The following is a 144,179-nucleotide window of genomic DNA, read 5'->3' as shown; positions in this document are numbered from 1 at the left end:
CACCCCCACACCCTCACCCCCACACCACCCTCACCCCCACACCACCCTCACCCCCACACCACCCGCACCCCCACACCACCCTCACCCCCACACCACCCTCACCCCCACACCACCCTCACCCCCACACCACCCTCACCCCCACACCACCCTCAACCCCACACACTCACCCCCACACCACCCTCACCCCCACACCACCCTCACCCCCACACCACCCTCACCCGCATACCACCCTCACCCCCACACCACCCTCACCCCCACACCACCCGCACCCACACACCACCCTCACCCCCACACCACCCTCACCCCCACACCACCCTCACCCCCACACCACCCTCAACCCCACACACTCACCCCCATACCACCCTCACCCGCACACCACCCTCACCCGCACACCACCCTCACCCACACACCACCCTCACCCGCACACCACCCTCACCCCCACACCACCCTCACCCCCACACCACCCTCACCCCCACACCACCCTCACCCCCATAACACCCTCACCCCCACACCACCCTCACCCCCACACCATCCTCACCCCCACACCCTCACCCCCACACCACCCTCACCCCCACACCACCCTCACCCCCACACCACCCTCACCCCCACACCACCCTCACCCCCACACCACCCTCACCCCCACACCACCCTCACCCCTACACCATCCTCACCCCTACACCCTCACCCCCATACCACTCTCACCCCCATACCACCCTCACCCCCATACCACCCTCAGCCCCATACCACCCTCACCCCCACACCACCCTTACCCCCACACCACCCTCACCCCCACACCACCCTCACCCCCACACCACCCTCACCCCCACACCACCCTCACCCCCACATCACCCTCACCCCCATAACACCCTCACCCCATACCACCCTCACCCCATACCACCCTCACCCCATACCACCCTCACCCCATACCACCCTCACCCCATACCACCCTCACCCCACACCACCCTCACCCCCACACCACCCTCACACCCACACCCTCACCCCCACACCACCCTCACCCCCACACCACCCTCACCCCCACACCACCCGCACCCCCACACCACCCTCACCCCCACACCACCCGCACCCCCACACCACCCTCACCCCCACACCACTCTCACCCCCACACCCTCACCCCCACACCACCCTCACCCCCACACCACCCTCACCCCCACACCACCCTCACTCCCACACCACCCTCACCCCCACACCACCCTCACCCCCACACCACCCTCACCCCCACACCCTCACCCCCACACCACCCTCACCCCCACACCACCCTCACCCCCACACCACCCGCACCCCCACACCACCCTCACCCCCACACCACCCTCACCCCCACACCACCCTCACCCCCACACCACCCTCACCCCCACACCACCCTCAACCCCACACACTCACCCCCACACCACCCTCACCCCCACACCACCCTCACCCCCACACCACCCTCACCCGCATACCACCCTCACCCCCACACCACCCTCACCCCCACACCACCCGCACCCCCACACCACCCTCACCCCCACACCACCCTCACCCCCACACCACCCTCACCCCCACACCACCCTCAACCCCACACACTCACCCCCATACCACCCTCACCCGCACACCACCCTCACCCGCACACCACCCTCACCCACACACCACCCTCACCCGCACACCACCCTCACCCCCACACCACCCTCACCCCCACACCACCCTCACCCCCACACCACCCTCACCCCCATAACACCCTCACCCCCACACCACCCTCACCCCCACACCATCCTCACCCCCACACCCTCACCCCCACACCACCCTCACCCCCACACCACCCTCACCCCCACACCACCCTCACCCCCACACCACCCTCACCCCCACACCACCCTCACCCCTACACCACCCTCACCCCTACACCCTCACCCCCATACCACTCTCACCCCCATACCACCCTCACCCCCATACCACCCTCAGCCCCATACCACCCTCACCCCCACACCACCCTTACCCCCACACCACCCTCACCCCCACACCACCCTCACCCCCACACCACCCTCACCCCCACATCACCCTCACCCCCATAACACCCTCACCCCATACCACCCTCACCCCATACCACCCTCACCCCATACCACCCTCACCCCATACCACCCTCACCCCATACCACCCTCACCCCACACCACCCTCACCCCCACACCACCCTCACACCCACACCCTCACCCCCACACCACCCTCACCCCCACACCACCCTCACCCCCACACCACCCGCACCCCCACACCACCCTCACCCCCACACCACCCGCACCCCCACACCACCCTCACCCCCACACCACTCTCACCCCCACACCCTCACCCCCACACCACCCTCACCCCCACACCACCCTCACCCCCACACCACCCTCACTCCCACACCACCCTCACCCCCACACCACCCTCACCCCCACACCACCCTCACCCCCACACCCTCACCCCCACACCACCCTCACCCCCACACCACCCTCACCCCCACACCACCCGCACCCCCACACCACCCTCACCCCCACACCACCCTCACCCCCACACCACCCTCACCCCCACACCACCCTCACCCCCACACCACCCTCAACCCCACACACTCACCCCCACACCACCCTCACCCCCACACCACCCTCACCCCCACACCACCCTCACCCGCATACCACCCTCACCCCCACACCACCCTCACCCCCACACCACCCGCACCCCCACACCACCCTCACCCCCACACCACCCTCACCCCCACACCACCCTCACCCCCACACCACCCTCAACCCCACACACTCACCCCCATACCACCCTCACCCCCACACCACCCTCACCCCCACACCACCCTCACCCCCACACCACCCTCACCCCCACACCACCCTCAACCCCACACACTCACCCCCATACCACCCTCACCCCCACACCACCCTCACCCCCACACCACCCTCACCCCCATACGACCCTCACACCCACACCACCCTCCGGCCCGCAGTCAAATCATGCATCTTGTCTTGCTTCGTGCAGGACCTGTTGGTGATGATGCGGGTCCGTCTGGTGTCCCCGCCCCCAGCCAGTGCCCGTGCCGGATCCCCGGGTGCGGAACAGCAACGCTGACACGGGCACGGAGGTGACCCACATGTCCGAAACCCAGCACATGGCAGAGCTCGAGTCCGAGGATGGCAGTGACTTCCCGTCAGTGTCCCCAACACCCTCTACCCTCGGCTGGCCGTCTTCGTGAAGAGGCTCCTGAGACACTCTCTGGTGCTCACCGCACAGCTGATCCGGTACAGCAGGTTGCGGTAGGAGCTGCCGAGGGGGCGGGCGGTCGGAGGGCGGGCCGACCCCAGGGGCTAGCTGCTGTCCAGATGGGTTTGGCATCAGTCCCATCAATTGTGGAGAAGCAGGCGCAGAGCCAGGGACTACACGAGGGGATGTCGCCGAACATCCAGCACCTGCAGGAGCAGGAGGTGGTGCTGACCATGTGTGCCACCCAGGCCAACACCGCACGGGTGCCGTCCGCAGTGAAGGCATTTGGGGCCAGGGTTGCGGCTCTGGATCAGCATGTTCGAGGCCCGGGGCATTCTGTGCAAGCGGTGGTCGAGACCCAGGACAGGGCGGCCCTCTCACAGGTGACCATGTGTCAGAGCCACCTGGACATTGCAGCGGCGCTCCTCAGCGTGGCCCAGTCACAGCGGGCCGTGGCTGGGAACATCGGGGGCATTCCACAGGCACTGGCCGATGTGGCCCAGCCCCAGAGATGGAGGGCGCAGTCATTGGCTGATGTGGCACAGACCCACAAAGTGGTGGCACAGTCCCAGATGGGGGTGGTCCACTCCCTATGCTCCATAACCATGAGCATGCAAATAGAGGCAGAGACATGGGCGGTCTCCAGGACTGGCAGCGCCAGGTGGCGGGGGAGCCTCAGGGGATAGCTCCCCTCGCACCCCCGTCCCATGGAGTTGCTCGTGGCCACCGGGCACCCGGAGGGAGGAAGCGGTGATGAGGCCCATGTCAGTGACACTGCAGGGGCGGGGCCGGAACACCGCAACTCCTGGGACTCCCCCTGGCACCTGGTGAACGGGGAGGTACCACGCCACCTGGGATACCCGAGTGGCAGCCCATCCAGGACCGATCGCCCAGAAGACAGCTGCCAAAGGGGCCCAGGTCACAAGGCAGAAATCACAGCAGGCCGTCTCCACTCCTGCTGCACCATCTGGAGGTCCACCTCGATGTGGCGTTAGGCCCCGCTAGCCAGGAAATTAGACACCAGTTAAGTTGGCACGGGTGCAGGGCACAGTTTAGTGATAGGGGCTGGGCACGTATATGTGTGTGTGGAACCCGCACCCCAGTGAGAGTCAGTGTGTGTGGAACCCGCACCCCAGTGAGAGTCAGTGTGTGTGGAACCCGCACCCCAGTGAGAGTCAGTGTGTATGGGACCCGTACCCCAGTGAGAGTCAGTGTGTGTGGGACCCGTACCCCAGTGAGAGTCAGTGTGTGTGGGACCCGTACCCCAGTGAGAGTCAGTGTGTGTGGAACCCGTACCCCAGTGAGAGTCAGTGTGTGTGGGACCCGTACCCCAGTGAGAGTCAGTGTGTGTGGGACCCGTACCCCAGTGAGAGTCAGTGTGTGGGGCCCGTATCCCAGTGAGAGTCAGAGTGCGTGGAACCCGTACCCCAGTGAGAGTCAGTGTGTGTGGGACCCGTACCCCAGTGAGAGTCAGTGTGTGTGGGGCACGTTCCCCAGTGAGAGTCAGTGTGTGTGGAACCCGTACCCCAGTGAGAGTCAGTGTGTGTGGGACCCGTACCCCATGAGAGTCAGTGTGTGGGACCCGTACCCCAGTGAGAGTCAGTGTGTGGGTCCCGTACCCCAGTGAGGGTCAGTGTGTGTGGGACACCTACCACAGTGAGGGTCAGTGAGTGTGGGATCCGTACCCCAGTGAGAGTCAGTGTGTGTGGGACCCGTACCCCAGTGAGAGTCAGTGTGTGTGGAACCCGTACCCCAGTGAGAGTCAGTGTGTGCGGGATCCGTACCCCAGTGAGAGTCAGTGTGTGTGGGACCCGTACCCCAGTGAGAGTCAGTGTGTGTGGAAACCATACCCCAGTGAGAGTCAGTGTGTGTGGGACCCGTACCCCAGTGAGAGTCAGTGTGTGTGGAACCCGTACCCCAGTGAGAGTCAGTGTGTGTGGGACCCGTACCCCAGTGAGAGTCAGTGTGTGTGGGACCCGTACCCCAGTGAGAGTCAGTGTGTGGGGCCCGTATCCCAGTGAGAGTCAGAGTGCGTGGAACCCGTACGCCAGTGAGAGTCAGTGTGTGTGGGACCCGTACCCCAGTGAGAGTCAGTGTGTGTGGGGCACGTTCCCCAGTGAGAGTCAGTGTGTGTGGAACCCGTACCCCAGTGAGAGTCAGTGTGTGTGGGACCCGTACCCCATGAGAGTCAGTGTGTGGGACCCGTACCCCAGTGAGAGTCAGTGTGTGGGTCCCGTACCCCAGTGAGGGTCAGTGTGTGTGGGACACCTACCACAGTGAGGGTCAGTGAGTGTGGGATCCGTACCCCAGTGAGAGTCAGTGTGTGTGGGACCCGTACCCCAGTGAGAGTCAGTGTGTGTGGAACCCGTACCCCAGTGAGAGTCAGTGTGTGCGGGATCCGTACCCCAGTGAGAGTCAGTGTGTGTGGGACCCGTACCCCAGTGAGAGTCAGTGTGTGTGGAAACCATACCCCAGTGAGAGTCAGTGTGTGTGGAACCCGTACCCCAGTGAGAGTCAGTGTGTGTGGGACCCATACCCCAGTGAGAGTCAGTGTGTGTGGGACCCGTACCCCAGTGAGAGTCCGTGTGTGTGGGACCCGTACCCCAGTGAGAGTCAGTTTTTGTGGGTCCCGTACCCCAGTGAGAGTCAGTGTGTGTGGGACCCATACCCCAGTGAGAGTCAGTGTGTGTGGAACCCGTACCCCAGTGAGAGTCAGTGTGTGTGGGACCCATACCCCAGTGAGAGTCAGTGTGTGTGGGACCCATACCCCAGTGAGAGTCAGTGTGTGTGGGACCCGTACCCCAGTGAGAGTCAGTGTGTGTGGGACCCATAACCCAGTGAGAGGCAGTGTGTGTGGGACCCGTACCCCAGTGAGAGTCAGTGTTTGTGGGACCCGTACCTCAGTGAGAGTCAGTGTGTGGGGCCTGTATCCCAGTGAGAGTCAGTGTGTGTGGGACCCGTACCCCAGTGAAAGTCAGTGTGTGTGGGACCCGTATCCCAGTGAGAGTCAGTGTGTGTGGGACCCGTACCCCAGTGAGAGTCAGTGTGTGTGGGACCCGTACCCCAGTGAGAGTCAGTGTGTGTGGGACCCGTACCCCAGTGAGAGTCAGTGTGTGTGGGACCCGTACCCCAGTGAGAGTCAGTGTGTGTGGGACCCGTACCCCAGTGAGAGTCAGTGTGTGTGGGACCCGTACCCCAGTGAGAGTCAGTGTGTGTGGGACCCGTACCCCAGTGAGAGTCAGTGTGTGTGGGACCCGTACCCCAGTGAGAGTCAGTGGGTGTGGGACCCGTACCCCAGTGAGAGTCAGTGTGTGTGGGACCCGTACCCCAGTGAGAGTCAGTGTGTGTGGGACCCGTACCCCAGTGAGAGTCAGTGTGTGTGGGACCCGTACCCCAGTGAGAGTCAGTGTGTGTGGGACCCGTACCCCAGTGAGAGTCAGTGTGTGTGGGACCCGTACCCCAGTGAGAGTCAGTGTGTGTGGGACCCGTACCCCAGTGAGAGTCAGTGTGTGTGGGACCCGTACCCCAGTGAGAGTCAGTGTGTGTGGGACCCGTACCCCAGTGAGAGTCAGTGTGTGTGGGACCCGTACCCCAGTGAGAGTCTGTGTGTGTGGAACCCGTACCTCAGTGAGAGTCAGTGTGTGTGGAACCCGTACCCCAGTGAGAGTCAGTGGGTGTGGGACCCGTACCCCAGTGAGAGTCAGTGTGTGTGGGACCCGTACCCCAGTGAGAGTCAGTGTGTGTGGAACAGTGTAGGATAAGGCATTGTTGAAAGTGAGGAATGATTTTTGAATGTAATATTGTTTTTTCCAAGCAGTGTGACAGTGTTTCTTTTAGTTTTTTTTAAATAAATTTAGAGTACCCAATTCATTTTTCCAATTAAGGGGCAATTTATTGTGGCCAATCCACCTACCCGCCACATCTTTGGGTTGTGGGGGCGAAACCCACGCAGACACGGGGAGAATGTGCAAACTCCACACGGACAGTGACCCTGGGCTGGGATCGAACCTGGGACCTCGGCGTCACCGTGCTGCCCTGCAGTGTGACAGTGTTGGGAGATTCAGGGTGGGGGGATTCTCCGTCTCGCCACACACACTCTCTGGTGCGATGTGACCCCGCCGGCAGCGGGATTCTCCGGCCTAGCTGCCGGCCAATGGGGTTTCCCGATGTGGGCAGCCCCGCGGCATCGTGAAATCCATGGGCGTAGCCGGCAAGGCGGAGAATGCCACCCCTGGTGTCTGGAGTACGTGTTGCGGTGTACTGAAGACATTTCCTACTTGACACATTTGCAACAGGTTGGTACAGGAGCTGAGATGTGAGGTCAATCTCCCACTCCCCAGCTCCCCCCTCCCTGTTCCACTCTGCTGGCACAAATGCTCTGAGCGTCTGATCTTGTCAAACAGATGAAGATTTATGCTCCATTCGGAGGCACTGTCAGATGCCAGCGCACTGACTCATACTTCGGCTATTAACTCCTTCATTCCTGAGCAGCTTGCCGAGTGCCTCAGCAGAGAAATACCCCAACTATCCTCCTTAAGGTTTTCACAGTGTGGAGATATTCAAAGTGATTTCCAGCTCAAACAGAACCAGTGAAGAGTCGCATGACAGTGAAACACAGCCGAGAATCTGCACAGCACATAATGCACACAAACTGTTAGAAGGTCATTCGTTTCAGCAATGATGCTTAGGGGATAAATATTGACCAGGATAATGAGCTGCACCAGGCTGCTCGTCTTCCGAGTGCTGGTGCAATCTAATATGTTCATTTGACAGGGTAAACATTAATATCCAAAAGCTGGCACCGTCTCACAGTGCAGCACTCCCTCAGTACTCACCCTCTGACAGTGTGGCACTCCCTCAGTACTGACCCTCTGACAGTGCAGCACTCCCTCAGTACTCACCCTCTGAGAGTGCAGCACTCCCTCAGTACTGACCCTCTGACAGTGCAGCACTCCCTCAGTACTGACCCTCTGACAGTGCGGCACTCCCTCAGTACTGACCCTCTGACAGTGTGGCACTCCCTCAGTACTGACCCTCTGAATGTGCGGCACTCCCTCAGTACTGACCCTCTGACAGTGTGGCACTCCCTCAGTACTGACCCTCTGACAGTGCAGCACTCCCTCAGTACTCACCCTCTGACAGTGCAGCACTCCCTCAGTACTCACCCTTTGACAGTGTGGCACTCCCTCAGTACTGACCCTCTGACAGTGCAGCACTCCCTCAGTACTGACCCTCTGACAGTGCAGCACTCTGTCAGTACTGACCCTCTGACAGTGCAGCACTCCCTCAGTACTGACCCTCTGACAGTGCAGCACTCCCTCAGTACTCACCCTCTGACAGTGTGGCACTCCCTCAGTACTGACCCTCTGACAGTGCAGCACTCCCTCAGTACTGACCCTCTGACAGTGCAGCACTCTGTCAGTACTGACCCTCTGACAGTGCAGCACTCCCTCAGTACTGACCCTCTGACAGTGCAGCACTCCCTCAGTACTGACCCTCTGACAATGCAGCACTCCCTCAGTACTGACCCTCTGACAGTGCAGCACTCCCTCAGTACTGACCCTCTGACAGTGCGGCACTCCCTCAGTACTGACACTCTGACAGTGCAGCACTCCCTCAGTACTGACCCTCTGACAGTGCAGCACTCCCTCAGTACTGACCCTCTGACAGTGCAGCACTCCCTCAGTACTGACCCTCTGACAGTGCGGCACTCCCTCAGTACTGACCCTCTGACAGTGCAGTACTCCCTCAGTACTCACCCTCTGACAGTGCGGCACTCCCTCAGTACTCACCCTCTGACAGTGCAGCACTCCCTCGGTACTGAACCTCTGACAGTGCGGCACTCCCTCAGTACTGACCCTCTGACAATGCAGCACTCCCTCAGTACTGACCCTCTGACAGTGCAGCACTCCCTCAGTACTGACCCTCTGACAGTGCGGCATTCCCTCAGTACTGACCCTCTGACAATGCGGCACTCCCTCAGTACTGACCCACTGACAGTGCGGCACTCCCTCAGTACTGACCCTCTGACAGTGCGGCACTCCCTCAGTACTGACCCTCTGACAGTGCAGCACTCCCTCAGTACTGACCCTCTGAGAGTGCGGCACTCCCTCGGTACTGACCCTCTGACAGTGCGGCACTCCCTCAGTACTGACCCTCTGACAGTGCAGCACTCCCTCAGTACTCACCCTCAGACAGTGCAGCACTCCCCCAGTACTGACCCTCTGACAATGCAGCACTCCCTCAGTACTGACCATCTGACAGTGCAGCACTCCCTCAGTACTGACCCTCTGACAGTGCAGCACTCCCTCAGTACTGACCCTCTGATGGTGGAGTGCTCCCTCAGTACTGACCCTCTGACAATGCAGCACTCCCCCAGTACTGACCCTCTGACAGTGCGGCACTCCCTCAGTACTGACCCTCTGACAGTGCAGCACTCCCTCAGTACTGACCCTCTGACAGTGCAGCACTCCCTCAGTTCTGACTCTACGACAGTGCAGCACTCCCTCAGTACTGACCCTCTGACAACGCAGCACTCCCTCAGTACTGACCCTCTGACAGTGCGGCGCTCCCTCAGTACTGACTCTCTGACAGTGCAGCACTCCCTCAGTACTGACCCTCTGACAGTGCAGCACTCCCTCAGTACTGACCCTCTGACAATGCAGCACTCCCTCAGTACTGACCCTCTGACAGTGCAGCACTCCCTCAGCACTGACCCTCTGACAGTGCGGCATTCCCTCAGTACTGACCCTCTGACAATGCAGCACTCCCTCAGTACTGACCCTCTGACAGTGCAGCACTCCCTCAGTACTGACCCTCTGACAGTGTGGCGCTCCCTCTGTACTGGCCATCTGACAGTGCGGCACTCCCTCAGTACTGACCCTCTGACAGTGCAGCACTCCCTCAGTACTGACCCACTGACAGGGCAGCACTCCCTCAGTACTGACCCTCTGACAGTGCGGCACTCCCTCAATACTGACCCTCTGACAATGCAGCACTCCCTCAGTACTGACCCTCTGACAGTGCAGCACTCCCTCAGTACTGACCCTCTGACAGTGCGGCATTCCCTCAGTACTGACCCTCTGACAATGCAGCACTCCCTCAGTACTGACCCTCTGACAGTGCAGCACTCCCTCAGTACTGACCCTCTGACAGTGCGGCACTCCCTCAATACTGAACCTCTGACAATGCAGCACTCCCTCAGTACTGACCCTCTGACAGTGCAGCACTCCCTCAGTACTGACCCTCTGACAGTGCAGCACTCCCTCAGTACTGACCCTCTGACAATGCAGCACTCCCTCAGTACTGACCCTCTGACAGTGCAGCACTCCCTCAGTACTGACCCTCTGACAATGCAGCACTCCCTCAGTACTGACCCTCTGACAGTGCAGCACTCCCTCAGTACTGACCCTCTGACAGTGTGGCGCTCCCTCAGTACTGACCCTCTGACAGTGCGGCACTCCCTCAATACTGACCCTCTGACAATGCAGCACTCCCTCAGTACTGACCCTCTGACAGTGCAGCACTCCCTCAGTACTGACCCTCTGACAGTGCGGCATTCCCTCAGTACTGACCCTCTGACAATGCAGCACTCCCTCAGTACTGACCCTCTGATGGTGGAGTGCTCCCTCAGTACTGACCCTCTGGCAATGCAGCACTCCCCCAGTACTGACCCTCTGACAGTGCGGTACTCCCTCAGTACTGACCCTCTGACAGTGCAGCACTCCGTCAGTACTGACCCTCTGACAGTGCAGCACTCCCTCAGTACTGACTCTCTGACAGTGCAGCACTCCCTCAGTACTGACCCTCTGACAGTGCGGCACTCCCTCAGTACTGACCCTCTGACAGTGCAGCACTCCCTCAGTACTGACCCTCTGACAGTGCGGCACTCCCTCAGTACTGACCCTCTGACAGTGCGGCACTCCCTCAGTACTGACCCTCTGACAGTGCAGCACTCCCTCAGTACTGACCCTCTGACAGTGCGGCACTCCCTCAATACTGACCCTCTGACAATGCAGCACTCCCTCAGTACTGACCCTCTGACAGTGCAGCACTCCCTCAGTACTGACCCTCTGACAGTGTTGCGCTCCCTCAGTACTGACCATCTGACAGTGCAGCACTCCCTCAGTACTGACCCTCTGACAGTGCGGCACTCCCTCAATACTGACCCTCTGACAGTGCGGCACTCCCTCAGTACTGACCCTCTGACAGTGCAGCACTCCCTCAGTACTGACCCTCTGACAGTGCGGCACTCCCTCAGTACTGACCCTCTGACAGTGCGGCACTCCCTCAGTACTGACCCTCTGATGGTGGAGTGCTCCCTCAGTACTGACCCTCTGACAATGCAGCACTCCCTCAGTACTGACCCTCTGACAGTGCAGCTCTCCCTCAGTACTGACCCGCTGACAGTGCAGCACTCCCTCAGTACTGACCCTCTGACAGTGCAGCACTCCCTCAGTACTGACCCTCTGACAGTGCGGCATTCCCTCAGTACTGACCCTCTGACAATGCAGCACTCCCTCAGTACTGACCCTCTGATGGTGGAGTGCTCCCTCAGTACTGACCCTCTGACAATGCAGCACTCCCCCAGTACTGACCCTCTGACAGTGCGGTACTCCCTCAGTACTGACCCTCTGACAGTGCAGCACTCCCTCAGTACTGACCCTCTGACAGTGCAGCACTCCCTCAGTACTGACTCTCTGACACTGCGGAACCACCTCAGTACTGACCCTCTGACAGTGCAGCACTCCCCCAGTACTGACCCTCTGACAGTGCGGTACTCCCTCAGTACTGACCCTCTGACAGTGCAGCACTCCCTCAGTACTGACCCTCTGACAGTGCAGCACTCCCTCAGTACTGACCCTCTGACACTGCGGAACCACCTCAGTACTGACCCTCTGACAGTGCGGCAATCCCTCAATACTGACCCTCTGACAGTGCAGCACTCCCTCAGTACTGACCCTCTGACAGTGTGGCGCTCCCTCAGTACTGACCATCTGACAGTGCAGCACTCCCTCAGTACTGACCCTCTGACAATGCAGCACTCCCTCAGTACTGACCCTCTGACAGTGCAGCACTCCCTCAGTACTGACCCTCTGACAGTGTGGCGCTCCCTCAGTACTGACCATCTGACAGTGCAGCACTCCCTCAGTACTGACCCTCTGACAGGGCAGCACTCCCTCAGTACTGACCCTCTGACAGTGCGGCACTCCCTCAATACTGACCCTCTGACAGTGCGGCATTCCCTCAGTACTGACCCTCTGACAATGCAGCACTCCCTCAGTACTGACCCTCTGACAGTGCGGCACTCCTTCAGTACTGACCCTCTGACAGTGCGGCACTCCCTCAATACTGACCCTCTGACAATGCAGCACTCCCTCAGTACTGACCCTCTGACAGTGCACCACTCCCTCAGTACTGACCCTCTGACAGTGCAGCACTCCCTCAGTACTGACCCTCTGACAGTGCAGCACTCCCTCAGTACTGACCCTCTGACAGTGCAGCACTCCCTCAGTACTGACCCTCTGACAGTGCAGCACTCCCTCAGTACTGACCCTCTGACAGTGCAGCACTCCCTCAGTACTGACCCTCTGACAGTGCAGCACTCCCTCAGTACTGACCCTCTGACAGTGCAGCACTCCCTCAGTACTGACCCTCTGACAGTGCAGCACTCCCTCAGTACTGACCCTCTGACAGTGCAGCACTCCCTCAGTACTGACCCTCTGACAGTGTGGCGCTCCCTCAGGACTGAGCATCTGACAGTGCAGCATTCCCTCAGTACTGACCCTCTGACAGGGCAGCACTCCCTCAGTACTGACCCTCTGACAGTGCGGCACTCCCTCAATACTGACCCTCTGACAATGCAGCACTCCCTCAGTACTGACCCTCTGACAGTGCGACACTCCCTCAGTACTGACCCTCTGACAGTGCCGCACTCCCTCAGTATTGACCCTCTGACAGTGCGGCACTCCCTCAATACTGACCCTCTGACAGTGCGACACTCCCTCAGTACTGACCCTCTGACAGTGCAGCACTCCCTCAGTACTGACCCTCTGACACTGCGGAACCACCTCAGTACTGACCCTCTGACAGTGCAGCACTCCCTCAGTACTGACCCTCTGACAGGGCAGCACTCCCTCAGTACTGACCCTCTGACAGTGCGGCACTCCCTCAATACTGACCCTCTGACAGTGCGGCACTCCCTCAGTACTGACCCTCTGACAGTGCAGCACTCCCTCAGTACTGACCCTCTGACAGTGCAGCACTCCCTCAGTACTGACCCTCTGACAGTGCAGCACTCCCTCAGTACTGACCCTCTGACAATGCAGCACTCCCACAGTACTGACCCTCTGACAGTGCGGCACTCCCTCAGTACTGACCCTCTGACAGTGCAGCACTCCCTCAGTACTGACCCTCTGACAGTGCGGCACTCCCTCAGTACTGACCTTCTGACAGTGCAGCACTCCCTCAGTACTGACCCTCTGACAGTGCAGCACTCCCTCAGTACTGACCCTCTGACAATGCAGCACTCCCTCAGTACTGACCCTCTGACAGTGCACCACTCCCTCAGTACTGACCCTCTGACAGTGCAGCACTCCCTCAGTACTGACCCTCTGACAGTGCAGCACTCCCTCAGTACTGACCCTCTGACAGTGCAGCACTCCCTCAGTACTGACCCTCTGACAGTGCAGCACTCCCTCAGTACTGACCCTCTGACAGTGCAGCACTCCCTCAGTACTGACCCTCTGACAGTGCAGCACTCCCTCAGTACTGACCCTCTGACAGTGCAGCACTCCCTCAGTACTGACCCTCTGACAGTGCAGCACTCCCTCAGTACTGACCCTCTGACAGTGCAGCACTCCCTCAGTACTGACCCTCTGACAGTGTGGCGCTCCCTCAGGACTGAGCATCTGACAGTGCAGCATTCCCTCAGTACTGACCCTCTGACAGGGCAGCACTCCCTCAGTACTGACCCTCTGACAGTGCGGCACTCCCTCAATACTGACCCTCTGACAATGCAGCACTCCCTCAGTACTGACCCTCTGACAGTGCGACACTCCCTCAGTACTGACCCTCTGACGGTGCCGCACTCCCTCAGTATTGACCCTCTGACAGTGCGGCACTCCCTCAATACTGACCCTCTGACAGTGCGACACTCCCTCAGTACTGACCCTCTGACAGTGCAGCACTCCCTCAGTACTGACCCTCTGACACTGCGGAACCACCTCAGTACTGACCCTCTGACAGTGCAGCACTCCCTCAGTACTGACCCTCTGACAGGGCAGCACTCCCTCAGTACTGACCCTCTGACAGTGCGGCACTCCCTCAATACTGACCCTCTGACAGTGCGGCACTCCCTCAGTACTGACCCTCTGACAGTGCAGCACTCCCTCAGTACTGACCCTCTGACAGTGCAGCACTCCCTCAGTACTGACCCTCTGACAGTGCAGCACTCCCTCAGTACTGACCCTCTGACAATGCAGCACTCCCACAGTACTGACCCTCTGACAGTGCGGCACTCCCTCAGTACTGACCCTCTGACAGTGCAGCACTCCCTCAGTACTGACCCTCTGACAGTGCGGCACTCCCTCAGTACTGACCTTCTGACAGTGCAGCACTCCCTCAGTACTGACCCTCTGACAGTGCAGCACTCCCTCAGTACTGACCCTCTGACAGTGCAGCACTCCCTCAGTACTGACCCTCTGACAGTGCGGCATTCCCTCAGTACTGACCCTCTGACAATGCTGCACTCCCTCAGTACTGACCCTCTGATGGTGGAGTGCTCCCTCAGTACTGACCCTCTGACAATGCAGCACTCCCCCAGTACTGACCCTCTGACAGTGCGGTACTCCATCAGTACTGACCCTCTGACAGTGCAGCACTCCCTCAGTACTGACCCTCTGACAGTGCAGCACTCCCTCAGTACTGACTCTCTGACAGTGCAGCACTCCCTCAGTACTGACCCTCTGACAGTGCGGCACTCCCTCAGTACTGACCCTCTGACAGTGCGGCAATCCCTCAATACTGACCCTCTGACAATGCAGCACTCCCCCAGTACTGACCCTCTGACAGTGCGGTACTCCCTCAGTACTGACCCTCTGACAGTGCAGCACTCCCTCAGTACTGACCCTCTGACAGTGCAGCACTCCCTCAGTACTGACTCTCTGACACTGCGGAACCACCTCAGTACTGACCCTCTGACAGTGCAGCACTCCCTCAGTACTGACCCTCTGACAGTGCAGCACTCCCTCAGTACTGACCCTCTGACACTGCGGAACCACCTCAGTACTGACCCTCTGACAGTGCGGCAATCCCTCAATACTGACCCTCTGACAATGCAGCGCTCCCTCACTACTGACCCTCTGACAGTGCAGCACTCCCTCAGTACTGACCCTCTGACAGTGTGGCGCTCCCTCAGTACTGACCATCTGACAGTGCAGCACTCCCTCAGTACTGACCCTCTGACAATGCAGCACTCCCTCAGTACTGACCCTCTGACAGTGCAGCACTCCCTCAGTACTGACCCTCTGACAGTGTGGCGCTCCCTCAGTACTGACCATCTGACAGTGCAGCACTCCCTCAGTACTGACCCTCTGACAGGGCAGCACTCCCTCAGTACTGACCCTCTGACAGTGCGGCACTCCCTCAATACTGACCCTCTGACAGTGCGGCATTCCCTCAGTACTGACCCTCTGACAATGCAGCACTCCCTCAGTACTGACCCTCTGACAGTGCGGCACTCCTTCAGTACTGACCCTCTGACAGTGCGGCACTCCCTCAATACTGACCCTCTGACAATGCAGCACTCCCTCAGTACTGACCCTCTGACAGTGCAGCACTCCCTCAGTACTGACCCTCTGACAGTGCAGCACTCCCTCAGTACTGACCCTCTGACAGTGCAGCACTCCCTCAGTACTGACCCTCTGACAGTGCAGCACTCCCTCAGTACTGACCCTCTGACAGTGCAGCACTCCCTCAGTACTGACCCTCTGACAGTGCAGCACTCCCTCAGTACTGACCCTCTGACAGTGCAGCACTCCCTCAGTACTGACCCTCTGACAGTGTGGCGCTCCCTCAGTACTGACCATCTGACAGTGCAGCATTCCCTCAGTACTGACCCTCTGACAGGGCAGCACTCCCTCAGTACTGACCCTCTGACAGTGCGGCACTCCCTCAATACTGACCCTCTGACAATGCAGCACTCCCTCAGTACTGACCCTCTGACAGTGCGACACTCCCTCAGTACTGACCCTCTGACAGTGCCGCACTCCCTCAGTATTGACCCTCTGACAGTGCGGCACTCCCTCAATACTGACCCTCTGACAGTGCAGCACTCCCTCAGTACTGACCCTCTGACAGTGCGACACTCCCTCAGTACTGACCCTCTGACAGTGCAGCACTCCCTCAGTACTGACCCTCTGACAGGGCAGCACTCCCTCAGTACTGACCCTCTGACAGTGCGGCACTCCCTCAATACTGACCCTCTGACAGTGCGGCACTCCCTCAGTACTGACCCTCTGACAGTGCAGCACTCCCTCAGTACTGACCCTCTGACAGTGCAGCACTCCCTCAGTACTGACCCTCTGACAGTGCAGCACTCCCTCAGTACTGACCCTCTGACAGTGCAGCACTCCCTCAGTACTGACCCTCTGATGGTGGAGTGCTCCCTCAGTACTGACCCTCTGACAATGCAGCACTCCCCCAGTACTGACCCTCTGACAGTGCGGTACTCCATCAGTACTGACCCTCTGACAGTGCAGCACTCCCTCAGTACTGACCCTCTGACAGTGCAGCACTCCCTCAGTACTGACTCTCTGACAGTGCAGCACTCCCTCAGTACTGACCCTCTGACAGTGCGGCACTCCCTCAGTACTGACCCTCTGACAGTGCGGCAATCCCTCAATACTGACCCTCTGACAATGCAGCACTCCCTCAGTACTGACCCTCTGACAGTGCAGCACTCCCTCAGTACTGACCCTCTGACAGTGTGGCGCTCCCTCAGTACTGACCATCTGACAGTGCAGCACTCCCTCAGTACTGACCCTCTGACAGGGCAGCACTCCCTCAGTACTGACCCTCTGACAGTGCGGCACTCCCTCAATACTGACCCTCTGACAATGCAGCACTCCCTCAGTACTGACCCTCTGACAGTGCAGCACTCCCTCAGTACTGACCCTCTGACAGTGCGACATTCCCTCAGTACTGACCCTCTGACAATGCAGCACTCCCTCAGTACTGACCCTCTGACAGTGCAGCACTCCTTCAGTACTGACCCTCTGACAGTGCGGCACTCCCTCAATACTGACCCTCTGACAATGCAGCACTCCCTCAGTACTGACCCTCTGACAGTGCGACACTCCCTCAGTACTGACCCTCTGACAGTGCAGCACTCCCTCAGTACTGACCCTCTGACAGGGCAGCACTCCCTCAGTACTGACCCTCTGACAGTGCGGCACTCCCTCAATACTGACCCTCTGACAGTGCGGCACTCCCTCAGTACTGACCCTCTGACAGTGCAGCACTCCCTCAGTACTGACCCTCTGACAGTGCAGCACTCCCTCAGTACTGACCCTCTGACAGTGCAGCACTCCCTCAGTACTGACCCTCTGACAGTGCAGCACTCCCTCAGTACTGACCCTCTGACAGTGCAGCACTCCCTCAGTACTGACCCTCTGACAGTGCAGCACTCCCTCAGTACTGACCCTCTGACAGTGCAGCACTCCCTCAGTACTGACCCTCTGACAGTGCAGCACTCCCTCAGTACTGACCCTCTGACAATGCAGCACTCCCTCAGTACTGACCCTCTGACAGTGCAGCACTCCCTCAGTACTGACCCTCTGACAGTGTGGCGCTCCCTCAGTACTGACCATCTGACAGTGCAGCATTCCCTCAGTACTGACCCTCTGACAGGGCAGCACTCCCTCAGTACTGACCCTCTGACAGTGCGGCACTCCCTCAATACTGACCCTCTGACAATGCAGCACTCCCTCAGTACTGACCCTCTGACAGTGCAGCACTCCCTCAGTACTGACCCTCTGACAGTGCAGCACTCCTTCAGTACTGACCCTCTGACAGTGCGGCACTCCCTCAATACTGACCCTCTGACAATGCAGCACTCCCTCAGTACTGACCCTCTGACAGTGCGACACTCCCTCAGTACTGACCCTCTGACAGTGCAGCACTCCCTCAGTATTGACCCTCTGACAGTGCGGCACTCCCTCAATACAGACCCTCTGACAGTGCGACACTCCCTCAGTACTGACCCTCTGACAGTGCAGCACTCCCTCAGTACTGACCCTCTGACAGTGCGACACTCCCTCAGTACTGACCCTCTGACAGTGCGGCACTCCCTCAGTACTGACCCTCTGACAGGGCAGCACTCCCTCAGTACTGACCCTCTGACAATGCGGCACTCCCTCAATACTGACCCTCTGACAGTGCAGCACTCCCTCAGTACTGACCCTCTGACAGTGCAGCACTCCCTCAGTACTGACCCTCTGACAGTGCAGCACTCCCTCAGTACTGACCCTCTGACAGTGCAGCACTCCCTCAGTACTGACCCTCTGACAGTGCAGCACTCCCTCAGTACTGACCCTCTGACAGTGCAGCACTCCCTCAGTACTGACCCTCTGACAATGCAGCACTCCCTCAGTACTGACCCTCTGACAGTGCAGCACTCCCTCAGTACTGACCCTCTGACAGTGTGGCGCTCCCTCAGTACTGACCATCTGACAGTGCAGCATTCCCTCAGTACTGACCCTCTGACAGGGCAGCACTCCCTCAGTACTGACCCTCTGACAGTGCGGCATTCCCTCAGTACTGACCCTCTGACAATGCAGCACTCCCTCAGTACTGACCCTCTGATGGTGGAGTGCTCCCTCAGTACTGACCCTCTGACAATGCAGCACTCCCCCAGTACTGACCCTCTGACAGTGCGGTACTCCCTCAGTACTGACCTTCTGACAGTGCAGCACTCCCTCAGTACTGACCCTCTGACAGTGCAGCACTCCCTCAGTACTGACTCTCTGACACTGCGGAACTACCTCAGTACTGACCCTCTGACAGTGCAGCACTCCCCCAGTACTGACCCTCTGACAGTGCGGTACTCCCTCAGTACTGACCCTCTGACAGTGCAGCACTCCCTCAGTACTGACCCTCTGACAGTGCAGCACTCCCTCAGTACTGACCCTCTGACACTGCGGAACCACCTCAGTACTGACCCTCTGACAGTGCGGCAATCCCTCAATACTGACCCTCTGACAATGCAGCGCTCCCTCACTACTGACCCTCTGACAGTGCAGCACTCCCTCAGTACTGACCCTCTGACAGTGTGGCGCTCCCTCAGTACTGACCATCTGACAGTGCAGCACTCCCTCAGTACTGACCCTCTGACAATGCAGCACTCCCTCAGTACTGACCCTCTGACAGTGCAGCACTCCCTCAGTACTGACCCTCTGACAGTGTGGCGCTCCCTCAGTACTGACCATCTGACAGTGCAGCACTCCCTCAGTACTGACCCTCTGACAGGGCAGCACTCCCTCAGTACTGACCCTCTGACAGTGCGGCACTCCCTCAATACTGACCCTCTGACAGTGCGGCATTCCCTCACTACTGACCCTCTGACAATGCAGCACTCCCTCAGTACTGACCCTCTGACAGTGCGGCACTCCTTCAGTACTGACCCTCTGACAGTGCGGCACTCCCTCAATACTGACCCTCTGACAATGCAGCACTCCCTCAGTACTGACCCTCTGACAGTGCACCACTCCCTCAGTACTGACCCTCTGACAGTGCAGCACTCCCTCAGTACTGACCCTCTGACAGTGCAGCACTCCCTCAGTACTGACCCTCTGACAGTGCAGCACTCCCTCAGTACTGACCCTCTGACAGTGCAGCACTCCCTCAGTACTGACCCTCTGACAGTGCAGCACTCCCTCAGTACTGACCCTCTGACTGTGCAGCACTCCCTCAGTACTGACCCTCTGACAGTGCAGCACTCCCTCAGTACTGACCCTCTGACAGTGCAGCACTCCCTCAGTACTGACCCTCTGACAGTGTGGCGCTCCCTCAGTACTGACCATCTGACAGTGCAGCATTCCCTCAGTACTGACCCTCTGACAGGGCAGCACTCCCTCAGTACTGACCCTCTGACAGTGCGGCACTCCCTCAATACTGACCCTCTGACAATGCAGCACTCCCTCAGTACTGACCCTCTGACAGTGCGACACTCCCTCAGTACTGACCCTCTGACAGTGCCGCACTCCCTCAGTATTGACCCTCTGACAGTGCGGCACTCCCTCAATACTGACCCTCTGACAGTGCGACACTCCCTCAGTACTGACCCTCTGACAGTGCAGCACTCCCTCAGTACTGACCCTCTGACAGTGCAGCACTCCCTCAGTACTGACCCTCTGACAGTGCAGCACTCCCTCAGTACTGACCCTCTGACAATGCAGCACTCCCACAGTACTGACCCTCTGACAGTGCGGCACTCCCTCAGTACTGACCCTCTGACAGTGCAGCACTCCCTCAGTACTGACCCTCTGACAGTGCGGCACTCCCTCAGTACTGACCCTCTGACAGTGCAGCACTCCCTCAGTACTGACCCTCTGACAGTGCAGCACTCCCTCAGTACTGACCCTCTGACAGTGCAGCACTCCCTCAGTACTGACCCTCTGACAGTGCGGCATTCCCTCAGTACTGACCCTCTGACAATGCTGCACTCCCTCAGTACTGACCCTCTGATGGTGGAGTGCTCCCTCAGTACTGACCCTCTGACAATGCAGCACTCCCCCAGTACTGACCCTCTGACAGTGCGGTACTCCATCAGTACTGACCCTCTGACAGTGCAGCACTCCCTCAGTACTGACCCTCTGACAGTGCAGCACTCCCTCAGTACTGACTCTCTGACAGTGCAGCACTCCCTCAGTACTGACCCTCTGACAGTGCGGCACTCCCTCAGTACTGACCCTCTGACAGTGCGGCAATCCCTCAATACTGACCCTCTGACAATGCAGCACTCCCCCAGTACTGACCCTCTGACAGTGCGGTACTCCCTCAGTACTGACCCTCTGACAGTGCAGCACTCCCTCAGTACTGACCCTCTGACAGTGCAGCACTCCCTCAGTACTGACTCTCTGACACTGCGGAACCACCTCAGTACTGACCCTCTGACAGTGCAGCACTCCCCCAGTACTGACCCTCTGACAGTGCGGTACTCCCTCAGTACTGACCCTCTGAAAGTGCAGCACTCCCTCAGTACTGACCCTCTGACAGTGCAGCACTCCCTCAGTACTGACCCTCTGACACTGCGGAACCACCTCAGTACTGACCCTCTGACAGTGCGGCAATCCCTCAATACTGACCCTCTGACAATGCAGCGCTCCCTCACTACTGACCCTCTGACAGTGCAGCACTCCCTCAGTACTGACCCTCTGACAGTGTGGCGCTCCCTCAGTACTGACCATCTGACAGTGCAGCACTCCCTCAGTACTGACCCTCTGACAATGCAGCACTCCCTCAGTACTGACCCTCTGACAGTGCAGCACTCCCTCAGTACTGACCCTCTGACAGTGTGGCGCTCCCTCAGTACTGACCATCTGACAGTGCAGCACTCCCTCAGTACTGACCCTCTGACAGGGCAGCACTCCCTCAGTACTGACCCTCTGACAGTGCGGCACTCCCTCAATACTGACCCTCTGACAGTGCGGCATTCCCTCAGTACTGACCCTCTGACAATGCAGCACTCCCTCAGTACTGACCCTCTGACAGTGCGGCACTCCTTCAGTACTGACCCTCTGACAGTGCGGCACTCCCTCAATACTGACCCTCTGACAATGCAGCACTCCCTCAGTACTGACCCTCTGACAGTGCAGCACTCCCTCAGTACTGACCCTCTGACAGTGCAGCACTCCCTCAGTACTGACCCTCTGACAGTGCAGCACTCCCTCAGTACTGACCCTCTGACAGTGCAGCACTCCCTCAGTACTGACCCTCTGACAGTGCAGCACTCCCTCAGTACTGACCCTCTGACAGTGTGGCGCTCCCTCAGTACTGACCATCTGACAGTGCAGCATTCCCTCAGTACTGACCCTCTGACAGGGCAGCACTCCCTCAGTACTGACCCTCTGACAGTGCGGCACTCCCTCAATACTGACCCTCTGACAATGCAGCACTCCCTCAGTACTGACCCTCTGACAGTGCGACACTCCCTCAGTACTGACCCTCTGACAGTGCCGCACTCCCTCAGTATTGACCCTCTGACAGTGCGGCACTCCCTCAATACTGACCCTCTGACAGTGCGACACTCCCTCAGTACTGACCCTCTGACAGTGCAGCACTCCCTCAGTACTGACCCTCTGACAGTGCGACACTCCCTCAGTACTGACCCTCTGACAGTGCAGCACTCCCTCAGTACTGACCCTCTGACAGGGCAGCACTCCCTCAGTACTGACCCTCTGACAGTGCGGCACTCCCTCAATACTGACCCTCTGACAGTGCGGCACTCCCTCAGTACTGACCCTCTGACAGTGCAGCACTCCCTCAGTACTGACCCTCTGACAGTGCAGCACTCCCTCAGTACTGACCCTCTGACAGTGCAGCACTCCCTCAGTACTGACCCTCTGACAATGCAGCACTCCCACAGTACTGACCCTCTGACAGTGCGGCACTCCCTCAGTACTGACCCTCTGACAGTGCAGCACTCCCTCAGTACTGACCCTCTGACAGTGCGGCACTCCCTCAGTACTGACCCTCTGACAGTGCAGCACTCCCTCAGTACTGACCCTCTGACAGTGCAGCACTCCCTCAGTACTGACCCTCTGACAGTGCAGCACTCCCTCAGTACTGACCCTCTGACAGTGCGGCATTCCCTCAGTACTGACCCTCTGACAATGCAGCACTCCCTCAGTACTGACCCTCTGATGGTGGAGTGCTCCCTCAGTACTGACCCTCTGACAATGCAGCACTCCCCCAGTACTGACCCTCTGACAGTGCGGTACTCCATCAGTACTGACCCTCTGACAGTGCAGCACTCCCTCAGTACTGACCCTCTGACAGTGCAGCACTCCCTCAGTACTGACTCTCTGACAGTGCAGCACTCCCTCAGTACTGACCCTCTGACAGTGCGGCACTCCCTCAGTACTGACCCTCTGACAGTGCGGCAATCCCTCAATACTGACCCTCTGACAATGCAGCACTCCCTCAGTACTGACCCTCTGACAGTGCAGCACTCCCTCAGTACTGACCCTCTGACAGTGTGGCGCTCCCTCAGTACTGACCATCTGACAGTGCAGCACTCCCTCAGTACTGACCCTCTGACAGGGCAGCACTCCCTCAGTACTGACCCTCTGACAGTGCGGCACTCCCTCAATACTGACCCTCTGACAATGCAGCACTCCCTCAGTACTGACCCTCTGACAGTGCAGCACTCCCTCAGTACTGACCCTCTGACAGTGCGACATTCCCTCAGTACTGACCCTCTGACAATGCAGCACTCCCTCAGTACTGACCCTCTGACAGTGCAGCACTCCTTCAGTACTGACCCTCTGACAGTGCGGCACTCCCTCAATACTGACTCTCTGACAATGCAGCACTCCCTCAGTACTGACCCTCTGACAGTGCGACACTCCCTCAGTACTGACCCTCTGACAGTGCAGCACTCCCTCAGTACTGACCCTCTGACAGGGCAGCACTCCCTCAGTACTGACCCACTGACAGTGCGGCACTCCCTCAATACTGACCCTCTGACAGTGCGGCACTCCCTCAGTACTGACCCTCTGACAGTGCAGCACTCCCTCAGTACTGACCCTCTGACAGTGCAGCACTCCCTCAGTACTGACCCTCTGACAGTGCAGCACTCCCTCAGTACTGACCCTCTGACAGTGCAGCACTCCCTCAGTACTGACCCTCTGACAGTGCAGCACTCCCTCAGTACTGACCCTCTGACAGTGCAGCACTCCCTCAGTACTGACCCTCTGACAGTGCAGCACTCCCTCAGTACTGACCCTCTGACAGTGCAGCACTCCCTCAGTACTGACCCTCTGACAATGCAGCACTCCCTCAGTACTGACCCTCTGACAGTGCAGCACTCCCTCAGTACTGACCCTCTGACAGTGTGGCGCTCCCTCAGTACTGACCATCTGACAGTGCAGCATTCCCTCAGTACTGACCCTCAGACAGGGCAGCACTCCCTCAGTACTGACCCTCTGACAGTGCGGCACTCCCTCAATACTGACCCTCTGACAATGCAGCACTCCCTCAGTACTGACCCTCTGACAGTGCAGCACTCCCTCAGTACTGACCCTCTGACAGTGCGGCATTCCCTCAGTACTGACCCTCTGACAATGCAGCACTCCCTCAGTACTGACCCTCTGACAGTGCAGCACTCCTTCAGTACTGACCCTCTGACAGTGCGGCACTCCCTCAATACTGACCCTCTGACAATGCAGCACTCCCTCAGTACTGACCCTCTGACAGTGCGACACTCCCTCAGTACTGACCCTCTGACAGTGCAGCACTCCCTCAGTATTGACCCTCTGACAGTGCGGCACTCCCTCAATACTGACCCTCTGACAGTGCGACACTCCCTCAGTACTGACCCTCTGACAGTGCAGCACTCCCTCAGTACTGACCCTCTGACAGTGCGACACTCCCTCAGTACTGACCCTCTGACAGTGCGGCACTCCCTCAGTACTGACCCTCTGACAGGGCAGCACTCCCTCAGTACTGACCCTCTGACAGTGCGGCACTCCCTCAATACTGACCCTCTGACAGTGCAGCACTCCCTCAGTACTGACCCTCTGACAGTGCAGCACTCCCTCAGTACTGACCCTCTGACAGTGCAGCACTCCCTCAGTACTGACCCTCTGACAGTGCAGCACTCCCTCAGTACTGACCCTCTGACAGTGCAGCACTCCCTCAGTACTGACCCTCTGACAGTGCAGCACTCCCTCAGTACTGACCCTCTGACAATGCAGCACTCCCTCAGTACTGACCCTCTGACAGTGCAGCACTCCCTCAGTACTGACCCTCTGACAGTGTGGCGCTCCCTCAGTACTGACCATCTGACAGTGCAGCATTCCCTCAGTACTGACCCTCTGACAGGGCAGCACTCCCTCAGTACTGACCCTCTGACAGTGCGGCACTCCCTCAATACTGACCCTCTGACAATGCAGCACTCCCTCAGTACTGACCCTCTGACAGTGCAGCACTCCCTCAGTACTGACCCTCTGACAGTGCGGCATTCCCTCAGTACTGACCCTCTGACAATGCAGCACTCCCTCAGTACTGACCCTCTGACAGTGCAGCACTCCTTCAGTACTGACCCTCTGACAGTGCGGCACTCCCTCAATACTGACCCTCTGACAATGCAGCACTCCCTCAGTACTGACCCTCTGACAGTGCGACACTCCCTCAGTACTGACCCTCTGACAGTGCAGCACTCCCTCAGTATTGACCCTCTGACAGTGCGGCACTCCCTCAATACTGACCCTCTGACAGTGCGACACTCCCTCAGTACTGACCCTCTGACAGTGCAGCACTCCCTCAGTACTGACCCTCTGACAGTGCGACACTCCCTCAGTACTGACCCTCTGACAGTGCGGCACTCCCTCAGTACTGACCCTCTGACAGGGCAGCACTCCCTCAGTACTGACCCTCTGACAGTGCGGCACTCCCTCAATACTGACCCTCTGACAGTGCGGCACTCCCTCAGTACTGATCCTCTGACAGTGCAGCACTCCCTCAGTACTGACCCTCTGACAGTGCAGCACTCCCTCAGTACTGACCCTCTGACAGTGCAGTACTCCCTCAGTACTGACCCTCTGACAGTGCAGCACTCCCTCAGTACTGACCCTCTGACAGTGCAGCACTCCCTCAGTACTGACCCTCTGACAGTGCAGCACTCCCTCAGTACTGACCCTCTGACAGTGCAGCACTCCCTCAGTACTGACCCTCTGACAGTGCAGCACTCCCTCAGTACTGACCCTCTGACAGTGCAGCACTCCCTCAGTACTGACCCTCTGACAGTGCAGCACTCCCTCAGTACTGACCCTCTGACAGTGCAGCACTCCCTCAGTACTGACCCTCTGACAGTGCAGCACTCCCTCAGTACTGACCCTCTGACAGTGCAGCACTCCCTCAGTACTGACCCTCTGAAAGTGCAGCACTCCCTCAGTACTGACCCTCTGACAGTGCAGCACTCCCTCAGTACTGACCCTCTGACAGTGTGGCGCTCCCTCAGTACTGACCATCTGACAGTGCAGCACTCCCTCAGTACTGACCCTATGACAGGGCAGCACTCCCTCAGTACTGACCCTCTGACAGTGCGGCACTCCCTCAATACTGACCCTCTGACAATGCAGCACTCCCTCAGTACTGACCCTCTGACAGTGCAGCACTACCTCAGTACTGACCCTCTGACAGTGCGACACTCCCTCAGTACTGACCCTCTGACAGTGCAGCACTCCCTCAGTACTGACCCTCTGACAGTGCGGCACTCCCTCAGTACTGACCCTCTGACAGTGCAGCACTCCCTCAGTACTGACCCTCTGACAGTGCGACACTCCCTCAGTACTGACCCTCTGACAGTGCAGCACTCCCTCAGTACTGACCCTCTGACAGGGCAGCACTCCCTCAGTACTGACCCTCTGACAGTGCAGCACTCCCTCAGTACTGACCCTCTGACAGTGCGGCACTCCCTCAGCACTGACCCTCTGACAGTGCGGCACTCCCTCAGTACTGACCCTCTGACAGTGCAGCACGGGTGCATTCTTCATTCCAAATGGCATAACTTTAAACTGATGGAGCCATTTGGTGTTGCAAAAGCCGAAATTTCCTTCGCTCTTCTGGTAAAGGTACTTGCCAGTATCCTCTAAGTAAGTAAAGTTTGATAATAAAGTTTGCTTGCCCCACCTTTTCAATACAGTCTTCCAAACGAGGGAGAGGTTATGAATCATACTTCAAAACTGCATTGATTTTCCTATTGTCCACACAATCTGGTTCCATCTGGTTTTGGCACCATCACGACAGGTGAGCTCCAATCGCTGCAACTTACTTCACTGATATAATCCTTAAACATGCTTTCAATCTCCTTTTGCACCTGTGCCAACTTTAATGGATTGAGACTATATAGATGTTGCTTAATTGGAATAGAATTTCCTACATTTACGTTGTGTATAATTACTTTTATACTGCGTTTAGCTCCTTGTGACTGTAACTGCTCTTTCAGGTCACTCTTATTTTCCTCCGGAAGGTAACTCAGTAATTTATCCAAATTTCTTATTAGTTCCTCATTTTCCAATCTAATTTGACGAATGTCAAATTCAGAATCATCTGGATTTATCTCTCCTCTCTGAGTTACAATCACTAACACATCCTCCTGCTTTCCTTCCCTATCCAAGTACCCTTTGAGTATTTGAAGATCAAACACAGTTTTCCTTCTCTCTGGCGTTCTCATCAAAGAATTCACCTCACTCAATTTCCATTCAATTTGTTAAGGCCCACTATATCATGCTTTTAATGGTTTGCCTGCCATTGGTAACAATACTAATACTTTCTCTCCACTAACAAAACTACAGATTATAGATTTCTTCTCCACCTGGAATTCCTTTATCCCAATTCCCTGGATAATCCTGACTATCGGCCCTCAACATGGTCTTTAAAGTTTGATTGCATCTTTCGAACGCTCCCTATGATCCTGGATGACATGCAGCACGGTGGTACAATGGTTAGCACTGCTGCCTCACGCCATTGGGGACACGGGTTCGATCCCGGCCGCCGGACACTGTGGAGTTTGCACATTCTCCCCGTGTCTGCGTGGGTCTCACCCCCACAACCCAAAGATGTGCAGGCAGGTGGATTGGCCGCGCTAAATTGCCCCTTCATTGGAAAAAAAAAATTGGGTACTCTAAATTAAAAAGAAATCTTCCAATCGTCACAGTCATCAGCCTGACTTGCAAATGCATCACCGTTCCTTCACCGTCACCGGATACAAATCCAGGAACTCCCTCCCTCACAGCACAGTGCGTGTACCTACACCACATGGACTGCAGCCGTTCAAGAAGGCGTCTTACCACCACCTTCTGAAGGGCAATTAGGGATGGGTACTAAATGCTGTCTTGTCGGTGAAGCCCACATCCCGTGGAGGTTAAAAAAGATCGACTCGGCAAATTTGATCTCATCCAAAATTCTGCTGCCCGTGTCGTAGAAACATAGAAACTTCAAAAATAGGAGCAGGAAGAGGCACTCGGCCCCTCCAGCTTACCGGGTCCGCCATTCATTATATGGCTGATCATCCAACTCAATAACCTTTCCTCCCATATCCTTTGATACCTAAGCTATATCTAATTCCTTCTTGAAAACATATCGGGCGCGATTCTACCACCGCGTCGTGCCCAACGCGTCGCCAGGTGAATCACCGGAGAGCACCAAATCGGGCTTTGCGCCGTGTGCGAAGACTCACACGAGTCACCCGTCTCATGGCAGCCGGCGTGATTCGCATCACGCCCTCACTGGAAATGATCCAGATCATGATATTTAAATGATCCCTCAGGGTCACTTAAATATGCAGCGCCACCTCGATGCCATGTCCTGGTTCCCGGGTGTCACCAGCCGCACGGTGAAGCCGCAACCGGACGCCGATTAGTATTTGTCTCCACAAATGGAGACCAGTCATGGTGGTCATTCGGGGGTCTCGGAAGCCATCGGAACCCCCTGGGTGGTTGGAGACAGGACCCGGGCAGTGCCAACTGGGCACATTGGCGGTGCCAACCTCATAGAATCATAGAATTTACAGTGCAGAAGGAGGCCATTTGGCCCATCGAGTCTGCACCGGCCCTTGGAAAGACCACCCTATCTAAGCCCACAGCTCCACCCTATTCCCGTAACCCAGTAGCCCTACCTAACCTTTTTGGACACGAAGGGCAATTTAACATGGCACTGGTAGGGTGCCTGGTTGGCACTGGCAGGGTACGGGGACACTGTCAGGAGCCTGGGGCACTTCCAGGGTGCCACAGGAGTGCCAAGATATTGCCTGCCCTGTCTCTGACCACCAAGGGGGCTGCAATGGCCTCCGAGACCCCCGAATGACCATTGTGACTGGTCTCCGTTTGTGCAGCCTGAGGAGGCCCATGGTCATGAAAGGGGGATGGAGGTGTATGAAGGGTGGGGGGGTGAAGGGAGGGGGTATGAAGGGGCCTTATAAAGGTTGAGGGGGGGGCAGCACGGTGGCACAGTGGTTAGCACTGCTGCCTCACAGTGCCGAGGTCCCAGGTTCGATCCCGGCTCTGGGTCACTGTCCGTGTGGAGTTTGCACATTCTCCCCGTGTCTGCGCGGGTCTCACTCCCACAACCCAAAGATGTGCCGGGTAGGTGGATTGGACACGCCAAATTGTCCTTTAATTGGAAAAAAATGAATTGGGTACTCTAAATTTATTTTAAAAATAAATTTAAAAAATTAAGGTTGAGGGGGGCAGCAGGGTAGCACAGTGGTTAGCACTGTTGCTTAGGTGGATTGGCCATGATAAATTGCCCTTAGTGTCCGAAAATGTTAGGTGGGGTTACTAGGTTATGGGGATAGGGTGGAGGTGTGGGCTTAAGTAGGATGCTCTTTCCAAGGGTCGGTGCAGATTCGATGGGCTGAATGGCCTCCTTCTGGACTGTAAATTCTATGATTCTATGTAACAAATTCCACAGGGTCACCACTCTCTGGGTGAAGAAATTCTTCCTCATCTCTGACTTAAATGGTCGACCCCGTATCCTCAGACTGTGACCCCTGGGGCGAGATTCTCCGACCCCCCGCCGGGTCGGAGAATCGCTGGGGGCTGGCGTGAATCCTGCCCCCGCCGGTTGCCGAATTCTCCGCCTCCGGAGATTCGGCCGGGGCGGGAATCGCGCCGCGCCAGTTGCCGCCCCCCCCCCCCCCCCCCCCCCCACCCTGGCGATTCTCCGGCCCGGATGGGCCGAAGTCCCGCCGTTAAAATGCCTGTCCCGCCGGCGTAGATTAAACTACCTACCTTACCAGCGGAACAAGGCGGCGCGGGCGGGCTCCGGGGTCCTGGGGGGGGCGCGGGGCGATCTGGCCCCGGGGGGTGCCCCCACGGTGGCCTGGCCCGCGATCGGGGCCCACCGATCCGCGGGCGGGCCTGTGCCGTGGGGGCACTCCTTTCCTTCCCCCTTTGCCACGGTCTCCACCATGGCGGAGGCAGAAGAGACCCCCTCCACTGCGCATGCGCGGGGATGCCGTGAGCGGCCGCTAACGCTCCTGCGCATGCGCCGCCCGGAAATGTCATTTCCGCGCCAGCTGGCGGGGCGGAAATCAGTCCGCGCGGGCCTAGCCCCTCAAGGTTAGGGCTCGGCCCCCCAAGATGCGGAGGATTCCGCACCTTCGGGGAGGCGCGATGCCCAACTGATTTGCGCCATTTTTGGCGCCGGTCGGCGGACATCGCGCCGATTGCGGAGAATTTCGCCCCTGGTTCTGGACACCCAACATCGGGAACATCCTTCCTGCATCTACCCGGTTAGAATTTCATAGATTACTCTGAGATCCCCACCTCATTATTCTGAACTCCAGTAAATGCAATCCTAAATGACTCAATCTCTCTTCGTACGTCAGTCCCCCCAACCAGGAATCAGTCTGGTAAACCTTCGCTGCACACCTTCGAGAGCAAGAACATCCCTCCTCAGAAAAGGATAACCAAAACTGCCCACAGTATTCTAGGTGTGGCCTCACCAAGGCCCTGTACAATTGCAACAACACATCCCTGCTCCTGTACTCGAATCCTCTCGCAATGAAGGCCAACATACCAGTTGCCTTCTTTACCGCCTGCTGCACCTTCAGTGACTGGTGTACGGGGACACCCAGGTCTCGTTGGACTTTCCCTCTCTCAATCTAAAGTGGATAACCTCACATTTATCCACATTTTACAATCCTAACTCACAGCAAGCCCCATTCACCTTCATCTTGATTTTAAAATTCTCGTCCTTGTTTTCAACTCCCTCCATGGACTCACCCCTCCCTATCTCTATCATTTCCCCCCTGCCCTGCAACCCTCCGAGATCTCTCTACTCCTCAAATTCTGGCCTCTCGCACATCCCCATTTCCTTCGCTCCACCACTGGTGCCGTGCCTTCAGCGGCCTGGATCCTAAGCTCTAGATTTCATCCCCTAAACCTTTCCAATTCTCTCTCCTTCAAGACGCTCCTTAAATCAAACCTCTTTGACCAAGCTTTCAATCACCTGCTTAATATCTCTTTATGTGGCTCAGTGTTTCATCATAGAACATAGAACATACAGTGCAGAAGGAGGCCATTCGGCCCATCGAGTCTGCACCGACCCACTTAAGCCCTCACTTCCATCCTATCCCCGTAACCCAATGACCCCTCCCAACCTTTTTGGACACTAAGGGCAATTTATCATGGTCAATCCACCCAACCTGCACGTCTTTGGACTGTGGGAGGAAACCGGAGCACCCGGAGGAAACCCACGCAGACACAGGGAGAACGTGCAGACTCCGCACAGACAGTGGCCCAGCGGGGTACCGAACCTGGGACCCTGGCTCTGTGAAGCCACAGTGCTAACCACTTGTGCTACCGTGCTGCTGTGTAAAGCATCTTGAGATGTTTCATTGTGTTAACAATGCTACATAGATATAAGTTGTTGTTGTTAATGCCTGAGGGAAGTGAGTGTCTGTATCCATGCTGCTCATGTGCGCCTACAACTGGTCAGGACTGGCAACGGATCTTGTTTCCCGTGTGGGAAAGAGTTTGTGGCCAGATCCCTGTGCTCAGTGGAATAGCACAAATGAGTGTTGTTGCCACCTGCTGGGTATAGTCCCAGCCCCCACCCAAGGCCAGGACCATTATAGGGGGTACAGTACCCCAGGCCCTTCACAGAAACAAATCTGGTTTCCTGCCCTTGGTCACAGTTTTCCGTTTGGGTTTGACTGTGATGTCCTACTGGGGCTGCACAGTGGTGCAGTGGGTGTTATATTACGATATTGTAATATATATATTACTCTTTTTGCCTCGCCGAGTTGTTGAAATATAGACGTAGTCTTCCAGTGATAATAAAGTAATTTAATGAGTAATATAAAATAATCTTGTGAGATCTTTTTACTTAATACTAAACTAGTAAACAAACAAATAACTGTAGATTAAACTATTAAATAAGATGAAGATAAATACCGATATCTATTAACTACTTCGCTCTAGCTTTGTACTCTCTGCACTCCAGACACCCTCTCCATTAGGAAAGAGCGAGAAAACCTTTATATAGGTCCTGATAGTGTGGCCATCTAGTGTTCAGTTGCCTGCACTAGCTTAACATAGTCTGGTCATATATTATTACATACAGGGATGACTACATCCCCCTTTTTTATTTACATTTTCTTGTATATAGAAAAGAAAATTTGCATGAAAAATGCAGTGGTTTATTCAGTACAGCAAACACTAGAATTATGTTAAAGTTTATAGAGTAAGTCGATTTGGTTCCCTTCTCCTTCTTGTAGATCTTCTTAATTTCAATGGTAAGGAAGAAGTTTTAATATTCTTGCTCAGTGATGGAGTAGAATGTTATTGTTGTTCAACATGTCTTGAAACAGATTGATGTAAATCAAGGAAAAACTGGTGTGTGAACCTTAACTTGAAGAAGATCACGCTGATTTATTCTGATTAACACGTCATCTGATGTTTTTACCAGATATGATCTAGCTGAAACCTGTCTAAGAACTGGAGCAGTATCTGACCAACCTCCTTCAGTAAGTCTGATGCGAACATTATCATCTACTCCAAGAGGTTTCAGATTCTTGGACTGTTGTTCATAATACTATTTCTGCTTTTGACGTTGTTGATGAAGTCTTTGTTCAACATCATGTTGATCAGGATCAGTAATATGCAGTTGAGGTAATGTTGTCCTAATGTTCCTATTGAACAACATCTGCGCTGGAGATAATCCTGTGGTCAGAGGTGATTATCTGTAAGTTAACACGGCTAAGTAGAAGTCAGATTGGGAGTCTCTGGTTTTAATTAATAGCTGTTTAATTATAGGAACGCCTTTTTCAAACTTTCCGTTAGACTGCGGGAAATGAGGGCTTGAGGTGATATGTCTGAAATTGTACGTCATGGCAAATTCAGTCCATTCGTAGCTGGTAAAACACGGACCATTATCAGACATTATGGTTTGAGGGATACCATGTCCAGCAAAAATGTATTTGCATGTTTTAATAACCGCTGTGGATGTGAGATCATTCAGTTTCACGACTTCTGGAAAGTTTGAATAGTGAATGACTAAAATGTAATCTCTGCCATGTGAATGAAAGAGATCGATACCTACTTTCACCCATCGGGATAATGTAATATCATGTTGTTGCAATGTTTCTTTGCACTGTTGACTTTGGTGTTACTGGCAGGTGGAACAGGAGGTAATCATGTCTGTGATGTCCTGATTAATACTTGGCCAATAAATCGATTGTCGTGCTCTGCGTTTACATTTCTCTATGCCTAGATGACCTTCGCGAAGTCTAGTTAGCATTTATGACTTCATACTCTCTGGGATGACGAGTCTGTCATGTCGCAGTAGAATACTATCTAATATCGTCAGTTCAGACTGTATACTCTGGTATTGTGGACTGTGACCTTTTGGCCATCCATTCTGCAAGTGATGGATTACTCTGGTCAAAGCACCATTCTTCTGTGTCTCATCACGTGTCTGTTGAAGTTTGTGGTCGGACGCAGGAAGTAATTCTTCAAACAATTATAGACTGGCATTTCATTTCATTTCATTTCATTTTCATTTCATTTTTCATGAGCATCAATATCATTTACTGATTCTGTTGGTGTGATCTCTATGTCAATTGATCTGGACAGAGTGTCAGCTATGATCAACTCTTTACCTGGAGTATAGATAAGGTTAAAATCATATTAACGCAGTTTCATCATAAGCAGTTGTACTCGAGGTGTTATATCATTCAGATTCTTATCAATAATGTTAACAAGCAGTCTGTTCCCACAGTGAATTTTGGTAAGCCGTACATAATCATGAAATTTGGTTATTGCAGTAACAAGTCCAAGACACTCCTTCTCAATCTGAGCGTACCTACACTCAGTTGAGGTCATTGATCTTGAGGCGTAGGCGATGGGAACCCAGTTGTCGTGGAGGATGTCCTGTTGTAGCAAAACGGCACCAATGCCATTCTGACTGGCATCAGTCGAGATTCTAGTGGGTTTAGTCAAGTCAAAAAATGTCAAGCTTGGAGCCTGGATCAGCTGTTGTTTCAGATCTAACTATTCTTCACCGTGACGCTGAGTCCATTCAAACTCAGTGTTTTTCTTGATTAGCTGACGTAATGCTGTAGTCCTGTAGAAAGATTTGATATGAATTTCCCCAGGAAGTTCACAAACTCTAGAAAACACAAAACAGCCTTCTTATCTTACGGTTGTTGCTTTGTTTTAATGGCTTCAATTTTGTCATCGTCAGGTGTGGTACCATGAGCTGACATGTAGCCACCAAGAAATTTTAGAGATGAGGTGGCAAACATGCACTTCGATTGGTTAAGTTTTAAACCATATTTATGTATATTTTCGAAGACTTCTGAGTCGAATCATGTGCTCTGCTGTCGTAGACCAATGATTATGTCATTAACATAAACATGAACACCCTCAATGCTCTCTGTCATCTGTTCCATTATACGATGAAATATTTCTGATGCAGAAATAACACCGGAGGGCATTCTTTTGGAACAATACCTCCCAAAAGGTGTACTGAACGTGCAGAGGAGCTTGCTGGAGTCATCAAGCTGCATCTGCCAAAATCCTTGAGATGCTTCCAATTTGGTGAATATTTTGGCATTGGCCATCTCTGAGGTGATTTCCTCTCTTTTCGGTATTGGGTAATGCTCTCAATGAATATTTCTGTTGAGGTCTTTAGGATCCATGCATATCCTTATGTCACCAGATGTTTTTTCCACACAGACTAAGGAGCTCACCCAATCTGTTGGTTGCATTACTTTGGATATTATTCCTTGAGCTTGCAGTCTTGAGAGTTAAGCTTTCAATCGTTCTCTGAGAGTCGCTGGTACTCGTCTAGGTGGATGTATTACTTTATTGATATGGCAATGTGCCCATGCCATAAAAAACATCAGGGTATTCTTTTAATAATTGTTGGATGTCATCTTTTATTGTAGATGCCTCAGAAGTATTCAGGAAGATTCTCTGAATTAGCTGTAAATCTTTACAGGCCTGACCACCCAATAGCGAAGATCGGTGATCATTCACTATTTCAAACCGTAACTTTTTGTGAATGTCCCTGTTGCTGCCATTCAGGGCACACATGCCAGGCGACATGGTTTGATTTCCATTGTAATCTTTCAATGAGCATTCCGCAGGTACTCTGTCGTAGTCACCTGTGATAGTCGACAAGTCTTTGGAGCTGAGTAGATTTGCTGAAGCGCCTGTATCTAACTTAAATGTTATAGGACGATTGTTGATACATACTGTTGTCACCCACTCATTACTAACGATGTTGACTTGTTGGTTTTTTGTTGCTTGAAGAGCTTTCTCAGTTGCGTGAAGAGCTTTCTTTTTTGCTTCAAGATTTGTCTTCGTTGATGCTTCAATCACGTCGACAAAAAAGATATTTTCCAAGGATAACATTTCATCATCTCGGGTATAGTCTTGCGGTGAATTGACTTTTTCGCCTTTTTCAACTGCTCTCACGTTGTAATTCTTCTTGTGTGTAGAAAGGAGATATTTTGCTGAAGACTGGCATTATTAATAATAATAATCGCTTATTGTCACAAGTAGGCTTCAGTGAAGTTACTGTGAAAAGCCCCTCGTCGCCACATTCCGGCGCCTGTAAGGGGAGGCCGGTACGGGAATTGAAACTGCTGGCATTGTTCTGCATTACAAGCCAGCTGTTTAGCCCACTGTGCTAAACCAGCCCCTAAAGCATAATGATTCATCTTTGACCATCTCAAACAGCGTTTTCCAAAAGCTGGGCAGTTTCGCTTTAAATGGGCGTTGCCACATCTGTGACACGTCATCACGCTGTCGCCGTGAGCATCATTGACGTTGGCGCATGCGCAGACCTCTTTTGCGGCGTCTCGCATTGCTGTGTGGAGTGCGCATGTCCCGAGTTGGAAAATGCAGGCGCAAGATAGCTGCCGTCTTGAACGTGCTTCTGTGCTGCCTGCGACACCATTGTTATTTTCTCAGTCTCGTGGTGGATTTTTGCGCCTTTTTCTTTCAGATAAAACTCTAAGCATTGACTTTTACTTTGTTCGCTGCAGATGCATTTTTCAATTGCAATTTTCAATGTAAGATCATTTTGACGTAATAAGGCTTCTCTTAAAGATTCATCTGCTATACCATAGACGATTTGATCTCTCACTAGAGAGTCATGCGGATCAGCATAATTACAGGTTTGAGCTCGGAGTTTTAGATCAGTTATGAAGTTGTTAACAGATTCTCCAACTTTCTGCATTTGCTTACGAAATTGGAATCGCTCTAAAATTTTGTTAGTTTGCATTCTGCAGTGATCATCGAATTTAACGATTATATGTTCAAATTTAGTTTTATCATAAAATTTACAGTGCAGAAGGAGGCCATTCGGCCCATCGAGTCTGCACCAGCTCTTGGAAAGAGCACCCTACCCAAGCTCACACCACCCTATCCCCATAACCCAGTAACCCCACTCAACCAACACTAAGGGCAATTTTGGACACTAAGGGCAATTTAGCATGGCCAATCCACCTAACCTGCACATCTTTGGACTGTGTGAGGAAACCGGAGCACCCAGAGGAAACCCACGCAGACACGGGGAGAACATGCAGACTCCGCACAGACAGTGACCCAGCCGGGAATCGAACCTGGGACCCTGGAGCTGTGAAGCAATTGCGCTAACCACTATGCTACCTATGCTATCTTCGCCTGCAGCAAAAATAAATGAGTTGTCGATTTCAACTGCCTGCTGTCCTGCTAGGGACAGAAGCAAAGCGTTTCGTCTAGCCTCTGAAGCAGTATTCAGATCACTAGATTCCAGATAAAGCTGGAATTGTTGCTTAAACAGTCTCCAATTAAGATTAAGATTACTGGTTGCCTTCAGATGTCTGGGAGTCTGCACTTGATCCATCGAAAATCGATCCGTAGTCGAGGATTCAGTTTCTGTGATTACTTCACCAGTCGAATAGTCGGTATCAGAACTTTATCTTCTTTGTTTAAATTTACTTACTAGTCTTTCTTAAAGCTTATTCTGACCTGGTACCATGTTATATTACGATATTGTAATACATATATTATTCTTTTTGTCTCGCCGAGTTGTTGAAATATAGACGTAGTTTTCCAGTGATAATAAAGTAATTTAATGAGTAATCTAAAATAATCTTGTGAGATCTTTTTACTTAATACTAAACTAGTAAACAAACAAATAACTGTAGATTAAACTATTAAATAAGATGAAGATAAATACCGATATCTATTAACTTCTCTCTAGCTCTGTACTCTCAGCACTCAAGACTAGGAAAGAGCGAGAAAACCTTTATATAGGTCCTGATAGTGTGGCCATCTAGTGTTCAGTTGCCTGTTCTAGCTTAACATAGTCTGGTCATGTATTATTACTTACAGAGATCACTACAGTGGTTAGCACTGCTGCCTACGGACTTCCGGTAGCGGCCATGACCTGCTAGGTCACGTGAACGGCAGCTCCCGCCGGGATCGGTGTTTCGGGCCGCTATAAGGAACCGCGGCGGCAGTTAACAGGAGAGACCGGGGTGGGAACAGACGTGGGAGAGCCCCCCCCCCCGCTGGTGCATGGAGAGGACCAGGAGAGGAGCTGGCAGACGCGCGAACCCGGGGAAGAAGGTCGAGAAGGTGTGGGCCCAGTGGGCCAGAGAACAGCAGAAGCTCCTTAAAAACTTCTTCATGTAGCTGAAAACGGAGATGCTGGCCTCCATGGAGAGAATTGTGGTGACCCAGAAGGCGCAGGAGAAGGAGATCAAGGAGGCGAGGAGGAAGGTGGCGGAGAACGAGGACGAGATCCTGGGCCTGGCGGTGAAAGTGGAGGCGCATGAGGCGCTCCATAAGAGATGGCAGGAGAGGCTGGGGGACCTCGAGTGCAGGTCTCGGAGCCACAATCTGCGGATCCTGGGCCTTGCTGAAGGAGCGGAGGGGGCGGACGCGAGCACGTACGTGGCCACAATGTTGGGGACGCTGATGGGCTCGGGGGCCTTCCCGCGGCCCGTGGAGCTGGATGGGGCGCACAGGGTTCTTGCCAGAAAGCCGAGGGTAAACGAGCCACCGAGGGCGATGGTGATACGGTTTCAGCGCTTGTCAGACCGGGAGCGAGTCCTGTGGTGGGTGAAGAAAGAGCGGAGCAGTAAATGGGAGAATGGCGAGATCCGAATTTCCCAGGACCTGGGAGCTGAGCTGGCGAGGAGGCGTGCAGGGTTTAACCGGGCGAAGGCGGTCCTCCATGGTAAAGGGGTGAAGTTTGGGCTCCTGCACCCGGCGAGACTGTGGGTAACATACCAGGACAGGCACCACTATTTTGATACCCCAGGCGAGGCGTGGTCGTTCATCAGGCAGGAGAAGCCGGACCTGAACTAAGGGACTGTTGTATGGGGGTGAAATGTGCGGGTGGGGAGGGACCGAGGGGAGGACGGCGGGTAAAGCATAAGTTTATGGGCATGTCTGCCCCAGTTTGGTTGGGGGCTTTTGTTGTTTGCTTTGCTTGTTTTCCAGGTGTTTTGTTTTCCAGGTGTTCGTGCTAGGGGGTGGGTTTGGATTTGGGGAGGGATTTATAGGGGGGTGCGCTGCTGCTTCGCTGACTGAGGGGGAGCCAGGTGAGGGGTATGGATGGAGAGTCGGACGGGGGGGGGCCGCCGGGGGGAGAGCTGGAGGAGGGAGGCGGGGGCACGTGGCTGGCTGAAAAAGGGAGATGGCTAGTCGGCGGGATGGGGGGGACCGACCAGGCTGATCACGTGGAACGTGAGGGGCCTGAATGGGCCGGTCAAGCGGTCCCGCGTGTTCTCTCATTTGAAGGGGTTGAAGGCGGACGTGGCCATGTTGCAAGAGACGCACTTAAAGCTCGCGGACCAGACGAGGCTAAGGAAAGGATGGGTGGGACAGATGTTTCACTCGGGGTTAGACTCAAAGACCAGAGGAGTGGCTATTTTCGTCAGTAAATGAGTGGCGTTTGAGGCGGGGAGCATCGTGGCGGACAAGGGGGGCAGGTATATAATGGTGAGTAGCAAGCTGCTGGGGGCCCGGGTGGTGTTAGTGAATGTATATGCCCCGAACTGGGACAATGCGGACTTCATGAGGCGCGTGTTGGGTAGGATCCCGGACTTGGAGATAAGTCACCTGATAACGGGAGGGGACTTTAATACGGTCTTGGATCCGAGCTTGGATCGTTCCAAGTCCAGAACGGGAAAGAGGCCGGCGGTGGCCAGGGCCTTATGGGGGTTCATGGGCCAGATGGGGGGAGTGGACCCCTGGAGGTTTACGCGGCCACGGACGAAGGAGTTTTCCTTTTTCTCCCATGTCCATAAAGTCTATTCGCGAATAGACTTCTTTGTGTTGAGTAGGGCGTTAATCCCGAGGGTGGAGGGGGTAGAATACTCGGCCATTGCGGTCTCGGACCATGCCCTGAACTGGGTGGACCTGCGACTGGGGCGGAACGGGGTCAGCGCCCTCTCTGGCGACTGGATGTGGGGCTGCTGGCAGACGAAGAGGTGTGCGGGTGGATAAGGAGTATTGAGAATTATGTGGGAGCGAATGACACAGGAGAGGTGACGGTGGCAGTGGTTTGGGAGGCGCTAAAGGCGGTCATTAGGGGAGAGTTAATCTCCATTAGGTCTCATAGAGAGAAGGAGAGGACGGAGAGGGAGAGACTGGTGGGAGAGATACTCAGGGTAGATAGGAGGTACGCGGAGGCCCCAGAGGGGGGGCTGTTGAACGAGCGCCGGAAATTACAGGCGGAGTTTGACCTGCTGTCCACAGGGAAGGCGGAGGCGCAGCTGAGGAAAGCGAAGGGGGCAGTTTATGAGTATGGGGAGAAGGCGAGTAGGATGCTGGCACACCAGCTGCGCAGAAGGGAGGCGGCCAGAGAGGTTGGGGGAGTGCGGGATAGGGAAGGCAACATAGTGCTGAGCCCAGAGAGGGTCAATGAAGTCTTCAGGGAGTTCTACGGGAGGTTATACGAGTCGGAACCCCCCGGGGAGGGGGAAGGGATGAGGCGGTTCATGGACCGGTTGAGGTTCCCAAGGGTGGAAGCAGAGCGGGTGCAGGGACTGGGGGCCCCGATTGAGTTGAAGGAGGTACTCAGGGGGCTGGCAGGCATGCAGGCGGGCAAGGCCCCGGGCCCGGGCGGCTTCCCCGTAGAAGTTTATAAGAAGTTCTCAGAGCTGCTGAGCCCGCTCCTGATGAGAACCTTCAATGAGGCAAAGGAGAAAGGGATCCTCCCTCCGACAATGTCGCAGGCATTGATCTCGCTTATCCTGAAGAGGGAGAAGGATCCGGTTCAGTGTGGGTCCTACAGGCCGAGATCGCTCCTGAACGTGGATGCCAAGCTGTTGGCGAACATTCTGGCCACCAGAATAGAGGACTGTGTCCCGGGAGTGATTGGGGAGGACCAGACGGGGTTTGTTAAGGGCAGGCAGCTGAACGCGAATGTGAGGAGGCTCCTGAATATTATCATGATGCCCTCGGAGGGGGGGAGGTGGAGGTGGTGGCTGCGATGGACGCGGAGAAGGCCTTTGACAGGGTGGAGTGGGAGTATCTGTGGGAGGTGCTAGGCTGGTTTGGATCTGGGGAGGGATTTATAGGGTGGGTCAAGCTGCAGTATCAGGCCCCTGTAGCGAGTGTGTCCACAAACCGGCTAAGGTCGGAATATTTCAGGCTGTATCGGGGGACGAGACAGGGGTGTCCCCTGTCCCCGTTGCTGTTTGCTCCGGCAATTGAGCCATTGGCCATTGCACTCAGGACTTCGGGGGATTGGAGGGGGCTGGTGCGCGGAGGGGAGGAGGTCTCCCTCTACGTGGATGACCTGCTGTTGCATATTTCGGACCCGTTAGAGGGGATGGGGGATGTCATGCGGATCCTGGGGGACTTTGGGAGGTTCTCGGGGTATAAGTTGAAGGTGGGGAAGAGTGAGCTGTTTTGTGGTCCACGGTAGGGGCCAGGAGGAGAGACTGAGGGAGCTCCCGCTCAGGTTAGTGGAGAGGAGCTTTCGGTACTTGGGGATACAAGTGGACTGGAACTGGGATGCCCTGCACAGGCACAACTTAACCCGGCTCGTGGAGCAGATGGAGGGAGAGTTTAAAAGGTGGGATATGCTCCCACTTTCCCTGGCGGGATGGGTGCAGACTGTGAAGATGACGGTTCTCCCCAGGTTCCTCTTCGTATTTCAGTGCCTCCCCATTTTCATCCTCAAGTCCTTCTTTAAGCGGGTGAATAGGATTGTGACGGGATTTGTGTGGGCGAATTAAACCCCGCCAGTCAAAAGGGTATTCTTGGAGCGTAGCTGGGGGGGGGGGGGGGCACTGAGGATCTGGGGGCAGTGGAGGAGACACAGGGGAGAGGAGGGGGCCTCGGTGTGGACCCCGATACGGAATAAGCACAGATTTGCTCCGGGTAGGTTGGATGGGGGATATCATGGCTGGTATAGGGCAGGTATTAGGAGGATGGAGGACCTGTTTATAGACGGGACTTTCCCTGGCATGCAGGCGCTGGAGGAGAGGTTCGGCCTACCCCCCGGGGAATGCGTTCAGGTACCTCCAGGTTCGGGACTTTCTTAGAAAACAGGTGGGGACATTTCCGCTGCTACCCCCGCGTAGGATCCAGGACAGGGTGGTGTCTGGCATCTGGGTAGGGGAGCGGAAGGTGTCGGACATATATCAGGAGCTGCAGGAGGTGGAGGAAGCCTCAATGGGGGAGTTGAAGGGCAAGTGGGAGGAGGAGCTGGGTGAGGAGCTGGATGAGGGCCTGTGGGTCGATGCCCTGGGGCAGGGTGAACTCCTCCTCATCATGTGCCAGGCTCAGTTTAATCCAGTTTAAGATGGTGCATCGGGCGCATATAACGGCGGCAAGAATGAGTAAGTTTTTGGGGTGGAGGACAGGTGCCCAAGTCCGGCGGACCATACCCATTTGTTTTGGGCATGCCCAGCTGTTAAAGAATTCTGGCAGGGGTTTGCGAGGGTGATGTCTAGGGTTTTGGACGCTCGGGTGAAGGCGAGCCCAGCGGTAACAATATTTGGGGTGTCGGAGGATCCGGGAGTGCAGGAAGCGAAAGAGGCCGAGGTCCTGGCCTTTGCCTCCCTGGTAGCCCGGAGACGGATCTTGTTAATGTGGAGGGACTCAAAACCCCGGGGGTGGAGACCTGGGTTAGCGATATGGCGGGGTTCCTCAGCCTGGAGCGAATAAAGTTCGCCTTGAGAGGGTCCTTGATGGGGTTCTCCCGGCAGTGGCAACCTTTCCTTGACTTTCTAGGGGAGCCGTAAGTGTCAGCAGCAGCAGCATCCTGGGGGGGGGTACTGTTGGAGACAAAACCCACCTTGTTCTGTTTTTAAAAAATAAATTCTGTTGTGTAAGTAGTTTCACTGTAAGCTTTGGGATATGTTTATTGTTTTTTTTTATTACTATCTGTATTTCTATTTTTGTTATGTAAAAACGCTCATTGGAAAAACTTTAATAAAACATTTATTTTTTTAAAAAGCACTGCAGTCTCACGGCGCCGAGTTCCCAGGTTCGATCCTGGCTCTGGGTCACTGTCCGTGTGGAGTCTGCACATTCTCCCCGTGTCTGCGTGGGTTTCGCCCCCACAACCCAGAGATGTGCAGGGTAGGTGGATTGGCCACGCTAAATTGCCCCTTAATTGGAAAAAATGAATTGGGTACTCTAAATTTATAAAAAATTTAAAAATGATGTTACTGGGGAAATCCCCTAGTCGCCACACTCCGGCGCCTGTTCGGGTCACAGAGGGAGAATTCAGAATGTCCAATTCACCTAACAGCGCGTCTTTCGGGACTTGTGGGAGTTCTCCCCGTGTCTGCGTGGGTTTCGCCCCCACAACCCAAAGATGTGTCGGTGGATTGGCCACACTAAATTGCCCATTAATTGGGGAAAAAAATATTGGGTCATTTAAATTTATTTTTTTTAAAAAGAGACTCTCCATTTTGAGATGATACTGACAAGGGGGCTTACCGAGTGCAGACCCCTCCCCCAATCAAGTTTGTGGGCTCCCCCTCCTGCCAATGCCCCCCTCCCCGGTTGAAGGAGTGAGTCAGGGTGAGAGTGGTCTCTGAGGATTTGTGAACTCCGCGTTCCCGGGGCAGCCTCGAGTTCCAGTGATTGTGTTCACCGCTGTCACTCTGGGCAGAGAACAGCCTTTCCTTCCCCCAGTGTGTGAGCTGAGCTAACCACCTCTCCCAGCTCACATTCATCTCCATGCCTCCAGCGACACTGATAAGGAATGTCTGAACAGCTTCAGAGTCCAGTGACAGTGTCTGATTACAGACACCTCCCACAACCACCTCCCCCCCCACCTAGACCGCCAGTCACCCCCCCCCCCACCCCCTCGATCGCCAGTCACCCCCCCCCCACCCCCTCGATCGCCAGTCACCCCCCCCCCCCCCCCAAGCCCCCCCCAGCCACCCTTCTCAATCTCTGACAGACAGCACAGGTCCAGCTGCTCCCTACAAGCAACCCCCCCCCCCCCCCCCCCCCCACGAGCTCCAGCACAAAGTTTGGCAGCCTCTCTCCTGCTGCCTCTGACTCTATTCTTCTCGAATTGAGATTAGACAGCAGATGTGCAGCGAGTAGGAGGAAGAGAGAGAGCACAGAGCGAGAGAGAAGGAGACTGAGTCGGTCAGCATCAATCTGCAGGGACTTAATGAAGAACTAATCTTGATACGAGTTGGAGAAAGGACAGAGGAGAGGGGCTCGGATATCAGAGAGGAATCTTCAGCCGACAAAACACAAACTACTTTTCCAAGTAGCTGCGGGTTGTTTGGGTCCCAGCCCCATGGAGTCTAAGAGCTTGGTGGATACTCAGCCTGCCACTCTCACACAGGCCGTGGGCTACTTTGAGGGCACTTTGCAGGAGGCGATCAAGGAGGTTCACGTGGACATTGGCACGCTGAAGAGAGAGGTGGAAAAGCGCATCGAGGACATGTTAAACCTGCTGAGCCCGGTGTCCCAGACACTGAACAATCTCCAGCTGGAGAACCAGGAGCTGCGAGATCAGGTACGACACCTTTCCCAGCAGGTGGAACACCTGACAACAACAGTAAGTGGCAGCGGCAGTCAGGGACCAACAGAAAGGACTGAGACCAGCCTGCAACCTCCAGATGTAACCACGCTCCGGGCACCCTACCATACACCCTCGACCAGAACCAATGTAAGTAATGCAAAAACTGCTGGCAGCTTGGAGAGTCAGAAAGGCTGTTCAAACCTCGCCTTGATTCAGATTCATCAGCAAAGGAGCTTTCCTGGAAATTCTGGGCTGCTAATATTCACCGGGTCCCACACACTCTGACTCTCACTGGGGTACAGGTCCCACACACACTGACTCTCACTGGGGTACAGGTTCCACACACACTGACTCTCACTGGGATACGGTTACACACACACTGACTCTCACTGGGGTACGGGTCCCGCACACACTGACTCTCACTGGGGTACGGGTTCCACACACACTGACTCTCACTGGGGTACGGGTCCCACAAACACTGACTCTCACTGGGGTACGGGTCCCACACACACTGACTCTCACTGGGGTACGGGTTCCACACACACTGACTCTCACTGGGGTACGGGTCCCACACACACTGACTCTCACTGGGGTACGGGTCCCACACATACTGACTCTCACTGGGGTACGGGTCCCACACACACTGACTCTCACTGGGGTACGGGTCCCACACACACTGACTCTCACTGGGGTACGGGTCCCACACACACTGACTCTCACTGGGGTATGGGTCCCACACACACTGACTCTCACTGGGGTACGGGTCCCACACACACTGACTCTCACTGGGGTACGGGTCCCACACACACTGACTCTCACTGGGGTACGGGTCCCACACACACTGACTCTCACTGGGGTACGGGTCCCACACACACTGACTCTCACTGGGGTACGGGTCCCACACACACTGACTCTCACTGGGGTATGGGTCCCACACACACTGACTCTCACTGGGGTACAGGTCCCACACACACTGACTCTCTCTGGGGTACGGGTCCCACACACTCGGACTCTCACTGGGGTACGGGTCCCACACACACTGACTCTCACTGGGATACGGGTCCCACACACACTGACTCTCACTGGGGTACGGGTTCCACACACACTGACTCTCACTGGGGTACGGGTCCCACACACACTGACTCTCACTGGGGTACGGCTTCCACACACACTGACTCTCACTGGGGTACGGGTCCCACACACACTGACTCTCACTGGGGTACGGGTCCCACACACACTGACTCTCACTGGGGTACGGGTCCCACACACACTGACTCTCACTGGAGTACGGGTCCCACACACACTGACTCTCACTGGGGTACGGGTTCCACACACACTGACTCACTGGTATATGGGCTCCACACCCTGCACTGTCAGAGGGTCAGTTCTGAGGGAGTGCTGCACTGTCAGAGGGTCAGTACTGAGGGAATGCTACACTGTCAGTCAGAGGGTCAGTACTGAGGGAGTGCCGCACTGTCAGAGGGTCTGTGATGAGGTAGCGCTGCACAGTCAGAGGGTCAGTACTGAGGGAGTGCTGCACTGTCGAGGGTCAGCACTGAGGGAGTGCTGCACTGTCAGTCAGAGGGTCAGTACTGAGGGAGTGCCGCACTGTCAGTAGGTCAGTACTGAGGGAGTGCTGCACTGCCAGTGGGTCAGTACTGAGGGAGTGCCGTACTGTCCAGTTTTCCGCTCTGAGGAGATTATAAATCGACATGTTGTGTGTACACTCTGATGGGCTGAACGGATTTTCTGCCACGGTTTTGGAGGAGAGCATGGAGTTTTCCCCGTTGCCTTGGACTAATGACCCTCCAGCAATGAAGATCATAAATTCAGAATCTCTGGCTGTGACCACACTGCTGTTTGTGGGATCTTTCTGTGCACAGCTTGGCTGCTGATTTTCCTGCAACATTGGTTGCTGTTTATTTTTTGGCTGTCAGCAACTTGGGATGTTCTGAATTTGTGAGTCTTTGTTTAGCACGAGTCTGTGTGAGTTAATCAGAGGCGAAACGTGCATGAACGTTTTGTGCAGCAATGTGAGTGCTTCCCGCTGCAGGTTATTGAGGAAGCTCAATAAGGTGGCTTTGGGGAAAGGGCTCAGTGTCTGCATGCTACCACGGGAACTGTGCTTGCTGGACTGAAACTGCCCTCAGTCACACCCCGCCCTCCACCACCATCAAGAACCCCCTCACTACTCCCGCAACCACAGGGGCAGCTAGGACAGGAGGCCGCCAAGCTTCCTGCTCACTTTACAGCAATCCCACCCCGAAGATCCCCAGGCAGCCTGTCTGGTGTGGGAGTGTGCCCAGGAGGCAAAACCGCGATGTTCCCACTAGTGGAATAGTCCGCTGACAATAACGCTGCAACTGCTAATCTCCAACCATCCCTCCCTGCCCTCCGGACACCCACCCACAACATTAGGGCGGCACGGTAGCACAGTGGTCAGCATTGTTGCTTAACAGCTCCAGGGTCCCAGGTTCGATTCCCGACTTGGGTCACTGTCTGTGCGGAGTCTGCACATCCTCCCCGTGTCTACGTGGGTTTCCTCCGGGTGCTCCAGTTTCCTCCCACTGTCCAAAGATGTGCAGGTTAGGTGGATTGGCCATTATAAATTGCCCCTTAGTGTCCAAAAAAAAGATTAGCTGGGGTTACAGGGATAGGGTGGAAGTGTGGGCTTAAGTAGGGTGCTCTTTCCAAGAGCTGGTGCAGACCCGGTGGGCCGAATGGCCTCCTTCTGCACTGTAAATTCTATTAAAAAAAACATTACTATTCCACCCCTAAAAACCCGATACCGACCCTCTATTAGAAACTCCCGCAACTGATGTTTTTAAGCTTTAACACACGTCTTCCAGTCATATTCAAACGGAGTCGCTGATTTATAATTCATCCAAACGAAGTGCGGCTCTCATCACGTCATCAAATAAACCAGACCCTGAACTAGAAAACAAGCAAAGAAATCACTGAGGTTTCATACTGTCTCCAAACGTGCATCGTGACTGAGTGTCGCTCCCCGGCCTTTTCCCCGTCCCCCTCCGCATTCTTTCTGTCCAAATAATAATCTGACGCCCTCTCGAACGCCTCGATTGAACCTGCCTCCCCCACACCTCCAGGCCACGCGTTCCAGACCCAAACCACTCGCTGAACAGAAGTTTTTTTTTTACCAAAACCAGATTTGCTTCTTTTGCAAATCACTTTAAACCTGTGCCCCCTCGATCTTGAGCCTTTAACGAACGGGAATAGTTTTTCCCGATCCACTCTGTCCAGCCCCCCTCAGGAGTTTGAACATCTCTGTCAAATCTCCTCTCAGCCTTCTCTCCAAAAACTGTCCCAACCTCTCCAGTCTATCCTCATAACTGAGGTATCTCACCCCGGGACCATTGTTGGAAACCTCTTCTACACCCTCTCCAATGCGTTCACATCCTTCCTATAATGTGGAGCCCAGAACTGTACACAGTATTCCAGCTGAGGTCTAACTAGTGTCTGTATAAGTTCAGCCGAACCTCCTCACTCTGTGCTCTGATCAATAAAGCCCAGGGTACTATCTGCTTTATTAACTGCTCTCTCTGCCTGTCCTGACACCTTGAATGGTCTGTGCACATATACACATAGAGACCCCAGTGTTATACAGTGGACTGTACCCTCGCAGTATCTCATCACTTATTCTGGAGCAGCCCGTCAACGATCAGAACAATTATCAGATTTGAAACTTCGACCGTTCCCACCTCCCTCCTATTTTATTGTTTTTCTGCTTTCTTGCGGAGTTTAGGTCCTGTCACTCTGTGACTCTCGGGATTGAGAGTTCAACTTTGGCCAGGAAGCCAGAGGATGGGATGCTCCGACATGTTTCCCGCTGGCACGCCGTTCGCTGGCGGCAGGGTTTTCCCATTGAAGCCACCCCATTCCGTTGGGAAGCCCGAGGGGGGCACTGCCGGCAGCGCCAGAGAATCCCTCCGTCAGCAAACTGCCGGGGAATCCCAGCCGGTGATTCACAGTAACATCAGAGGGTACATTGTGGGGGAGGCCGGGAACTCCAGACTGCAAGGAGTTACGATCCCATGGCAACATTTTGAGGAAAAGCAGAGGGACCTTCTCTTGGTGTCATGATCAACATCACTGAAACAGATTATCTGGTCCGTAAAATCCCTACAGTGCAGGAGGCCATTCAGCCCATCAAGTCTGCACCGACCCTCTGAAAGAGCACCCCACCTCATAGAACATAGAACATTGCAGCGCAGTACAGGCCCTTCGGCCCTCAATGTTGCACCGACCTGTGAAACCACTCTAAAGCCCATCTACACTATTCCCTTATCGTCTATATGTCTATCCAATAACCATTTTAATGCCCTTAGTGTTGACGAGTCCACTACTGTTGCAGGCAGGGCATTCCACACCCTTACTACTCTCTGAGTAAAGAACCTACCTCTGACATCTGTCTTATATCTATCTCCCCTCAATTTAAAGCTATGTCCCCTCGTGCTGGACATCACCATCCGAGGAAAAAGGCTCTCACTGTCCACCCGATCCAATCCTCTGATCATCTTGTATGCCTCAATTAAGTCACCTCGTAACCTTCTTCTCTCTAACGAAAACATCCTCAAGTCCCTCAGCCTTTCCTCATAAGATCTTCCCTCCATACCAGGCAACATTCTGGTAAATCTCCTCTGCACCTTTTCCAATGCTTCCACATCCTTCCTATAATGCGGCGACCAGAATTGCACGCAATGCTCCAAATGCGGCCGCACCAGAGTTTTGTACAGCTGCAACATGACCTCATGGCTCCGAAACTCAATCCCTCTACCAATAAAAGCTAACACACCGTACGCCTTCTTAACAACCCTCTCAACCTGGGTGGCAACTTTCAGGGATCTATGTACATGGACATCGAGATCTCTCTGCTCATCCACACTGCCAAGAATCTTACCATTAGCCCGGTACTCTGTCTTCCTGTTATTCCTTCCAAAATGAATCACCTCACACTTTTCTGCATTAAACTCCATTTGCCACCTCTCAGCCCAGCGCTGCAGCTTATCTATGTCCCTCTGTAACCTGTGACATCCTTCCGCACTGTCCACAACTCCACCGACTTTAGTGTCATCTGCAAATTTACTCACCCATCCTTCTACGCCCTCCTCCAGGTCATTTATAAAAATGACAAACGGCAGTGGCACACTGCGCATCCTAATCCTGTGACCCCCACGAATTGACCACGGCCAATCCACCTAACCAGCACATCTTTCGGGACTGTGGGAGGAAACCGGAGCACCCGGAGGACACCCACGCACACACGGGGAGAAAGTGCAAATTCCACAGACAGTCACATGAGGCCGGAATCGAACCCGGGTCCCTGGCGCTGTGAGGCACCCGTGCTAACCCACTGTGGTCATTATCACATTGCACTTTGTGGATCTTGCTGTGCACATATTCATTGCCACGTTTCCTAGATTAGTTTATGACAGTAACTAAACTTCAAAAAGCACTGAGTGCTGAATTTGGTGCATTTGAGTGCTATAGTGCGAGTTTGGTGACTGAGGGAGTGCTGAATTTGGTGCATTTGAGTGCTATAGTGAGAGTTTGGTGACTGAGGGAGTGCTGAATTTGGTGCATTTGAGTGCTATAGTGAGAGTTTGGTGACTGAGGGAGTGTTGAATTTGGTGCATTTGAGTGCTATAGTAAGAGTTTGGTGACCGAGGGAGTGCTGAATTTGGTGCATTTGAGTGCTATAGTGAGAGTTTGGTGACCGAGGGAGTTAGGTGAGGAGGGAGTAAGGTGCTCCTTTCATTTTGTTTCCTACATTTCCGCAAAGAGCGTGAAGGGAGCCGGAAGTTTGCAGAGACTGCAGTTGACTGGGAGCAGAATCAGAGGGCGGAGGCCCAGTTAGTCCACAGGGCAGCTATATTCTGTAAGGTAAGAGGGGATGGAGGCTAGGCCAGTTGCATGCTCCTCCTGTAGGACGTGGGTGGTGAGGGATACCACCGGTGTCCCCGCTGACTATACCTGTGGGAAGTGCACCCCACTCCAGCTCCTCCAAGACCGTGTTAGGGAACTGGACCTGAAGCTGGATGAACTTCGGATCATCCGGGAGGCAGAGGGGGTGATAGAGAAGAGTTACAGGGAGGTAACCACACCCAAGGTACAGGACAAGAGTAGCTGGGTTACAGTCAGGGGGAAAAAAACAAACAGGCAGACAGTGGAGGGATCCCTCGTGGCCGTTCCCCTTCAAAACAAGTATACCATTTTGGATGCTGTTGGGGGGATGACCTACTGGGGGAAGGCCCGAGCGGCCAGGTCTCTGGCATTGAGTCTGAGTGGGCTCAGAAGGGAAGGGGGGAGAATAGAAAAGCAATAGTTGTAGGAGATTCAGTGGTTAGGGGAATAGATTGGAGATTCTGTGGTCGCGAGCGAGACTCCCGGAAGGTATGTTGTCTCCCGGGTGCCAGGGTCAGGGATGTCTCGGATCGTGTCTTCAGGATCCTTAAGGGGGAGGGGGAGCAGCCAGAAGTCGTGGTGCACATTGGTACCAACGATGTAGGTAGGAAAAGGGGTGTGGAGGTAATAAACAAGTTTAGGGAGTTAGGCTGGAAGTTAAAAGCCAGGACAGACAGAGTTGTCATCTCTGGTTTGTTGCCGGTGCCACGTGATAGCGAGGCTCGGAATAGGGAGAGAGTGCAGCTGAACACGTGGCTGCAGGAATGGTGTAGGAGGGAGGGCTTCAGGTATTTGGATAATTGGAGCACATTCTGGGGAAGGTGGGACCTGTACAAGCAGGACGGGTTGCATCTGAACCAGAGGGGCACCAATATCCTGGGAGGGAGGTTTTCTAGTACTCTTCGGGAGGGTTTAAACTAATTTGGCAGGGGAATGGGAACCGGATTTGTAGTCCAGCAACTAAGGTAGCCGATATTCAGGACGCCAAAGCGTGTAATGAGGCAGTGGGGAAGGGAACACTGACAAAGGAGAGTACTTGCAAGCACGGAGATGGGTTGAAGTGTGTATACTTCAACGCAAGAAGCATCAGGAATAAGGTGGGTGAACTTAAGGCATGGATCGGTACTTGGGACTACGATGTGGTGGCCATCACGGAAACTTGGATAGAAGAGGGGCAGAAATGGTTGTTGGAGGTCCCTGGTTATAGATGTTTAAATAACAGTACGAAGTCTTACAACACCAGGTTAAAGTCTCCACATCATGTTTAAATAAGATTAGGGAGGGTGGTAAAAGAGGTGGGGGGTGGCATTGTTAATTAGAGATAGTAAAACAGCTGCAGAAAGGCAGTTTGAGGAGCATCAGTCTACTGAGGTAGTATGGGTTGAAGTCAGAAATAGGAAAGGAGCAGTCACCTTGTTAGGAGTTTTCTATAGGCCCCCCAATAGTAGCAGAGATGTGGAGGAACAGATTGGGAAACAGATTTTGGAAAGGTGCAGAAGTCACAGGGTAGTAGTCATGGGTGACTTCAACTTCCCAAACATTGAGAGGAAACCCTTTAGATCAAATAGTTTGGATGGGGTGATGTTTGTGCAGTGTGTCCAGGAAGCTTTTCTAACACAGTATGTAGATTGTCCGACCAGAGGGGAGGCAATATTGGATTTGGTACTTGGTAATGAACCAGGGCAAGTGATAGATTTGTTAGTGGGGGAGCATTTTGGAGATGGTGACCACAATTCTGTGACTTTCACTTTAGTAATGGAGAGGGATAGGTGCGTGCAACAGGGCAAGGTTTACAATTGGGGGAAGGGTAAATACGATGTTGTCAGACAAGAATTGAAGTGCATAAGTTGGGAACATAGGCTGTCAGGGAAGGACACAAGTGAAATGTGGAACTTATTCAAGGAACAGGTACTACGTGTCCTTGATATGTATGTCCCTGTCAGGCAGGGAAGAGATGGTCGAGTGAGGGAACCATGGTTGACAAGAGAAGTTGAATGTCTTGTTAAGAGGAAAAAGGAGACTTGTGTAAGGCTGAGGAAACAAGGTTCAGACAGGGCGTTGGAGGGATACAAGATAGCCAGGAGGGAACTGAAGAAAGGGATTAGGAGAGCTAATCATAGAATCATAGAATTTACAGTGCAGAAGGAGGCCATTCGGCCCATCGACTCTGCACCGGCTCTTGGAAAGAGCACCGTACCCAAGGTCAACACCTCCACCCTATCCCCATAACCCACTAACCTCACCCAACACTAAGGGCAATTTTGGACACTAAGGGCAATTTATCATGGCCAATCCACCTAACCTGCACATCTTTGGACTGTGGGAGGAAACCAGAGCACCCGGAGGAAACCCACGCACACACGGGGAGGATGTGCAGACTCCGCACAGACAGTGACCCAAGCTGGTATCGAACCTGGGACCCTGGAGCTGTGAAGCAATTGTGCTATCTACAATGCTACCGTGCTGCCCTAAGAGAGGGCATGAACAATCTTTGGCGGGTAGGATCAAGGAAAACCCCAAGGCCTTTTACACATATGTGAGAAATATGAGAATGACTAGAGCGAGGGTAGGTCTGATCAAGGACAGTAGCGGGAGATTGTGTATTGAGTCTGAAGAGATAGGAGAGGTCTTGAACGAGTACTTTTCTTCTTTATTTACAAATGAGAGGGGCCATATTGTTGGAGAGGACAGTGTGAAACAGACTGGTAAGCTCGAGGAAATACTTGTTAGGAAGGAAGATGTTTTGGGCATTTTGAGAAACTTGAGGATAGACAAGTTCCCCGGGCCTGATGGGATACATCCAAGGATTCTATGGGAAGCAAGAGATGAAATTGCAGAGCCATTGGCAATGATCTTTTCGTCCTCACTGTCAACAGGGGTGGTACCAGGGGATTGGAGAGTGGTGAATGTCGTGCCCCTGTTCAAAAAAGGGACTAGGGATAACCCTGGGAATTACAGGCCAGTTAGTCTTACTTCGGTGGTTGGCAAAGTCATGGAAAGGGTACTGAAGGATAGGATTTCTGAGCATCTGGAAAGACACTGCTTGATTAGGGATAGTCAGCACGGATTTGTGAGGGGTAGGTCTTGCCTTACAAGTCTTATTGAATTATTTGAGGAGGTGACCAAGCATGTGGATGAAGGTAAAGCAGCGGATGTAGTGTACATGGATTTTAGTAAGGCATTTGATAAGGTTCCCCATGGTAGGCTTCTGCAGAAAGTAAGGAGGCATGGGATAGTGGGAAATTTGGCCAGTTGGATAACGAACTGGCTAACCGATAGAAGTCAGAGAGTGGTGGTGGATGGCAAATATTCAGCCTGGATCCCAGTTACCAGTGGCATACCGCAGGGATCAGTTCTGGATCCTCTGCTGTTTGTGATTTTCATTAATGACTTGGATGAGGGAGTTGAAGGGTGGGTCAGTAAATTTGCAGACGATACGAAGATTGGTGGAGTTGTGGATAGTGAGGAGGGCTGTTGTCGGCTGCAAAGAGACATAGATAGGATGCAGAGCTGGGCTGAGAAGTGGCAGATGGAGTTTAACCCTGAAAAGTGTGAGGTTGTCCATTTTGGAAGGACAAATATGAATGCGGAATACAGGGTTAACGGTAGAGTTCTTGGCAATGTGGAGGAGCAGAGAGACCTTGGGGTCTATGTTCATATATCTTTGAAAGTTGCCACTCAAGTGGATAGAGCTGTGAAGAAGGCCTATGGTGTGCTAGTGTTCATTAACAGAGGGATTGAATTTAAGAGCCGTGAGGTGATGATGCAGCTGTACAAAACTTTGGTAAGGCAACATTTGGAGTACTGTGTACAGTTCTGGTCGCCTCATTTTAGGAAGGATGTGGAAGCTTTGGAAAAGGTACAAAGGAGATTTACCAGGATGTTGCCTGGAATGGAGAGTAGGTCTTACGAGGAAAGGTTGAGGGTGCTAGGCCTTTTCTCATTAGAACGGAGATGGATGAGGGGCGACTTGATAGAGGTTTATAAGATGATCGGGGAATAGATAGAGTAGACAGTCAGAGACTTTTTCCCCGGGTGGAACAAACCATTACAAGGGGACATAAATTTAAGGTGAATGGTGGAAGATATAGGGGGGATGTCAGAGGTAGGTTCTTTACCCAGAGAGTAGTGGGGGCATGGAATGCACTGCCTGTGGAAGTAGTTGAGTCGGAAACATTAGGGACCTTCAAGCAGCTATTGGATAGGTGCATGGATTACGGTAAAATGATATAGTGTAGATTTATTTGTTCTTAAGGGCAGCACGGCAGCATTGTGGATAGCACAATTGCTTCACAGCTCCAGGGTCCCAGGTTCGATTCTGGCTTGGGTCACTGTCTGTGCGGAGTCTGCACGTTCTCCCCGTGTGTGCGTGGGTTTCCTCCGGGTGCTCTGGTTTCCTCCCACAGTCCAAAGATGTGCGGGTTAGGTGAATTGGCCAATGATAAATTGCCCTTGGCGTTGGGTGGAGGTGTTGACTTTGGGTAGGGTGCTCTTTCCAAGAGCCGGTGCAGACTCAATGGGCCGAATGGCCTCCTTCTGCACAGTAAATTCAATGATAATCTATGATTAATCTAGGACAAGGTTCGGCACAACATCGTGGGCCGAAGGGCCTGTTCTGTGCTGTATTTTTCTATTTTCTGTTTGTGTGTGGTGCTTTGGTACCTACTGAGGTCGCGTCAGGCGCTATACAAATGCAACTCTTTTTAGTGAGAGAAAATAACCCACGCGATTTTAAAAAAAACGTGTGTTTGACGTCACTGAGCCGACTGATCCACAGGATGTGAGATAAACAATGGGAGAGATGGAAAACTGCCCACCCGTTCGTCATCACTCACTTTTCACTGGAGGGATAGAGGGAGGGAGAATGTAAGAGACAGAGATAGCTGGAGAAACAGTAAGATGTAGACAGGCTGAAAGAGATATTGATAGAGAACAAAGTGAGACAGAGTGATGGAGGCTGAAAGACAGAGACCAGGAGGAGGAGGGAGGCAGACAGTGAGACAAGGTCCCAGAGGATGGTTCAAGATGGTTTTATTCCAAATTCAACATTTGCTAAACCTCAGCAAATGGAGTAAATCACAATAAACTCTCAGTCTGAAACACACTGCAGCTCCCTGACCAATCGTAAGACAGAGTGAATGACTCACATCCAGGTGACATCTCAATTCAGGCGGAATTGGACTGAAAAATATCAAGGCAGCTTCAAAGGAGTAATGTCAATGCTGGGAATGAGAACCACCCAGTTTCTACCCAGAGTCAGCAATAATACTCCCAGGACAGGTACAACACGGGGTTAGATACAGAGTAAAGCTCCCTCTACACTGTCCCCATCAAACACTCCCAGGACAGGTACAGCACGGGATTAGATACAGAGTAAAGCTCCCTCTACACTGTCCCCATCAAACATTCCCAGGACAGGTACAGCACGGGGTTAGATACAGAGTAAAGCTCTCTCTACACTGTCCCCATCAAACACTCCCAGGACAGGTACAGCACAGGGTTAGATACAGAGTAAAGCTCCCTCAACACTGTCCCCATCAAACACTCCCAGGACAGGTACAGCAGGGGGTTAGATACAGAGTAAAGCTCCCTCTACGCTGTCCCCATCAAACACTCCCAGGACAGGTACAGCAGGGGGTTAGATACAGAGTAAAGCTCCCTCTACACAGTCCCCATCAAACACTCCCAGGACAGGTACAGCACGGGGTTAGATACAGAGTAAAGCTCCCTCTACACTGTCCCCATCAAACACTCCCAGGACAGGCACAGCACGGGGTTAGATACAGAGTAAAGCTCCCTCTACACTGTCCCCATCAAACACTCCCAGGACAGGTACAGCACGGGCTTAGATACAGAGTAAAGCTCCCTCTACACTGTCCCCATCAAACACTCCCAGAACAGGTACAGCACAGGGTTAGATACAGAGTAAAGCTCCCTCTACACTGTCCCCATCAAACACTCCCAGGACATTTACAGCACGGGGTTGGATACAGAGTAAAGCTCCCTCTACACTGTCCCGATCAAACACGCCCAGGACAGGTACAGCACGGGGTTAGATACAGAATAAAGCTCCCTCTACACTGTCCCCATCAAACACTCCCAGGACAGGTACAGCACGGGGTTAGATACAGAGTAAAACTCCGTCTACACTGTCCCCATCAAACACTCCCAGGACAGGTACAGCACGGGGTTAGATACAGAGTAAAACTCCGTCTACACTGTCCCCATCAAACACTCCCAGGACAGGTACAGCACGGGGTCAGTTACAGAGTAAAGCTCCCTCTGCACTGTCAGAGGGTCAGTACTGAGGGAGTGCCACACTGTCAGAGGGTCAGTACTGAGGGAGTGCCACACTGTCAGAGGGTCAGTACTCTGGGAGACAAGTATCAGGACTTTGATCTGTGTTAAAATCTGTCAAAATGTATTTGAAAGGGCCGGGACATTTTCACGATGTCATTGGTGATATATATTGACAGGATGTTGTTATTGTGTTTGCATTTTGGCTGTAAATTCTATATGGTTAATATCACAAGTTTACACCTCAGGAATAAGGCTCTGGGGAAAGAGCTGGGAACTGAATCCTGACAAGTAGGAACAGGTTCAGCCACTGAAGACAGAGAGTGTGAGAGAGAGAGAGAGAGAGAGAGAGGCTGCGTTTACAGACAACCTGTTTATTGGGTTGATTCCTGTCAGCAACCTCCCCTAGAGATTCCAGGCGGCAGACTATTCAATGCTCCATGAGGTAACGGTAAATCATCTGATCGGACTGGCCATTCAAGCGATGGTTCAACGGGAGTGAGGGCGAGGCTGTGAATTGTATGTGGGTAACAGGTGAGTGCTTTCTCACTGGGCTGGGTAAACTGGGCATCAAGGCAGTGGTCAGGTTTATGGTTCACCCTTGCCAGCTCCCAATCTCTTCCGCTTGTCCTGAAACCTCGTGAACCCCCAACTCCAGGAGCATGGGCAGTAATTTAAGCCCATGGTATTCTCATGGTGATCGAGTGCCATTGGGAGTGGATTACAGTGGCGCCCCCAAGCCGGCCCATACCATTCTCCACCAGTATTAACAATTGGGCCAATGTTAAATCGAAGCCCTTTTCAGCTTCTGAGGTGCAGGTAAAAGATCTCATCATCACTAGTTTGAAGAGGGGCAGGGGTGTTCTCTCCGGTATCCTGTGGCCAATATTGAATCAACAACAGAATTTCACATTACTATTGATGGGATCTTGCTGTGTACCACAGTGACTGCGCTTCAAAAGGTCCTGCATTGGGACATTATTTATTTTTTTCTTTTCTTTTTTAAATTTAGAGTACCCAATTCATTTTTCCAATTAAGGGGCAATTTAGCGCGGTCAATCCAGCTGCCCTGCACATCTTTGGGTTGTGGGGGCGAAACCCACGCAGACACGGGGAGAATGTGCAAACTCCACACGGACAGTGACCCAGAGCCGGGATCGAACCTGGGACCTCGGCGCCGTGAGGCAGCAGGGCTAACCCACTGCGCCACCCTGCTGCCCAGCTTTGGGACGTTATGAGGTCCCCGGGATAAAAATGCATCCAGGCTCCTTCAACAGCACCTTTCATACCTTCCACCTTCGTACCTTCATACAAGCCACACGCCTTCCTGACGTGGAAATATATCGGCGCTCGTTCACTGTCACTGGTTCAAATCCCACCCTAACGGCACTAAATGCTGACCTTCACGTCCTGTGATTCTCACGTCCTGTGAATGAATAATTAAATTAAGGTTCCTCCTTCCGTCCGCATAGTTTTTTTTCACGACCAATATGACTGACGTTATTCCCACGTAAAGTGAAGGTGAGTGAAGTGAGGAGCGTGCTGATTGCTGACATTGACCGTGAGCGCCATGCGCTCCCCCTCTGTCCAAAGTGTAAATATTTATTTTGTATTTACCATTTGAAGTTGATGACAGTTCTATTAATATATAAATTGTTGAGCATTTTCTGTAGCTCGTTATGAAATATTCGGCACGTGTTAAATGTATTTAATCTTACATATGGAGTCATGGTTAGCGAACAAGCCGATTTCAATCTTGCGGCCACTCAGATGAAGAAGGGCCACTCATGCGGCCCACTCACTGGCCTAGGTTGCCCATTGCTATGTGCTCATTAGGCTGTTCCTGGGGTGGGGTTGTCTTAAAGAAAGATTGAGCAGCTTGGGCCTATACTCATTGGAGTTTAGAAGAAAGAAACATAATCTTATTGAAACATGTAAGATCCTAAGGAGGCGTGACAGAGTAGATGTGGAGAGGACGCTTCCCTCAAGGTGGTTAGCACTGTTGCATCACAGCTCCAGGGTCACAGGTTCGATTCCCCGCTGGGTCACTGTCTGTGTGGAGTCTGCACGTTCTCCCCGTATCTGCGTGGGTTTCCTCCGGGTGCACCGGTTTCCTCCCACAAGTCCCGAAAGACGTGCTGTTAAGTGAATTGGACATTCTGAATTCTTCCTCCGTGTACCCGAACAGGCGCCGGAATGTGGCGACTAGGGGCTTTTCACAGTAACGTCATTGCAGTGTTAATGTAAGCCTACTTGTGACAATAATAAAGATTATTATTATTATAAGAACTAGGCGGCACAGTTTAACGATAAGGGGCGAAATTCTCCGGAAACGGCGCGATGTCCGCCGACTGGCCCCCAAAACGGCACAAATCAGTCGGGCATCGCGCCGCCCCAAGGGTGCGGAATGCTCCGCATCTTTGGGGGCCGAGCCCCAACCTTAAGGGGCTAGGTCGGCGCCGGACGAATTTCCGCCCCGCCAGCTGGCGGAAAAGGCATTTGGTGCCCCGCCAGCTGGCGCGGAAATGACATCTCCGGGCGGCGCATGCGCGGGAGCATCAGCGGCCGCTGTCAGTTTCCCGCGCATGCGCAGGGGAGGGAGTCTCTTCCGCCTCTGCCATGGTGGAGACCGTGGCGAAGGCGGAAGGAAAAGAGTGCCCCCACGGCACAGGCTCGCCCGCGGATCGGTGGGCCCCGGTGGCGGGCCAGGTCACCGTGGGGGCACCCCCCGGGGCCAGATCGCCATGCGCCCCCCCCCCCCAGTACCACGGAGCCCGCCCACGCCGCCTTGTCCCGCCGGTAAGGTAGGTGGTATAATTTACGCCGGCAGGACAGGCATTTTAGCGGCGGGACTTCGGCCCATCCGGGCCGGAGAATCGCGCGGGGGGGCCCGCCAACCGGTGTGGCGCAATTCCCGCCTCCGCCGAATATCCGGTGCCGGAGACTTCGGCAACCGGCGGGGGCGGGATTCATGCCAGCCCCCGGCGATTCTCCGACCCGGCGGAGGGTCGGAGAATCTCGCCCAAGGAGTCTCCCATTTAAGACAGAGATGAGGAGGAATTGCTTCCCTCAGAGGATGGTTAGTGTTTGGAATCCTCTTCCCCAGCGGGCACTGAAGCGCAGCTCATTGAACATATTCAAGGCTGATTTAGACAGATTTGTGATAGGCATGGGAGTGGAGGGTTATGGGAGGACATACAGGATGGTGGAGGTAGGGCCATAATTCGATAAGTCGTGATCTTATTGAATGGTGGAGCAGGCTCGAGGGGCCGAATGGCTTCCTCCTACCCTGGGAAAATCCCTAAAGTCGTTGCAACTCAGTGAACAGACCGTTTCACTGTGAAGGTAGCAATTTCAGAGCTGATCCCATATTCCCAAAGGATGGATCTGTGCAAATGGATTCAGTTTGCAGTGGTTAAAAAACTTGGCCGGGGGGAGTGAATGGATCGAATGGTTAAGGAAGGAAGTTAAATATAGTGAGAGAGGGAAGAAAAGTGAGGCGAGAGAGAATAATGAGAGAAGGGGAAGTGACAGACAAGAGAGACAGACAGACAGCAATGGAGAGAGAGATGGGAGTTTAGCATTGCCAAAGATGAGGGATATCACCCTTTGGCCAATCTCTTTGACTGGGCCATCTGTTGCTGATCCATGTCCATCAGTCTGTGGCGGCTGTTTGTGCCCCTCCCCCGCAGGGTTGCAGGAACATTCTGAGCAGCTGATGTCACCAGTTGCTCCAGGAGCTTTTCTCCTGTAGTTTCCTCTGTTTTGTGTGTTGCTCGCAACTACTGGCTTCGAGCCCCTCTCCTCACCCTCACTCCTGCCCTTTTCCCCTCCCCACTAACAGCTGCCTCACATTGCACAGTTGTGCTTTTTTTAAAGGTCCAGTTTGTCAACAATGCAGTCCCCATCATGAACAGCAGCTGTGGAATCTTTTATTGCTAAACTACGTTTTCTCCCAATCCTCATGGGTAGAGGTTACTTTCGGTCTAATTGAACAAAGTTACTGACTACAAGGCGAAAGGTAAATTGAAGTCCTTTTACTCACGGAATCACACAGCACAGGAGGCCATTCATCCCATCGTGCCTCTGCTAGCACCCTGAAAGAGCCATTAAATTGATCCCAATTAGGGCAGCACAGTGGCGCAGTGGTTAGCCCTGCAGCCTCATGGCGCCGAGGTCCCAGGTTCGATCCCGGCTCTGGGTCACTTTCCGTGTGGAGTTTGCACATTCTCCCCGTGTTTGCGTGGGTTTCGCCCCCACAACCCAAAGATGCACAGCGTAGGTGGAGTGGCCAGGCTAAATTGCCCCTTAATTGGAGAAAATGAATTGGGTATTCTAAATTTATTTTTTTTAAATTGGTCCCAATCCCCACTTTACCCCCTCCCCACATTTGTCCTCTTCCAGTATTTATTGAATTCCCTTTTGAAAGTTATTATTGAATCTGCTTCCACCGCCTTTCAGACAGCACCTTCCAGATCACAACACAGTGTCAAAAAAAAACCCACATCTCCTCTTGTCGTGAATCTGTGCGCTCTGTTAATCGACCCTTTCTCCAGTTGAAATGGCTTCTTTCTCTTTACTCTATTAGAATCAATCAGAATTTTGAACACCTCTAACCTCTCAGACACTGCCCAGTAAATAAATAAATAAAATAATCTTTATTGTCACAAGTAGGCTTATACTGCAATGAAGTTACTGTGAAAAGCCCCTAGTCGCCATATTCCGGCGCCTGTTCGGGGGCACAGAGGGATAATTCAGAATTCTCAGCTGGTACGGGAATTGAACCCGCGCTGCTGGCCTGGTTCTGCACCACAAACCAGCTGTCTAGCCTACTGAGCTAAACCGGCCCCCCAAAAGCTTTTTATTCAGGATAAAAGAGGCTAAAACCGTGTTCTACAAACTTTTTTTCCCAGGACCCACCGGCTGACCTTTGTGACCCATTTTCGCTTCCCGTTAATGTGGCAGGTGAGCCTGCTCGGTCCTCACCATCTCACTTGCTTCGTCATCCAATGTAACATTTCTGCGAAGGACTTTAGCTGATGATTTAAGTTCTCGCTGCGTCCTTTGAATAAAATCAAGAGGTTTGTCCTCCAACCACGCCATACTTAGTCTTCAAATGCCTTTGAAGTTTGGAGGTTTTTAATTTGCCAGTACTTCTCTGTATGTAACACACATGGACTTTGCATCGGCACAATTCACAAAGACATACCTCAACAGTCACCTTTATACTGCTTTGCGCCCCATTTGTTTTTTCTTTGTTGGCTGTTCACCAGAGGCTCTGGGGCTCTGTACAGAGCTAACGCTTTGTTCCGCCGTGGCCTCTCCTTGAACTCTCCCGAGCAGCTCTCTCCAGCAGATTCAGTTGTGAGTTCCTGGCCAGAAGGTGCACTGCCTGTTTGTGTCTCTGGCTCTCTCTTCCTTCTTGCACAACAATCCATCTTCAGTTCTTCCCAGTTCCTTGCCTTGCTAGCTCGCAGCTAGGAAATGGAGCAAACTCTCCGGTGTGACTTAGCATCAAAAGAACGGACGTGCAGGGCGCGTGACGTCAGTGTTCATGCTGGGCACGTGACCTTCTCTCTGTCGTCACTTCTGGCCGGAAGACTGCATTGTTCCCTTTAAAAGCCGTTCCCGGCCAGCATTCTCAATTTAAAAGTCGGTTGCGGGCGTTGCGCGTTTCTCCCACGATTGGGAACGCTGACACCCTCCGGATACCTGCCCACCCTCCCCGGGTCACGACCCACACTTTGAAAATGCCTGGGCTAGAACACGGTCTAAGGATAAGGGGTCAGCCATTTAAGACTGAGATCAGGGGACTTTTCTTCACTTAAAGGGTTGTGAACCTTTGGAATTCTCTACCCAAGAGTCCCGTGGATGCTCCATCCTCCTGAGTATTCAGGACGACGGGTGATTGAGTTTTGGATTCTGGGGGAAATCAAGGGATATATGTGGGCAGTGTGCGGGAAAGTCAAGTTGAGGCAGACAATCACCCATGATCGTACTGAATGGTGGAGCAGGATCGAGGTGCTGAATAATCTTCTCCTTGAGAGTAGTTTTGCTCGCCTTCCATTCCTTTTTGAGAACACAGGGTGAGAAAGGCAGGATGTAAAACAGCATTGAGATCAAAGAGCATTGAAGACAAAACAAGATAAATCAAGAAATAACCTGGGTTTTAGAGGCTGGAGGTTAGAGGAGAAAGAGAAGATTACTGGTGGTGAAGATTCAACAGGTTCAGGGTGGGATGAATACAGGAGATGGTGAGATTAACTTGGATGTTCACACAATCCAGGGAGGTGAAAGATTGTGTGGGACCGGAGATCTGAATTCAGGAGGAACACAAGAGAACATTGACAATAGTAATATTGATAAAGAGAAAACAAGATTTTGACAAAGTGATTGAAGGCAATCGGTCTGTCATGCTTCTCTATATTAAAAAAGAATCCTGGGTTCGATTCCGGCTTCGGTCACTGTCTGTGCGGAGTCTGCACATTCTCCCCGTGTCTGCGTGGGTTTCCTCCGGGTGCTCCGGTTTCTTCTCACAGTCCAAAGATGTGCAGATTAGGTGGATTGGCCATGCTAAATTGCCCTTAGTGTCCACGGTGGGGTTACGGGGATTGGGTGGGGGCGTGGGCCTAGGTAGAGCGCTCTTTCAGAGGGTCGGTTCAGACTTGATGGGCCAAATGGCCTCCTTCTGCACTGTAGTGATTCTATTCTCTGAAAGGTGCTAAATAAATGCAGGTTGTCTCTTTGCAGATAAGAGTGGAACTGTTTATCAGGCAACAGGCTGTTTTCTGTGACCAGGAACATGAGTGATGTTCAAGGAGTCTCTCCTGTCATGGGGACTGTGTCCAAGGTTTTAAACAGCATGGGTTGTTAAATTTGGCACTTGATAAGGAGAACAGTTCAGATCAAAAAGGGGACAGTTTTTGCTGAGGCAGATGGACGAGTTGTGGGAGCTATATTTAAAACCAGGAGAGATTAGGCCAGGAATATTGATGATTAGATACAAGAGGAGGGGTTAAAGAGATGAGAAATTGGGAGTTGTTGGTGAGTTACAAAATTGGAAGGAGCTGAGAGAGCTTTCAATATTCAACAAGGGAGAGAAGACACAGCGTTTCAACCATTACTCTGAGGATTGGAGTTTGTCAGAACCGTCATCTGATGAAAGGTGATGAGTGAACATTCAGTAAAAGCTTCGGTAGGGTTGGCGAAGAGCAATGGAGATCCTTACTTTGGGAAGAGGGAAAGTGGGAGAGGGCTCTTGGTGCTGGGAACCTGGGTTTGTGGAAAAAGAGTCAAGAAGATTGATCAATAACATAAGATGCTGTGATGTGACAGAAAGTGGATAGCATTCATATCTATAATCATACATACGGCGATAATGTTCCAATACCTATTGGTCTCCAGCAGATATGGTCATCATCCAGGCGATAGTCTAGGTTGCCAGTGATGAGTCATAACTGGGCCTGAACCTATCCCCACCCACCAGCTGATGGGTGGCGGAATAGTGATCTGGAGAAGCAGGCCCGTCCAACAGGGACATCTGTCTAATTGTAGTGCCTCAGTTGCTAGCCACGACTCAAATCAGCAAACGCAAGCCATCAAATCGGGAACTTTCTAATTAGAACCATGTCACACGGTAGATTCACCCGCTAATCCATTAGGAAGAAGTTGCGACGTTGCCAGGCCTCAAAGTATGTTTACAACAATTCCAACTTGCACTTCATTAGCGCCTTCAACATAGTAAAACCGCCTGAGATTTCACAGGAGCGATTCAAGCAAAAATCTGACACTGGGGCAGGTCTGGAGATATTGGGTCAGGTGACCAAAGACTTGGTGGAAGAGGCAGGATTAAGGAGTGTTTTAAAGGAGAAAGAGAGGTGGAGAAGTTGAGGGAGGAAATTCCAGAACTTAGGGCCCAGACACATAAAGACACGGCCGTCGATGGTAGAGTGAAGGAAGGCACAAGAGGCCAGGTTTAGATGAGCGCGGAGATTGCCGAGGGTTGTAGGGCTGAAGGAGGTTACATAGATAAGGGAAGTGGAGGGATCTGAAAACAAGGAGGGGAATTTTAAAATGGAGGATTACTGGACCGGGAGCCAATGTGTGTCAGTGAACACAAGGTGATGATTGGATTGGATTGGACTTGTTTATTGTCACGTGTACCGAGATACAGTGAAAAGTATTTTTCTGCGAGCAGCTCAACAGATCATTAAGTGCATGAGAAGAAAAGGGAATAAAAGAAAATACATAATAGGGCAACACAACATATACAATGTAACTACAAAAGCACTGGCATCGGATGAAGCATACAGGGTGTAGTGTTAATGAAATCAGTCCATAAGAGGGTCATTTAGGCGTCTGGTGACAGTGGGGAAGAAGCTGTTTTAGAGTCTGTTCATGCGTGTTCTCAGACTTCTGTATCTCCTGCCCGATGGAAGAAGTTGGAAGAGTGAGTAAGCCGGGATGGAGGGATCTTTGATTATACTGCCCGCTTTCCCCAGGCAGCGGGAGGTGTAGATGGAGTCAATGGATGGGAGGCAGGTTTGTGTGATGGACTGGGATGTGTTCACGACTCTCTGAAGTTTCTTGCGGTCCTGGGCCGAGCAGTTGGCATACCAGGCTGTGATGCAGCCTGATAGGATGCTTTCTATGGTGCATCTGTAAAAGTTGGTAAGAGTCAATGTGGACATGCCGAATTTCCTTAGTTTCCTGAGGAAGTATAGGCGCTGTTGTGCTTTCTTGGTGGTAGCGTCGAAGTGGGTGGACCAGGACAGATTTTTTGAGATGTGCACCCCTAGGAATTTGAAACTGCTAACCATCTCCACCTCGGCCCCGTTGATGCTGACAGGGGTGTGTACAGTACTTTGCTTCCTGAAGTCAATTACCAGCTCTTTAGTTTTGCTGGCATTGAGGGAGAGATTGTTGTCGCTACACCACTCCACTAGGTTCTCTATCTCCCTCCTGTATTCGGACTCATCGTTATTCGAGATCCGGCCCACTATGGTCGTATCGTCAGCAAACTTGTAGATGGAGTTGGAACCAAGTTTTGCCACGCAGTCGTGTGTGTACAGGGAGTAGAGAAGGGGGCTAAGTACGCAGCCTTGCGGGGCGCCGGTGTTGAGGACTATTGTGGAGGAGGTGTTGTTGTTCATTCTTACTGATTGTGGTCTGTTGCAGAGTGGGGAGCCAAGTCCTAGATTTTGGAGCTTTGATGGGACTTGGTGTCAGTTAGGACAAGGGAGATTTAGAAATATAGAAAATAGGAGCAGGAGTAGGCCAGTAAGCCCTTCGAGTCTGCTCTGCTATTCAACATGATCATGGCTGATCCTCAATCTCAACGCCATAATCCAGTGCTCTCTCCATATTGGGATTTACAGGTTCCTTGTCCTATTAGGTTATTGTCAATCATCCCAAATCCGTCCCTTGGATTATTCCATTCTAAGTTCACCCAACAAGGAATATTCCAAATCACAGCAAACATTTCAAACAAGGAATTACCTTTCAACAATTTACTCGCAGGAGGGGACATGAGAAGTCCTTGGCAGGTAGGATCAAGGATAACCCTTTCTCTAGATATGTCAGGAATAAAAGAATGACTAGGGTAAGGGTAGGGCCAGTCAAGGACAGTAGTGGGAAGTTGTGCTTGGAGTCCGAGGAGATAAGAGAGGTGCTAAATGAATATCTTTCGTCAGTATTCACACAGGTAAAAGACAATGTTGTCGAGGAGAATACTGAGATACAGGCTACTAGACTAGAAAGGCTTGAGGTTCATAAGGAAGAGGTGTTAGCAATTCTGGAAAGTGTGAAAATAGATAAGTCCCCTGGTCCGGATGGGACTGATCCTAGGATTCTCTGGGAAGCTAGGGAGGAGATTGCTGAGCCTTTGATCTTTAAGTCATCTTTGTCTACAGGAATAGTGCAGAAGACTGGAGGATAGCAAATGTTGTCCACTTGTTCAAGAAGGGGAGTAGAGACAACCCCGGTAACTAGAGACCAGTGAGCCTTACTTCTGTTGTGGGCAAAGTCTTAGAAAGGTTTATAAGAGATAGGATGTATAATCATCTGGAAAGGAATAATTTGATTAGAGATAGTCAACACGGTTTTGTGAAGGGTAGGTCGTGCCTCACAAACCTTATTGAGTTCTTTGAGAAGGTGACCAAGCAGGTGGATGAGGGTAAAGCGGTTGATGTGGTGTATATGGATTTCAGTAAAGCGTTTGATAAGGTTCCCCACGGTAGGCTATTGCAGAAAATACGGAGGCATGGGATTCAGGGTGATTTAGCAGTTTGGATCAGAAATTGTCTAGCTGGAAGAAGACAAAGGGTAGTGGTTGATGGGAAATGTTCAGCCTGGAGTCCAGTTACTAATGGTGTGTCACAAGGATGTTTTGGGGCCACTGCTGTTTGTCATTTTTATAAATGACCTGGAGGAGGGCATAGAAGGATGGGTGAGTAAATTTGCAGATGACACTAAAGTCGGTGGAGTTGTGGACAGTGCGGAAGGATGTTACAAGTTACAGAGGGACATAGATAAGATGCAGAGCTGGGCTGAGTGGTGGCAAATGGAGTTTAATGCAGAAAAGTGTGAGGTGATTCATTTTGGAAGGAATAACAGGAAGACAGAGTACTGGGCTAATGGTAAGATTCTTGGCAGTGTGGACGAGCAGAGAGATCTCGGTGTCCATGTACATAGATCCCTGAAAGTTGCCACCCAGGTTGAGATGGTTGTTAAGAAGGCGTAAGGTATGTTAGCTTTTATTGGTAGAGGGATTGAGTTTCGGAACCATGAGGTCATGTTGCAGCTGTACAAAACTCTGGTGCGGCCGCATTTGGAGTATTGCGTACAATTCTGGTCGCCGCATTATAGGAAGGATGTGGAAGCATTGGAAAGGGTGCAGAGGAGATTTACCAGAATGTTGCCTGGTATGGAGGGAAGATCTTATGAGGGAAGACGGAGGGAATTGAGGCTGTTTTCATTAGAGAGAAGAAGGTTAAGAGGTGACTTAATTGAGGCATACAAGATGATCAGAGGATTGGATAGGGTGGACAGTGAGAGCCTTTTTCCTTGGATGGTGATGTCTAGCACGAGGGGACATAGCTTTAAATTGAGGGGAAAATAGATATAAGACAGATGTCAGAGGTAGATTCTTTCCTCAGAGAGCAGTAAGGGCGTGGAATGCCCTGCCTGCAACAGTAGTGGACTCGCCAACACTAAGGGCATTCAAATGGTCATTGGATAGACATATGAACAAAGAACAAAGAAATGTATAGCACAGGAACAGGCCCTTCGGCCCTCCAAGCTCGTGCCGACCATACTGCCCGACTAAACTACAATCTTCTGCACTTCCTGGGTCCGTATCCTTCTATTCCCATCCTATTTATATATGTCAAGATGCCCCTTAAATGTCCCTATCGTCCCTGCTTCCACTACCTCCTCCGGCAGCGAGTTCCAGGCACCCACTGCCCTCTGCGTAAAAAACTTGCCTCGTACATCTACTCTAAACCTTGCCCCTCTCACCTTAAACCTATGCCCCCTAGTAATTGACCCCTCTACCCTGGGGAAAAGCCTGACTATCCACTCTGTCTATGCCCCTCATAATTTTGTATACCTCTATCAGGTCGCCCCTCAACCTCCTTCGTTCCAGTGAGAACAAACCGAGTTTATTCAATCGCTCCTCATAGCTTATGCCCTCCATACCAGGCAACATTCTGGTAAATCTCTTCTGCACCCTCTCTAAAGCCTCCACATCCTTCTGGTAGTGTGGCGACCAGAATTGAACACTATACTCCAAGTGTGGCCTAACTAAGGTTCTATACAGCTGCAACATGACTTGCCAATTCTTATACTCAATGCCCCGGCCAATGAAGGCAAGCATGCCGTATGCCTTCTTGACTACCTTCTCCACCTGTGTTGCCCCTTTCAATGACCTGTGGACCTGTACTCCTAGATCTCTTTGACTTTCAATACTCTTGAGGGTTCTACCATTCACTGTATATTCCCTACCTGCATTAGACCTTCCAAAATGCATTACCTCACATTTGTCTGGATTAAACTCCATCTGCCATCTCTCCGCCCAAGTCTCCAGACAATCTAAATCCTGCTGTATCCTCAGACAGTCCTCATCGCTATCCGCAGTTCCACCAACCTTTGTGTCGTCTGCAAACTTACTAATCAGACCAGTTACATTTTCCTCCAAATCATTTATATATACTACAAAGAGCAAAGGTCCCAGCACTGATCCCTGTGGAACACCACTGGTCACAGCCCTCCAATTAGGAAAGCATCCCTCCATTGCTACCCTCTGCCTTCTATGGCCTAGCCAGTTCTGTATCCACCTTGCCAGTTCACCCCTGATCCCGTGTGACTTCACCTTTTGTACTAGTCTACCATGAGGGACCTTGTCAAAGGCCTTACTGAAGTCCATATAGACAACATCTACTGCCCTACCTGCATCAATCATCTTAGTGACCTCCTCGAAAAACTCTATCAAGTTAGTGAGACACGACCTCCCCTTCACAAAACCGTGCTGCCTCTCACTAATACGTCCATTTGCTTCCAAATGGGAGTAGATCCTGTCTCGAAGAATTCTCTCCAGTAATTTCCCTACCACTGAAGTAAGGCTCACCGGCCTGTAGTTCCCGGGAATTTCCTTGCTACCCTTCTTAAACCGAGGAACAACATTGGCTATTCTCCAGTCCTCTGGGACATCCCCTGAAGACAGCGAGGATCCAAAGATTTCTGTCAAGGCCTCAGCAATTTCCTCTCCAGCCTCCTTCAGTATTCTGGGGTAGATCCCATCAGGCCCTGGGGACTTATCTACCTTAATATTTTTTTAAGACACCCAACACCTCGTCTTTTTGGATCACAATGTGACCCAGGCTATCTACACCCCCTTCTCCAGACACAACATCTACCAATTCCTTCTCTTTGGTGAATACTGATGCAAAGTATTCATTTAGTACCTCGCCCATTTCCTCTGGCTCCACACATAGATTCCCTTGCCTATCCTTCAGTGGGCCAACCCTTTCCCTGGCTACCCTCTTGCTTTTTATGTACGTGTAAAAAGCCTTGGGATTTTCCTTAACCCTATTTGCCAATGACTTTTCGTGACCCCTTCTAGCCCTCCTGACTCCTTGCTTAAGTTCCTTCCTACTTTCCTTATATGCCACACAGGCTTCGTCTGTTCCCAGCCTTTTAGCCCTGACAAATGCCTCCTTTTTCTTTTTGTCGAGGCCTACAATATCACTCGTCATCCAAGGTTCCTGAAAATTGCCGTATTTATCTTTCTTCCTCACAGGAACATGCCGGTCCTGTATTCCTTTCAACTGACACTTGAAAGCCTCCCACATGTCAGATGTTGATTTGCCCTCAAACATCCGCCCCCAATCTATGTTCTTCAGTTCCCGCCTAATATTGTTATAATTAGCCTTCCCCCAATTTAGCACATTCATCCTCGGACCACTCTTATCCTTGTCCACCAGTACTTTAAAACTTACTGAATTGTGGTCACTGTTACCGAAATGCTCCCCTACTGAAACATCTACCACCTGGCCGGGCTCATTCCCCAATACCAGGTCCAGTACCGCCCCTTCCCTAGTTGGACTGTTTACATATTGTTTTAAGAAGCCCTCCTGGATGCTCCTTACAAACTCCGCCCCGTCTAAGCCCCTGGCACTAAGTGAGTCCCAGTCAATATTGGGGAAGTTGAAGTCTCACATCACCACAACCCTGTTTTTAGTCTTTTCCAAAATCTGTCTACCTATCTGCTCCTCTATCTCCCGCTGGCTGTTGGGAGGCCTGTAGTATACCCCCAACATTGTGACTGCACCCTTCTTATTCCTGATCTCTACCCATATAGCCTCACTGCCCTCTGAGGTGTCCTCTCGCAGTATAGCTGTGATATTCTCCCGAACAAGTTGCGCAACTCCGCCTCCCCTTTTACATCCCCCTCTATCCCGCCTGAAACATCTAAATCCTGGAAAGTCTAGCTGCCAATCCTGCCCTTCCCTCAACCAGGTCTCTGTAATGGCAACAACATCATAGTTCCAAGTACTAATCCAAGCTCTAAGTTCATCTGCCTTACCCGTAATGCTCCTTGCATTAAAACATATGCACTTCAAGCCACCAGACCCGCTGTGTTCAGCAACTTCTCCCCGTCTGCTCTGCCTCAGAGCCACACTGTCCCTATTCCCTAGTTCTCCCTCAATGCTCTCACCTTCTGACCTATTGCTCCCGTGCCCACCCCCCTGCCATACTAGTTTAAACCCTCCCGTGACTAGTTTAAACCCTCCCGTGGGTTTGGACGATAAGGGAATAGTGTAGATGGGCTTTAGAGTGGTTTCACATGTCGGCGCAACATCGAGGGCCGAAGGGCCTGTACTGCGATGTAATGTTCTATTAATTCCACCTTATCACTTTATTATTCCTATCACTCAGTACTAATCACCTCCCATTCTCTGCTGTAACTCTGCCTCCTCTAGGGTACATTTCCACAGTCAATGCTTCAATCCGCCTGTCCATATTCTGTGTCTGAGCCACAACACTCAATACTGTGTGAACTTAATGATGGTAGATTTTTGTCTTCTCTCCCCACATGCACCCCCATATGCTCCGCCACCCCCCCTCCACTGCACCCCCACATGCACCTCCTAGCTACCCCCACCCCCCTCCACTGCACCCTCACCTCCCCACATGCCCCGCCACCTTCCCATATGCAGCACCTAGCTACCCCGCCACCCTCAGTTGTTACTCCAGAGGAGGGGAGAAGGGAACACACTTTGCTATGGGACCAGATAGCTATTCCTCCCATTAATTGAAATGATATGAAACTCAAGACAGCTTCTGTGAAGGGTGAATGTTAACCAACCCCCACCCCCTTCTCCAAGTTAGCAGCCAGGCAGTGAGGGTGAAGGTGAAATCCCCAGTGTCTCACTGTGAGCTGGGCTCTCTCCCAATGGATCCTGCAGGCTCACCCTCTAACCTTAGTTCACTTTTGAAGGAGCCTCTCAGCTCAGCTCCCCGGCCTCTTGGTGTCATTCTATTTAAAGATCATTGTTTATGCTCCATCTGTCCGGGATCAACACTTAAAACGAGCTCATCTTTCTCTCACTCCGTGTCATCACGCAAGACGCCACACTATGAACAGGCTACAGTGCAGACTAACACTGAGCTCTCGGTCTTACAGTAAAAGTGTTAGAAAGTAAACATTGACAGAGAGTGTCGGTGAGGCTCAGCGCCCTCCACTTAGTATCAGCCTCCGAACTTCAAAGGAACCTTTTTAACTGGAAACGCTCAGAATCTGTGATCCGAGATCAGCTTAATTCTTGTTGGGTATCGAGTGAAATCGAGGGATCAAAGACGGGTAACTGGAGCTGAAGTACAGATCGGCCAGATAGAAACAGAATGCCAGAACAGGTTGAAAGGGCAGAATAGCCTCCTCTTGTCCCTATCTTGTTGATAAAGTATCGCACAGGAGTCTCCTATCAGTTTGTGTCCCCTCGCTGCTAACGGAGAGGCTTTTCCTGAACCGTAAGTAGTGTCAGGGCAGAGCTGAAATGTCTTTCACAAGACCAGGATATCCCAGTGTTTTACAGCAAATCAAACATTTTGAAAATGTAGTCACAGTTGTAATGTGGAAAGTGTAGCAGCTAATTCCTGCACAGCTGGTTCACATAAAGAGTCAAGGTAAAAATGGGGGCATGGTAGCACAGTTGCTTCACAGCTCCAGGGTCCCAGGTTCGACTCCCGGCTGGGTCACTGTCTGTGCGGAGTCTGCACGTTCTCCCTGTGTCTGCGTGGGTTTCCTCCGGGTGCTCCGGTTTCCTCCCACAGTCCAAAGATGTGCAGGTTAGGTGGATTGGCCATGCTAAATTGCCCTTAGTGTGCAAAAGGTTAGGTGGGGTCACTGGGATAGGGTGGAGGTGTGGGCTTAGGTAGGGTGCTCTTTCCAAGGGCCGGTGCAGACTCGATGGGCCGAATGTCCTCCTTCTGCACTGTATATTCTAGAATTCTATTAAAGAAATGACCCGATTTGTTTCTGTGATGCTGACTGAGGGACACTGAGATCTCCCCTGCTCTTCGGAGTGTTGGTTGTGGGATACTCTTGTGCCCACCAGCAAGTTAGCACCTTCAGCAATGTAGCACTCCCAGTCGGGATTTCATGCCCCAGCCTCTGGAGTGGGTCTTGAACCCACAGCTTTCTGACTTAGAGATGAGAGTGCTGCCCATGGCTGACAACTGGAATGTATGAGATTTTACCCACTCTCCTGTACTTTAACCAGACGCCAAGCCTCAGCTGCAAGCCAAGTGCCGATCCTCATTCACTAACCACACAGCTGGTTGTAGCAATGGTCAGAAATAGCAGTCCTGTATAATTACTCCCCCCCCCCCCCTTGGTTCCCCCCCAACCAGCCAGCACCCCCACCTACCCCAGCCTTCCCACAAATAGCCAGCCCCTCCACAACCCAACTCAGCCACCACCTCAGTTTGGTTTGGTTAACTCAACCCTACTCCTCAGTTTGAAGGAGGTGGGAAGAATTTGACTTCTTGGGGCGGTGAGGTTTAACCCATTTCCCTTTTTCTCCTCTATTTCTTTCAGCCCGATGAGCAGATGGCAGAGCAGAACGGGACAGATGGTGGCAAATTAACAAAACTCAGTGCAGAAATGAACATGCTCCACTCCACAAGAGGCAAGACACGAGATAATCCTTCCCCTGAACAGCGTTCTTTGCACAGGGCTTTAATTATTTTAGTTTCGCCGGGTGACTCGCGATTTGCCCACGTGGGGCCTGATTTGCAGCTCTCGCAGGATTCACCTGTTGCGTCCGGATTTACGCCGGGTACAATGCAGCCAGTGAATCACGCCCTTGCAGTATGCAAACTAGCTGCTGTGTTTCCTCTGGCGGCTACATTTTTAAAAGTACGTCATTGGCTGTAAAATGCTTTGAGATGTGCTGAGGTTCTGAAAGGTGCCATAGAAATACAAGTATTTCTTTTATATCATAAAAGTCAATTCAAAGAGAATCAATGAAACTGATAGATCGATCCCGTGGTGTTCTGCAACAGGTATTATTTTCTGCTCGAGAATGCGGAAAACCTGTGTTTATTTTGAAATGGCCCGAGTTCATATACAGTGATAATACCTTAAAGTGCACACACTGTTGCTATGCAACAAACATGGCTGCCAATTAGCACAGCAGCAGAGTGGCGCAGCGGAATCGTGCTTGGCCCATAACCCAGAGGTCGATGGATCGAAACCATCCTCTGCCATGCAATAGTGCATCTGGATTTTAAGGGCGGCACGGTAGCACAGTGGTTAGCACTGTTGTTCACAGTGCCAGGGTCCCAAGTTCAATTCCCGCTTGGGTCACTGTCTGTGTGGAGTCTGCACGTTCTCCCCGTGTCTGCGTGGGTTTCCTCCGGGTGCTCCGGTTTCCTCCCACAAGTCCTGAAAGACGTGCTTGTTTGGTGAATTGGACATTCTGAATTCTCCCTCCGTGTACCCGAACAGGCGCCGGAGTGTGGCGACTAGGGGCTTTTCACAGTAACTTCATTGCAGTGTTTATGTGAGCCTAGTTGCGACAATAAAGATTATTATAGAAGATGCAGCAGAGAAAAGGTCCATTTGGTTCAACATGCCTGTGCTGGTCCTTTCGAGAACTGTACAATTAGTCCCACTCCCTTGCTCTTTCCCCGTAGTCTGCAAATTTGGAAGGTCCTGTTGAATCTTCCACTGCCCTGTCAGACAGCATGGCCAGGATTCTCCGAGCCCGCGCCGGTTCGCTAATCTCTGCTTCCTGCCCACGGAACCAGATTCTCCTTAGTTACACAATCAAAAGCCCTCACAATCATAAACTCTTCAATTAAATTTACTTTTCGTGTATCTGTTCTAAGAAAAACACTTCCTCTCGCCTTCCCACAAACTCAGGATTAGACAAGTCTGTACTCCAGCTCTAACCAGTGTGTTAGAAAGCTTTAGCATACCCTCTGTGTTTTTCCACTCTATTCCCCTATAAATAAAAAAAAAACAGGAACCCATGTGATTTTTTAATAGCCTTCTCAGTGTTTCCTTCCAACCCCTTTAAAACTGTGCCACTTCTATTCTCTTTCCTCATTCTTGCTGCCAGAATGTAGGCCAGGCTTTCACCAGGGGGGCGGGCCAGAGTTCAGGGACTCAGAGTGCTGGGTTGTTCCTTGTTTGCGATGGGCCACGGCTCTAACAAACTGTCACTTTTCACCCAAAGCAGGGAAGGAGCTGACAACAGCCCGGCAGGTCACAGCCGTGGCGCTGCGGGAGCATGAGCCTGCGGCAGTGGGCCTCGCTCACCTGCCCATCACCGCGGTTACCAAATCTGGGGAGAAATTCTCGGCGGAAATGTCAACCAGCTCGACCTCACGATCGGAAAACCTCAACCAATTGGCTGCAGGCAGGCACCAGACGGAGGGCGTCAGTCAAACTGTGAATCAGGCTGGTGAGTGGAGGCAGAAACTCAATAATCTCTCCTCGAACTTTCCCATTTCAGGCCCTGTTTCCTGATAGAGCAATCTCCGACTGGTGTAACTCACTTGTTGAAGAAAGATCGGCTCCTTTCACGTCCGTGGGACTTCACAAACTGCTTACGGCCAATGAAGTACTGCTGAAATGGAGTTACTGTTGTAAAATGGGAACCAGAACGGCTAATCAGCGCACAGCAAGATCCCGCAGGCATCCACATAATAATGACCGATAATCTGTTTTTGTGATTTTTGGATAAAGGATTGGGCCAGTTCGTCAAGCCGAAATCCTCCTGTTGCTTTTTGAAACAGTGAAGGCTCTGACAGTGCGGCACTCCCTCAGTACTGACCCTCTGACAGTGCGGCTCTCCCTCAGTACTGACCCTCTGACAGTGCAGCGCTCCCTCAGTACTGACCCTCTGACAGTGCAGCACTCCCTCAGTACTGACCCTCTGACAGTGCGGCACACCCTCAGTACTGACCCTCTGACAGTGCAGCACTCCCTCAGTACTGACCCTCTGACAGTGCGGCACACCCTCAGTACCGACCCTCTGACAGTGCGGCACTCCCTCAGTACTGACCCTCTGACAGTGCGGCACACCCTCACTACTGACCCTCTGACAGTGCAGCTCTCCCTCAGTACTGACCCTCTGACAGTGCGGCACTCTCTCACTACTGACCCTCTGACAGTGCGGCACTCCCTCAGTACTAACCTTCGACACCGCTGCACTCCCTCAGTACTGACCCTCTGACAGTGCGGCTCTCCCTCAGTACTGACCCTCTGACAGTGCAGCTCTCCCTCAGCACTGACCCTCTGACAGTGCGGTGCTCCCTCAGTACTGACCCTCTGACAGTTCGGCACTCCCTCAGTACTGACCCTCTGACAGTGCGGCACTCCCTCAGTACTGACCCTCTGACAGTGCAGCACCTCCTCAGTACTGACCCTCTGACAGTGCAGCACCTCCTCAGTACTGACCCTCTGACAGTGCAGCATTCCCTCAGTACTGACCCTCTGCCAGTGCAGCACTCCCTCAGTATTGACCCTCTGCCAGTGCAGCACTCCCTCAGTATTGACCCTCTGACAGTGCGGCACTCCCGCAGTACTGATCTCTGACAGTGCAGCACTCCCTGAATACTGACTGTCTAACAGTGCAGCCCTCCCTCAGTACTGACCCTCTGACAGTGCAGCACCTCCTCAGTACTGACCCTCTGACAGTGCAGCATTCCCTCAGTACTGACCCTCTGCCAGTGCAGCACTCCCTCAGTATTGACCCTCTGCCAGTGCAGCACTCCCTCAGTATTGACCCTCTGACAGTGCGGCACTCCCGCAGTACTGATCTCTGACAGTGCAGCACTCCCTGAATACTGACTGTCTAACAGTGCAGCCCTCCCTCAGTAGTGACCCTCTGACAGTGCAGCACTCCCTCAGTACTGATCTCTGACAGTGCAGCACTCTCTCAATACTGACTTAACAGTGCAGCACTCCCTTGGTATTGCACTGGGAGTGTCTGCCCGGAGCATGGAGTTTAATCGTTTGGGTTTAGCATCGATTTCGCAGTGCTGTCCACTGAGCTACAACTAACAGTTCTTTAATTGGCATTCTAAACCTAGCTTCAAACACTGGGTAATGGGATTTGCTGGGAGGATTTTTACTTACTGAAATTTGCTACATTCTGGGATCCTGATGAGAATCTGGGCGAATTTAATCCCTTCACGGAGTTTCAAACACAGGGAGCAGCTTCCTTGTTCCAGTACCTGGTGCATTTAAGGCAATCCTGTTGAGGACTGAGCCTTTGCCTAGTGGTGTGGGTTAATTGCAGGAGGCTGATGCTGACAGGCTGCTCACTAATATTTCACAGGGTGAAGTTGAGTTAATGAGTAAAGCAATGTTTGTTAGTTTCAGATCAGGGACACGCTGCCTTTATTCCAGGTACATTGGAGGTGACTAGGATTGTGTTATTTATTCCTGGGATGGGGACATTGTTGGATAGGCCAGAATTTCTTGCCATCCAGAATAGCCCTTCTGTAGACTGGCTATAAAGGTCTGTGAGGCTATCAACAGTGGGTAAAGGGACGTGTTTGTGATGTGATTCTGTGGATCCTCATTGCTGCTATTTCATTGTCTCTTTTTCAGACAAGAATGTCAGTGCGGGTAAGACCGTCTCTTCGATCAGTTACTCGATGTCCGGTGATGTCCACTCTCCATCCAGGTAGTGACTCAAGGAAATCATCCCAAGCAATCAAACACGCTCAGATCATTCCCGTAACAGCCTCCCCGAACAGGCGCCGGAATGTGGCGACTAGGGGCTTTTCACAGTAACTTCATTTGAAGCCTACTTGTGACAATAAGCGATTTTCATTTCTTTTTCATTTCATTTGACCAACTCTACACCGTGATATAAACTCCTGATTATTGCACTCACCACTCTGGTCTGCTCCAACCTCTTTGTCAACACTCTCCTGATGACTCTCCCACCTCCGATCCTCTGGGAACATGAGTTCATCCAAATCCCTCTTGTCCTTACCCACACCAAGCCCCCTTTACTCACCACCACTGACTAAGGGTCTGACCATTTCTACAATTATTTTCAAATCCCCCCATGGCCACCCCTTTTCTCTAATCTCCTTCAGCCCCACAATGCTGCGGGATCTCACTCCACCATAGGCGGCCGTGTCTTCATCTGTGTGAACCTTAAGCTCTGGAATTCCCTTTCTAAACCTCTCCATATCTCTCTCCCCCTTTAAGATGCTCCTTAAAAGATTTTGTTCAGCTAGCCTAATTTCTCCTTTATTTGTGTCAGTGTTCTTCAAACTTTTTTTCCGGGGACCCATTTTTACCAACCGGCCAACCTTCGCAACCCACGCCGGCCGACCTTCGGGACCCACGCCGGCCGACCTTCGCGACCTACGCCGGCTGACCTTCGGGACCCACGCCGGCCGACCTTCGCGACCCACGCCGGCTGACCTTCGGGACCCACGCCGGCCGACCTTCGCGACCCACGCCGGCCGACCTTCGCGACCCACGCCGGCCGACCTTCGCGACCCACGCCGGCCGACCTTCGCGACCCACGCCGGCCGACCTTCGCGACCCACGCCGGCCGACCTTCGCGACCCACGCCGGCCGACCTTCGCGACCCACGCCGGCCGACCTTCGGGACCCACGCCGGCTGACCCTCGCAACCCACGCCAGCCGACCTTCGTGACCCACCATTTTCTCTTACCTTGTTTGCTGCTGATAAAAATGGAGGAAATGGTTTTGGGTCCCTTTGGCCCTCGTACACGCTCCTCCAGTGGAATCTGTTGGATGAAGGTGAAGCCTTCCGGTGTCGGAAAGTATGGAGTCTCCATCTGTCCAAAGTTCTGCATTTTTTCCCGTTAAATGTTATTAAATAAAACCCCCCCGAACTTGTAAAGAAATTTTTTTTAAATGAATAAAATAAATGGAAAAAAATAAAAATAAAATGAATTAAAAAAACCCAAACTTGTAAAACAAAAAGCTGAGACCGTTTAAAAAAAACAGCGGCTGCACTCCGATGATCATGTGCGCCCGATCATGCGCAATGCTGCCGAATTCTTTTTCCATGTTCGCGGCCATTTTAAAGGCCGCTTGCAGCCAGCGTTATTAAAAGCTGGCTGCTGCGCGGGGATTTGCACGATCGGGAGCGCGCGAAGGACGGCTCCGCGATCCTCCCGACGCCTGCCCGACCCACCCGCGACCCGCGCCCCTGAGTTTGAAGAACACTGATTTGTGTCCTGCTGTCACAACTTGCTTGATAAGCTTCCTGGTATGAGTTTTGGGACTACATTCAAGGTCCTATATAAATTTAAGCAAAGAGTTGAAGCTCCGGGTTCTCTTCTGGGTTTGAAAAGAGTTTAGAAGGGCGGCACAGTGGCTAGCACTGCTGCCTCACGATGCTGAGGACCCCGGGTTTGATCCCAACCCTGGGTCACTGTCTGTGTCTGTGTGGGTTTCGCCTCCGCAACCCAAAAAGATGTGCAGGGCATGTGAATTGGCCATGCTAAATTGCCCTTTCATTGGAAAACAAAAATTGGATACTCTAAATTTATTTTTAAAACAGGACAAGAGTTTAGGGCAGACTGAAGTTTTACGTAATTCCTGGCACCTTCTGGAAGTTCGGTTTGAGCTCATAGGCTTCACAACTAGAAAGGAAACAGAGAGGATACAAAAATATCAAAAGAAAGCCATAGGGAATGAGCACTGTTGCCTCACAGCGCCAGTGACCCAGGTTAGCACTGTTGCCTCACAGCGCCAGTGACCCAGGTTAGCACTGCTGCCTCACAGTGCCAGTGACCCAGGTTAGCACTGCTGCCTCACAGTGCCAGTGACCCAGGTTAGCACTGCTGCCTCACAGCGCCAGTGACCCAGGTTAGCACTGCTGCCTCACAGCGCCAGTGACCCAGGTTAGCACTGCTGCCTCACAGCGCCAGGGACTCAGGTTAGCACTGCTGCCTCACAGCGCCAGAGACCCAGGTTGGCACTGCTGCCTCACAGCGCCAGTGACCCAGGTTAGTACTGCTGCCTCAAAGCACCAGGGACCCAGGTTGGCACTGCTGCCTCACAGCACCAATGACCCAGGTTAGCACTGCTGCCTCAAAGCACCAGGGACCCATAGAACATAGAACATTACAGCGCAGTACAGGCCCTTCGGCCCTCGATGTTGCGCCGACCCGTGAAACCACTCTAAAGCCCATCTACACTATTCCCTTTTCGTCCATATGTCTAGCCAATGACCATTTGAATACCATTAGTGTTGGCGAGTCCACCACTGTTGCAGGCAGGGCATTCCACACCCTTACTACTCTCTGAGTAAAGAACCTACCTCTGACATCTGTCTTATATCTATCTCCCCTCAATTTAAAGCTATGTCGCCTCGTGCTAGACATCACCATCCAAGGAAAAAGGCTCTCACTGTCCACCCTATCCAATCCTCTGATCATCTTGTATGCCTCAATTAAGTCACCTCTTAACCTTCTCTCTAACGAAAACAACCTCAGGTCCCTCAGCCTTCCCTCCATACCAGGCAACATTCTGGTAAATCTCCTCTGCACCCTTTCCAATGCTTCCACATCCTTCCTATAATGCGGCGACCAGAATTGCACGCAATACTCCAAATGCGGCCGCACCAGAGTTTTGTACAGCTGCAACATGACCTCATGGCTCCGAAACTCAATCCCTCTACCAATAAAAGCTAACACACCGTACAGCTTCTTAACAACCCTCTCAACCTGGGTGGCAACTTTCAGGGATCTATGTACATGGACACCGAGATCTCTCTGCTCATCCACACTGCCAAGAATCTTACCATTAGCCCAGTACTCAGTCTTCCTATTATTCCTTCCAAAATGAATCACCTCACACTTTTCTGCATTAAACTCCATTTGCCACCTCTCAGCCCAGCGCTGCAGCTTATCTATGTCCCTCTGTAACTTGTAATATCCTTCCGCACTGTCCACAACTCCACCGACTTTAGTGTCATCTGCAAATTTACTCACCCATCCTTCTACGCCCTCCTCCAGGTCATTTATAAAAATGACAAACAGCAGTGGCCCCAAAACAGATCCTTGTGGTACACCACTAGTAACTGGACTCCAGTCTGAACATTTCCCATCAACCACCACCCTTTGTCTTCTTCCAGCTAGCCAATTTCTGATCCAAACTGCTAAATCACCCTGAATCCCATGCTTCCGTATTTTCTGCAGTAGCCTACCATGGGGAACCTTATCAAACGCTTTACTGAAATCCATATACACCACATCAACTGCTTTACCCTCATCCACCTGTTTGGTCACCTTCTCAAAGAACTCTATAAGGTTTGTGAGGCACGACCTACCCTTCACAAAACCGTGTTGACTATCTCTAATCAAATTATTCTTTTCCAGATGATTATACATCCTATCTCTTATAAACCTTTCCAAGATTTTGCCCACAACAGAAGCAAGGCTCACTGGTCTATAGTTACCGGGGTTATCTCTACTCCCCTTCTTGAACAAAGGGACAACATTTGCTGTCCTCCAGTCTTCTGGCACTATTCCTGTAGACAAATATGATTTAAAGATCAAGGCCAAAGGCTCAGCAATCTCCTCCCTAGCTTCCCAGAGAATCCTAGGATAATCCCATCCGGCCCAGGGGACTTATCTATTTTCACACTTTCCAGAATTGCTAACACCTCCTCCTTATGAACCTCAAGCCCTCCTAGTCTAGTAGCCTGAACCTCAGTATTCTCCTTGACAACATTGTCTTTTTCCTGTGTGAATACTGACAAAAAATATTCATTTAGCACCTCTCCTATCTCCTCGAACTCCAAGCACAACTTCCCACAACTGTCCTTGACTGGCCCTACTCTTACCCTAGTCATTCTTTTATTCCTGACATATCTAGAGAAAGCTTTAGGGTTATCCTTGATCCTACCTGCCAAAGACTTCTCATGTCCCCTCCTGGCTCTTCTTAGCTCTCTCTTTAGGTCCTTCCTAGCTAACTTGTAACTCTCGAGCGCCCTAACTGAACCTTCATGTCTCATCTTTACATAAGTCTCCTTCTTCCTCTTGACAAGTGTTTCGACTGCTTTAGTAAACCACGGTTCCCTCACTCGACCACTTCCTCCCTGCCTGACAGGTACATACTTATCATGGACACGCAGTAGCTGTTCCTTGAACAAGCTCCACATTTCCATTGTGCCCATCCCCTGTAGTTTTCCTCTCCATCCGATGTATCCTAAGTCTTGCCTCATCGCATCGTAATTGCCTTTCCCCCATATATAACTCTTGCCCTGTGGTATATACCTATCCCTTTCCATCACTAAAGAAAACCTAATCGAATTGTGGTCACTATCACCAAAGTGCTCACCTACTTCCAAATCTAACACCTGTCCTGGTTCATTACCCAGTACCAAATCCAATATGGCCTTGCCTCTCATTGGCCTATCTACATACTGTGTCAGGCAATCAGGTTGGCACTGCTGCCTCATAGCACCAGTGACCCAAGTTAACACTGCTGCCTCACAGCGCCAGGGACTCAGGTTAGCACTGCTGCCTCAAAGCGCCAGGGACTCAGGTTAGCACTGCTGCCTCACAACGCCAGGGTCCCGGGTTCAATTCTGGCCTTGGGTGACTGTGTTGAGTTTACACATTCTCCCGTGTCTGCGTGGGTTTCCTCCGGGTGCTCCGGTTTCCTCCCACAGTCCAAAGATGTGCAGGTTAGGTGGATTGGCCATGATAAATTGCCCCTTAGTGTTCATGGATGTGCAGGTTAGGTGGGTTAATGAGGTTAAGGGGATCGGCAGTGGACTGGGCCTCGGTAGGGTGCTTTTTCGGAGGGTTAGTGCAGACCTGATAGGCTGAATGGCCTCCTTCTGCGCTGCAGGAATTTCAATGGTTCTATGAATTCTCCATGTTTACTGCTTCTTCCAAGAAAGGGAGTCCTCCCTACTCGGGACTGAGCAGAATTTGAAGGCTGCTTTCACACAGTGAGTCTGTATCTTGGCTCTACAACGACCAGGAGAGCTGGGTTTTCTGAACACTCAACTCCCGCGCAGTGCCTCATCAGCTCTCATTAAGCTGATCCCAAATCTGTTTGAAACATGAAAACCATTCACACTTCACTGCCCGGCCACTAAAAGGATTAAGATAATCGCAACAAGAACTGAAGAAGAGGGTTAGGAAAAGGTCAACAATGAAGGTGATTAGCACATGGAATGCTCGACGCCCAACTTCTGTTAAAAGTAGAATAAAAGCAAAATAGTGCGGAAATGAACACAGTAAATGCTGGAAAAAGTCAGCAGGTCTGGCAGCATCTGCAGAGAGTGGAACATTTAGCGTCTCAGGACTCATTAGAAACAGGAGGCCACCTGCCCCTCGGGTCTGCTCCACCATTCAAGAAGGTCATGGGCTGATTTGATTGTGGCCTCAACCCCACATTCCTGCCGACCCCCGATGACTTTTTATTGTGTACTCAGGGTGTTTCTGGCGTTTCCTCACTAGCAACCTTGCAGTGGAGCAGGGGCACTTTAAGAGACCGATCACAACAAACTCATTGGCCCTTTGCGTGTCACACAGCAGCCTGTAGTGTTAACATCTTCTAAATAAAGCTCTTCAATTGTGTGGACCTGCGAACCCTGTAGACTTAATTTTAAAACCGCCACATTAAAAACTGGCGACGAGAGCAGCTTTTGTAGGCACCATGATGATTAACAACAATGATTAAAATCATCGTTACATGAAAGCTGGCGACGGGGGGGGAAACAAACAACCAACTAGAGGAACCGAGAAATCATCGAGGAATCCTCAGGAAAACTGTTCTGGAAAGAAGCCCGCCATGTGCTCTTCCTGAAACAATCCGTAACAGTAGCGGGGGGCGCCGTGAGTAGCAAATACCCAGAAACAATAAACCTAGAGCTGAGGGTGTTGCAAAACATAAAGGAAACAGGCTGAGCTTAGGTTTGCCTGGTCTTGGGGAGAAAGGTAGTGCTAGAAATTTGTGGCACTTTGTGTACACGCAGGTCCTTCCATAGAGAAAAATGATGGGAGTTTTTGGCACCATGGGACTGTTTGATGAGAACACAGAGCGACGGAGCTCCTATGCAGAGAGATTTGACTATTGTGTCTAAGCAAACAAGATAGCAGCAGGTATAAAAGTCCCAACTTTCCTTTTAAAAAAAAATAAATTTAGAGTACCCAATTCATTTTTTCCAATTAAGGGGCAATTTAGCGTGGCCAGTCCACCTACCCTGCACATCTTTGGGTTGTGGGGGCAAAACCCACGCAGAGACGGGGAGAATGTGCAAACTCCACACGGACAGTAACCCAGAGCCGGGCTCGAACCTGGGACCTCGGCGCCGTGAGGCTGCAGGGCTAACCCACTGCGCCACCGTCCTGCCCAAAAGTCCCAACTTTCCTGAGCACAGTGGGGGGAAAAACATTTCACTTCCTGAGGAGCCTGGTACAGCTGGAAAAGCCAGGCACAAAAACCTACGATGAAATATTGCAGGGCCACTCGTCACAGAAGCCGTTAAGTCACCGCAGGAAGGTTTATGTTTCATAAGCGCAGCCAAGAAGGTGAATCGATTCCACAGTTTGTAGCTACCCTGAAAAGACTGGCTGAACACTGTAAATTCGGGGATGTGTTAAATGATACCATCAGAGATAGATTAGTCTGTGGTTTAAGGAGCGAAGCTATTCAAAAGCGGTTGTTAACTGAGAGCAACCTGAACTTAAAGAAAGCTTTGGAAGTTGCTGCATCCATGGAATTAACATCCAAAGAAGCTCAACATTGGAGATTGAGCACCAGAATTCACAAGATATCGGCCGAAACTCGAACACAGACACAGACTCACACTTGCCACACGTGTGCAAAAACGGGGCTCTCAGCAGCAGATTGTTGGTGCAAAGACATCGTACGCAGGAATTGTGGCAGAAAGGCCACATTGAGTGTGATTGTTAGAGAAAGAAACAAGCTTCAGGCAAAAGTTGCAAAAAGCAAGAGCCAAATAAATCAAATGGGAATGGGAAATGTGATTTATTTAGATTTCCAGGCCTTTGACAAGGAGATTGTGAAATAGGTTAAGAGCCCATGGTGTTCAGGGTAAGATCCTGGCATGGATAGAGGATTGGCAGAAGGTAGAGAGTGGGGATAAAGGTTTTTTTTTCAGGATGGCAGCCGGTGACTAGTGGTGTGCCTCAGGGGTCGGTGCTGGGACCACAACCTTTCACAATGTACATTAATGATCTGGAAGAAGGAACTGAAGGTACTGTTGCTAAGTTTGCAGATGATACAAAGATCTGTAGAGGGACAGGTTGAGGAAGCAAGGGGGCTGCAGAAGGATTTGGACAAGCTAGGAGAGTGGCAATGAATTGGCAGATGAAATACAATGTGGAAAAGTGTGAGGTTATGCACTGTGGAAGGAGAAATTTAGGCCTAGACTATTTTCTAAATGGGGAAATGCTTAGGAAATCAGAAGCACAAAGGGACTTGGGAGTCCTTGTTCACGATTCTCTTAAGGTTAATGTGCAGGTTTAGTCGGCAGTTAGGAACGCAAATGCAATGTTAGCATTTATGTCAAGAGGGCTAGAATACAAGACCAGGGATGTACTTCTGAGGCTGTAGAAGGCTCTGGTCAGACCACATTTGGAGTATTGTGAGCAGTTTTGGGCCCCGGCTCCAAGGAAAAATGTGCTGGCCTCGGAAAGGGTCCAGAGGAGGTTCACAAGAATGATCTCTGGAATGAAGAGCTTGTCGGATGAGGAACGGCTGAGTACTCTGGGTCTGTACTCGTTGGAGTTTAGAAGGATGAAGGGGGTTCTTATTGAAACTTACAGGATACTGCGAGGCCTGGATAGAGTGGATGTTTCCACTTGTAGGAAAAACTAGAACCTGAGGACACCATCTCAGACTAAAGGGACGATCCTTTAAAACAGAGGTGAGGAGGAATTTCTTCAGCCAGAGGGGGGTGAATCTGTGGAACTCTTTGCCGCAGAAGGCTGTGGAGGCCAAATCATTGAGTGTCCTTTTTTTTTTCTCCCCCCCCCCCCCCTCTCTCTCTCTCCCCCCCCTTCATTGAGTGTCTTTAAGGTAGAGACAGATAGGTTCTTGATCAATAAGGGGATCAGGGGTTATGGGGAGAAGGCAGGAGAATGAGGATGAGAAAAATATCAGCCATGATTGAATGGCGGAGCAGACTCGAAGGGCCGAATGGCCTAATTCTGCTCCTATGTCTTATGGGAAACCGAAAAAAGGAATAAATGTCGACGTTGTACAAATGAGAAAGAACTCGATTCACAGTCCGAAGATGAACTGCTATTAAAGGCACTGGGTATTGCTGGTGAAACAAACCATTACTGGGTCACTCCATTACTGGACGGTCAGCTGGTGAAGATGGACATGGACAGTGGAGCAGCTGACTCGTTGGTGCCAGAGACTGTTTACCGCCCTATTGCGCTGCAAGCCTCAAAGATAGTGTTAAAAACCTACACTGGAGAAGTGGTTCCATTGAGGGGGCCATATTAATTAACGGTGCAATTAAATGGACAGATGACAGATTTGTCCTTGCACATAGTCAAAGGAAATTATCCGACACTAATGGGAAGAAATGGGGTAGGACGGTGGCGCAGTGGGTTAGCCCTGCTGCCTCATGGCACTGAGGTCCCAGGTTCGATCCCGGCTCTGGGTCACTGTCCGTGTGGAGCTTGCACATTCTCCCCGTGTCTGCGTGGGTTTTGCCCCCACAACCCAAAGATGTGCAGGGTAGGTGGATTGGCCACGCTAAATTGTCCCTTAATAGGAAAAAATGAATTGGATACTCTAAATTTATAAAACAAAAAACTAATGGGAAGAACTTGGCTGGAAAAGATCAGATTAAATTGGGCAAAAGTAAATCACATGACAGATGCTGAATCAAGTCGACCCAAAGTCTTGAAGAGACATGCCATTGTCTTCAATGGTGAAGCACTCTGATACTCCTTTAGTGTCCCCTGCATTTTCACTCAAACACTTGAACACAGATCCAACACATTGTGGGCAGCACGGTAGCAAGCACAATTGCTTCACAGCTCCAGGGTCCCTGGTTCGATTCCCGGCTTGGGTCACTGTCTGTGCGGAGTCTGCACGTTCTCCCCGTGTCTGCATGGGTTTCCTCCGGGTGCTCTGGTTTCCTCCCAGTCCAAAGATGTGCAGGTTAGGTGGATTGACCGTGATAAACGGCCCTTAGTGTCCAAAATTGCCGGTAGTGTTGGGTGGGGTTACTGGGTTATGGGGATAAGGTGGAGCTGAGGGCTTGGGCAAGGTGCTCTTTCCAAGAGCCGGTGCAGACTCGATGGGCCGAATGGCCTCCTTCTGCACTGTAAATGCTATGATTCTAAGCCATATCTAACATTGTTATGCCACAGATACATTAGTAAGACAGTCTCTTGGTTGGACGTCTGTCTCATTTTGGCGGAACACGGCGTTCCTGTACACTGGCCAGTGTTACATCTGGCGAAAGCAACTCAGGAACTGTGTGTGGATGATTCTGTCGTACCAGATTCCATCATTTTAGCAGCTGTAGTCCTCAAGTTGGACATGTCACTGTCCATACTCTGGTATACACATCTGGTACAGGCTCTGTAATCTCACTGTGTGCAGACAATAATTGGTCAGCGTGCCGACGCCAAGTTCGTTCATCGTTACATTGTACAATGAAGATATCGTACCCGTTTCGGCCAATACAATCGCTGGAATCCATTTTTTGCCTGAGGTGTAATTTCTCATGTTTCCCCAGGGTCAAAGACCCTGTTTTTGGAATGTTGTTCCCTTCGTGCCTGACGCTGTTGCCCGACTCCCTGAAGTTTTAAGGGCCCAGGTCTCGTCGCCAGTTTCTCTTTCGTTATATTCTTTGTTGTAGCCGCAAAGAGGGAGAGTCAGAGGTGGCACATGTCGAGTTTGTGCAACATAGCGCAAAGCGTTTATTTACAAGGATGCTGCTGAAGCAGGGATAATGGCTAACTCCACAAAAGCTCGCGAAGAGCTCCGATGATGAATTACGTAACATGTGACTGCCACCAGCCAATGGTGTTAATCTGATATGTAACAAATTCAATCACCATCTCACGCGGTGGAGTTTGAACCCGGGTCCCCAGAACATTAGTGGGTCCCCAGATCACTAGTCGAGTGGCTATACCACCATCTCCCATTGGGACTGATTCCTTTGGAGAAGATGAAGAGGGGATTTGGTGGGGGTGATCAAAATTATGAGGGGTCTGGACAGAGTAGGCCGGGGAAACTATTCCCATTGGTGGAAGGATCGAGAATCGGAAGGAACAGATTTAAGGTTATTGAAAAGAGATCCAATGGCGACATGAGGAACAGGTTTCCATGCAACGCAGTTAGGAACTGCAGTGCACTATCTGGGTGTGTGGCGTAGGAAGATTTAATCATGGCTTTCAATAGGGAATTGGATAATTACTTGAAGGGAAGAAAATTTGAGAACTCCAGGGTAAAGACGGGAAAGTGGGACTAACTGGATCGCTCTTGCAGAGTCAGCAAGGGTTCAATGGGCTGAATTGTTTCCTTCGATACAGAAACCCTCTATCTCCACGCACCCGTGTTGGAGTATCTGCCGTGTTCCGATGCTGTCACTTACTTGCAACCCTGTTTCCCCGCAGTGTACTCAATCTTTATCCAGACCCAGCTACCAAATCCCGATCCCCCCCTCCGACCCTGCCTCGACAGGGCGAGAAGCGCCCAGTGCTGATGAGGTCACAAACACTGCCCCGGACGTCCGGAACGCAATCCAGGAAGGCTCTCTTCGAAAAATTCGAACAGGAAGGTACACGGTAAGGCCATCTCTGATTCTTGCATCTTCCAGCCTGTGGGAGGACAGGGTCACCTACACTGATAGGACCAGCCAATTTGGGCAGCAGACTCTCCACTTAGGGAGAAAATAATCCAAACCTCATTCACAGATTTGAGCACAAAATCCAGGCTGACACACCCGGTGCCAGTACTGACGGGTGTTCATTGTTGGAGCGTCAGTGCTGAGGGAGTGCCACACTGTCAGAGGGTCAGTGCTGAGGGAGTGCCGCACTGTCAGAGGGTCAGTGCTGAGGGAGCGCCGCACTGTCAGAGGGTCAGTGCTGAGGGAGTGCCGCACTGTCAGAGGGTCAGTGCTAAGGGAGTGCTGCACTGTCAGAGGGTCAGTGCTGAGGGAATGCCGCACTGTCAGAGGGTCAGTGCTGAGGGAGTGCCGCACTGTCAGAGGGTCAGTACTTAGGGAGTGCCGCACATTCAGAGGGTCAGTACTGAGGGAGTGCCACACTGTCAGAGGGTCAGTGCTTAGGGAGCGCTGCACTGTCAGAGGGTCAGTGCTTAGGGAGTGCTGCACTGTCAGAGGGTCAGTACTGAGGGAGTACTGCACTGTCAGAGGGTCAGTACTTAGGGAGTGCCGCACATTCAGAGGGTCAGTACTGAGGGAGTGCCACACTGTCAGAGGGTCAGTGCTTAGGGAGCGCTGCACTGAACGAAGTGTCATCCTTTGAATGAAATATGTGTAGGGCTACGGGGAATGTATAGGGATACGGGGAATGTGTAGGGAAACGGGGAATGTATAAGGATACGGGGAAATAAGGACTAATTGAATAACTTTCAAATGCCAGCATAGCATGATGGGCTGAATAGCCTCCTGTGGTTCTGTCTGTCCCAATTGATTAAAATGTTTATTCGGAGTGTGGTGATAACCCGCGGTTTGCAGTCTAACCCCAGAACAGGTCTGTTTTATGCTGTGTTCACCCATTCTTTCAGGGGCAAAGTTGGGGCTTCGAAGGGAAAGCTCCAAAGATCCCAAAGCTTTGGCGTCGCTAGTGCAAGCAGTATCAAACAGATCCTTCTGGAGTGGTGTCGCTCCAAGACAATAGGATACAAGGTAAGCAAAGGGTTAATGCCTTATTGGCCTACCCAGAGAGAGAGGGAGCAGGTAGATAAAGGTGATGATTGGAACAAACTTTACTGATGTACAGAGCGAGGTTCATTGGTTAGTGCGCGTGTAATTAGCTGATCTCTATCAGCACTGGAAGAGGAACTCAAAGGGTTAAATTACAAGGAGAGATTAGACAAGTCAAGGTTGTGCTCCTTGGGAATTACTCGGTTAAAGGGTGAACTGATCAATGTTTTCAAGATGTCAATGGGAACAGATAGGAAATGAAATGAAAATCGCTTATTGTCACGAGTAGGCTTCAATGAAGTTACTGTGAAAAGCCCCTAGTCGCCACATTCCGGCGCCTGTTCAGGGAGGCTGTTACGGGAATTGAACCGTGCTGCTAAAAACCAGAGCCAGACCTTTCAGGAGTGAAGTTCAGAAACACTTTCTCACACAGAGGGTGGGAGAAGATTGGAATTCCCATCCGCAAACAGCTATTGATGTAGGTCAATTGATCATTTTAAATCTGAGATTGGGAGATGTTAAGGGATATGGGGAAAGTCCACGATGTGGTATTAGCCATGATCTGAGTGAAAGTAGAACAGGGATGGGAGGCTGGTCTCGACTCAGGAGGTGAGTGAGGTATTTAGGGCCTTCTACAAAAGGTTTTACAGGGCTGAACTGCCGCGGGATGGGATGGATGGTGGAGTTCCTGGGAGAGTTGGAGTTTCCCAAGGTGGGGGAGGAGTTACGGGAAGAACTAGTGGTTCCGTTGGAGTTGGAAGAGATCATGAAGGCGCTGAAGTTAATGCAGTCGGGGAAGGCACCAGGGCCCGACAGGTTTCCCGTGGAATCGCATGAACGAATTGTAGACCAGCTGGCCCCTTTATTGTCGGGGATGTTCAGGGACTCCTTGCTGAGAGGTGCTCTGGGGCAGGCGCCGATTTCCCTGCTCCTGAAGAAGGACAAAGACCCCGCAGACTGTGAGTCGTGTCGGCTGACCTCCCTGTGAAATGTGGATGCGAAGCTTCTAGCTAAGGTGTAGGTGGTAAGACTGGAGCCTTGTCTCCCAGAGGAGGGGAAGAAAGACCTAACGGGGCTTGTAAAGACCCAGAGGTTGACGGCAAATGTGAGACGGTTGTTGAACACGTTCCTTACCCTGGGGGAGGGCTGGGTTCCAGAGATCATTTCGCTTGATGTGGAGAAGGCGTATGACCTGGTAGAGTGTGACTATGTATTCGCGATAATGGAGAAATTTGTGTTTGGACCGGACTTCATAGCGTGGGTTGGGCTGTTAAACGTGGCCCCATTTGCCACCAGTGTTTGCACCAACAAAGTGACTTCTGACCCCTTTCGTCTGTACAGGGCCACTAGGCAGGGATGTCCGATGTCCCCTTTGCTGTTTGCGTTAGCAATAGAGCCACTAGCCATGGCGCAGAGGGCTTTGAAAGCTTGGGAAGGAATAGTTAGAGATGGGGTGGAGCGTAGGGTCTCGCTATATGCTGACGATTTGTTATCTTAGGGATCCGGAGGCGTTAGTGGGAAGCATGGGGATTTTGCAGCGCTTAGGGGCCTTCTCGGACTATAAGCTAAATGTAGGAAAGAGCGAATGTTTGGTGGTTAGGGCATGGGGTGGAGAGTGGAGCTTAGTGGGATGTCATTTCAGCTAGCAGGAAGTCATTTTTGGTATTTGGAGGTCCAAATAGCAAGGGATTGGGGGAAACTCCGGAGGTTGAATTATACAAGTCTGGTGGGGAAGGTTAAGGCAGACCTGCAAAGATGGGATGGTCTCCCACTATCCCCAGCGGGCCGACTGCAATCGGTTCAGATGAATATCTTGCTGAGTTTTTATTTTTAGTTCAGTGCCTCCCGGTGTTCCTGCCCAAGGCGTCAGATTGACTGGCTTGTGACTGAGTTTATTTGGGCGGGTAAGGGCCCTGAGGATCAAGAGGACGGTGCTCCAGAGGAGAGACAAGTAGGGAGCTTGGCGTTGCCAAACTTTCGGTATTACTATTAGGCGGCCAATGCTGAAAAGGTGCTGGAAGAGCTGTGGGTCCAGGTCAAAGCAAAGTCTGTGAGGGAGGGCAAGCCTGAGTGCTTTGGCAATGGCTCCGCTCCCGGTGGTGCTGAAGAATCACTTGACTAACCCAGTGGTAGTAGCCACGTTAAAATTTGGAGGCAATTCTGTCAACATTTCAACTTGAAGGCTGCCTCGAGGCTAGCTCCCATCTGTGTAAACCAGTACTTCGAGCCATGCTCGGTCGGATGTGATGTTTAGGGAGTGGGAGGAAAAGGGGTTGGAGATTTGTTTTTAAGAGGGTCAGTTCGACAGCCTGGGGGAACTGAAGGAGAAATATAGGCTTCAGATGCTGATGGCCAAGGGCAGCACGGTAGCATAGTGGTTAGCACTGCTGCCTCATGGCGCCAAGGACCTGGGTTAGATTCTGGCCCCGGGTCACTGTCCGTGTGGAGTTTGCACATTCTCCCCGTGTTTGCGTGGGTCTCACCCCCACAACCCACAGATGCGCAGGGTAGGTGGATTGGCCACGCTAAAATTGCCCCTTAATTGGGAAAAAAAGAATTGGGGACTCTAAATTTTTTAAAAAACAGATGCTGATGGATTGAGTTACCTCCAGTTACATCGCTGGGTCAAAAGGCATTTTCCAGCCTTTCCAGTGAAGCACCTTTCTACCCTCCTCGAACGGGTTTTATCCTGCTCAGGGTCAGAGGCGGCCAGTACGTCGGCCATACACCAGCGGATCATAGAATTTACAGTGCAGAAGCAGGCCACACGAGTGGGAGAGGAGACGTGCTCGGTTGAGGATGTGAAGGCAAAGTGTGTAGAGGAGCTGGGGCCGGTCTTGGAAGAGGAGGTTTAGAGTGAGGCACTGAGGAGGGTGAATGCGACCTTGTCCTGTGTGTGCGCGGCTGGGATGAGTGTGTGTGGGGAGTGTAATGCGATTGTACGGCTGCAGTTTCTCAGCCTCCCGAGTACCAATCGCGGACCTGGCGAATCCCGCACCGTTTTTCATTGGAATCGATTGTGTTCCACATGGCGTTGGTGCTGCCCCTCCACAGTCACTGAATCAGTCCAGGTTTGGGGCGTTTTGCTGTCGTGGAACTCCACGAATCCTGCACCTCGTCTCAGGAATGGAGAATCCCGCCCCTTATTTCACTGAAGACTCAGTCTTCTGACTCTGGAAATAACTCCAGACATCTGTCCATATGTCCTAGGAATATAAATACAAGTTCTGTCAGGGGTCTGGCTTTGTGACCTGTTTATGGTCAAATATGAATATGAAAGTTGAGTTGGGGATGTGTTTAGCCTGTTCTGGGAGCACTATAATGTCTATTGCTTCGGGAGTATGGAATTCACCAATAAAAGCTGTTGTAAATCTTCCTCTGTTCCTTGCAGTTGATTGACATCCAGAATTTCTCCTCGAGTTGGAGCAATGGGATGGCGTTCTGTGCTCTCGTCCACTCCTTCTTCCCAGAAGCGTTCGATTACAACGAGCTGAGCCCCAGTAACCGCAAACAGAACTTTGAGCTAGCATTCGGCACAGCTGAGTGAGTACTACCCTCCCACAAAGAGCCCAACCAAACAGGGACGTGAAGTGTATTTGGTGGGGAATCAATGTCCAGGCTGGACAACAGGTACAGCTGCCTGGCCCCGAGAATCTCTGTTCGATCCCGCAGGTTCCATTTGACTTTTGCATAAGAATTAGGAGCAGGCCATTCAGCCCATCAAAGCCTATTGCACAATTCAATTGGCCTGGTGGACTCAACCGCACTTTCCCACCCCTAACTTGACTCCCTTGTCGATCAGAGTGTAATTTAGCCTTGAATATATTCAATGACCCAGACGCCACTGCTCTCTGGCAGAGAGAATGCCAAAGACTAATGAGATTGACTCAAGAGAGAGGAAACTCCACCTCAGCTCCATCTTAAATATCTACCCTCTCGAATCCCCTCAGATTATTACGTTCCAATAAGATCATCTCTCGTGCAACTTCTTCATCCCAGGAACCAGCCCAGTGGACCTTCTCTGAACTGCGCCTGACCTCACAAAGGACAGCAACAGTCCGAGAGCTCCAGGCCTACTGGGAATGGTGTGGTAAGAGATGCCAGCCTTACCAGGGCCGGCCACGCCTCCCCACAAATAATATTTTTAAGGAGTGAAATTTTATAAGTTTGGTTCCCTGGAGACCCCAGGAATGGCTCACGGTGGACAGACAGTGTCTCAGGTGCACAGGTGCCAGGTCTGTGTTGGCATTTCTCAGTCTGTCAGCTTCTTTTAAGGTGCTGTCATTCAGATGAGATGGGAACCGAGGCCCTGCACACCCTGGTGGATCCCATAGCCCCTCACTTCTAAGAAAGGCAGAGATCTCTCCAGTGTCCTGTCCTGGCCAACAACTTGGTGTAAATTGGTGGCTGCAGTCTTGACTTAAGTACCTCATTGTTGGTGAAACTGCGTTTCGATGTAGCAAGGTGATGGAAGGTGCCATAGGAATACACATTTTATCTTTGTTCTTTATGTTACAGGAAGATGGCACATTGCGACAGGCTGATTGAAGTGGAGGACATGATGGTGATGGGACACAAACCTGACCCCATGTGTGTGTTCACCTACGTCCAGTCGCTCTACAACCACCTGCGGCGATACGAGTGAACTCCCCACCCCTGTGACTGTCAGCACTGGGGATGGAGAGGCATGGTGGGCTGAGGGCCTTACCCACTCATCAGGCTGGCAGAGGGTGGGCTGAGAGCCTTACCCACTCATCAGGCTGGCAGAGGGTGGGCTGAGTGCCTTACCCACTCCCAGGATGGCAGAGGGTGGGCCCAGTGCCTTACCCACTCTCCCAGGCTAGTATAGAGTGGGCCCAGTATCTTACCCACTCTCCCAGGCTGGCAGAGAGTGGGCCGTGTCTTACTCACTCTCCCAGGCTGGCAGAGGGTGGGCCCAGTGTCTTACCCACTCTCCCAGACTGGCAGAGAGTGGGCCCAGTGTCTTACCCACCCTTCCAGGCTGGCAGAGGGTGGGTCCAGTGTCTTACCCACCCTCCCAGACTGGCAGAGGGTGGGTCCAATGCCTTACCCAGCCTCCCAGGCTGGCAGAGGGTGGGTCCAATGCCTTACCCACTCTCCCAGACTGGCAGAGGGTGGGCTGAGGTCCTTACCCACTCTCCCAGGCTGGCAGAGGGTGGGTCCAATGCCTTACCCACTCTCCCAGACTGGCAGAAGGTGGGCCCAGTGCCTTACCCACTCTCCCAGGCTGGCAGAAGGTGGGCCCAGTGCCTTACCCAGCCTCCCAGGCTGGCAGAAGGTGGGTCTTATGCCTTACCCACTCTCCCAGACTGGCAGAAGGTGGGCCCAGTGCCTTACCCACTCTCCCAGGCTGGCAGAAGGTGGGCCCAGTGCCTTACCCAGCCTCCCAGGCTGGCAGAAGGTGGGTCTTATGCCTTACCCACTCTCCCAGGCTGGCAGAGGGTGGGTCCAATGCCTTACCCACTCTCCCAGACTGGCAGAAGGTGGGCCCAGTGCCTTACCCACTCTCCCAGGCTGGCAGAAGGTGGGCCCAGTGCCTTACCCAGCCTCCCAGGCTGGCAGGTGGGCCCAGTGCCTTACCCAGCCTCCCAGGCTGGCAGAAGGTGGGTCTAATGCCTTACCCAGCCTCCCAGGCTGGCAGAAGGTGGGTCTAATGCCTTACCCACTCTCCCAGACTGGCAGAGGGTGGGCTGAGGGCCTTACCCACTCTCCCAGACTGGCAGAGGGTGGGCCCAGTACCTTACCCACCCTGTCAGGCTGGCAGAAGGTGGGCCCAATGCCTTACCCACCGTCCCAGGCTGGCAGAGTTAATGGGCAGATTCGCAGGCGGGTAGCAACAATCTGAATGCAGAAAGACACCCTTGCCAAATATCAACTGTACAATTGTCAGTATTCACAGCAGAATAATAAAGGCAACCCAGATGTAGCAGCTCAATTAATAAAATAAAGCATTGACTTGTATTGTTGAAGAATCTTTCTTGACATCAGTTTTTCACAAGGAACCCAGATTCAACATTGCAATCCAGTACGGTCAATGAAACAAGTTCAGGCTGTGGTTCAGTGGACAGCCTACAAACCAGGAGGTCAGGGGTTAAAGTCCAACTCCAGAGACTCACGTACTGGTGGGAATGCCGCACAGTCAGAGGGTAAGTAAGGGGGGGGGCGCAGTGGTTAGCACTGCTGCCTCACACCGCTGAGGTCCCAGGTTCGATCCCGGCTCTGGGTCACTGTCCGTGTGGAGTTTGCACATTCTCCCCGTGTTTGCGTGGGTCTCACCCCCACAACCCAAAGATGCGCAGGGTAGGTGGATTGGCCACGCTAAATTGCCCCTTAATTGGAAAAACTGAATTGGGTTCTCTAAATTAAATTTTTTGAAAAGTACTGTGTGTGTGGGGGGGGGGGGGTACTAGGGAGGCGCCACACAATCAGAGGATCAGTCCCGGTCAGGGAGGGGGCACACAGTCAGTACTGGGCTGGGGGAATGCCATGCTGTTAGAGGGTCAGCACTGGGGGAGCTCCGCACAGTTGAGGGTGAGTACTGGGGGTGCGCCACACAGTTGGAGGGTCAGTACTGGGGGAGCACCACACAGTCGGTGGGTCAGAATTGGGGGGAGCACCACAGTCAGAGGGTCAATACTTGGGGAGGGGGCACACACAGTCAGAGGGTCAACACTGGGCTGGGGGAATGCCACAGTCGGAGGTTCAACACTGGAGGGAGCTCCGCATAGTCGGAGGGTCAGTACTGGGAGGTGCGCCGCATAGTCAGAAGGGAAGGGGGGAGAGGAGTAGAGCATTAGTCATTGGAGACTCCATAGTTGGGGGATAGATAGGAGATTCTGTGGGAACGAGAGAGATTCGCGGTTGGTGTGTTGCCTCCCAGGTGCCAGGGTGCGTGATGTCTTGGATCGTGTTTTCGGGATCGTTAAGGGGGAGGGGGAGCAGCCCCAAGTCGTGGTCCACATAGGTACCAACGACATAGGTAGGAAAAGGGATAGGGATGTAAGGCAGGAATTCAGGGAGTTAGGGTGGAAACTTAGATCTAGGACAGAGTTATTATCTCTGGGTTGTTACCCGTGCCACGTGATAGCGAGACGAGGAATAGGGAGAGAGAGGAGTTGAACATGTGGCTACAGGGATGGTGCAGGAGGGAGGGTTTCAGATTTCTGGTTAATTGGGGCTCATTTTGGGGTCGGTGGGACCTCTACAAACGGGATGGTCTACACCTGGACCAGAGGGGGACCAATATCCTGGGGGGAAATTTGCTAATGCTTTTCGGGAGGGTTTAAACTAGTTCAGCAGGGGCTTGGGAACCTGAATTGTAGCTCCAGTATACAGGAGGTTGAGAGTAGTGAGGTCATGAGTAAGGTATCAAAGTTGCAGGAGTGTACCGGCAGGCAGGAAGGTGGTTTAAAGTGTGTCTTCTTCAATGCCAGGAGCATCCGGAATAAGGTGGGTGAACTTGCGGCATGGGTTGGTACCTGGGACTTTGATGTTGTGGCCATTTCGGAGACCTGGATAGAGCAGGGACAGGAATGGTTGTTGCAGGTGCCAGGGTTTAAATATTTCAGTAAGCTCAGGGAAGGTGGTAAAAGAGGGGGAGGGGTGGCATTGTTAGTCAAGGACAATATTACGGTGGCAGAAAGGACGTTTGATGAGGACTCGTCTACTGAGGTAGTATGGGCTGAGGTTAGAAACAGGAAAGGAGAGGTCACCCTGTTAGGGGTTTTCTATAGGCCTCCGAAAAGTTCCAGAGATGTAGAGGAAAGGATTGCAAAGATGATTCTGGATAGGAGCGAAAGCAACAGGGTAGTTGTTATGGGAGACTTTAACTTTCCAAATATTGACTGGAAACGCTAAAGTTCGAGTACTTTAGATGGGTCCGTTTTTGTCCAATGTGTGGAGGGTTTCCTGACACAGTATGTAGATAGGCCAACGAGAGGCGCGGCTGTATTGGATTTGGTACTGGGTAATGAACCAGGACAGGTGTTAGATTTGGAAGTAGGTGAGCACTTTGGTGATAGTGACCTCAATTCCATTGCGTTTACTTTAGTGATGGAAAGGGATAGGTATATACCGCAGGGCAAGAGTAAATCTGGGGGAAAGACAATAATGATGCGATGAGGCAAGAATTAGGATGCATCGGATGGAGAGGAAAACTGCAGGGGATGGGCACAATGGAAATGTGGAGCTTGTTCAAGGAACAGCTACTGCGTGTCCTTGATAAGTATGTACCTGTCTGGCAGGGAGGAAGTGGTCGAGCAAGGGAACCGTGGTTTACTAAAGCAGTCGAAACACTTGTCAAGAGGAAGGAGGCGGCTTATCTAAAGGTGAGACATGAAGGTTTAGTTAGGGCGCTCGAGAGTTACAAGTTAGCTTGGAAGGACCTAACGAGAGAGCTAAGAAGAGCCAGGACGGGACATGAGGGGCGAGATTCTCCGACCTGGCGTGAATCCCGCCCCCGCCGGTTGCCGAAGTCTCTGGCACCGGAGATTCGGCGGGGGCAGGAATCGCGGCGCGCCGGTTTTTCGGGCCCCCCCGCGCGATTCTCTGGCCCGGATGGGCCGAAGTCCCGCCGCTAAAATGTCTGTCCCGCCGGCGTAGATTAAACCACCTACCTTACCGGCGGGACAAGGCGGCGCGGGCGGGCTCCGGGGTCCTGGGGGGGGCACTGGGCGATCTGGCCCCGAAGGGTGCCCCCACGGTGGCCTGGCCCGCGATCGGGGCCCACCGATCCGCGGGCGGGCCTGTGCCGTGGGGGCACTCTTTCCCTTCCGCCTTCGCCACGGTCTCCGCCATGGTGGAGGCGGAACAGACTCCCTCCAATGCGCATGAATGCCGTCAGCGGCCGCTGACGCTCCCGCGCATGCGCCGCCCAGAGATGTCATTTCCACGCCAGCTGGCGAGGCACCAAAGGCCTTTTCCGCCAGCTGGCGGGGCGGAAATTCGTCCGCCGCCGACCTAGCCCCTTAAGTTTGGGGCTCGGCCCCCAAAGATGCGGAGCCCTTTGGGGCGGCGCGATGCCCGACTGATTTGCGCCGTTTTGGGCGCAAGTCGGCGGACATCGCGCCATTTCCGCAGAATTTCGCCCAAGAAGTCTTTGGCAGGTAGGATCAAGGATAACCCTAAAGCTTTCTATAGATATGTCAGGAATAAACGAGTGACTAGGGTAAGAGTAGGGCCAGTCAAGGACAGTAGCTTGGAGTCCAAGGAGATAAGAGAGGTGTTAAATGAATATTTTTCGTCAGTTTTCACACAGGAAAAAGACAATGTTGTCGAGGAGAATACTGAGATTCAGGCTACTAGACTAGGAGGGCTTGAGGTTCATAAGGAGGAGGTGTTAGCAATTCTGGAAAGTGTGAAAATAGATAAGTCCCCTGGGCCGGATGGGATTTATCCTAGGATTCTCTGGGAAGCTAGGGAGGAAATTGCTGAGCCTTTGGCTTTGATCTTTAAGTCATCTTTGTCTACAGAAATAGTGCCAGAAGACTGAAGGATAGCAAATGTTGTCCCCTTGTTCAAGAAGGGGAGTAGAGACAATCCCGGTAACTATAGACCAGTGAGCCTTACTTCTGTTGTGGGAAAAATCTTGGAAAGGTTTTTCAGAGATAGGATGTATAATCATCTGGAAAGGAATAATTTGATTAGAGATAGTCAACACGGTTTTGTGAAGGGTAGGTCGTGCCTCACAAACCTTATTGAGTTCTTTGAGAAGGTGACCAAACAGGTGGATGAGGGTAAAGCAGTTGATGTGGTGTATATGGATTTCAGTAAAGCGTTTGATGAGGTTCCCCACGGTAGGCTATTGTAGAAAATACAGAGGCTGGGGATTCAGGGTCATTTAGCAGTTTGGATCAGAAATTGGCTAGCTGGAAGAAGACAAAGGGTGGTGGTTGATGGGAAATGTTCAGACTGGAGTCCAGTTACTAGTGGTGTACCACAAGGATCTGTTTTGGGGCCACTGCTGTTTGTCATTTTTATAAATGACCTGGAGGAGGGCGTAGAAGGATGGGTGAGTAAATTTGCAGATGACATTAAAGTCGGTGGAGTTGTGGACAGTGCGGAAATATGTTACAAGTTACAGAGGGACATAGATAAGCTGCAGCGCTGGGTTGAGAGGTGGCAAATGGAGTTTAATGCAGAAAAGTGTGAGGTGATTCATTTTGGAAGGAATAACAGGAAGACAGAGTACTGGGCTAATGGTAAGATTCTTGGCAGTGTGGATGAGCAGAGAGATCTCGGTGTCCATGTACATAGATCCCTGAAAGTTGCCACCCAGGTTGAGAAGGTTGTTAAGAAGACGTACGGTGTGTTAGCTTTTATTGGTAGAGGGATTGAGTTTTGGAGCCATGAGGTCATGTTGCAGCTGTACAAAGCTCTGGTGCAGCCGCATTTGGAGTATTGCGTGCAATTCTGGTCGCCGCATTATAGGAAGGATGTGGAAGCATTGGAAAGGGTGCAGAGGAGATTTACCAGAATGTTGCCTGGTATGGAGGGAAGGCTGAGGGACTGGAGGTTGTTTTTGTTAGAGAGAAGGTTAAGAGGTGACTTAATTGAGGCATACAAGATGATCAGAGGATTGGATAGGATGGACAGTGAGAGTCTTTTTCCTTGGATGGTGATGTCTAGCACGAGGGACATAGCTTTAAATTGAGGGGAGATAGATAGAAGACAGATGTCAGAGGTAGGTTCTTTACTCAGAGAGTAGTAAGGGCGTGGAATGCCCTGCCTGCACAGTTGTGGACTCGCCAACACTAAGGGCATTCAAATGGTCATTGGATAGACATATGGACGGTAAGGGAATAGTGTAGATGGGCTTTAGAGTGGTTTCACAGGTCGGCGCAACATCGAGGGCCGAAGGGCCTGTACTGCGCTGTAATGTTTTATGTTCTAGTCGGAAGGTCAGTACTGGGGGGAGCGCCACACAGTCGGAGGGTCAGTATTGAGGTAGCACCACACTGATTCTGTGCTCTAAATTCTATCTAGTTACCCCATGAACCTAGGTCCTCATCAAATCCAAGAAATAGATTTGGGAGGACCAAGGATGTATGAAGCCAGATCCATGTTAGATGTTAGCAGGTTGCTCCTTTCCTGGAGAATAAAGCTGGTGTGGTTGATGCTGATTCACTTGAGCAAGATTTAGACTGGTTTCTGGCTGGGAAGCACTGCAGGAAAATCAAGGCCAGAACAATCTCCTGTGCTCCAGTTTCCCAAATTATTTCTCCCCACATTAGCCTGGGGTTTACCTCATTTTCCCACATTTTCTGGCCAGGGCATCGTTGCTAACACAGCAAGTTGCCTGATCTGTTAATAGTGTGCTGCATAATTCCCCTACCCTTCAAATTCTGCCTCGAGGGTTCTGATGTCCATGTGAAAAGGCAGACGGTCTGAGTTCAACACCTCATCTGAAGGATGGCTCCTCCAACACTGCCGCACTCTGTGAGCACAGCACGGGGAGTGTTGAAGTGCATTGTGTGCCCCTCCTAATCCAGGGCGGGGGGGAATGGAGGTTACAGATTCCAACAGGTGCTATCCAACACAATATTTTTTTTCCATCCAATTAAGGGGCAAATTAACGTGGCCAATCCACCTACCCTGCACATCTTTGGGTTGTGGGGGCGAAACCCACAGAGACACGGACAGTGACCCAGAGCCGGGACCGAACCTGGGACCTCAAGCGCCGTGAGGCATCAGGGCTAACCCACTGCACCACCGTGCTGCCCCTCCAACACAATATAAAATAACTGTTTAATGGCTGCCAATTAGTGGGTATTTTGTGCAATTCATGGAGCTTGAGGCTTTTGAAAAGTGGGAGGGATCCAGTCACAACTTTGTGAAAACTACCACCATCCAGGTCAGTCCTCCAGTCAAAAGCAGTGACCGGCCCCAGGGTTGGCCCCAGTGACGGCCATATTCAGGAAAGAATGTTTCAGCCACCGCCCCCTCAGGCAGACACAGAGAGACTAAAAGGAGAATGTACAAATTTCCCAAAGAGCAGTGAGAATGTGGAACTCACCACAGGGACTGACTGAGACGAATAATGTAGAGAGAAAGGAATAGAAGGATATGCTGATAGGATGAGATTAAGGAGGGTGGGAGGCAGCTTGTATGGAGCACAACCACCAGCCTGGGCTGAACATTGTGCATTTTGATCGGGTCTTATTCATGTCGTTAATGAATAGTGGGTGATATTTAATCAGTAAATATTCATGTATGAATTAAGTGCACCTGAATTTAGTGAGACATTTTCTTCTAAAATTAGCACCAGTGTTGAAAATGGTGTTACCATAGCAACAACTGTAGATATGGAGCGATTTCTATTGGTTAAATCCTGTTTTGAGAGTGTCATTGCACACTCAGAGGTGCTATTCTGACGACACTGGGCATCCCTCGCAACCCACTGTGGCATGTAAACAGCGCAACCGATACAGTCTCTGCAGAAGTCAGCACTTCAGCTATTCAGGGCAGTATTTACTGTTCTAGAATTTCAACTCCTGCCAGTAGCTGGGCAGAAGATAGGGAAAAGGCTACAACACTGCGTTCAGACAAGCCCACGGCTCCCCCAAGGGGCTCAGTTAGGCAAGCACAGTGCCACCTGAGCCTGCGTATTTGAGGGAGTGCGACAGCATGGGGAACAAGGGAGAGGGAGAAAATGAGACAGTCGGACGGGGTCCCCACTCCTGATCTCTCACCGGGAATCCCGGCAGCAAAGCTCACGTCCGGATGCCAGAGTAACGCTGAAGGTTCCACATTTTTCAGAGGTACACATCGCAAGACGGCTCAGCCTGAGACACCAAACTAAATTCCGTAAACCATAAAATTAAATATGTACATGTATTTTAAAAACAGAACTGTACCCTGAGCATCCAGGAAAACAACATGTAAAACAAACACTACAAAGAGCTTAAGAATACATTTACCCAAAAGGTATTTTGGGCCATTCTCGTTTTAAAAAGTAACAGGCTTGGCCCGGTGTAGAGGAATAATCAGTTAAATCCTAGCGGAGGCTGTTTCAGCATGGCTCACCCCCAGGCCCTGGGATCGAACTCTGCAATTAGCAAAGTATCCAAAAAGGATTGAAGATGGAGACTTTGCGAACATGCTCCGCATGGAAACCGTCAAAATAAGTGGCAAAAGGAAATAAAAAACAGGCAGCTGAGTGTATTGAATACCTCGCTAAATGCCGGCAGTCACTAAGGCAGTATTGACAATGAGTCCATTTTAACTTGGTTATGGTGAACGTCTTTGGCAAGTGGTGTTGACAGTAAAGCTGGCCTGGACAGTACCGTACTGAACATCATAGATCGACAGATGAGAAACAGGCTGTGCCACGCAGTAATTGCGGACTCTCCTGAATCAGCTTTTCAGAACCTGTTGAGAAGTTTGACGACCTCCTCATAAATGACGAAAACAATGGCCACATCAAGACACACCCTGGCCAAACGTGGAACTGTTCCTTTGTAAAACCTGCAGCACACAAGGGAATGGCTTCTTAGGAAAAACACGGGCTTTTTTGGACTCTCAATCCAGAGTAGGTGGAAAAATTTAACCTATCAATACTTACGCGAATAATCCCTCATTTTTAAGGATCTGATATGCACAATCCAATGTGTTCTTGTACTTGAAGGATTGAAGACCCTACAATCAAAAGGGGGGTGAAAATAAGAGCATAGTGATTTCTCAAATACTCCAGGTTTCAGTACACACCGTGGCAAAGAGTGGACTTCCATTTCCACAATCTCACAATGTTCTAAAGCTGGTTATAAAGTCACTGTTTTGATGTAGGAAATACAGCAGTCAATTGGCACTCAGAGTTCATAAACAGCAGGATAATGAATGACCAGGTCACCTCTATTTAGTGATGTTGGTCGATGGACAAACTCGGGGGAGTTCCTCATCTTTCAAGTGCGGGTGGGAATTTGGTTTTAATGTCTTATCTGCAAAGGTGGTAGCTGCACTCCCTCAGTCCTGCACAGCGAGTACCAGGCTGGTATGTGCTCACTAAGACGACAGGAGGGGTGGGTGAAGGGTTCTGTTACAGCCAGCCCCAGGTGAGGTTCCCCAAAAGTTGTTGATCCGGGAGAGGCTCCTCGATTTGTCATCATCCAGCTGGGACACCCTCAAATTGTTACAAACCCGGGTGTGGAGAGATGACTGGCTGTGTGTATTTATTCAAGTCATCTTCTGCTGGCAGCAACAAGGCTCCCTTTCCATTGGACACATTGTCGAGACCCGATAGTTATGTTCAAAAAGGAGCCAAGTTAACCAGGATTTCTTGAGTTCAGATGGAGTAAGTTTATAAACTACCAAAAAGGCAAGGAGAAATGGTAAAGAACATTATAGCACAGGAAGAGGCCCTTCGGCCCACCAAGCCTTCGCTGGTCCAGATTCCTTATTTTGACTCACTGCATTTTTAAAGAAATATTTTTATTCAATTTTAACAGATTTTCAACAAGGTCACCCCCCTTACAGAAAGAAAACACACAGAAAGACACCGCACGCCCAAATTATACAGAGAATTCCCCCAATATACAAACTCCCCCACGAAACAAGATAAACACATACCCGGAGATTCCCCCCCCCCCCCGGTTGCTGCTGCTGCTGACCTCCTCCTAACGTTCCGTCAGAAAGCCTAGGAACGGTTGCCAGCGCATGAGGAGCCCCTGCACAGATCCTCGCAAGGCAAACTTTACCCTCTCCAATTTAATGAATCCTGCCATGTCATTAATCCAAGCTTCTACGCTTGGGGGCTTTGCATCCTTCCACAGTAGCAGAATCCTCTGCCAGGCTACCAGGGACGCAAAGGCCAGACTACCGGCCTCTTTCGCCTCCTGCACTCCTGGCTCGTCCGATACCCCAAATAATGCTAACCCCCAGCTCGGCTTGACCCGGGTGTTCACCACCTTGGACATAGTCCTCGCAAAGCCCCTCCAAAACCCATCCAGCGCCGGGCACGCCCAGAACATATGGGCGTGATTTGCCGGGCTCCCCGAGCACCTCACACACCTGTCCTCCACCCCAAAAAACCTACTCGACCTCGCCCCTGTCATATGCGCTCTGTGAACAGCTTTAAACTGTATCAGGCTGAGCCTGGCGCAAGAGGAGGAAGAATTAACCCTACCCAGGGCATCAGTCCACAGACCCTCACCTATCTCTTCCCCGAGCTCCTCCTCCCACTTGCCTTTTAGTCCCTCCACCGAGGACTCCTCCTCTTCCTGCATCTCCTGATAGATCGCCGAGACCTTGCCTTTGCCAACCCATACACCCAAAATCACCCTGTCCTGAAACCTTCGTGCTGGAAGCAGCGGGAATTCCCTCACCTGCCGTCTCACAAACGCCCTCACCTGCATGTACCTGAAGGCGTTTCCGGGGGCAGCCAAATTTCTCCTCCAGCACCCCACGGTTCGCGAACGTCCCATCTATAAACAGGTCCCCCATTCTTTTAATCCCTGCCCGATGCCAGCTCAGAAACCCACCATCCATTCTTCCTGGGACGAACCGATGGTTCTCTCGAATCGGGGACCAAACCGAGGCCCCCACCTCACCCCTGTGCCGCCTCCAGTGCCCCCAGATTTTCAGAGTCGCCGCCAACACCGGACTCATGGTGTACCTTGTAGGCAGGAGCGGCAATGGTGCTGTCACCAGCGCCCTCAGACTCATGTTCAAGTTGTTTAGCAGAGGGCCAATCGCTGGCTTTGAAAGCAGACCAAGCCAGGCCAGCCGCACAGTTCAATTCCCGTAACAGCCTCCCCGAACAGGCGCCAGAATGTGGCGACTAGGGGCTTTTCACAGTAACTTCATTTGAAGCCTACTTGTGACAATAAGCGGTTTTCATTTCATTTGGAGCCAAGTTAACCAGGATTTCTTGAGTTCAGATGGAGTAAGTTTATAAACTACCATCTCCAGCCTCTTCTACGCCGCTCCTTCCCCTTCCATTACCCACTTACGGATCATTGCCACATTGGCAGCCCAGTAGTACCACATAGATTCTGCAACGCCAGCCCTCCTCTGTCCCTGCTACGCTCCAGAAACACCTTTTTTACCGTCGGGGTCTTATTCGCCCACACAAATTCCATTATACTCCTGCTTACCCGCTTAAAAAAGGCTTTGGGGATCAGAATGGGAAGGCACTGGAATACAAAGAGGAACCTCGGAAGGACCGTCATTTTAACCGACTGCACCCTACCCCCCAACGAGAGTGGCAACATATCCCATCTTTTGAACTCCTCCTCCATCTGCTCCACCAACCGTATTAAATTGAGCTTGTGCAGGGCACCCCAACCCCTAGCCACCTGGATCCCCAGGTACGGAAAGCTCCTTTCCGCCCTCTTCAGTGGAAGCTCATCTATCCCCCTTCCCTGGTCCCCTGGGTGTATCACACAGAGCTCACTCTTCCCCACGTTAAGCTTATATCCAGAAAAGTCCCCAAACTCAGATGTTCCGCATTACCTCTGGCATCCCCTCCACTGGGTCCGCCACATACAATAACAGGTCATCAGCATACAGCGACACCCGGTGTTCCTCTCCGACCCCCCCCGAACCAATCCCCTCCAGTTCCTGGACTCCCTCAGTGCCATGGCCAAAGGCTCAATTACCAATGCGAACAACAAGGGGGACAGGGGACACCCCTGCCTCGTCCCCCGGTACAGCCGTAAGTACTCTGACCTCCGCCGGTTTGTGGCCACGCTCGCCACCGGGGCTTTATAAAGTGGCCTAACCCACCTGATGAGCCCCTCCCCGAACCTCCTCAGCACTTCCCAAAGATACTCCCACTCCACCCTATCAAAGGCCTTCTCCGCATCCATAGCCGCCACTACCTCCGCTTCCCCCTCCACTGAAGGCATCATAATTACATTAAGGAGCCTCCGCACATTGGTGTTCCAACTGCCTACCCTTCACAAATCCCGTCTGGTCCTTGTGAATCACCCCCGGACCACAGTCCTCAATTCTTGTAGCCAGCACCTTCGCGTCGACATGGAGGAGCGAGATCGGCCTGTACGACCCACACTGTAATGAGTCCTTGTCCCGCTTCAAGATCAGCGAGATCAGCGCCCTGGACATAGTCGGGGGCAGGGCCCGCCCCTCCCTTGCCTCATTGAAAGTCCTCATTAGCAGTGGGCCCAACAAGTCCATGTACTTCCGATAGAATTCTACCGGGTGCCTTCCCTGCCTGCATGCTCCCTAGCCCCTTGACCAGCTCCTCCAGCCCAATCGGTGCCCCCAACTCAACCACCTACTCCTCCTCCACCCTCGGGAACCTCAGCCAATCTAAAAATCGCCGATGCCCCCCCTCCCCGTCGGGGGCTCAGACCTATATAGCTCCTCATAAAAGTCCCTGAATGCCCCATTTATTCCCACCGCACTCCACACCGCGTTCCCCCTTTATCCCTAACTCCACCAATCTCCCTCGCTGCCTCCCGCTTACGGAGCTGATGTGCCAGCATTTGACTCACTACTTATCGCCCAAACGCTCTGTATCCCTCCATTCCCAACTCGTTTATGTGTCTATCAAGATACATGTTAAGCGTTGCTATCGTGCCTGCCTCCACCACCTCCACTGGCAACACGTTCCAGGCACCCACCACCCTCTGCATGAAAAACCTTCCCCGCACATCTCCCCTAAACTTTCTCGCCCCTCACCTTGAAATTGTGCCCCCTTGTAATTGAGTCTTCCAACCTGGGAAAAAGCTTCTGACTGTTCACCCTGTCTATACTTCTGGTATTTTTGTAGACCTAAATCAGGTCTCCCCTCAGCCTCCATCGTTCGAATGAAAACAATCCAAGTTTATTCAACCTATCCTCATAGCTACCACCCTCCAGACCAGGCAACATCTTGGTAAACCTTCTTTGCACTCTCTCCAAAGCATCCACATCCTCCTGGTAGTGTGGTGACCAGAACTGCATGCAATATTCCAAATGTGGCCTGACTAAAGTTTTATACAACTGTAACATGATCTGCCAACTCTTGTACTCAATGCCTGGGATGAAGGCAAGCATGCCTTGTGCCTTCTTGACCACCTTATCCACCTGCATTGCCACTTTCATGGAACTATGGACGTGAACACCCAGATCCCTCTGTATGTTAATGCTGCTGAGAGTTCTGCCATTTATTGTATAATTGACACCTGAATTTGATCTTCCAAAATGTATCACCTCGCATTTGTCCGTATTGAACTCCAGCTGCCATTTCTCTGCCCAACTAACAAAGAACAAAGAAATGTACAGCACAGGAACAGGCCCTTCGGCCCTCCAAGCCCGTGCTGACCATGCTGCCCAACTAAACTACAATCTTCTACAATCTCCAACTCCGATAACACAAAGGTTGGTGGCGTTGTAGATAGTGTCATGAGCTGTTGCAGGTTACAACAGGACATTGGTGACATGGGGGGAGCAAAAAAGCTAGACAGGGGAGGGGGAGGGGGAAAAAGGGTTGCTGCTGCACTGGCCGAAAAAGAATGGGACACAGAGGAGGTGGTCGAGACGGGGGCCCCCCGTCTGGGGGACTGGAGGGTGAGGGAGGCGTGGACACGGGACTGGCCCAGAAAAGGAGATGGCTAGTCGGCGGGGGGGGGAAAGAGAGCCCCTCCAATCTGGCTGATAACGTGGAACGTGAGGGGGCTGAATGGGCCGGTGAAGAGGGCTCGAGTGTTCGCGCACTTGAAGGGATTGAAGGCGGACGTGGTCATGCTCCAAGAGACTCACCTGAAGGTGGCGGACCAGGTCAGGTTAAGAAAGGGATGGGTAGGACAGGTATTCCACTCGGGACTGGACGCGAAGAATAGAGGGGTGGCAATATTAGTGGGAAAGCGGGTGTCATTTGAGGCCAAGACTATTGAGGTGGACAATGGAGAGCGATATGTAATGGTGAGCGGTAGGCTGCAAGGGACGTGGGTGGTGTTGGTAAACGTATACGCCCCGAACTGGGATGATGCAGGATGCATGAAGCGCATGTTGGGGCGCATTCCGGACCTGGAGAAAGGAGGCCTGATAATGGGAGGGGACTTCAATACAGTGTTGGATCCAGCACTGGACCACTCCAAATCAAGGACTGGAAAGAGGCCGGCGGCGGCCAAGGTACTTAGGGGGTTTATGGATCAGATGGGGGGGAGTGGACCCCTGGCGGTTTGCAAGGCCGCAGGCCAGGGAATTTTCTTTCTTTTCCTATGTACACAAAGCCTACTCCCGGATAGATTTTTTTGTTCTGGGCAGTGCACTCATCCCGAGGGTGGAGGGGACGGAGTATTCGGCCATAGCCGTTTCAGACCATGCCCTGCACTGGGTGGAACTGGAGCTGGGAGAGGAGAGGGACCAACGCCCACTGTGGCGGCTGGATGTGGGACTGCTGACGGACGAGGTGGTGTGTGGGAAGGTGAGGGGGTGTATCGAAAGGTACTTGGAGGCCAACAACAACAGGGAGGTGCGGGTAGGGGTGGTATGGGAGGCGTTGATCAGGGGAGAGCTAATCTCCATTAGGGCTCATAGGGAGAAGACAGAGGGCATGGAAAGGGAGAGGTTAGTGGGGGAGATTTTGAGAGTGGACAGGAGATATACAGAGGCCCCGGAGGAAAGATTACTTGGGGAAAGACGACGGCTCCAGACGGAGTTTGACCTGCTGACCACAGGGAAGGCGGAGACACAGTGGAGGAAAGCGCAGGGGGCGACCTACGAGTATGGGGAAAAGACTAGTCGGATGCTGGCACACCAGCTCCGTAAAAGGATGGCAGCGAGGGAAATAGGGGGAGTCAAAGATGGAAGGGGAGCCACGGTTCGGAGTGCGACGAAAATAAACGAGGTATTTAAGGCCTTCTATGAAGAGCTGTACAGATCCCAGCCCCCAGCGGGGGAAGAGGGTATGAGACGATTCCTAGACCAACTGAGATTCTCGAGGTTGGAGGAGCAAGAGATGGCTGGTTTGGGGGCACCAATTGGGTTGGAGGAGCTGAGCAAGGGTTTGGGGAGCATGCAGGCGGGGAAGGCCCCAGGACCGGACGGGTTCCCAGTGGAGTTCTACAGGAAGTACGTAGACCTGTTGGCCCCGCTACTAGTGAGGACCTTTAATGAGGCAAGAGAGGAGGGGACCCTACCTCCAACAATGTCGGAAGCGACAATTTCTTTGATCCTAAAGCGGGACAAGGACCCACTGCAATGTGGATCGTACAGGCCGATATCTCGCTCCTTAATGTGGATGCAAAGTTGCTGGCAAAAGTGCTGGCCACGAGGATCGAGGACTGTGTCCCGGGGGTGATTCACGAGGACCAGACAGGATTTGTAAAGGGTAGGCAGCTAAATACCAATGTGCGGTGGCTCTTAAACGTGATAATGATGCCATCGGTGGAGGGAGAGGCGGAGATAGTGGCAGCTCTGGATGCGGAGAAGGCCTTTGACCGAGTAGAGTGGGGGTACCTCTGGGAGGTGCTGCGTAGGTTTGGGTTCGAGGGAGGGTTTATCAGTTGGGTTAAGCTCCTTTACAGAGCCCCGGTGGCGAGTGTAGTGACGAACCAGCGGAGGTTGGAGTACTTTCGACTGTACCGAGGGACGAGGCACGGGTGCCCCCTGTCCCCCCTGTTGTTCGCATTGGCAATCGAACCATTGGCCATGTCATTGAGGGAGTCTAATAAATGTAGGGGGGTGGTCTGAGGGGGAGAAGAGCATCGGGTGTCGCTATATGCGGATGACCTGTTGCTGTACGTGGCGGATCCAATGGAGGGGATGGTGGAGGTCATGCAAACTCTGAGGGAGTTTGGGGATTTTTCGGGCTATAAGCTCAATGTAGGGAAGAGTGAGCTCTTTGTATTACAGGCGGGGGACCAAGAAAGAGGGATGGGGACCTACCGCTGAGGAGGGCGGAAGGGAGCTTTCGGTATCTGGGGATCCAGATAGCCAGGCGTTGGGGGGCCCTACATAAACTAAATCGGACGAGGTTGGTGGAGCAAATGGAGGAGGATTTCAAAAGATGGGACATGTTACCGCTCTCGCTGGCGGGTAGAGTGCAGACGGTCAAAATGGTGGTCCTTCCGAGGTTTTTGTTTGTGTTTCAGTGCCTTCCCATCGTGATCACGAAGGCCTTTTTTAAGAGAGTAGGTAGGAGTATTATGGGACTATCTCGCGGAGCGTTAGAGGAAGATCGGTCAGCAGCAGCAGCAGCAACGGGGGGGGACGGGACGGGCACGACGTCCTGGTGGGGTGGGGGGGGACTGCCTGGGAGGGTGGATGAGCAAGAGATAACATGAAGGGTTGGGGAAACTGGCACGTATGGGAGAGAGCCAGTGTACAAAGCCATGTAAATATATCATTTTGCCATGTATATATCTTGCTCTGCGCGATTTCTCGTTATTTTGTTACCGGGGGCTGGGGGGGGGGGGGTTATTGTTTGTAAGGGAGAAAAATTGTGTTAAAAAACTTTAATAAATATATATTTTTTAAAAAAACAACAGGACATTGACAGGATGCAGAGCTGGGCTGAAAATTGGCAGATGGAGTTCAACCTGGATAAATGTGAAGTGATTCATTTTGGAAGGTCGAATTTGAATACTGAATACAGAGTTAAAGGCAGGATTCTTGGAAGTGTGGAGGAATAAAGGGATTTTGGGGCCAACGTACATAGATCCCTCAAAGTTGCCACCCAGGTTGATAGGGTTGTTAAGATGTATGGTGTGTTTGCTTTCATTAACAGGGGGATTGAGTTTAAAAGCCACGAGGTTTTGTTGCAGCTTTGTAAAACCCTGGTTAGACCACACTTGGAATATTGTGTCCAGTTCTGGTCGCCTCATTATAGGAAGGATGTGGATGCTTTGGAGAGGGTGCAGAGGAGATTTACCAGGATGCTTCCTGAACTGGACGGCAGGTTGAGGGAGCTAGGGCTTTTCGCACTGGAGCGAAGAAGGAAGAGAGGTGACTTGATCGAGGTGTACAAGGGAGGTGATGAGAGACATGGACAGAGTGGATAGCATGGATTAGAGGCATGGATAGAGTGGATAGCCAGAGACTTTTCCCCAGGGTGGAAATGGCTGTCACAAGGGGACATAATTTTAAGGTGATTGGAGGAAGGTATGGTTGAGATGTCAGAGGTAAGTTCTTTACACCGAGATTGGTGAGTGTGTGGAATGCACTGCCATCGGAGGTGGTGGAGTCAGAGTCATGAGGGACATTTAAGCGACTCTTAGACAGACACATGGACAGCAGTAAATTGAAGGGGTTGATTGGAGATTAGGTTAAATGGTCGGCACAACATCGTGGGCCGAAGGGCCTGTACTGTGCTGTACTGTTCTATGTTCTATCTACATTCTGCTGTACTCCGACAGTCCCCTTCACTATTTGCAACTCCACCTATCTTAGTGACATCTGCAAACTTGCTAATCAGACCATCTACATTTTCCTCCAGATCATTTCTATATATTACAAACAACAGTGGTCCGAGCACTGATTCCTGTGGAACACCACTATTACAGATCTCCATTCTGATAAACTCCCTTCCACTGTTACTGTATCCTGTTGCCAGTGAAACACATGTCTCTACATTAACATGGGTTAGGAGTAAAAAGTTCCCAATAGTCAGTAAATATAAATAAAACATTATTCGGACAGTTCTCGAGTTGTGAGGAGTAGCTGATGAAGTGTTGTGGCCATTACAAATCGATTCAGTATAGTTGAGTCTGCAGACAAGTAGCTGATTCTTCGATTCATGGATTCTGTGGTTTGGTAGAGATATTTCAGTTCTTGTTACCAGCTGCAGACCGACCGACCAAGGCAGGCGGCAGGCAGGCATACTGTCCTTTAACTCCCTTCTTTGAATATTTCAAGAGGAAACCAGAATATGCTGGTCAGTCTAGGCAATTACACCCAGGGTCTTTGAGATGAGATCATCCTGATGTTCCTTTGTCTTTACCAGAGATGGTAATAAGTCTCTGGGTGGTTTTACAAGTACCTTGGCTGGAAACACAGGGAGGGGTTCCATTGTCCCCTAGAGAATCACCCTGCAGGATTCCTGTCAGTGGATGACTTTATATTCTCAGCCACCTTCAGACTTTGTGTCCACTTTAAAATATAAAACTCAGGTCTTTTTGACAGAATTGTTACCAGGCAGGCCATTTGGCCCATCGTGTTTGCACCAGCTCTCCAAATGAGCATTGCAGCTTCATGCCATTTCCTTGCCTTTCCCCATACCCTTGCACATTTTCATTCAAGTACTGATCTCATATCCTCTTGAATGCCTCCATTGAACCAGCTTCCACCACACTTCCAGACTTGTATTCCAGGCCGAATCACTCCTCTGAAGATGTTTTTCCTAACATCACATTTGCTTCTTTTGCAAATCACTTTAAATCTGTGCCTCCTCAATCTTGAGCCTTTTACGAGTGGGAACAGTTTCTCCCGATCTACTCTGTCCAGCCCCCTTATGATTTTGAACATCTCTATCCAATCCCCTCTTAGCTTTCTTCTATCCAAGGTGAACAGCCCCAACCTCTCCAATCTATCCTTATACAGGAATGGCAGCACAGTGGTTAGCACTGGAGTTTGCCTAGGTAGGGTGCTCTGTCGGAGGGTGGGTACAGACTCGATGGGGCAAATGGCCTCCTTCTGCACGGTAGGGATTCCATGATTACCAAAGTTTCTCATCCCTAGAACCATTTTTGTGGGGAAGGTTTTGTGAACATCTTTCCTTTATGTGGCACTCAGAATTGCATGCAGCACCATTTGTGACTCCTCAAGACACTGAAACACTCTACATGCAAGGGCAGGAAGACCTGGACAATATCCAGGCTTGGGCTGAAAAGTGGCAAGTAACGTTTTCCCCAAACAAGTGCCAAGCAATGACTTTCTCCAATCACCCCTTGACATTCAAGGGCCTTATTATCTCTGAATCCCTCACTACCAATATCCTGGGGTTAACACTGACCAGAAACTGAACTGGGCTAGCCATATGGATACCGTGGCTACAAGAGCAGATCAGAGGCTAGCAATCCTGTGGCAACTAACTCACCCCCTGACCCCCCAAAGCCACCATCTACAAGGCACAAGTCAGGAGTGTGATAGAATATTCCCCACTTGCCTGGATGAGCGCAGCTCCAACAACAATCAAGAAGCTCAACACTACCCAGGACAAGGCAGCCCACTTGATTGCTCCCCTTTCCACAAACATTCACTCCCTCCACCACCTATGGACAGTAGCAGCCGTGTGTACCATCTACAAGATTCACTGCAGGAATCATCAAGGCTCCAATCCCGTAAACACTACTATCTAGAAGGACAAGGGCAGCAGATACATGGGAATACCACTGTCTGGAGGTTCCCCTCCAAATCACTCTCCATCCTGACTTGGAAATATATCACTGTTCTTTCAAAGTCACTGGGTCAAAATCCTGGAACGCCCTCCCTAATAGCACTGTGGGTGTACCTACACCACACAGACTGCAATGGTTCAACAAAGCAGCTCACCATCACCTTTTGGAAGGACAATTAAGGATGGGCAATAAATGCTGACCTAGCCAGCGAAGCCCACATCCCGTAAAAAAAAGTTTTTTTTAAATTCCAGCTGAGATCTAACTAGTGTCTTGTATAAGTTTAGCATAGCCTCCTTGCTCTTGTACTCTATGCCCCTATTAATAAAGCCCAGATTACTATATGATTTATTAACTGATCTCTCCACCTGTCCTTCACCTTGAATGATCTGTACACATACACACCCAGATCCCTCTGATCCTGCACCCCTTTAAGAATTTTACTCATTATTTTAAATTGTTTCTGCATGTTCTTCCTACCAAAATACATCACCTCACACTTCTCTGCATCGAACCTCATCTGACACCTGCCTGCCCACTCCACCAGCTTGTCTATACCCTTCTGAAGTTCTACACGGTCCTCTTCAGATTACAATGCTCTTAAGCTTTTGAAGTCCAATATTTCCATGTATAATTTCCAGTTTTTATTTCCTCCATCACCTAGACTGCACAGACAGATAAAGTACTCTCAGATCTGTGCAAACAATTGAAATATGGGCTGGTTGTTCTCTGATTTGCTCCATGGCGTGCTGAATCAGAATCCAATGGCAGAGTACGTGCCAGAGGAGCTCTTGTCGAAACAGCACGTGGCTCAAGTCCAGACCACACATTGAACACTACATCCAACTCAGGTCAGCATGACACAGAGACAGTTAAACAAAGAAGGCAGTGACAGGCTGAACTCTGACACCAGAGTTACAAGAAAGGGGTGACTTAAGAGGGTACCTTATTGAAGTATATTCAATAATCAGTGCAGAAATGGTAAAATGTAGAACACTGTTTCAGGTTAGACACTAGGACTACGTTTCAAGGAGAGGGTTGACATCAGGACATTATTCACAGAAAACATGGTGAAAACAGAGAACAGATTTCAGGGTAGAAGGAACCCCTTGAACAAGCTAAGAGAACATACACCAAGGTGAGGACTGTAGGTGTGTTTTGAAGAGATGAGGGAGGATAGTCCTTACCTCGATCTCATTTGCTTCCTGCTGCAAAAGCTGCTGAACCAAAATGGGCTAAAGGAGCGAGCTGACCGGATTCATACTCGTCAGGCAGCAGTGCTACCCACTGCACCACTGTGCTGCCCTTACTGTAGGAATTTAAAAAAATAAATAAATTTAGTGTAGCCAATTCATTTTTTCCAATTAAGGGGCAATTTAGCGTGGCCAATCCACCTATTCTGCACATCTTTAGGTTGTGGAGGTGAAACCCACGCAAACACGGGGAGAATGTGCAAACTCCACACGGACAGTGACCCAGAGCCGGGATCGAACCTGGGACCTCAGCACCGTGAGACAGCAGTGCTAACCCACTGCGCCACCGTGCTGCCATGACTGTAGGAATTTTGATTTATCTTAAGTAAGCCTCCTCCTCTTTCTCACCAGGTTGCAAAGTGATAGACACCAAATCAATTGGCAGTTAAATTTCCCTCGAGTGTGAAGTAAATCATAGGTGTCTGATTTGCATTTATTACTCATTTTAGGAAGGATGTGGAAGCTTTGGAAAAGGTGCAAAGGAGATTTACCAGGATGTTACCTGGAATGGAGAGTAGGTCTTACGAGGAAAGGTTGAGGGTGCTAGGCCTTTTCTCATTAGAACGGAGAAGGATGAGGGGCGACTTGATAGAAGTTTATAAGATGATCAGGGGAATAGATAGAGTAGACAGTCAGAGACTTTTTCCCCGGGTGGAACAAACCATTACAAGGGGACATAAATTTAAGGTGAATGGTGGAAGATATAGGGGGGATTGGTTCTTTATCCAGCGAGTAGTGGGGGCATGGAATGCACTGCCTGTGGAAGTAGTTGAGTCGGAAACATTAGGGACCTTCAAGCAGCTATTGGATAGGTACATGGATTACGGTAAAATTATATAGTGTAGATTTATTTGTTCTTAAGGGCAGCACGGTAGCATTGTGGATAGCACAATTGCTTCACAGCTCCAGGGTCCCAGGTTCGATTCCGGCTTGGGTCACTGTCTGTGCGGAGTCTGCACGTCCTCCCCGTGTCTGCGTGGGTTTCCTCCGGGTGCTCCGGTTTCCTCCCACAGTCCAAAGATGTGCAGGGTAGGTGGATTGGCCATGATAAATTGCCCTTAGTGTCCAAAATTGCCCTTGGTGTTGGGTGGAGGTGTTGAGTTTGAGTAGGGTGCTCTTTCCAAGAGCCGGTGCAGACTCAGGGGGCCGAATGGCCTCCTTCTGCACTGTAAAATCAATGATAATCTATGATTAATCTAGGACAAAGGTTCGGCACAACATCGTGGGCCGAAGGGCCTGTTCTGTGCTGTATTTTCTATGTTATATGTATTACTGTGGCTCCCACTTGAGTCAAGCAGCTGTTAGTCACACAAGGAAACAGCCCCGAGTGGCAGCAATTAAACATGTGTGAGGAAATAGTAATGTTATATTTATATTTTGTGGGTGCTCGGAATAAGATATGGCTTTAAGGTTTAAGTTTTAATTTATATTTTCGTATAATAATAGTAATCACTTATTGTCGCGAGTAGGCTTCAATGAAGTTACCGTGAAAAGCCCCTAGTCGCCACATTCCGGCGCCTGTTCGAGGAGGCTGGTACGGGAATTGAACCTGCGCTGCTGGCATTGTTCTGTCCTACAAGCCAGTGATTCGTATGTGTGTGTTGTGGGGGGTGGGGGGAGACGGGACGGGACACACTCAAGTTTTGGTTTTATTTTTAAAGATGCCTGCATTTTAAAAAGAAAATATTTTTTATTCTCCTTTTTCACATTTTCTCCCAAATTTACACCCAACAATAAACAATCAGTAACGAATGTAATGTCAATCCCCATATCAAGAACAACAATCCCATCCTCCCACCAAACCCAGACATTAGCCCGCATATTAACATAAACAAATGACAAAAAGCAATCAGGAATCACCCAGTCATCATTAACACATACAGGCCCCCTCCCCCAACCCTCCCAGCCCCCAAACCCCCTAATGTTCGATGTGATCCAATTCTCAAAAGTGCATAATGAATAACGCCCATGAATTGTAGAACCCCTCTATCCTTCCCCTCAGTTCAAATTTGACCTTCTCATGAGTCAAGAATTCCAGCAGGTCCCCCCGCCACGCCAGGGCACTGGGTGGAGAGGTTGATCTCCACCCTAACAGGATCCGCCTTCGGGCGATCAACAAGGAGAAGACTACAACATCTGCCTCCGCGCCCGTCTCTAACCCCGGCTGTTCCGACACCCCGAATATGGCCTCCCGAGGGCCCGGGTCCAGTTTCACGTGCATCACTTTAGAGATTACCCTAAAAATCTCCTTCCAGTAATCCTCCAGCTTTGGACAGGACCAAAACATGTGAACTTGATTAGCGGGGCCTCCCCCGCAACGTTCACACACATCTTCTACCCCCTCAAAGAGCTGGCTCGTCCTTGCCCTTGTAAGGTGTGCTCTATACGCCACCTTTAGCTGTATCAACCCCAACCTCGCACACAAGGTAGAGTCATTCACCCCCAGGAGCACTGCACACCAGAACCCCTCCTCCTTACCTTCTCCCAGCTATTGCTCCCACTTTGCCTTGATCCCTTCTCGTGGCGCCTTCTTCTCCTCCTCCAAAATAGCTCCGTAAACCATTGATACTACCCTGCTCTCAGTCCCCCTGTCATCAGCACCTACTCCAGCAATGTGGAAGTCGGTTCCACTGGGAAGCTCTGCATCTCCTTTCTGGCAAAATCTCGAACCTGCATGTATCTAAATATTTCCTCCTGCTCCAGCCCACACTTCGCTCCCAGCTCCTTCAATCCTACAAAACGACCCCCTAGAAACAAATCTTTTAATGTCCTATATCCTTTCTCCTCCCATCTCCGAAAATTTCCATCCCACTTCCCTGGCTCAAATGTATGGTTCCCCCGAATTGGCATTTCCCCTGACCCTGCCCCCAACCCGAAGTGCTATCGAAACTGCCTCCGAATTCTCAACGAACCTATTATTACCAGACTCCCTGAGTATCTCCCCGGGGCTGTCGGGAGCGGCGCTGTCGCTAGAGCCTTCAATCCCGACCCCCTACCCAAAATCTTAAAGATGCCTACATTTTCATGTGGTTTTACAACTCAGAGTAGGGGGGAAAAACTATGCTGTTGTCTAGCAACAAGGGACCCACAGAGACAGAAAATGCAATTTCAGGTCAGTTGGAGGCAGCATCATTCAGAAGGTTCCAAAAACCAGAGAGGAACAGGAAAAAGTCCCAAGATAACAGCTAAGTCCGAGAACAAGAACAGATCGTGAACAGATAGTGTTCAGTGAAGTTAAGAGCGAGGAGCAGAAGGCTCCAAGTTTAAAATGAAGAAGCTGCAGGAAGCAGGCTTAAAGTGAATTCGACCTGTGAACCAGTGCTTTCTGTTGGTATGGCTGAATACCTGGGAGCATATGGAAGGCGAAGCTTGAAAGAACATTGCGATCCGGGAAGAGGAACATCAGAAGGAGAGATCAAAACCCTGAAGGTGGACCCTTATGGTAGGCATCAGAGAGAAAGTGTTGTTTGTGAGAAGATTCCAAAGCGACTTTGAGCGCTGAGTTCCAGTGAGACCAGTTGGTGCACAGCGTGACAAACCTCTGTGGGGAGTTTTAAAAAACTTTTTTGAGTAGCCAATTCGTTTTTTCCAATTAAGGGGCAATGTAGCGTGGCCAATCCACCTACACTGCACATCTTTGGGTTTTGGGGGCAAAACCCACGCAGACACGGGGATAATTGTGCAAACTCCACCCGGACAGTGACCCAGGGCTGGGATTCGAACCCGGGTCCTCAGCGCCGCAGTCCCAGTGCTAACCACTGCGCCACCGTGCTGCCCCAACGTCTGTGGGGAGTTGATGAGAAATCCGTCCCATCTGTTTGGGGTGGCCTCCGTCTTGGTTTCAGAGTGTGGTATGTTGCTAACTTTTGGTTGGTTCAATTGGCTCTGTTTTATAACCTTTGCTCTCGAGTCGCCAGGTATCTTTATGATACCGCCACGAGGTTAAATTTAAAGTAACGATCAATAACTCAATACACCAATTAGTAAGATTCAAATCAAAGCACATTTATTATACACAGTAATCGCTACTCATGCACAAATTCTACTTCTAAGCTACTTCAACAACTAACAGGCCTATACTTAGCTTCGGACTGGCCCACCAGGTCAGGGGAACAAATGGCCTTTCGCTCGGTTCTGAGTCTGCGGGATTCAAAGTTGGTACGGACTGGTAGCTAGGAGCGCCTATCTCGTAGCGAGCGTTGACTTAAGACTTACTGGATCTTGGCGGCAGCTGAACCGGTCACTGTCAACGGTTGATTCGCATTGCTGAGTGACCCGGTCAAGAAGGACAATTTGAACTTGGGGCTTAACTTTATAGACCCCAGGGGCTTCCCGCCTTTCGGGGCGGACCCTGTACCTGGTTCCAAGTGATTGGAGTTCGTTCCAATCGCTTGGTTCGATTTCTCCAATACTGGAGCAGTTCCCTGATCGATGGGTGGTCTTGAGGTGTCTGTTAACCTCTTTTGTGTTGGCTCCTGCTGGCGCCGAGGAGTCTGGCTTGGCTTTGTTTATCCCAAATGTTTTGATTGTTCCTGGGGATCGCTCATTAGTATGTAGATGGCTGCTATGTTATTATGCAGATGGCTGCTTGTATCGATGCTGTCTGGGCTTTTGCAGAATTTAATACACAGTAATTTGCACCTGCTAGTTTCTGCCTCTGTTGGCTGAATTTCCCTGCAGCCTTTGCTGTTCTCCATTTTACGTCGGGAGTTGGCCAACCCAGGTGGCTACAGGTATGTCTGACCACAGGTCACCAATTGGTTCACTGGATTTGATTGTGTTCTTATTGTGAACATTAAAGTATAAGATAGATTTTGTAACTTGCATTGTCCTTAAAAATAATTTGTAAAAGTTGAGGGTGAAGGAGTGGTGTAATCTAGTTCATCTTTTCTTGCTAAACAATTGTTTTATCCTTTTGCTAAAAATTTATCAGCAGACTTTGTGACTCTGTTCAGTATCCATTATCCACGTTTTCAAACAAAAAATAAAAATTAGGATCTATCCGGCCTGGTTTCACCCTAGGATCGGACGTAATTTCATTTGTTCATGGGACGTATTGTCCTGTAGTAAAACCAGCTGGGATGGTAACATGGAAAGATGGCAGTTCGGTTCTCAGAGCCAGCCTTACCAACACGCCCAGTTCCTTCCCACAGGGCAGGGCGAGGTCCAACCACACCCCCGTCTTTCTCTGAGATTTCCTACATTATAACAGTGACCACACTTCAAAAGGACTTCAGCCCTCTGAAATGCTTAGGGACATCCCGAGACTGCGATGGCACTACAGAAATGAAAGTGTGTGTAATTGCAACATGTGCAGTTAAACATTTTAATCTGCATCAGCCACGGATCCCTAAAGCTTGCACCGTATAAACCCATTTCTCACCTGCATCCTCGTCTTCACCACATCCAGAGGGGTATTCCCGAAGACACTGGCTGCACCAGCAGTGGCTCCAAATGCGGCCGTGATAAATGGATTAATCCGTTTATTTGGTTCATTACCTAAAAATACAGAAGCTCTCAGTGAACCAATTCCAATCATGCCATTGATCCAACTCACGTCCCATTCTAGACCAGACTCAGAATGTACCATTGATCCAGGACCCAATGCTGGCCCCCCTCGGGAACCCCTTATTCTGAGCAACTTGCAGACAACAGGAACGATGGGGCTGGAAATGCTCCCTCCTGTCTCTTTTCCACAATAGTGCTTTATCTGTACCGACTGCACTAAGGTTTCCTCAAAGAGCCAAAGTCTGCAAAGGATTGGATTGGATTGGTTTATTGTCACGTGTACCGAGGTACAGTGAAAAGTATTTTTCTGCGAGCAGCTCAACAGATCATTAAATACATGAGAAGAAAAGGGAATAAAAGAAAATACATAATAGGGCAACACAACATATACAATGTAACTACAAAAGCACTGGCATCGGATGAAGCATACAGGGTGTAGTGTTCATGAAATCAGTCCATAAGAGGGTCATTTAGGAGTCTGGTGACAGTGGGGAAGAAGCTGTTTTTGAATCTGTTCGTGCGTGTTCTCAGACTTCTGTATCTCCTGCCCGATGGAAGAAGTTGGAAGAGTGAGTAAGCCGGGTGGGAGGGATCTTTGATTATACTGCCCGCTTTCCCCAGGCAGCGGGAGGTGTAGATGGAGTCAATGGGTGGGAGGCAGGTTCGTGTGATGGACTGGGCGGTGTTCACGACTCTGAAGTTTCTTGCGGTCCTGGGCCGAGCAGTTGCCATACCAGGCTGTGATGCAGCCTGATAGGATGCTTTCTATGGTGCATCTGTAAAAGTTGGTAAGAGTCAATGTGGACATGCCGAATTTCCTTCGTTTCCTGAGGAAGTATAGGCGCTGTTGTGCTTTCTTGGTGGTAGCGTCGACGTGGGTGGACCAGGACAGATTTTCTATTCAGTGAATGGACACTCACCCAGTGCCAGCCCCAGGGGAATTATATCCCTCTTCTCCCTCTCTCAGTCCCAATGGTTAAAGGAGATGGGTTGATGTCCCTCGCTGATCACTCACCTTTATACCAATTGCGCAGTGATGTCATCACCAAGAAGCGGATTGCTTGGTTCGAGCCCTGTTTGAGGACAGTAGCTGTCAACCCCTGGTATGTTCCTCGAATACCTGAAAGATATATTAAATCCCTCAATGAGACTTTCCTCAATTCAGGATAACAGGATTTTCGTGGGGGTGGGGCAGACCCTCCTCTTCCTCTCAATTCCATTCATTTCCCCACCACAAAGGCACCGACACGCTGAGGGGATAGTGTGGCACTGGACCTCAATATCCTGCCCATCAGACCCTAAACTAGAGCTATCCAACAAGTTTCTTTTTTAAATTCAGAGTACCAATTCATTTTTTCCAATTAATGGGCAATTTAGCATGGCCAATCCACCCAACCGGCACATCTTTGGGTTGCGAGGGTGGGACCCGCGCATACACAGGGAGAATGTACAAACTCCACACGGACAGTGACCCGGGGCGCAGACTGAACGTGGGACCTCGGTGCCCTGAGGCAGCAGTGCTAACCACTGTGCCACCAGCTGAAGGGGCTGTCTAAGGAGCCTTGGCGAATTCCTGCAGTGCATCTTGTAGGATCGGAATCCCTTCCAACTGGGCTTTTAGAAAACATAAAACGCTAAAAGATTCATGGACATAAAGACAGCAAACAAACAGGCCAAACCACAACTGTACTAGAAGGGGTTAAGCTTGAAAACAGGTCCGAACTGAAATCAAGACACTGGAGACATTACCACCGCAAAAGACAAAACAGTGGCCATCAGACAATCCAATTTACCAGGCTGATTCCTGGGATGGCAGGACTGACGTACAAGGAGAGACTGGGTCGGTTAGGATTGTATTCAACGGAGTTCAGAGGAATGAGGGGGGGGGGATCTCATAGAAACCTATAAAATTCAAGGGGAGCTTTCAGAGTATGAGGACGCTGGAGGAAAGGTTTGGGCTGGCGAGGGGAAACAAATTCAGATACTTGCAGGTGCGGGACTTCCTTCATAAACAGGGGGCAACCTTCCCGCTCCTACCGCTGAGGGGGATTCAGGACAGGGTAATGTCCAGAGCGTGGGTAGGGGAGGGGAGCGTCTCGGACATCTATAAGGAGCTTATGGGGTCGGAGGAGACGCAGACCGAGGAGCTGAAGCGTAAGTGGGAGGAGGAGCTGGGAGGTGAGATAGAGGATGGTTTATGGGCAGACACGTTGAGTAGAGTCAACGCATCTGCAACATGTGCCAGGCTCAGCCTGATACCAGGCTCTCATAAGAACAAGGAGCAGGAGTCGGCCATCTGGCCCCTCGAGCCTGCTCCGCCATTCAATGAGATCATGGCTGATCTTTTGTGGACTCCGCTCCACTTTCCGGCCCAAACGCCTCAACTGCTTCACTGGGCAAGGAATTCCATAGATTCACAACCCTTTGGGTGAAGAGGTTCCTCCTAAACTCAGTCCTAAATCTACTTCCCCTTATTTTGAGCCTATGCCCCCTAGTTCTGCTTTCACCCGCCAGTGGAAACAACCTACCCGCATCCATCCTATCTATTCCCTTCATAATCTTATATGTTTCTATAAGATCCCCCCTCATCCTTCTAAATTCCAACGAGTACAGTCCCAGTCTACCCAACCTCCCCTCGTAATCCAACCCCTTCAGCTCTGGGATTAACCTAGTGAATCTCCTCTGCACACCCTCCAGCGCCAGTACGTCCTTTCTCAGGTAAGGAGACCAAAACTGAACACAATACTCCAGGTGTGGCCTCACTAACACCTTATACAATTGCAGCATAACCTCCCTAGTCTTAAACTCCATCCCTCTAGCAATGAAGGACAAAATTCCATTTGCTTCTTAATCACCTGTTAACCAACTTTTTGCGACTCATGCACTAGCACACCCTGGTCTCTCTGCACAGCAGCATGTTTTAATATTTTATCATTTAAATAATAATCCCTGACACATGACAGTGGCCCGGATGCACAGATTCTTTGGGGTGGAGGACAGGTGCACAAAATGCGCGGGGGACCAGCGAACCATGTCCATAAGATTTGGACATGTCCGATGCTTAGGGGATTCTGGCAGGGGTTTACGGATGTCATGTCCAAGATTTTAAAAACAAGGATGGCGCTGGGTCCAGAGGTGGCGTTTTTCAGGGTGTCAGAAGATCTGGGAATCCAGGAGAAAGAGGCAGATGTTCTGGCCTTTGCTTCCCTGGTAGCCCAGAGACGGATACTATTAGCTTGGAGGGACCCAAAGCCCCCGAAGTCGGAGACCTGGCTATTGGAGCTTTCTCGGTTTGGAGAAAATTAAGTTCATTTTGAGAGGTTCACTGTTAGGGTTCACCCGGAGGTGGCAACCGTTCGTCGACTTCCTTGCGGAAAGTAAACGTTTTTTGCACTATGTTTATGGTTTCATGTATCTTGTCTATTTTGTTGTTGTTTCTATACCAAAAATACTTCAATACGTTTATTAAAAAAAAAAGAAACCTATAAAATTCTAACAGGACCAGACAGGGTAGATTCTGGATGTTCCAGGAGGCGGTGCGTCCAGAACCAGGGGTCAGTCTGAAAATACGGGGATGACCATTTAGGACAGAGATGAGTGGTCGGCCTGTGAAATTCGTTACCACAGAAAGTAATTTAGATCAAAACATTGTATGTTTTCAGCAAGCAGTTAGATATAGCTCTTGGGGCGAAGGGGATCAAAGGATAATAATAATCTAATAATCTTTTTTATCGTTACAAGTAGGCTTACGTTAACACTGAAGCGCTTTAACTGTGAAAAGCCCCTAGTCGCCACAATCCGGCACCTGTTCGGGTACACGGAGGAAGAATTCAGAATGTCCAATTCACCTAACAGCACGTCTTTCGGATCTAGTGGGAGGAAACCGGAGCACCCGGAGGAAACCCACGCAGACACGGGGAGAAAGTGCAAACTCCACAGTGACCCAAGCCGGGAATCTAACCCAGAATCCTGGTGCTGTGAAGCCACAGTGCTAACCATTGATATTAGGGGATGTGGGGAGAGGCAGGATGAGGCTATTGAGTTGGATGATCAGCTATAATCACAGCGAATGGCGGAGCAGGCTTGAAGGGTCGACTGGCCTCCTCCTGCTCCTATTTTCTGTGTTTAAAGAAATTGGGAGACCATCAGAATCATAGAATTTGCAGTGCAGAAGGAGGCCATTCAGCCCATCGAGCCTCCACCGGCTTAGAAAGAGCATCCTATTGAAACCCACACCTCCGCCCTATCCCCATAACCAAGTAACCCCACCTAATGTTTTGGTCACTAAGGGCAATTTAATGTGGCCAATCCACCTAACCTGCACATCTTTGGACTGTGGGAGGAAACTGGAGCACCCGGAGCCGACACGGGGAAAAGTGTAAACTCCCACAGACAGAGTCACCTAAGGCGAGAATTGGACCCGGGTCCCTGGAGCTGTGAGGCAGCACTGCTAACCACTGTGCCATCAGAGATGTTGGCCCCCGGCAACAGCCATGATACAAATGTCAACCCAACAGCTATAAAGAAATTAACTTTATCACATACACATTAACTTTGAAGCCAAAGGCAAAGGCATCAGACCTGGATGGGGTCCATTGTTTCAGCCATGGAAACAACATCATGATGAACGGATTTGTCTGGACCAAGGCATGAACCAGGCAACGCAGTCACCATCCAAACAGAATGTCTCCAGGAAATATGTTGTGACATTTTTGTTAAGTTTTGTACTATAAGACCAAGACAGTAGGGTCTGGCATTGCAGTCACCAAGGAGAGTAGGGAACAGCAACCCTGATCCATGGACCGATAGGACCAACCACATGGGGAGTTATAAGTATCAGCCAGATCCGAGGCTGAGGTTCGAGGATAGCTTAAGGGTAGCAACTAACTTCTGAAGAGTTTGAGTTGAAGTTTAGGCAGAATTTCATGGAGTTTTTTTAAAATTAAAGTAGTTGTTTCAGGTTTTTGTGCAGCCCTTTTGTATTAGGGCATCAGGAACATTTTTTTGTTAATAAAAATATCTGTGGTTCAGTCAAAAAACCTGTGCCTGTGTGAGTTTGTCCTCGGTTCAAACATGGACAAAAGAGCTGAATGCCAGAGGTGAGGCAAGACTGACTGCCCTTGACATCAAGGCAGCATTTGACCGAGATTGGGATCAAGGAGCCCTAGCTAAATTGTAGACAATTGGAATCAGGGGGGAAACTCTCCGCTGGTTGGAGTCATACCTGGCACAAAGGAAGAGGGTTGTGGTGGTTGGAGGTCAATCACCTCAGTCCCAGGAAATCACTGCAGGAGTTCTTCAGGGTAGTGTCCTCGGCCCAACCATCTTCAGCTGCTTCATCAATGACCTGCCTTCCATCATAAGGTCAGAAGTGGCAGTGTTTGCGGATGACTGCACAATGTTCAGCACTATTCACAACTCCTCAATAATGAAGCAGTCCATGACCAAATGCAGCAAGACTTGGACAATATCCAGGCTTAGACTGACAAATGGGAAGTTACATTCGAGCCACACAAGTGCCAGGCCACGATCATGTCCGAAAGAGAGAATCTAACCATCGCCCCTTGACATTACCATCTCTGAATCCCCCACAAATCAACACCCTCGGGGGTTACCATTGACCAGAAACTGAAATGGACTAGCCATTTTAATACTGTGGCTACCAGGGCAGGTCAAAGGCTGGGAATCTACGACGAGTCACTCACCTCCTGACCCCCCCCCCCCAAAGCCTGTCCATCTCCAAGGCACAGGCCAGGAGTGTAATGGAATACTTTCCATTTCCAAGTATGAGTGCAGCTTCAACAACACTAAAGCTCAACACTATCCGGACAAAGCAGCCCGCTTGATTGCTCCCCCTTCCACAAGCATTCACTCCCTCCACCATCGACGCACAGTGGCAGCCGTGTGTACCATCTACAAGATGCACTGTAGTAACTCACCAAGGTTCCTTAGGCAGCATCTTCCAAATCCACGATGACTACTATCCTGAAGGACAAGTGTAACAGATGCCTGGGAACTCCACCACTTGGAGTTTCCCCTCCAAGTCACTCACCACCCTGACTTGGAAATATAATCGCTGCTCCTTCACTGTCACTGGGTCAAAATCCTGCAACTCCTACCCTAACAGCACTAGATGCACCAACACTATACAGACTGCAGCAGTTCAAGGCAACTCACCACCACCTTCTGAAGGGCAACTAGGGATGGGCAATAAATGCTGACCTAACCAGCAATGTCCACATCCCATAAATTAAGGGTAAACAGGCGCATGCACCTCTTACATATTGTAGATGATACATACAGCTGTCAAGTGTGTGCTGGTAATGGGAAGGAGTGAATGTTTAAGGTGGTAAATGAGGTGTCAATCAAGCAGGCTGCTTTGTCCTGGATGGTGTTGAGCTTCTGGAGTGTTGTTGGAGTTGCACTCATCCAGGCAAGTGGAAAGTATTCCATCACACCCCGACTTGTGCCTTGTAGATGGTGGACAGGCTTTCGGGAAGCAGGAGTCACAGGATTCATAGTCTCTGATCTGCTCTTTAAGTCACAGTATTTATATGGCTAGTTTAGTTTCTGGTCAATGGTAGCCCCCAGGATGTTGATAGCGGCCATGCCATTAAATGTCATGGGGTGATGGTTAAAGATTCTCTCTTGTGAGGGCAGCACGGTGGCACTGAGGACCCGGGTTTGAATCCCGGCCCTGGGTCACTGTCTGTGGCACATTCCCCCCCGTGTCTGCGTGGGTTTCATCCCCACAACCCAAAGATGTGCAGGGTAGGTGGATTGGATACTCTAAATTGCCCCTTAATTGAAAAAAAATAATTGGGTACTCTAATTTAAAAAAAATAAAAACAATGATTCTCTCTTGTTGGAGGTGGCCATTGCCTGGCACCTGTGTGGCACAAATGTTACTTATCAGCCCAAGCCTGGATATTGGGCATGGACTGCTTCAGTATCTGAGGCTTCGCAATAGTGTACAAATCCCAAATTCTGATGGAAGGGAGATCATTGATGAAGCAGCTGATGATAGTTGGGCCTAGGGCACCACTCTGAGGAACTCCTGCAGTGATGTCCTGGGACTGAGATAATTGATCTCCAGCCACCACAACCACCTCCTTTTGTGCCGGGTATGACTCCAACCAGTGGAGAGCTTTCCCCGATTCCCATTGACTCCAGCTTTACTAGGGTTACTTGACGCTATACTCGGTCAAATGCTGCCTCGATATCAAGGATAGTCACTCTTACCTGGAGAATTCAGCTCTTTTGTCCATGTTTGAACCAAGGTCGTTTTGAGGTTAGGAGCTAAATGGCTCTGAACCCAAACTTGCTGACAGTGAGCAGGCTATTGCTAAACAAGTGCCACATGATAGTGCAGTTGATGACCCCTCCCATCATCTATTTCAGAATAGGAAAGTGGGTAATAGATACTGTTGCTGATTGTGAGATCTCAATTACACACATACTCAGTGTTTTATGTGGATTTTAACCCGTTTGTGCATTCGCTGGTAAAACAGCAAGAGGAAGAGTTTTTAAAATATTTTATTCCAAATACAGTCAACAAATCAGAATCAACAAAAGTTGCAACCAAATTACAAACAGCTTGTCATTTTCCCCTTACTAACAGAATCCCCCCCGCCAACCCGCTTTTCAACAGATCCCTGAATAGAGACAGAAACAGCCACCATCTTACATAAAATCCTTCTTCTGACCCTCTTAAGAGCGAACTTAAATTTTTCTAGCTGTAAGAACTCTACCACATCCTCCAACCACACCGACACCCTCAGTAGCACCGCCTGGCAATCAGTATGGCGAAGGCCACAGCATTGCCCCCCGCTCCTCCAGTGGATCCGGCAGCTCCAAAACACCAAAAATCACCTCCAGAGGACACGCCGCCATCTTCACCCCCACGATCTCCGACAGTGTCTCTGAAATTGACGTCCAGAATCCCCCCCAACTTCGGGGAAGACCAGAACATATTGTTATGGTCCAGGGTTTAGAGAACCCCAAAGTGTATCCTGGAGTTCACCTGACCCACAACTTTTACTAGATTGTGGTATGGGGAGCACACGGCCCACTCTCCAGGTGTGGGACAGCAGAAATGGAAAAGTATTTTTTAAAAGCAAAACAATGTTTATTCTATGAACTCAAGTTAACCCTTTTAAAACATAGTGAACATCTTAGCAACCATTAATTCAAATACAACCCCCAAAGACTGCAATACTAAGTAAACCTTAAGCGTTCCTTTTTAACATCCATACGAATAAAAAATAAACCTTTATCAGAAGCACATCAGGTTAAAGTCACTACTGAAAACATTTTATCATTCTGAATTCACCACATGATCAAGAGATAGTCTTTTCATGGCAGAGAGAACAGCAGTACACCTGCTTGGTCTGGCTTCAGCTCCAACACCGAAAACGAAACTAAAACACACCCTGCAGCAAACAGCCTGAAACGAAAGTAAAAAGCTGACAGACAGCCCAGCTCCACCCACTCTGACATCACTGCAGTAGTAAACACCCATTTCTTAAAGGTATTCTCACTACAGATATTTATATACACACCCATTTAAAAACACCCATTTCTTAAAGGTACTTTCACATGACAATATGGACACAAGATCATAAGACATGAATCACATGTCTCTCACATGCATACCTCTCGCATTTGTCCTCAACCTCGGGGAAGAACCCACTCATGCGAACCGACTCATATGGGCCCTGTGCACCACCTTAAACTGTATCAGGCTCACCCTGTCACAGGGTGAGGTCGAATTCACCCAGAGCTCGATCCCCAGCTCGTCGACCCATTTCCTTATTTCCTCCACTGGCACCTCCTCCGTTTCCAACAGCCACCCATAAATTATTAGCAATCTTCCCTCCCCCCAGCTCACCCTGAATTAGCAATTTATCCAGTAGAGAATACTTTGGCGACTGAGGGAAGAGGAGGAAAAAAAGTGTGTTATCTGTGTATCCATAACATTTAATTGTATGGAGGTGGTGGGTATTAACTTGCGCTCCCAAGAACAGACTGACACGGTGGTCTGTTGGGTGAGGAGCTGCATGCTTGCAATGCATAAATGTGACATAAAGGCTTATTAAAGTGTGCAAAGATTGGCTCCAGTTCCATCCTTCACCACCTAGATTTCACACTAGGTTATATTCTGTGGAGGGAAGAACAGAGCCAATGTGTAGAACCCAAAAATGACTCTTCGTCAGAACACCATACTCAATTTGAAACATTAACTGTTTCTCTCTCCAGATGGCATCCGATCTGCTGAGTTTTTCTTGCACTTTTTTTTATATTTCAGATCTCCAGTATCTTGCTTTTGTTGTATTAGTGCAACTGCGCTGGCACTGGACAATACTTTCACAACGTGCCACACAAGCCGTGGAACTGGACTCAGTAAGAGGATTAAAAGCCATCAGCTGGTTCACTAATACCCATCAGCCCCCAGTAGTGATTATGGTCACACATTACACTGACCTTTAATCCCATTTACCCCCAGAGTCTAGGGATGGCAGGAAATACGGCTTTGCCAGAACCACCCGTATCGCAAGAATGAATAACAACTGGAGACTGTCCGAGCTTCTCGCACTGCTTACCATATCGTTATCTTTTGGCAATTGACAGACCTACTCCCTCAGGGGATTTGAGGCTTTATGAAAAGCACCAAGATCTTTCTGAAATTGAGAACATACATACCATTCTCCCAAACCTGCTCTTTGCTGAGTCACACATCTTGCCCCCTGATCCATTCAAGGGAAGAGGGGCCTACCTTGTTCTCGAACAATCTCCCGGACACCATGGAAAAACCCATGGTATTTGGGGATACGCAAGCTCTGGTCATGAATAAACTTCACCTGGAAAATAAGAAAAGGGAAAGAGCTCAAATTCATTTCAACAATGAACAAAGGGATTGAGGCAAGAGACATGGGTCATATTGTAGTATACAGGGCAGCATATGGGGACGGAAGCACATGTTACACAAGATGCACTACATCAACTCACCAATGCTCCATCCCAAACCTGTGCTCTCTATAGCACAAGGGTAGCAGGTGTATGAAAATACCACCACCTGCAAGTTCCCACCCAAGCCACTCACCATCCTGATTTGGAATGATATCGCCGTTCCTTCACCGGGTCAAAATCCTGGACTGGAATTCCCAACGAGCAGCATTGTGGATGTACCTACACCATATGGATTGCAGCGATTCAAGGCGGCAGGCAGCTCACCACCACTTTCGCACGGGCGATTAGGAATCGGCAACAAATGGTTGTCTGACCAATGACACACGCATCTCGGGAATGTCTAAAAAGAGTTATAACGCGCACACGGCACGCTTCAGCCCTGTTGAGCCAGACTCAGAGCCGGGCACCAAGGACAAATTCTGCCAGAGCTGCAAACCGGGCTCTGCCCAGCACCATCTGGATCATGCACAGATAATGACATTTAAATTAGCCATTCGGCTCATTAAATATCCCAACTCCGCTTTCACCCGGCATCCATGAGTCAACTGCCGCACCCGCGCTGAAAGGGGGGCCCAAAAGGGGACGGGGTCCTCAGCGACAGCGCGGTATAGTGTCCTCACTTTGGGGGGGGGGCATTGCCCTCAAGTGAGGGGGTCCTCAAGCTCTCTTACGTATCAAGGCACCATGATAATTCCCTGATCCCCGAGGAACCAGGGAGAAACTCCAAGGCCCAAAAAACAAATGACTGCTGGGCGGACACGGTGACACAGTGGTTAGCTCTGCTGTCCATGAGGACACTGACGCTGAGGTCCCAGGTTCAATCCCGGCCCCAGGACACTGTCCGTGTGGAGTTTGCACATTTTCCCCGTGTCTGCGTGGGTTTCAGATATGCAGGTTATGTGGATTGGCCACGCTAAATTGCCCCTTAATTTTTTTTTTTTTAAATGACTGTGTGGGTGAATACAGGTCTGGATCTCACTCATGAAAAAGCCACCAAACTCACCCAAGGACTGAGAATTATTTATGCTGAATCGCGCCCCAAGTGTGTTTACGGGCATGTTTGGCAGGGCGTTTGCCGGCAGCCGTGCTGGGGAGATCGCAGCCCGTGTTCAACGACACTTACTCCCACAAATGAACCCCCACGTGAATCTCTCCCTTACTGGCTCCCTCACCGTCTGATTCGCTCTATTTGCGCCTCAGCATCTTGCCACTAACAAAGGGGAGTTGCTTTTATTCACTCCCTCACAGCTCACTCCCAGGCAACATACGCAGACCGACTCCTCGCTTTGGCGATGCCGACCTGACCAGGCTCCTCGGCACCATCAGTGAGAGCTGGGACACCCCGTTCCCCCAAGGGGGTCAAGTACCAGCAGCGGGGTCACCAACACTGCCTGGCAGGCAGTGGCAGCTGCACGAGTGCAGGCAACACCATCTTGGGAGGGTGGAACAGGGTGGCCAGGGAGGGGGACAGTATGATGCGGGGGGGGGGGGGGGGGGGGGGGGGGGGGAAGAGAGAGAAATGGGACGAGGATGGGACGAGGAAATGGGGTGGGGTGTCCAGCTGACAGATACAGCCTTGTCCTAGGAGCATCTAGGACTTCAGTAAGGCCTTTGACAAGGTCCCTCATTGTAGACTGGTACAAAAGGTGAAGTCACACGGGATCAAGGGTGAGCTGGCAAGGTGGATACAGAACTGGCTAGGTCATAGAAGGCAGAGAGCAGCAATGGAAGGATGCTTTTCTAATTGGAGGGCTGTGACCAGTGGTGTTCCACAGGGATCAGTGCTGGGACCTTTGCTCTTTGTAGTATATATAAATGATTTGGAGGAAAATGTAACTGGTCTGATTAGTAAGTTTGCAGACGACACAAAGGTTAGTGGAATTGCAAATAGCGATGAGGACTGTCAGAGGATACAGCAGGATTTAGATTGTTTGGAGACTTGGGTGGAGAGATGGCAGATGGAGTTTAATCGGGACAAATGTGAGGTAATGCATTTTGGAAGGTGTAATGCAGGTAGGGAATATACAGTGAATGGTAGAACTCTCAAGAGTATTGAAAGTCAAAGAGATCTAGGAGTACAGGTCCACAGGTCACTGAAAGGGGCAACACAGGTGGAGAAGGTAGTCAAGAAGGCATACAGCATGCTTGCCTTCATTGGCCGGGGCATTGAGTATAAGAATTGGCAAGTCATGTTGCAGCTGTATAGAACCTTAGTTAGGCCACACTTGGAGTATAGTGTTCAATTCTGGTCGCCACACTACCAGAAGGATGTGGAGGCTTTAGAGAGGTGCAGAAGAGATTTACCAGAATGTTGCCTGGTATGGAGGGCATTAGCTATGAGGAGCGGTTGAATAAACTCGGTTTGTTCTCACTGGAACGAAGGAGGTTGAGGGGCGACCTGATAGAGGTCTACAAAATTATGAGGGGCATAGACAGAGTGGATAGTCAGAGGCTTTTCCCCGGGGTAGAGGGGTCAATTACTAGGGGGCATAGGTTTAAGATGAGAGGGGCAAGGTTTAGAGTAGATGTACGAGGCAAGTTTTTTACGCGGAGGGTAGTGGGTGCCTGGAACTCGCTACCGGAGGAAGTGGTGGAGGCAGGGACGATAGTGACATTTAAGGGGCATCTTGACAAATACATGAATGGGATGGGAATAGAGGGATACGGACCCAGGAAGTGTAGAAGATTGTAGTTTAGTCGGGCAGCATGGTCGGCACGGGCTTGGAGGGCCTGTTCCTGTGCTGTACTTTTCTTTGTTCTTTGTTCATCTGAAGAGGATGTGAGCCTCCCATTGCCTCCTGGCAGCCGCAGCCTGTCCTCCATCCTTTGACTCCTCTTCAAGGTTGTCCTCCAGCCTCTCCTAGCGCACCACCTCCTCCCAGGCAAGGCAGCATGTCCCTCTGCCTCCAGCATATCACCCCGCTGCTGTGCCAGATTGTGGAGGGCACAGCAAATCACCACAAAGCGGGATACCCTCTGGGGGTATACTGCAGGGCACCACTACAGCGGTCAAGGCATTAGAATTGCATCTTGAGCAGCCCGATGCACTGTTCAATGACAGCATGGGTGGCAGTGTAAGCCTCTGTATCGGCTCTGTCTCAGACTCAGGCCTCCGCATTGGCTTCACCAGCCATGTCCTCAGTGGGTACCCCTTGCCCCCCCCACATGAGCTAACCTGTCATCCTGGGTGGTCTTCGTAGACAACAGGGATCTCAGAGTGCCCCAGGATGTAGCTGTCACGCATGATGCCAGGAGAGCAGGCACACACATTCATGATTCGGAGGCGATAGTTGCACACGATCTGAACATATCTGGCAGGGAGGGTGGCACTGTGGCGCAGTGGTTAGCACTGCTGCATTACGGCGCTCAGGACCCAGGTTGGAATAATCCAAATGTCAGGGTATGTTCTTTTGTTAATGATTCCAAATAAATACCATCCCGTCATTCTCCGATTGACTTTTCCACTTCCGACCCTGGGTTATTTGCTGCCCACAGTGAGGGGTCATTTCATTACCTTTATCGTCTCCATGGGACACACAACTAACACAGCTTCTGCCATCCCAGCTCCCAGGCCACACAGGAAGCTCCGCCGCATAGTCAGCATCCCCCTCTCATCAATCATCCTATTATTCAGAAATTCAAACATTCCAAACCTGAGGACAGAACAAAGGCAAGACAGACAAGATCATTTAGACAACATCAAACATGGTGGGAGTGCCATTTATCTTTTATTTATTAATATGGGCGTTGCTGGCTGGGCCAACATTTATTGTCCATCCCTAATTGCCCCTAAACTGAGGGCATTCGAGAGTCAACAACATTGCTGCGGATCTGGAGTGTTGTATCTGTAAAACCTCAGATATTCAAAAGGTTTTACCCAGGTGTCTTCACTAATGAGAACAAAGCACAAACCCAAGTTCAACAATATTTACTTAACACAATTAACCCGTAAATTACCCACAGAGTACACTCTAGAGGTCTCCACGATCAGTTTATACTACCCGCAAAGATGGCTTGGTAGGGCTATGGATTCGATCACTGCGTTCCTCTGATCAGTCTTCTCGAAGGTGGCTCTCGCTGGCAGTTTCTTCCTTCCTTCTCTGGTCTGGTCATGGTCACCTCCCACGTCGAGTCTTCGCTGCTGATGTGCCTCGGGTGCCTGTTCTTATCCCCCTTCCTTTGCGCCCTTTTGTCATTTCCTCTGGCTTTCTGCCAATGATGCATCGGGAGGAGGTCTCAGCATCCAATGATCCGGTTGACGACCGTTTGACAGGACACCCGAGCCCATCCCCGGTATCCCATCTCTTTTTTAAAAATAAATTTAGAGTACCCAATTCTTCTTTTTCCAATTAAGGGGCAATTTAGCGTGGCAATCCACCTAACCTGCACATCTTTAGGTTGCGGGGGTGAGACCCACGCAGACACGGGGAGAATGTGCAAACTCCACACAGACAGTGACCCGCGGCCGAGATTGAACCCGGGTCCTCGGCATCGTGAGGCAGCAGTGCTAACCACTGCGCCAATGTCTCGCCCTAGTTGTCCCATCTCTGGTGGTGGGGGCCGCACATTACCTGTTCCCATATAAGGTAACAGCAGAAATTCTGGTTGGTAGAAAGTCTGATTTTAGTCAGGCCTAAAAGCTAGGCCCTGGTAGGTTTTACCTATGGTCACAGCAGATTTCCTTCCTTGAAGGACTTTAGTGGTCGGTTTTACAACAATTGACAATGGTTTCATGATCAGCACTTTATTGAATCCCACCTGACGTGGTGGGATTCGAACCCAGGTCCCCAGAGCAATACCCGGGGTGTCTGGATGCCTACTGCAGCGACAATACCACTATGCCACTATCTCATTGTTGCTTGTTACAGCTGGCTGTGAATTCCATACTACCCTACAATCCATTGACTACTTTTTTTTGTAAAGCACTTTTAGATGTTCTGAGGATGTGGAAGGAACTATGCAAATGCAAGTCATTCCTTTTTGACCCTTACACAGAACATAGGAGGCTGAGAGAGATTTAATTTGGAGGTGTATAAGTTCCCGGTGCAGGTGGAAATGTGGAGTTACAGCTAGTCAGATCAGCCATGATGTGATTGAACGGCGGAACAGGCTCAAAAGGACTGAGGGACATCCTCCTAATTTGCGTGAACGCAGCCTGAAAGGGTGGTTGAAGCAGAAACAATCACTGCATTTAAAAAGACCCTGGACATGCATTGAAGTGCTGTAGCCTACATGGCTATAGGTCAAAAGTGGGATTAGCCGGATATATCTCTTTATTGCCAGCATAGACACAATGAGCTAAGTAGCCTCATTCTGTGTTGGAAACACTATGATTTGTAACATTGCAGTGAAGAGGAGGTTTTCAAAAACACTGCCATCAGGTGCAAGATGCAGTAACCACCTCCAGTCTAGTTAGAAGGCTGTCCGTTTTCCTGACCAGAAATTAGCTTAAACAGGACAATAGTAAAGTGAAGGTGCAACGTGTGAAATAGGATGCAGCAGCTTGCATTTGCTGTTTAATGAGCTTTCCAACCAGGGAGCAAACACAAAGGACAGCACGGTAGCACATGGTCAGCACTGTCGCTTCACAGCACCAGGGACCCGGGTTCGATTCCCGGCTTGGGTCACTGTCTGTGCAGAGTCTGCACATTATCCGAGTCTGCGTGGGTTTACTCCGGTTTCCTCCCACAAATCCCAAAAGAGGTGCTTGTTAGGTGAATTGGACACTCTGAATTCTCCCTCCGTGTCCCCGAACGGGCACCGGAATGTACAGACTACGGGCTTTTCACAGTAATTTCATTGCAGTGTTAATGTAAGCATACTTGTTACAATAATAAAGATTATTACATTTCATCTAACCAAGTTAACATTCCCATCAGGGAGGCACTGACATAGCAGTATTGTCACTGGACTAGTAATCCAGAGACCCAGAGTCATGCTCTGGGGACCCCGGTTCAAATCCCACCATGGCAGCCGATGAAATCTGAATTCAATAAACAAAAAAAAAATCTGGAATTAAAAGTCTAATGACCACAAAACCGTTGTCGTGAAAACCTCCAGACCACAGCAACGCATTTGAATTTTAAATGCCCTCAGGGATGGGTGATAAATGCTGCCCAGCCAGCGACGCCCACATCCAGGAATTAATTTTTAAAAATCACTAATATCGCCCAAAGTGGCCTCAACCCACAAACATTTTGATTTATTTATATATTATTATTGTAAATTTAAGAGTACCTAATTCTTTTTTTCCCAATTAAGAGGCAATTTAGCGTGACCAATCCACCTGCACATCTTTGGGTTGTGGGGGTGAGACCCATGCAGACACGGGGAGAATGTGCAAACTCCACACAGACAGTGACCCGGGGCCGGGATCAAATCCGGGTCCTCGGTGGCGTGAGAAACAGGAGGTCGGGGGAGGGAAGACAGACAAGGCTTCAGCTGGAATCAAACAACCCAACAGAGTTATGAGGGCAGGTGGGGAAACAGACAGGAGAGTGGAGGACACCATCTGTTCAGCCATGATCCTATTGAATAGCCAAATGGCCTATAATTACTCCTATTTTGAGCTACAATCCAATGTTGTGCATGTTAGGTGGACTGGTCATGCTAAATTGCCCCTTAGTGTCCAACGGTTGTGTAGGGTTCTGGACACTGAGCGTGGGCTTGGGGGATGGTACAATGTCCGAGGGTCGGTTCAGACTCAATGGGTCGAATGGCCTCTTTCTGCACGGCAGGTATTCTATTTCTATGTTCTGTATGGAAATTTCCCATTACGTTGAACCAAAACATCAGGCAACAAGGACACCCAGTGTTCAACTTTATAAAACTGACAATATCATTGACACTAAACATGTCCATAAACCTGCTCTTTCCTGATCCCCCCCCCCCGCCCCAATTCCATATTTCCCATCTCTTAACCGGTGTTTAATTCTCTTACCTGACGGCTGATTTTGGGATGGAACCGTAGATCAAGGAGCTGAGACCTCGGTACAAACCTTTAACGCCGTAATCCCGAACAGTCAGCTGGACACAGTCAACTGGCAAAGAGAGCAGATTGTTAACTCCGGGGAGAGGGAGGCAGCGAGGGGGCAGGGGGCCACAAGGGGGGGTGGAGCACCACAGTGAGGGAGGGGGCCGCGGGGGCAGGGGGTTGTACTTACTGACGCCCTTGTACCGGGGGGGGGTGGCCTGCTCGTCTAGCTGCAGCTGGGTTTTCACATACTCGGTGGGGTAGGTGATGCAGATTTCGATTCCTCCGGCCAGTCCCCCTGCACCAGACAAACATGGATGTCAGCAACACAAACTAAACAAAAGGAAAGGGCGGCAGTGGTTAGCACTGTGGCTTCACAGCACCACGGTCACAGGTTTGATTCCCCACTGGGTCACTGACTGTGCGGAGTCTGCACGATCTCCCCGTGTCTGCGTGGGTTTCCTCCGGGTGCCCCGGTTTCCTCCCACAGTGACGAAAGATGTGCTGTTATGTAATTTGGACATTCTGAATTCTCCCTCTGTGTACATAAGAACTAGGAGCAGGATTAGGCCATCTGGCCCCTCGAGCCTGGTCCACCATTCAATGAGATCATGGCTGATCTTTTGTGGACTCAGCTCCACTTTCCGGCCCGAACACCATAACCCTTAATCCCTTTATTCTTCAAAAAACTATCTTTATCTTAAAACATTTAATGAAGGAGCCTCTACTGCTTCACTGGGCAAGGAATTCCATAGATTCACAACCCTTTGGGTGAAGAAGTTACTCCTAAACTCAGTCCTAAATCTACTTCCCCTTATTTTGAGGCTATGCCCCCTAGTTCTGCTTTCACCCGCCAGTGGAAACAACCTGTGCATCTATCCTGTCTATTCCCTTCATAATTTTATATGTGTCTATAAGATCCCCCCTCATCTTTCTAAATTCCAACGAGTACAGTCCCAGTCTACTCAACCTCTCCTCGTAATCCAACCCCTTCAACTCTGGGATTAACCTAGTGAATCTCCTAGATAATCTGGAGAGGGATCTTGGAAATGATGGCCAACTGTCTAATTAAGGCAAACAAGAACACACAGAAAGAGTAAGAAAAGCCATCAGCCCTTCAATGTCCACTCTGTCCATTCCACTGTGCAAACACTTCCACCCCACTCCCCAACCACCGGAAAAGCAAATTCATGTAGTCAGAAGAAAAGATGACCATTGGCCAACTTCATGGATAACTGGAAAATGCTTCAACTCTACAAGGCGATAAGGCTTCGGGAGATCATGGTTACCCTTGATGCATACCGTTTAAAAAAAATTTAGTGTGCCCAATTCATTTTTTCCAATTAAGTGGTAATTTATCTTTGGGTTGTGAGGGCGAAACCCACACAAGCACAGGGAGAATGTGCAAACTCCACAAGGACAGTGACCCAGAGCCGGGATCGAACCTGGGACGTGAGGCTGCAGGGCTAACCCACTGCACCACCGTGCTGCCCCCCTTGATGCATATTTAACCAACCCAATACATCTTAATATCCTTAGGTAGAACCTTACAGAACCACAGTGATCATTTTCATCTATTCTGTTAGTCCAAAAGGTTACAAATGTAAAACCCTTCTTCATCTCATATCTGGTAGCATCACCTGCCAAACGGACCATCACTCGGTTGAAACTAATAGCAACCACCTTCAGCTGCAGTGAGTTATGCCATATACAAAGCTCCCTAATGCACATGAAATGTGGATTCTCATTTTCTCAACCACATCCCAAATTCTAGCTGTGTGGAGTTTTCCGACCTCAACCCAAATGGTTGCACCACTCAGGATAAAAGGTAAAGGGAAAAGCCAGCTTTGAGTCTACTATTGTGGATCAGTGACGCAGGTCCATGGGTTGAGATGGAGAGTCAGGAAAGGCGAGTTGGTTTGAAAATATTCCACACAAGTTTAGTGCCTTGCAATAAATCAATATTAGGTTTTAATCCAAATGACAGAAGCCATGAAGGGGGAACATTATTCTCAAAAATAAAAACAGAAAATTTGGATAAACTCAGGAGGTCTGACAGTATCTGTGGAGAAACAGAATTCTGTAGAAGGGTCAAATGGACTTGAAACATTAACTGTTTCTCTCGCCACATCCTGCCAGACATGAGCTTTTCCAGCATTTTCTGTTGTTTCAGATTTCCTGCATCCACAGCATTTTGCTTTCATTTGAGCGTTAATGTTATTTTCAATGTCAGATACCTGGAGAAACTGCAGGTTAAGCACCAAGCAAACACCCAGAGTAGACCACAAGAATCCTGCTCCTTCCTCACATTAAGTCCCAACAGCGACTGCCTCAAGATCACACAGACATGGTACACCAACTCTCATTGGTCCTGGACAGCTAGGGACATGCAGGAGATTGGGGGCCATAAGACAGGAATTAAAGCTACAAAAAAGGTGCATCAGCAAAACACAAACCCCTTTAATTTCACAAAGTCACTGGGCTATTTCCAGTGCTGTTAATCCTCATTTGATCACATTTTATTAAATCACCAGAGAAATGAATGTTCATTATTTTTGTAAACTTCTTGAAAAACAAAAAACTTAAATCGACAGGTTCTTTATTAAGTGCATTACCACAGTCAAGAATTGCTCTTTCACACCCTAGTTCCAGCCCTGAATTACTGCAAGCTTATTGTGAAATACCATCAAGGAGCCTTATGTTTGGGATTACTATCTCACAAACAGAAGTTACGGATATAGATTGGAGAAAGAAGAATTTTAACGGACAAGCACTGCACACATGTATTGAAGACTAAACTTTTGGCTTGACTTCCTATTTTTAGGGTGAATTTTGCATGCACAGAATGATGGTTGGTTTTTGGGGACAGGGTGGAGGTGGCAGGAGGAGAGTTACATCTGCAGCAAACACTTCTCGTCAACGAAAACAGCAAGATGCAGATTAAAACTGCCCCAATAAGGGGCATTTACTGTGCCCTCAGAAAGGAATGCTGCAATCGGAATCAGGGGTAAAACAAAAGACACCTTCACAAGTGAATTATATGCACTGTGCTGACCAGGCGCCTATAGATCCTTTCAGCAATGCACTGTTCGGTTTTGAAGAGCAGACACAAGCATTCCCTCTGTGCTATATGATTCTGGAATTAAGGGGGATTGGCGAGCTCCCACTAAAAAGGGCGGAGAGGAGCTTCAGATATTTTGGGGTCCAGGTGGCCAGGAGCTGGAGGGCCCTGCATAGGCTTAACTTTACAAGGCTGGTGGAGCAAATGGAGGAGGAGTTCAAGAGGTGGGACGCGTTGCCGCTGTCCTTGGCGGGTAGGGTGCAGTCAATCAAAATGACGGTGCTCCCAAGGTTTTTGTTCCTGTTCCAGTGCCTCCCCGTGTTTATCCCGAAGGCTTTTTTCAGGCAGGTTAACAGGAGTATAATGGGGTTTGTGTGGGCGCGAGGGACTCCGAGGGTGAGAAGGGTATTCCTGGAGCGGAGTAGAGATAGGGCGGGGCTGGAGCTGCCCAACCTCTGTGGGTACTACTGGGCCGCCAATGCGACGATGGTGCGCACGTGGGTGATGGAGGGGAGGGGGCTGAATGGAAGAGGCTGGAGACGGCATCCTGTGTGGGTACGAGTCTGGGGGCGCTGGCAACGACACCACTGCCACTAAGGAGGTATACCACGAGCCCGGTGGTGGTGGCGGCCCTCAAAGTTTGGGGGCAGTGGAGGCGGCATAGGGGGGGGGGGGGGAAGTTGGGGCCTCGGCGTGGACCCCATTACAGGGGAACCACCGGTTCGCCCCAGGAAGAACAGGTGGAGGGTTTTCAGGGTGGCACAGGGCAGGCATATGAAAGTTAGGGGACCTGTTTGTGGACGGGAAGTTGGCGAGCCTGGGTGAGCTGGAGAAGTACGGGCTCCCCCCGGGGAACACCTAAGGGCGTTTGCCAGGCGGCACGAGGTGGAATTCCCACGGCTACTGCCACACACAGTACAGGACAGGGTGCTCTCGGGGGGGGGGGGGGGGGGGGGAGATCTCGGAAATTTACCAGCTGATGCAGGAGGAGGAGGAGGCCTCGGTGGTGGAGTTGAAAGGGAAGTGGGAGGAGGAGTTGGGGGGAGGTGATCGAGGAGGGGACGTGGGGAGGTGATCGAGGAGGGGACGTGGGCAGATGCCCTGGGGAGGGTGAACTCTTCCTCTTTGTGCGCAAGGCTCAGCCTCATACAGTTTAAGGTGTACCCGAACAGGCGCCGGAGTGTGGAGACTAGGGGCTCTTCACAGTAATTTCATTGCAGTGTAAATGTGAGCCTACTTGTGACAATAAAGGTTATTATTAATAAAGATCATTATTAATTGGGAAAAAATATTTGGGAAATTTAAATTTATTGTAAAACCCCCCCCCCACCTGCCAGGATCGCCTTCAGCGGGTGGGTGGTTGTCTTCACGTCGCCTCCCGCTGCTGTCGCCGCCGCCCAGCGCAGCCTCTGGCGGGAGGTCCGCTCCGGCTCTGAGGCGCCGCCCAGCCGCCGCGGGCTGACGGTGGAGAGGCGGCTGCTGCCGGACATGGCGGCCCGGCCCGATGCAAACCGCCTCAAACTCGGCGCCAAAATAAACCCCGCCCCCGCCGGTTCCGCCCCCATCAGCCCCGCCCCGCGACTCAGCCCCGCCTGTCCCGCCCCCAATCAGCCCCGCCCCCCCGGCTGTCCCGCCCCCAATCAGCCCCGCCCCGCGACTCAGCCCCGCCTGTCCCGCCCCCAATCAGCCCCGCCCCCCCGGCTGTCCCGCCCCCAATCAGCCCCGCCCCGCGACTCAGCCCCGCCTGTCCCGCCCCCAATCAGCCCCGCCCCCCCGGCTGTCCCGCCCCCAATCAGCCCCGCCCCGCGACTCAGCCCCGCCTGTCCCGCCCCCAATCAGCCCCGCCCCCCCGGCTGTCCCGCCCCCAATCAGCCCCGCCCCGCGACTCAGCCCCGCCGGTCCCGCCCCCATCAGCCCCGCCCCCCGGCTGTCCCGCCCCCATCAGCACCGCCCCGCGACTCAGCCCCGCCGGTCCCGCCCCCATCAGCCCCGCCCCCCCGGCTGTCCCGCCCCCATCAGCACCGCCCCGCGACTCAGCCCCGCCTGTCCCGCCCCCAATCAGCCCCGCCCCCCGCCTGCCCCGCCTACAATCAGCCCCGCCCCCCGGCTGTCCCGCCTACAATCAGCCCCGCCCCGTGGGCCAGCCCCGCCGGTCACGCCCCCATCAGCCCCGCCCCGCGAGCCAGCCCCGCCCCATCCCCGCCCCCGCGTCAAACCCGCCCCGCGAGCCAGTCCCGCCGGTCACGCCCCCATCAGCCCAGCCCCGCCCATCCCGCCTGTCCCGTCCACAATCAGCCCAGCCCCGCGCGCCAGCCCCGCCCCCCCCCGTCTGTACCGTCCCCAATCATCCCCGCCCCCCGGCTCTCCCGCCTACAATCAGCCCCGCCTCCCGGCTGTCCAGCCTCCCCGCTTGTACCGTCCCCATCAGCCCCGCCCCATCCCCCGCGCCAAACCCGCCCCGCGAGCTAGCCCCGCCGGTCACGCCCCCATCAGCCCCGCCCCGTGAGCCAGCCCCGCCGGTCACGCCCCCATCAGCCCCGCCCCGCGAGCCAGCCCCGCCCCATCCCCGCCCCCCGCGTCAAACCCGCCCCGCGAGCCAGTCCCGCCGGTCACGCCCCCATCAGCCCAGCCCCGCCCATCCCGCCTGTCCCGCCCACAATCAGCCCAGCCCCGCGCGCCAGCCCCGCCCCCCCCGTCTGTACCGTCCCCATCAGTCCCGCCCCATCCCCGCCCCCCGCGCCAGCCCCGCCCCGTCTGTCCCGTCCCCATCAGCCCCGCCCCATCCCCGCCCCCCGCGCCAGCCCCGCCCCCCATTAGCCCAGCCCCATCCCCGCCCCCCGCGCCAGCCCCGCCCCCCATCAGCCCAGCCCCATCCCCGCCCCCCGCGCCAGCCCCGCCCCCCCAGTCTTTCCCGCCAGTAAGTCTTGTTTCAAATCACTGGGACTGTAACCCGGTGTCAGACTGCGGACTGTAACCCGGTGTCAGACTGCGGACTGTAACCCGGTGTCAGACTGCGGACTGTAACCCGGTGTCAGACTGCGGACTGTAACCCGGTGTCAGACCCCGGACTGTAACCCGGTGTCAGACTGCGGACTGTAACCCGGTGTCAGACTGCGGACTGTAACCCGGTGTCAGACTGCGGACTGTAACCCGGTGTCAGACCCCGGACTGTAACCCGGTGTCAGACTGCGGACTGTAACCCGGTGTCAGACCCCGGACTGTAACCCGGTGTCAGACCCCGGACTGTAACCCGGTGTCAGACCCCGGACTGTAACCCGGTGTCAGACTGCGGACTGTAACCCGGTGTCAGACCCCGGACTGTAACCCGGTGTCAGACTGCGGACTGTAACCCGGTGTCAGACCCCGGACTGTAACCCGGTGTCAGACTGCGGACTGTAACCCGGTGTCAGACTGCGGACTGTAACCCGGTGTCAGACTGCGGACTGTAACCCGGTGTCAGACTGCGGACTGTAACCCGGTGTCAGACTGCGGACTGTAACCCGGTGTCAGACTGCG

At 51.5% G+C, this 144,179-nt stretch overlaps 2 protein-coding genes across 4 annotated transcripts; one reads left to right on the top strand and one right to left on the bottom strand.

Moving 5' to 3' along the window:
- Positions 1-43,964: 43,964 nt before the first annotated feature.
- smtnl (smoothelin, like) lies at positions 43,965-95,585 on the top strand. Of its 3 annotated transcripts, XR_011933732.1 has the most exons (9): positions 43,965-44,613; positions 73,283-73,373; positions 74,931-75,155; positions 77,312-77,387; positions 88,330-88,500; positions 89,465-89,585; positions 92,995-93,146; positions 94,122-95,227; positions 95,269-95,585. XR_011933732.1 is itself a non-coding variant. In XM_072469996.1 (8 exons), the coding sequence occupies exons 1-8, from the start codon at positions 44,239-44,241 to the stop codon at positions 94,246-94,248; spliced, it is 1,338 nt and encodes a 445-aa protein (XP_072326097.1). In that variant the 5' UTR covers positions 43,965-44,238; the 3' UTR covers positions 94,249-95,585. The 3 variants fall into 3 exon arrangements, 2 of the variants coding, with proteins under 2 accessions (XP_072326097.1, XP_072326098.1); XM_072469996.1 differs by having other exon boundaries at positions 94,122-95,585; XM_072469997.1 differs by having other exon boundaries at positions 43,966-44,460; positions 94,122-95,585.
- A 6,851-nt stretch (positions 95,586-102,436) lies between these two features.
- Positions 102,437-142,164, bottom strand: LOC140387018 (tricarboxylate transport protein, mitochondrial-like). The gene is made up of 9 exons (XM_072469995.1): positions 141,994-142,164; positions 137,793-137,900; positions 137,570-137,669; positions 134,144-134,282; positions 130,436-130,520; positions 121,676-121,780; positions 120,536-120,651; positions 103,186-103,259; positions 102,437-103,088 (listed from the first exon to the last, which is right to left on the bottom strand). The coding sequence occupies exons 1-9, from the start codon at positions 142,151-142,153 to the stop codon at positions 102,986-102,988; spliced, it is 990 nt and encodes a 329-aa protein (XP_072326096.1). The 5' UTR covers positions 142,154-142,164; the 3' UTR covers positions 102,437-102,985.
- Positions 142,165-144,179: the final 2,015 nt, after the last annotated feature.

The sequence above is a fragment of the Scyliorhinus torazame genome, chromosome 12 (assembly GCF_047496885.1).
Source record: "Scyliorhinus torazame isolate Kashiwa2021f chromosome 12, sScyTor2.1, whole genome shotgun sequence".
In the NCBI taxonomy this organism is placed as follows: domain Eukaryota; kingdom Metazoa; phylum Chordata; class Chondrichthyes; order Carcharhiniformes; family Scyliorhinidae; genus Scyliorhinus; species Scyliorhinus torazame.
The sequence above is the reverse complement of the archived record's forward strand: the minus strand, read 5'-3'. Positions and strand labels throughout refer to the sequence as shown.

Excerpts from the sequence above, each read along its gene's own strand:
- smtnl (XM_072469996.1), top strand. The coding sequence starts at position 44,239 with ATGGAGTCTAAGAGCTTGGTGGATACTCAGCCTGCCACTCTCACACAG. Across the intron at positions 73,374-74,930 it reads CATGCTCCACTCCACAAGAG|GGAAGGAGCTGACAACAGCC; the intron begins GCAAGACACGAG and ends CACCCAAAGCAG. Across the intron at positions 93,147-94,121 it reads CTAGCATTCGGCACAGCTGA|GAAGATGGCACATTGCGACA; the intron begins GTGAGTACTACC and ends TTTATGTTACAG.
- LOC140387018 (XM_072469995.1), bottom strand. The coding sequence starts at position 142,153 with ATGTCCGGCAGCAGCCGCCTCTCCACCGTCAGCCCGCGGCGGCTGGGC. Across the intron at positions 130,521-134,143 it reads GTCCCATGGAGACGATAAAG|GTGAAGTTTATTCATGACCA; the intron begins GTAATGAAATGA and ends CTTATTTTCCAG. Across the intron at positions 120,652-121,675 it reads ACTGCGCAATTGGTATAAAG|GTAATGAACCAAATAAACGG; the intron begins GTGAGTGATCAG and ends CTGTATTTTTAG.